Consider the following 144,179-nt stretch of genomic DNA (forward strand, 5'->3'; position numbering starts at 1 on the left):
GACAATGGTTGGTCAGGACTCACCAAGGACAGAGGTCCTTGCATTACAGGACCATAAACCCTGTAATGCAAGGCCACGGGGGCCATGTAAAACACAGTTTACCAGGTTACCCCCCAGCACTACCCTGGCTCTATTAATGTCGATGCATTAGTCCCATTGAATTCACACTATGAGAAGATGCACCATTGGGATTCCATGTTCCCCCGCCCCAGTATATGATGATGCTGGAAAAGTGCTAGTCCTTGCAAAGTCAAGTGCATTGGCAGTGGACAAGGCAGGCGTGGAGGCTACAAGAATATCTCCTGACTGGTAGCTGCTTCCATTGTCACCAAAGATAATTTTCACAGGACCTGACATCACGGATCTTGATAAACAACAATTCTAGTCCATGTTCAAAAATTACCCAGAGTCCTTGTAGCAGTAAGAACAAATTATTCAGCATGAGTCTCACAGAGCCCCTGGGCAGAAACTACCAGTGGGGCTACCACTTTCTTTTTTTAGAACACTGTCTTTGCTCTGGGTTATCCTGGGTCAGAAGTTGAATACCTATCATATAATAAATGCTTAAAGTAACCATGTGACATGAATGCTATTATTACTTTTATTACTTACTTCTATCATTACAAAGGAGAAAACTGAGGCTCAGAAAAATGTATGACTTGCACACATTGACATGGACAAAGCAATTGGACTAGATTCCAGGCCTATATAATTCTCAAACTCCACATCTATGGCTTCGAGTGCTCTTACAACAAAACTTTTAGAAACTGGTTCCATAAGCTCAAAGATCTCAAAATTTCAGTCCTGAAGTCTGTTACCATGCATAGGATGAAAATTACTCTCTCTTAAGGGTTGAAAATACATCATTCCCCAGACTCAGGCAGCCTGGCAGACATAATACCCCTAAAAGAGGCTTGGAATTGCTATGTGTTTGTTCTCCAAGCACCTAAAACTATTTCTGAGCACACCAGCTTTTCTAGCCAGTGACTTCTGCTTCTCTGAGGGCTTGGCCATTATTCCTTCCTAACACTTCACAGCTTGTGAAGAATGGGAGTCAACAACTTCCCTTCCTCTTCCATCGCAGTCTCTATCTCTGGCCACAGCCACATCATCGCTGCTATTTCCCTTCTGCAGAACCTCAAGTCCACCTACCTGGCTGAGGGTTGTGCTCTTCAGATTGCTCAGAAATGACAGACTTGGGGTCGGGAGTTTGGCCTAATGGTAGAGTGCTTGCCTAGCATGCACAAAGACCCGGGTTCGATTCCTCGGTACCACATACACAGAAAAAAGCTGGAAGTGGTGCTGAAGCTCAAGTGGTAGAGCTCTAGCCTTGAGAAAGTCCAAGGACAGTGCTCAGGCCCTGAGCCCAAGCCCAAGACTGGCAAAAAAAAAAAGAAATGACAGACTTGGGGAAAGAAGCAGACCTTTTTCTACCGTAGGCCTTTCTCTTGCAGAACTGGCTCATTATTCCGATGGGACAAAAAAAAAAAAGAAAAAAAATAGTGCCACCCCCAACATAGCTACAGATCAGACATAATTTCATGCACGTGTTAATGAGGAGAACAGTAGAAAAGCTTGTCACCCTGTCAACACTTGTCGAAGCTCTACAACTGACGAGATGCGTGCTTATTGTAGAGGAGTGGGGAGAATGCAGAAGTCATCTCTGTCTTGGGATCTGTCCAACTCCTCTCTGCTGTCTAGCCTGACCCAGCTCCTGATGGCCCAGCTGCCTGGCTTCTGACATGGATCCAGACTGGACTTAGACCTGCCTTTCAGGCCTGCCCAAATCCTACTGGAGTTATTAAATAGTACTTCCTCAAAGATAACAATCCTGAGAAATTTTTTGGTTTAAAATATCAGTTCTAAGTAGATGTTATCTCAGTTATGGAAATAAACCCTGTGGGGGTAAAATTGGAATAAAATATAGCAAAATCAATGTCTCTTGCTGAATCAGAGTATTTAAAAATACAACCTTTCTGTAGTTATGGTTATTCTATAATGAATATGTATTGTTTTCCTAGTCAGAGGGAAAACATTTTCTTTAAAAAAAATATGGACTTAACTGATGCCACTCTAGGCAATTAGTGCAGGGATTCTAAGCCCTATGGTGTTTGTCTGATATCTATGCACTTTGACCTTTAGGACATGTGGGCTTTCCACTTGGGTTCTGCTCATGTGCTTCCTCTCTCTTTGGTTCTGAGCCTCTGGCTTGTAATCCAGCTCTGTGAATATCAGTTGATCCTGGCTGTTCCCTGGATATGCTATCTTATTCTCTGAAGTCATTTTTTTATTCCATAATGAGACACTTGAGACCAGAAAATTTTTATAAAGAGTGAAAGTTTATTTGTTTCAGACTTCTAGAGTCTGGAAAGTCCAAGGGTATGGTGCAGGTACCTGCTTGCAATGATGTTGACCTTCTTACCACATCAGACTAAGCATGTATGCCAGTTCAGGTCTCTTCTTGTTATGCCACTGAAAACATCATGGAAACATTACTCTTGTGACCTAATCTGATTCTATTTCCCAAAAACCTCACCCGGAATGTGAAGATTAAATTTCCAATATAGTCTTTTGGAGGCCACATTCAGACTATATCACATTTACCACTTCAGTCTTTCCTAGCCTCAGACTCTGGACTTCAATGCTCACCTTGAAGGCCTTCCATAGAGCTGCTAGAGCTGAGTGAGTAGATTTGACCTCTGGGCGCCTTCTTATTTCTTTTCTTTTTTGCCAGTCCTAGGGCTTGAACTCAGGGCCTGAGCACTTTCCTTGGGCTTTCACAAGGCTAGAGCTCTACCACTTGAGTCTCAGCACCACTTCCGGCTTTTTCTGCCTGTGTGGTACTAAGGAATAGAACCCAGGTCTTCATGCATGATAGGCAAGCACTCTTGACTAGGCTGAGCTCCCAGCCCCCTTCTTATTTCACACATTGGATCACACAATGCAGGAACAAACCAGGAATAATTTAGGAATGCTTATAATTCCTGAGGGGTTGGGGTCTTGATTTTCATTTTCACCAACTTCGCTCTAGACAGTACAGTCAGCAATTCCCTAAGGATTGCTGATTGTCTGCAAGAAATAGTGGTCGTCCTCTTGCCATTGGGGGTCAAGAAGCACTACCACAAATGCAACCAAGGGATTTGTCACTCAGAGCCACCTGGTATCAATTCTGCTCACTGCAACAAATTAATTTTGCAGCCAGTGGTGACTTGCCCTCTCCCTAGCACCTCTTCTAACTCTGAGGTTGAGAGAACTCAGAGTAAGAAAAACGATTCCACACCTAGATTCCACGAAGTCGCCTGTGGAGACATAGGAAATGCATGCTTATTTACTTCTGTCTCTCAACATTGATAATATACATCAATTATAAGCCACTTTATAGTCTATTTTTTCATTTTTCTTTTAAAAAAACTTTTTTGTCAGTCCTGGAGCTTGAACTCAGGGCCTGTCCTTGAGCACTGTCCTTGAGCTTTCTCAAGGCTAGCACTCTACCACTTCAGCCACAGCACTACTTCCGGTTTTTTTTCTGTGTATATGGTACCAAGGAATTGAACCAAAGGCTTCTTGTTTTGGGGAGAGGAGTTAAATATATTTTTATTGTAATTAATAGAAGGATTATATTATATTCACCAGATAGAAGGTGCTTACTTAACAAACATTGCTACCCTTCTCATGTTTTTGCCCCCTTTCACCAAGGGCTTCCTACATGCTAGGCAAGAACTTTACTGGTAGGCCACATTCCTGACCTAGTTTGTTTGTTTGTTTGTTCCTTATTTTTGCTAGTCCTGGGACTTGAACTCAGAGCCTGAGCACTGTCCTTGGGCTTTCTCAAAGCTGGCCACAGCACTTGAGCCACAGCACCACTTCTGGCTTTTTTCTGTGTATGTGGTACAAAGAAATCAAACCTTGGTCTTCATGCATGCTAAGTAAGCACTCTACCACTAGGCCACAATCCTGGCCCTATAGTCTACTTTTTATAATACTAAAAACTGAACACAAAGCTTAATGCATACTATCGCTGGAACCACACCCTCAGTCAGTTGTGCAATACTCTCTCATGTACTCAATTCTCACAATAAACAATTCCCACCTCATAGATAAGGAAATTGAGACCAGAATTGTCACATAACTGTCAAAACTCAAGAAACGAGTGAATGGAAATAGCAGGAGGCAGATAGATATGGATCCATAGGGAAGGTGCCCTGCCTACCAGGGTGATCCTTCTCCAAAACCTTGCCCAAGATCCATCACTGGAGAGAACATGTATAACACATTTCATAGCCAATAGCCTCCAAGTCCAAGGGCAAAGAAGGCCACCAATCACTGCCTCCCTCCCTCGTTGCTAAGAAGAAGCAAGCAGATCTATGAAAGCCTGACAGGACTTGACTAATCAGAGCAAATAGCTTTTCTGTGAAGATGGGCAACTGGCAGGCAAAGACAATTAGGGGATATAGACAATCCGTACCAAGGTTAATAATAAGAAACAATGTGACAGGCAACAACCATCAAGGGAAAGGTGAGAGGGAAGGGCCTATAATCCTGGCACTTTCTGTGAGAAGTTAAAACAGAGGTAGGCAGGACATTTATTACCATAACTGTTAACTCTGCTGAGGGCTTAGGGGCCCATGTCTTGGTCCTTTCAGGCCATACTCCAACAGCTGTTTTCCCAAATGTCATAGCAGAGAGAAGAGTTCCAGGAACTTTGAGAGCATGAAAGACAAGCAGGTAATCCTCCTACATGACACCTGAGTAGGTAAAGTGGGCAGAAACCACATGACATGTACTGTATATGCACTCGTATGTGAATGTGTGTGTGTGTGGTGGGGGGAGGATAAAGGAGCCATGGAGGGCAGGCAGGCTTACTCTTCTTTGGTCTCTGTGCCAGGACTGGGCTAAAAGAAAAGATAATTAGTTTATAGACCCTGCCCTCTAGGGATATTTCTTTCCAGGGTCAATAGACTCCTCTGCAGATAACTGTTGTGATAAGCATAATAACAAATTCTACTGGAGTTGAGAGAAACAATTGTCACAAATTCTTTCTCACAAGATAGCTTTCCAACTTTCTGGACTGTCCCTTCAGATACAAAGACAATTTTGCCGTGAGCTGTTTAAGTCTTGACACTTCTTCCAAAGCTTTTTCATGTTTTATAAGCATCAAAAAAATATCTGTGCTTCAATTTCTTCATCTATAAAATGGGGAGAACAGCAGTGGTTTGTATGATTCCTGTGAGAATTAAATGACCCAAAATAAAATAAAATCACTAGATAACTAACTGGCAGAAACTCTGTACACATCAGGGGGAAAAAAAGATCCCTTTTTCTTCTCAGTGTAGTCTCATGCATATTGCAGAGTGCACACATACTCTGACTCCCATAATTCTGGTAGGCTTACCCTGAAGGTGATGAGGATTTTTCCGTTCATAATTAAATGCAGCGGGTTTGGGCAAATCCCAACACTTGCCCAATGTCTTCAGTCTTCTAGGAACTGCACACTTCTCTTATTATTTTCAAGTAAAAGCAATAAATAGTCACTGTTGATTTAATACTGCCAACTCATCTTGCAGATCAAAAGTTCGGATCATTCTGGGCCCATTTGTGGGAAGGAGATGAGGATGTAATATTTCAAAACAATAAAAGGCATGTCACTACCTATCTCCTAATTACCTTCGAACACAGACCCTGATAAATAAGGAACAGAAAATTGTCAGTCCTTTGGGGAAACAGCTCACCTTTCTTTCCATTTAGTGAAGGGAGCTGGTATCTTGCTGAGCAGAGGGAACACTATTATAATAATGTCCCCCCGTAGGAATCTTGTTTGAAAGCCAACTAGAACCAAAGATAGCTTTCCCTCAGATTCCAGAAAGGGATCAGATTTTGAGTTGTTGCTAGAGAAATCTGAGGTCCTAAAACCCTACCCTCCATTCCCAGCAGGAGAATTGCTGAGTAAATCCTTGGAGAGAAGGAGAACAAGGTTTCCCTATACCCTAACAGGTATGGATGAGGTCTCTACTTAATCCTTTTCACATGCTGGACCCCACTCCACAGCCACGTCTGGAACATGGAATCCAGGCCAATGAGCTCACCAGCCTCTAGCTCAGCCAACTGCTCATTCAAACACCTGTAAGCATCCTGAAAGCACAAAAAGTGGAATGCTGTAAGTATTTTGTTTAGAGACCACATTCGTTTTTACATGACTGTATTTTTTTTATTCTCCCTGTGAGGAAAACAAACTAAAGACAGTGTGATGTAGATTCCTTTCTACACCATGAATTTCTCAGTAGTGGAAATTACAATCAGCAAACTGGATTCCTTTAGCACCAACCTTATGGCTCACAGGGATGCGCCTTAGGTTACTCATCCATGAAGTGGGGCACACCTTACATATGGCGCAAAACTGGTAGAAGGATCACAAGGTGATATTTATGAAAAACATCTTGAAAAACCCTAATGAGCTCTACAAATGCTGGATGTTCCGCTTCTTTCACTCATTTTAATGCCTTTCAAAAAGGGAAGGTAGAAAGATCAATGTGAGAGAAAATGTTGGAACCTTTTCCAGGCCATGAATCTTATTCTCTGCTATAGCACAAAACCACACTGAACCATGTCCACTGTTAGGTTAGTTGAAGGCTGTTGTTAAAATGAAAATGTCATGGTTATTTATGGTTTAAAGCCTACCTGTTTCCAAGTAGGCTTTTCAGAAGGCATTAATTTATTGCCAATACTGTGCCTCATATTACTGTGGCATTTGACTAACTGGGAGAAGGAGAAAACAGAGAGGAAATGAGTTTTAAGAAGAGCTGGGGACAGCAGGACATGCCTGGCATAAACATCTCATCCCCAGAAGCCAGGTCAGGCTCCTGCATGCAGTATATCTTCAGGAACAAGTGCTCAACAGCTACAGTTAGTCTGCAATGGCACTGGATCTGGGCAGTCTGGGCTGGGAGAAGCTGAACCTTTAACATCCTTAAATCCCTAAAGGGGCAAGGGTATGGGATGAGAAATTACAAGAATCTACAAAAAGAATAAGTCATGAAGAAATAGGAAGCAGCACCCTCCCACTAAGGGGTACAGCCAAGAAACCTCCCCGGAGAGAGAGACTAGACCTCAATTTCCTCCATGCTGTACTCTATTGGGACAAGAGTTATCCCCTTGGGTTGGATGGACAGCTTTAGGAAAGTGGATGAGGGAGAAAAACGGATAGAGGATGTCGGGAAGCAAAATGAAGAATGCTAGAACCACAGAGAAAGGATCAGGGTCGGAGAGAAGACTAGGAAGGAATGAGAGAGCCAGTAAAAGAGAATTGGGCACTTTTTTTTCAGGTGTGCCTTAGTACACCTGAGATGATTTGAATTCTACCAGTGGGTATGTTTTATACTCAATGTGGACTACACATGAATTCTTGGAACTCTCAAAATGTGCTTGGCTTTCCTAAACTTCAGCTGCCAAGCCACCTTTTGAGTTTACTCAATGTGGTTTGTCAGAAAGGCAGCTGCATGTTTGCCAAATGGTCAACCGTTGGCTTTATTTAGACTGAAGACATTTAAAAGTCCATTGTTTTACAACACAGACCCTGAACCTAGCAGTGAATAAAACAAGATTTGAATTCCATCGGTACCCCCCCCTTTTAACAATAATGAACAAAGATGATGCAGTATAACTTAATGGAGAGCAAAATGCATTTTGTCAAGAAAGAGAGAAAGAGAAAAGGAATTTAAGAAATTATGTACTCTGAGTAAAACCACTATCTAAAGTAATGAGGATGACTAATCTGAGACTTATCAACAAAGTAACTGCAAGATAAGATAAATGACAAGCAAAGAAAAATTTTTTAAGTTGGAATTTATATGTATAGATGCCTAAAGGTTTTCTGAGTCATGTCATGTCCTGAGAAAAACTTCTGGACATCTCTTCAGACACAGAGATATCAACCAAGGTATGTGGCATCTTCACTCCTGAACACAAACACCTAGTGGCACCAGCTGGGAACCATGCCCTTTTAAACACAGCCTTCCTTATTTGCCATTTACTTCATCTGTTTCTCACTGCCCTGTCCTTTCAAATTCTTTCTCATTCTTTAAAAACCACCTTCTCCACAGACTTTTCTAGAAAGTCTTGCTGTGGAGATGCTTCATTCTGCAGGCCCCTGTAAAGTCCTTCCTATACTTGTGATACAGTGCTCATTGGGATCTGCTATGTATCCTTTTTATGTAGGTACCTGTTTCCCAGGTACACACAAAGTTGCTCAAGACCTGAGACTTCTCTAACCTGACCTAATATCTCAGATGACACCCCAACCCAGTTCCTGGCATGCAACCTGTGTGTGGTGGAATTTAAACAATCAAACTGTACTCTGAATGCCACCACTCCCAGATCTTGTTCAAATTTCAGGTAGAAAATAATATCTTATTTCATGCATTAAAAGATGTAATTCACTTGCTTACAGTCTCTGGGTTCAGGCTCTAAAACACTTGTTTTATACAAGGAAAGAAATACCTTGTTTAGATCATTGAAGTCAATTTTAATAAGTTGCCTCCAACATACAGGTCATCTGGAGAAATAAATGAATATCCAGCATCAAATCAATTGTTTGGTTTCTACTAAAAGAATGGAGCCCAATATAGTTAGGTTTTATAATTTAAAACCGCATGAGTTTGATAATTTAGTGTTGCCAGGTTGGTCTTGCTTTTTGAGAAGATGAATTTATATAATATTCTGAATGTGAGAAAATATTTTTAAATTGACTACAAAGATTTGTTTCTAAAGGATTTTCAGATCACAAAATCAAGCAATCAGTCCCCATATTCATGGTTTTAATTATTAGAAATACTAAGCCCTCATTTATAAATGGATTTGGCCTTGTGTTGGCCTCTGAGACCCATTGGTTTATGGGCAGTAAGCTCTAGATGCAACAATAATATATGACCAGCCCCTCATCTAATAAGTACACACAAGGTATACGCACATTATTTCCATAATCTAACTTCAATGGGTTGTATTTAAGCCTTTGTAAAGACTAAAAAATGGTCCCCCTAGAGGACAGATTTCCTTATATTTAGCCTCAAGGCTCCAATTAATTTTACTAATACTACATCCTTTGCCCTCTCTCCCCATCCACTCCTCACACCTTTTATCTACATTCAATACCAACATTCCCTCTAGTCTCAGACGTCACTTCTCCCACACTGATCTCTGCTTCCCCTTTAGGGTGCCTGCTCAACTTAAAAGGAGTGAGCTTCAATTTAATGCATGCAAATGGACTGCCTTGCCTTGTTCTACAGTTTCACGTGTATTATTCTAGTCATCTCAACTAGATCATAAGTCACATGAGGGTAGAAAACACTTACTGTATTCTGAATCAATTTCTCAATCTTTTCTAAAGAGTATCTTGAGGGTAGCAATAGAAACCATTAATTTAGACTCCAGTCTTGCCAACAGTCTCTTGCAAAGGAACTTTCTTTGCAGTTTATTACACGTAAAGAAGTGAAAGATGAAAGGTGATGTGGCTCTTCAAGAAGAATAATTGAACAGTAAATGATGACATGCTGTTCTCCAAGCTGAAGCAACACAGATGAAAAACAGATATTAATGACAGCAAAAGGTCAGACTCTTGGAAGAATTTTTGACCAAAATAGTGGCGATTAATTAGAAATCCATTATTTATGCCTTATCTGCTGCCAAAAGATAGGAGTGGCTGATGGAGGGAAGCTATGGAATGTACTACCGAATTAACAGTCTGAAAAATGCAAGTTAGAACTTAGCTTGGCTCTAATTTATGGTGTGAGAATAGACAAATCATCCCCACACTTTAAGACTTACCTACAAAATAGAGATAATCTCATCAACTAAGTATGAAATGAGGCCACATACATACATATGTGTATGTGTCTGTGTGTGTCTATGTGCGTCTGTGTGTCTGTGTGTGTAAAACTATCAAACACTCTATAGGTGTTGAGAATTCTCTGGAGTCTTAGAAAAATTGAATGAACTCTCACCTTAATGGAATTTCTATTTATCAAATTTTATGGAGGTATATAGATCATTCATAGATTGTAACAGTTTGGAGCTAAAGTTCTATCAGGTTGTCTTTCTATCAGCATAGCTACCCTAAAGGAAATAGGTGTTCACTGTGATAAAATTCACCCAATTCTGCCAGGTGTGTTTAAAGTTGGATGATATCACATTCACTTCCCATCATGAGACCTTTTATTATTCCTTTACATGGTTCTCCTGATTGATATTCAAGACCCCATTTTCCAGATGAAGAAGAAGTTGCTCCAAAAGGTCAGGTCAATTAGAGTTCTCCTAGCTAGTACAAGACAGAGCCAGAGGACAAGAACAGCAGCCAGATTCCACATCCTGGCCACTGCAGTTTGTCTAATCCACAATGACACAGAAGCCATGAACACACAGGGTTCATCGCATGGGCCAAGAAATGAATGTGACTCCATCAGGTCCTGAACCAAGACCCCTTCCAGAAGTTTCTCACATGGGGGCACATTAGCGTATGGGTAGATTAGAGACATTTAGCAACCAGACCTGGTGGGAGATGACCCCCCAGTCTGACCCAGCCTGTCATCTCACACAGCACTGCGTCCTTGCTGTCAGTGTTGGGCCAGCCATGGAGTCCTGTCTGCTGGGAGGTTTCTGCCCTCAGGTTCTTTTCAGAAATCTGACATGCCCAATAAAGGCTCCACGCTGGTGGAAGCAGCAGGCTCTGCCTTTTCCCAGCAGCCCAGCCCGCTGCTCCCCACTGACACAATGGGGCCAGCTGTAATCACATTACAACCTCATCTTTCATAATTACCCACTTTCTCCAAGTAACAGAGCAGCATCCCAGTAGCAGAGAAGAAACTATTTTTAAACTAATTCTAAGTAAAACAAAAAAATGTACAAAAAGAATGTCATTTTCCACAGATATGCTTCTGGTTTATAAATCACCCCTAGGGACGGAGTAGGAAGTAAGGTTAGCAAATGCTAGAAAATCCAAACAGAGCTCTGGCCACCAACCCCCAAGGGATCACCTCTCCTTACCCACCTAACAACCCACACACTCATTTCTGGCCATCATCCACCTCCTCTTGAGATCCCTGTGGCCAGTATTTGTTTCTCCCTTCCCTTCTCTAGGGAAAGAGGCTCAGTTGCCACTAAGTATCAGCCTACATCCCTGCCATCTATCTGCTTCTGGTCTCTTTTGCCCTCCCTCACTTCTCTTTTCCCTACCCCCCTCCCTCTCCTTACTCCTCTATGTCTCTGAAAGGCAATGGTTCACAGAATAGTTTTCTGTCATCCTCGCAAATCTCCTCTGTATGAAAACACGAAGCCAGAATAATGCATGAAAGAAAGAGGAGAGGAAAGAAAAGCCTGGTGGGACTTTAGCTGGGGGCAAGGACTACAGCTAAACTGGGGTGACCCACCCTTCCCCATGGACCTCCTTACTAGACAGGAATAAGCACCCCATTAATTCAGCACCATATCAGCCTTGAGGACGAGCATGTTATCCACATTTTACAAATTGCCTGGAGATACCTCTGGTGCCAGGCATGATAATTATATTGATAAGGAGGCTGGAGTGGAGGAAATGAATCAATGAAACCACATGGATTTCCTGAGTATCAATCTATCGAATTACTGCAACTCTCTTGCTCTCTCATTTGTAGGGTCATTAGCTATCTGTCTTGCTCACAACTGTTAGTGTATCATTAACCTGGACTATATTATCTAGCCTTCTGGGTTATATTTTCTCACCTGACCTGTAAAAAATCTCCTGTTTCTCTCACCAGCTTGGCACTCATCTTATATTTCCTTCTCCATTTGCCTTTCTTTGCCTCCCTTCTCTGATTTCTCCTCCTTTTCCTATCTTAGTCTACTTCTTCAATAGCAGAAACATAATGCCATGGATTAGAAAGGAAGTCTGAGATCAAGACGTTGGCAGAGGCTGATAAGGACTTGCTTTCTAGTTACTAGATGTTACCTTCTAACCTGTGTCTTTGGGAACCATGAGGAATCTCTCTAGGGCCCCTTTTATAAGAACACTAATACTATCCATGAAGCTCTTCCCTGTGACTCAAACATCTCTCAAAGGCCCCACCATCACCTTGGGGGTGAAGACTTCAACACATATACTCAAACCCCCTTCCCATGCCATGAGTGTATCTTTAACAGACCCTCTGAGGTTCTAAGCTTTGACTCTCACTGGTTGCCTGACATGTTTGATATATAGGAAGTCAGTGAGGGGAAGAAGGGAACCTCTGAGTCACTTTTGGAGATAGAGATTTTGCATCTCAGGCTTCCTCCTGTACCTACCACCTTCACCAAAGACAACAAAACCATGGTCTCACAGCAAATGATCCAAGGCCTGTTGTCTGAAACATCACGCCCAGGGACTCCACATCAGGCCAGGCCCTCCTGGGAACTTCTACAGAACTACTCACCACCATAACTAAAAATTGTGAATGAATGACACCTCTTGCAGAACAGTTGTTATTCTTCAGCATGCTGAGAGACAGGAGGAAAAGGTAAAGAATGCAGTCAAAAGAAATAAAAACAAGTATTCAGGGACATTATTAAGGACTAAACTTTAGCCTATTTGTTAGGTAGATATTCAATAAAGCTTGGTTTTCCCTTCTCCTCACTTTTGCTGGAAGATTTTCCCCATCCTTTTCTTCTGCCTCCCCCAGAAAAGCAGCATCCAAAAGAGAAAGAACATCATCAGGGGTGTGTTTTACAATGGCTTGTGGTTGAGCTATGTAGGGACAAAGCATAATTATCTCCGAAAATGGTGGGAAGCCAGAGAGAATCATGAGAGACTCTGGCTCTCCATATCTGCTAACACTCCCTTGGGAAGGAGCAACTTTACGAAATTCCTCCCAACTCTCCAAGGATAAGGTTTCCTACTTTAGACTTACTCATATTCTTGGGACAAAGGAGGTGCTGAGCACTTACAAATAAAAAGCCATCAGACAAGCCTTCTCTCAGGAGAGAGACACTGAAACGATTTCTGATGACATAGCCTGGATTCACAGAGAAAAACATGAAGCTAAAAGTCATCTCTGTCAGGAAGCCCTAAATCTGAGCCCAGGAGAGTGTTGGTATGGAAGGGTGCCGAGTCTTCGTGAGGACAGACTGTAGCCACTAATTAAAGCTGACTAAAAAATGGCAGTGAAGACAGACTCTGGTCAGCAAGAAGTTGGTTCTGTTTGGGCTCTTTTGCTCATTAGTTATGTAGTCTTGGTCCAGCTGCCTTGTCTTTCAGGAATCTCATTTTCTTCATCTTAAACAAGCAATAAAAAGAGGACATACCATTAGAACAAAATCACCATAGGACTGCAGTGATTATCCACTAGTCTGGTTGATGGATGCCCCTTTCTACTTGATTGAAAGCCTACTTGGATTGGTTATTGCCCAAGCCATACCAGTACCATAGATATCTTAACTCCTAATATCACTTCTCTATATCTTATAAGAAATAAGAAAAATAATATGAGAGAAGTACTTAACTCCATCCACTCATTACAGGTAATTGTTATGGCTTGATTTGCATCCCCTAATTATACCTAGATTAGAGTCCTAACACTTATACTACAGAAGTTGGAAATAAACTCATTACAGATATGATGAGCTATGTTAAGCCATGTCATACTGGAGAAGGCAAGATCCTGAATTTGGTGTAGCTGTAACTATTGAGTTTGTGAAAGATAGCCCTGTGAAACTCCTAAGATCACAGTAGAGACAGAGACAAATATTGCAGTGACAAATCTATAAAACCATGCCAAGAAATGTCAGCTATCACCAGAAGCTGAGAAAGACTCATTGAACAGATTCTCCCTCAAAGCTCTCAAGAAGAGCTAACCCTGACAACTCTTTGATTTTAGATTCCTAGCCTCCAGGACTCTGGGAGAATAAAGCTCTGTCGTTGTAAGCCATCAGTTGGTGGTAATTTGTTCATTTCAATCCTATTATTGTAAGCAGATTCCTAAGGCCCACTGAGATCACTGAATTTATAAAGTATCTGGAAAGAAAAGACTTTAAGATTCATTTTGGTCCTATTCATCTCCTCTAATGCTTGACACACCCTCCTGGGCATTCTCTGTATGTAGAATTTCAGTATGTGCCTGAACTCCTTCAGTGACCGGTACTCATTACCTGTCATCCCACCTTGTAGCTCTCTAGAAAAGCTATTCTTTACAAAGGATCATGACCTCTTTCCTCATAAACTTCTCCCACTTGATGGAAACTATGTCTGTGGGACCTTCTTTATATAACAACCCAAACCCTTAGCATGTGACAATGATTCAAAAGTGTTTTATTGTGCATGTGAATTTTAGCAAATGCCATCTCTTCTATGAACTTGTGCTGTCTTCAAGAATAATTCATTAAGATCAATTTCTATTTTATCTCCTAATAGACTAGATTATACTATAGTGATAAAGCCCTAAATCTGTACTTCAGAAGCCAAAGGATTATTAATCTCTCCCATTTCACATTCACCCTGACTCAACAGGGAAACTCTGTTTACTACAGCCACTCTGAGACACAGAGAAACCCAGCAGTCCCCACCTTGAACACAGGCAGTCTCCATGGGAGAGAGGAAAGCTCTGGCAGGTAGCCAATTAAATTGACCAGCAGGGAAAGGATACACATCGCTTCCTCTCATAGCTCATTAACCAGAATGAGTGATAGAATGAACAATGTGCCTAGAGACCAGGCCAGAAATACTTGGCCAGCTGCACTCATGGCTACCCCACCTTCTTTGTGATTCTTTCCCTGCAGCTTCAGCAGCACCAAGTTACTTCAGCTCCCCTAGCCCTCTCTGGGCAGTTCATGTACTTACTGATCCTGGTCATTATCGCATAATATTGTCATTACTTGCATTTTTATCTCCTTGAGTTTCTCAAGGACTGGGAAGAGGTTATTATAAATATTTAATGTTCTGGTGTATTTAAGAACAGTGACTATAACATCCAAAAGAAAGCCACATTTATAGGGCTGTGCGTGACCTGGACTCCACTACTCTGGTTTCATCTCCTTACAAATGTTCTCTCATCCAACTCCTTCTGTACTGTCGCTCAGACACCTGAGGCCTATTCCTGTCTCAGAGAACCTCCACTTGCTGTTCTCCATGGCTGGGCAACACATCCTCTGACATTTGCTTGGCTCATTGCTCCACTTTTGATTGATCTCTGCTTAGCTGTCGTCTAGTCAAAGAAGCCTTTCCCAACATTGCTCTATTAAATATCCCCACAGCCCCTCACCCTGTTAACTCCTCTGCTCTCTCTTTTCTTTTCCCCCCACAGAAGTTACCCATTCCTGATTCAAATACAGAGACATATGCAACACTATCATTTTTAAAATATAACATGCATTAAATACAAGTGTTTTTGGTATTTATTTAATGTTGTCCACTTTACCTTTCACCCTACCATGCCCCACACATATGAATGTAATTTCTATGAAAAAAGGGACATGACTATAGAAGATTATCAATAATCAAATGAATTATAGACAAGGGAATGAAGATATTTCCTAAATCTTCATATCCCTGGACCAAAATGCTAATTCCCTCCCTTTCATATGAAGAGATTTCAAGCTCTTACAAAATACTAGCCATTCAGAAATAACAACTGATCTGTATACAAAAGAGCAGAACAAACCTTTGTTAATCCATTTTTTAATATTCAGATTTATAAAGCTTAACTTGAAATAAGAAACTCAAATTGTTAACTGACCCATGGTAAATTTAGTTATTGATTACAATCTTAAGTATTTCTCATATCTGAAATTATGTATCTTTCTTTGTCTCCAGATCTAGTTAAGACCAATGGATCACCATCTCCCACAGCACTCCAAAGACCTCATTCATCTTTATTCAAGGGCATGCTAAGGATTAGGACTTTTTGTTATTCACTAGCAGAAAAGCCATTTCACATGGAAGTCCTTGAACAGAAGGAACCAGAATAATGAACCTATTTCTCTGCAAACCATAGTTACTGTAGTTAATTATAAGTGCTAGGTAAATATTATACAGCTAATAACTCAATCATCCCTCCTTTCTTACAAGGTAGGATTCGTTGTTATCTCTATTTTGTAGATAGGGAACTGATGCCCAGGGAGATTACATGATCTTCCCATAGCTAGGAAGTGAAGAGGCTGAAGTTTGACCCTAGAAAATACAGGGCTCTGGAGCCCATGGTCTCAACAGCTCTGATCTCCTCTGCTTCCTCTGCATATTGGAAATAAGAATAAACAATATATAGTGTAAGATCTGAATAATAAGACATAGGTTTTATGCCAGCCATTCATTTACATTACTCCTAATTCAATCAACACTCAGACATTGTCCAGAGATGAAATTGGGAAAACAAAACAAAGCAAAAAAAAACAGTGAATAGCCTCCGGCTAATTAAGAGGGAGTAAATAAATCGGAGAATCATTCAGCCATTGGCTCATTGAGCACTTACTAATTATAATTCATCTGTTTATTTGTCCTTTAAAGCTTCTGCCCATGCATCTATTCAACAGCCATGTCTGAAGCACTGTCACTGCCCTAGATGAACAGTTACTACACTTGTATGGCAGATAAGACATTGAATCAAACTCATTTAGCAGGCCTGGGGGGGGAAATCAGGCTCAGAAAGCCCACAGTAACTGCTATGGGATGGGGCCTCATGGAGGAGTTGAGGATTAATTCTGCCTGTATTTGGAGAGATAGATGAGGGAAAGGACAAGAGAAAAGTGTGTCGTGAAAGAAAGAACATTGGATCAGACCCAATAAATTTTTTAATCTCAGTGTTCCTGGGAAACAACTAGAATATACACAATTTCCATCAAAGACAGGGGGAAAAAAATTAAACAACCCTGAAGCATAGTAGTTAAGAATACCAGTCTGAGGCAAGCCTCCCTTCAGATCTTAACCTTTCTTGGCTTCCATTGTTACCTTCGCCTCAGACTTAGGATTGCTCTTGTTTGGTAACTTAGTCCTTAATTTTCTATGTTGCTCAAACTTTACCTTCAAAACCAATATGTCTTAAGTTTCTTTTCTCTTTTACATGGGGAATTAGAAGGAAATGTAATTTTATCAAGAAAAAACTAATTTTTATTACTATGGATTTATTATACTCCCTGGTTCTTGGTGACTCGGTAACCAACGGAGGAGCTAATTCATTATTTTAGCAATTTAAACAGAAGCTCAGAAGAAAGGCACCCTGTGGTCACAGAGCACTGAAACTGTACTAATGAGAAGATTAGAACAAAGTTCAGCTCACACTGTCCTAGCTAATCACAAATGTACCCAAGGATAATTAACAATCACCATTACCTGGAACTATATTATTTGGCTGGTTGGTTATTCTAAAACCAATCTGCACTAGATAGATGAGCTTAAAGGAGTTAATGAACAAGCTATTTTAAGTGGTTGATGAGATCCTTTCATAATAGATATCTGGGGATATGGAAAAGAACATTTAAGGCTCCATCACCCCCCTTTACCCCATTCAGAAGTGAACGAAAGCCCAGAGCTCTCTTCCAAGGAGAAGCCTATCCCCAGAATCCCACTCCTAGCCCTTTAGAGACTGCCCACCATGTTGAACATACTCATGTGTTCTGGGCCAAAAAAATGGCCATATACAGAAGAAGTATCCATTTGCCATGATTCATTCTTCCAGAACAAAGCTGTGGACCTTTCCATCCTTGGCAAGCATTGCTCCTTCCCAATGGGCCCCTCAAGAGTCTTTTTCTAGCTATGCTTCAGCTTTGTAGGGTTGTGTCTCAGAGGTTGTCTCAACCCTTGCCTTCTCTCTTAGAGGCCCGCCACTTAACGTCGCATCCTGCAGGCTGAGAGGATGGGTGCAGATGGGGAAACGGTGGTCCTGAAGAACATGCTCCTTGGCGTCAACCTGATCCTTCTGGGCTCCCTGCTCAAGCCCTCAGAGTGTCATCTGGAGGTAACCACAGAAAGGGTCCAGAGACAGAGAGTAGAGGAGGAAGGAGGCGGTTCCAGTTATAACACCACCAGCAAAGAGCAGCCCATGGTCTTTAACCATGTATACAATATCAACGTGCCCTTGGAGAGCCTCTGCTCCTCGGGGCTGGAGGCCTCGGCTGAGCAGGAGGTGAGTGCTGAAGACGAGACCCTGGCAGAGTACACAGGCCAGACCTCCGACCACGAGGGCCAGGTCACCTTCACCCACAAGATTAACCTCCCCAAAAAGGCCTGTCCATGTGCCAGCTCGTCCCAGGTGCTGCAGGAGCTACTGAGCCGCATCGAGATGCTGGAGAGGGAGGTGTCGCTGCTACGGGACCAGTGTAACAGCAACTGCTGCCAGGAGAGCGCTGCCACAGGTAGAGTCCAGGGAACTCAGGGCCCAAGTGGGAAAGGAGAGGGCTGAGGCTGGGGAGAGAGGAAGAAGGAGCACACCTCTCCCCTCAACCCCCCCCACCCCCATTCAGCATCTCTTTACAAGCCAAAATACACCCCACTCTGGAGCTCCTTCTCTCTCAGCAAAGGTGTCTGTATCATCTACATGCAGTCCTTCCCCAGGGATTCTGCTCAGGGATTCTTTACTTTGTTTAGCCAGTTTGAAATACATTAACCTGACTTGCAGGGGATGAATCAGGTAACGGTGCATTGGTTCAGTACAGCAACAACTATGGCAGGCAGGGAATTTGATGTCTGTCTCCATTCATCTTTGGGTTTTACAGACTGCTGAATTGATAGGTACTCATGTTAACCTGAGAGGCAAGTGAATGTAGAGGATCTGTTCACTCATTCACAGCCTTTCACCCATCTGAGTAAATGGTAACCATTAACGTCTCCAAGGACCTGTGCCCAACCAGCCTCTCCAGAAATGTGGAAGCTTTATCCTTTGCCCTCTTCAGAAACATACATGTGTGTGCATGCGTGTACACCCATACAGTTATTCACACAAATCTGCCCTTATACTTACCGAGTTCATCCCACCTTGTAAGCACTGCCTTCTGACTTTGTATACCTCCTGACTGGTATCACACATGAATTACAGTCACTACATCTCTGCAAGATAGGATTGCATCTTCAGAACCACCCTCCTGACTTCAGATCTGATCTATGGCTTCCTTCACTTGTGATTTAAACAATTTACACTGTGCTTTCCTGTGCTCATCTACAAATGGTGACAGACTAGAATGACAAGGAGCTAACTAGAAAAGTACCAGTCACAGGGGAGCCTGCCTGGCTTCTAAGAAGTATCATAGAAGTATTACAACCATAATATCTGCCATCAACTGGCTTCCACTGGGCTTCATGCCAAAGTTTCCCCATCCAAAAGAGTCCTGAGACCTAGGAAGTTCAGGGATTTTGTTTATTTTTTAAATAAGAGCAAGAGTTCACCGTATTATCTTGGATGCAAGTGTGCACTCTGTGAGGTGAAGGCTTCAACAGTTTGTCCACAGCTCCAAAGTGATATCAGACCTGGTCCTCCTCTGTAGTCACAGTCAGGTGTTGAGTAGTGGGTTTCCTTCAATTTGTACACAAGCGACCTGAAGCTGAGAATAGGAGATCTAGATGTTTGGTTTTCCTTCGTGTAGACTGACAAATCAGTTAGTCTTTCCAATGGAGCGAGGAAGCAGGAGAAAGGAAAGCAAGGTGGTTTCTCTAAGTGGCCTTTTAATGAACCTCCCACCAGGATCCCTTGAAAATGGGGGAAATTATCAACAAGGAAGAGCTTTCTACAGCAACGTCAGAGGAGTGTCTTTTCAGGCCATGAGTGCTACAGAAGCAGTAAAAGTTACCAGACTGAAGAAGGATGCTGAGCAAGTATTCAGTGTGTATTTGTTTAGCAAGTTTGTTTAAACAGATAAATTAACCGTTGTAGCTATACTGCTGCTGTTAGACCTGGGTGGAAGGTATGCATAGAATCACGAAGGGACTACAGCAAACAATAACTCAGATGGAGCTTTCTGGAAGCCTTTGAAACAGCCTTGGTGTTGAGTTTTGATGAATAAATAGTACATTGATGGCAGGAAGAGAGGTAGGAGAAAGGAGAAAGGACTGGTTTGTAAGACATACTGCCTTTCTCGGCCTCTCTGACCCAGTGCTGGTCTATCTCCCCTCTGATGTCTTTCAGTCACCACAGCCAACACCTGCACATATTTATCAGAAGACTGTCCTTAGTCTATTTGAACCCTTTAGCCCACCCAGTGGGAGAAAAGGGGCACTGGAATTGACCTGCCCTTGACCCATAAGGAAGCTGGATCTGAATGGTGCCAAATCACTTTTCATGGGACTTTGCTTGATAAGCGACCTGTCTTGGGTGACTTCCTTCCTCATCTTCCCTCCCCACCCCAATTTATCATAGGGGCACCTTCTAGGCAGCCGCTTTTACACAAGAGTCTTCATTTCAGGGCTATGTCTAGGGAGCCCAGCCTAAGACGTGCTAGTGGAAAGCTCTTGGAAGACGAGGGACCAGATCTCTCCAGACGCTGCCCTCAGCACTGTATTTGGCACAGACAAGTGAAACTATTTACTGACCTGAATCCGTGACATATTGACCTGTATGCTCAGTAACACAAATTTGACCAAAAAATAAGCTCCCCCAGCTCCATTTTTAGTAGAGTCCACTGACTTTATCCTCTACCATTCCAGGACAGCTGGACTATATTCCTCACTGCAGCGGCCATGGCAACTTTAGCTTGGAGTCCTGTGGCTGCATCTGCAATGAAGGCTGGTTTGGCAAGAACTGCTCGGAGCCGTACTGCCCACTGGGCTGCTCCAGTCGAGGGGTGTGTGTGGACGGCCAGTGCATCTGTGACAGCGAATACAGTGGGGATGACTGCTCTGAGCTCCGGTGTCCCACAGACTGCAGTTCCCGGGGGCTCTGCGTGGATGGGGAGTGTGTTTGTGAAGAGCCCTACATGGGTGAGGACTGCAGGGAGCTCAGGTGCCCTGGAGACTGTTCGGGAAAGGGCAGGTGTGCTAATGGTACCTGCCTGTGTCAAGAGGGCTATACTGGTGATGACTGTGGCCAGCGGCTGTGTCTGAACGCCTGCAGTGGGCAAGGACACTGCCAGGAGGGGCTCTGCATCTGTGAGGAGGGCTACGAGGGTCCTGACTGCTCTGCAGGTAGGAAGGAGCATCTGTCTGGGGTTTCTGACAAGTCCAGCAAATGAACTAGGCTTCTGCAGTTACTTGGGAGGTGGGAGGAATGGGAGAGAAGGTAATTTTCTGTGTGGGGGGGGTAGTCATGGGGCTTGAATTCAGCTCAAGGCTACCACCCTACCCCTGGAGCCACAGCACTACTTCCTATTTGCTTGTGGTTAATTGGAGATAAGAGTCTCACCTTGGTCTTAAGTGCCTAGGCTGGCTTTGAACCACAATCCTCATATCTCAGCCTCCTGAGTAGCTAGGATTATAGGCATGAGCCACCGCGCCTGGCTCAAGAAGGTAAATTTTAAGCAAAATAGTTTCCAGTTTGGTTGTCTTCACCTGTTTTCCAAGACAGTTGGCTGGTGAGATTTTAAGGGTGAATCAGAAAAGGTCAGCTGAGAGCTGTACCAGAGGCAATGGTGATAATGGTGACAATACTCTTAGACCCTTGAGTCCATCTCCTATTGCCAGTAACACAAAAGCCACAGACTGAGTCATAAAAGAAAAAGGATTTATTTGGCGCACGGTTCTGGAAGTCCAGGTCAAGGAGCCACACCTGGTGACAGCCCTTTGCTGACAGTCTTAGAATAGACTAGGGAATCACCAGACAGGAGATAGAGAAAACACATGCATGTTCCCTCTCCTTCCTATAAATCCACCAGTTCAATCATATATCTAATATCAATCATATCCAACTCACCCTCATTATTTTATTCAATCATGATTAATTCCCAAAGTCTCCATCTCTAAACACAAGTCAGGTCAAGTTCAGTCTTTTAATAACTCAAAAACCCTGAGAAAGCACTCAAACTAGATGGAAGGGGTGACACTTAGAAATTGATAGTTTGCATTGAAGCCACTTGGTAGAACTAATTAAGGCCATCTATCTATGTACATATATATATATATTCCAAGTAGAGAATGATGTCTTGGGACCACCTGAGAGAAAGCTATCCTGTCACTCACAGGTATTCCAACTGTTCCACTAGAGACACCTCTTTCCATACTTAGTACTTGAAGGCTGATGGGTAGTCTCCAAGGTTCTCTGTGTAGCTTGGAGTTTAGGGATCACAAAGTGCTATTAATTCATGAAATTATCTACTGTCCACAGGTGGAAAGCATTTATAAGCAAGGAATTAAGTGAAAACAAGAATAAAATGCTAAAGCCATTCAGCAGCCATTAACAATCTAACAGTTAATATTGAACACTAAAAGGATGTGACTCATTTTGTTCCTTACAACTGCAGTGTAAACAGGAACTAAACTTCATATATAGTCCTTAGCATGGATACTGATAGATCAGTGGTGTCCTATATTGGCACACTAAAGTGATCAATTCAATAGTGAAAGAGCAGGAAAAAGAAAGAGAGAGAGAGAAGGAGAGAGAGGGAGAGAGAGAGAGAGAGAGAGAGAGAGAGAGAGAGAGAGAGAGAGAGAGAGAGAGAGAGAGAAGAGAGAGCAACATTTCATTAGAGCTAGCTCTTTTTTGCTATTTCATTACTACTTATTCTCCAAGTGAATATTTCTGATACATATTTTCTTTAAGCAATATAGATGAAGTAATTTGACCTTTTCCATTTAAATTTCAGAATGCCCCCAAGAGAATGTTTTTAAAGTTAGAAATAATAACCAATAAGCAATTCTAATTGAGCAAAACTAGAAATTTTCTAATAGAAAAATTCTGAAAGTCAGCTTTACCAGTCTTCTGTTTTTCAGCATCCTGTTTTTCAACTTTAAATTATTTTAAAGGATCAATGTCAGTAATGACACTAAAATAAAACAAAACAAAAACCCACTCCTTATGAAAAAATATTTTCATGGGTTTTTAAATTTTTTCTTTTTTTTCTTTCTTTCGTGTATTTACTTATTTATTCATTCATTCATTTATTTTGCCTGTCCTGAGGCTTAAACTCAGGGCCTGGGTACTGTCCTTGAGCTTTCTGAAGGCTAGTACTCTACTACTTGAGCCAGATTTTTCTAAGTATGTGGTACTTGAACCCAGGGCTTCATGCGTGCTAGGCAAGCACTCTACTACAAGGCTATACTTCTGGCCTTCCCTATGTTTTTCCTTATATTAAATTGTTTTCTATATTCAATTATATCATTTAGATTCTCAGTTTTGCTTCTTGAATTGGAATACTTTTCTGAAAATATAGTCATTATAGCAGTTTTTCCAAAGCAAAAGTCAAGCAGAAGACTCCTCATTTCTGAATTCAAAGTTACTTTAGAGGAAAAAAAAAGTCTGAAATATAACCTTGTTCCCACTCAGAGCCTGAGATTCCACGAGGCCCCTTCAGAGGATGCTAAGGCTCAGCGAGGATAATATCTGTGTTGATGCTCTTGCATAGCACATATGTTTCTTAATAATCTCAGGGGTCACAGGCTTGCTTGAGGGTCATGCCCTTGACCTTTTTTTCCACAGGGATGATTCCATTTGCAAAGAAAATATTGGTCCCACACAGGGTCCAAACTGAACCAGTGATAAACTCTCCTGGTCTAATTAGGAAAGACCCAGCAGCTGCCAGTATGTAACTGGATCTAGTCCAACCAATGCACACATACTATCTCCAATACGATATGTCTGGGTTGCTTGCAGAAGACTTCTTCAGGCCCAGTGACTTTACTGGTTCCAAAACTATGTGAAGGAGGATAGTTGCATAATCTCCATTTGTTTCTATAGCAACCCAGGAGCCATCTCCCATTACAGGAAGTGCTGTTCTTAATGCCTGCCTTTAAAGCCAAATGCCAGAGGTCTCTCCTACAAAGGTATCCGGGTCATTATCTAAAGTGCTACTTTGCTTGCTTGCTCTTCATGAAGAGGCGGTAGCTGAAAAGGCTGTTTACCTACTATTTGGCATTTCTGGCCAGGTGCATGTAAGACAGCACTACAGCAGCCATTGCAGAGAGGATAGAAGGTCCGGAAAGTGATAACATGGGGAACCACAAAGTAGACTTCTCTGCAGGTCATCATTTTCTCTTTGGCAAGGGCAAAGAAAATAGATGCCCATTGCATGGATTTCTTATCCACAGCACTTGAATGCTCAAATAGAGACCACAAGTCTACTACATTTGACTCCCACCCTTGATTTCTATGCCAGGGAAAAAAAAAATCTCAAGCTTTTTGCCTCCATTCTCTGCCATGCAAAAATAATAGGGCAATACAGAGCCAAAGCTTTTGATTCATAGATCTTTAATTTTCCAGCTCACAAAAACTTGTAACAAGTTTGTCATATCTCTAGATGACAATTAAATTTGTTTAAACATGGACAAAAGTATATAAGCTATTATTCATTATGTGACTTTTACTTTAGGATTTGTGTGTTTCAGAACCATCTAAAGATTCTGTTGAACAATAAATATTAAGCCTTTATAACCAGTTGCATAAAATCTATAATTTGTTAGATCTTTACATACAAGTATATCATTTAACTAGCATTCACACTAGAGGTGCCAATTTTGTAACAGGTTGACTTTTTCTTTTCTTTTTTTTTTTTTGTGGTGCTGGTTATTGAACCATTTGCCTTAAGTATGCCTGGCAAGCTCTCTACCACTCTAGCCACACCTTGCCCTTTTTTGTTGTTTTCTTCTTGAACTACTACCTTTGTTTGTGCTGGCCTCAAACTTGAAAGCCTCCTGCCTCCAGTAGCTGAGATTTCAGCTGTGCATCACCATGCCTGGCACTAGGCTCCCTCTTTTCCAATAAAATGTTAAATATTCAAGTCATTCCTAGGGATAACTCATAGCATTCATTCCTAGTCATAACTTGCTATTTGCAGAAAGTGTCACATTTTCAACCGTGTAACCATAAATTTCTCTTGTTTTTTACTTATCGAATCAAGATTATATATATATATATATATATATATATATATATATATATATAGAAAGTGATGTGAGTAACTTGATATTCATAAAGTTGTGCCTACTGGTAATAAAAATACATGTGTCAAATACTTAGATGTTAATGGGCATGAGACTAATTGAAACAAATATTTCTATGTGCTTCACATAAGTACAGTTGGAACTGATGAATGTCACTATTTTTATGGTTTGTCAAATGCAATGAGCCTGATGTGATACTAGTTTATGTCTGAAATACTAGAGTCTGTTGCCTTTTCTTTCACTTTTGTAAGTGAGAGTTTCAAAGTTTAAGAATGTAGAATCTGATTGTAAAGTTCTTTTTTGTCAAAATAAAAAGGTTCACACTATAAAAAAAATAATAGGGCAAAAAATCATGAATGTGAACACTTAAAACAAGCCTTAGGAAAAAGGTACTTCTGATTTTACAGGTTTAAAAAACAGCAGTTCACAATTATAGAGAGGTTTTTCCAGAGCTAAATAGCTCATTAAGGGCAGAGTGAGAATGAGAATTCTGGTTACTTACCAAGTTTTTAGCAGTCTTTAGTTCTCTCCAAGATGCTAAGTTGAACAGAATTGAGAAATAGAATTGTAAAGCCTCCTTCACAACGAAGTACCCTTTTGATATAAAACAGGAGCCCTATCAAATAAGGAAAAATGAGGTATTTATACATGAAGAAGCACAAGGAACTCTGTCCATTTATGGTCCAAGTTCTGGAGGTTAGTACAGGAGCTGGCCAGTGAGATCCTATGAGTAATGAGGACAAAAGAACCACCAGAGCAGGGTGTTGAAACAATTTGGAAAGCTGTTTCTTGACCTTCAGTCAAACTCCAGGCGATCCATGGAGGTCATTGTCTGCTTCCACCAGTACTGCTGTTTGCCTAACTTTTGATACCTAAACCACTTGTTTTTTGGAGCAAACCATAGCATCGAAAAAATTACACTGTCTGACCACATAAATGTAATAACCACACAAGATCTAAAACCTAATCCATATGTCCACTTTGTGGCTAGGAACCCCATTCCTCGAACTAAGAGGTTCTTCTTTTTTAGCAGCTTATTCTTCCCCAAATTTCAAAATTGGAGCTCCAAAGAAAATGAGACTCCAGAATGATTTTTCCCCACCATAAATGCAGTGAGCCATGGCATCCATCTCTTTTATGGTTGCTTTATAATTCAGTATCATTTCAGTTGATAATGATTACTGGAACCCAATGTGCACACTCCTGTTAACTTACGTGGTGAGTGGTGATGATCTCCTCCATTGTGCCCCCGCTCACCAAAGACTCAGGTGCTCTTAGCTCCATCCCACGAGCCAAGGCAGCATTAACCAACAGCTCAAGCCCCAGGCTAAGTTGTCAAGATAAAAAACTTCATCTGCACTGTATTTTCACTTTAGAATTCTAAAGTATCCTGCTTAGATCACACTGCACTGTCATTAGCTTTCTTTTCTGCAAGAAAGAATCAAAAAGGAATATGCTTAGAGCAGGCACCCTATACCCTAAGAGTGGCTGGTGACTTGAAATTTACAATGGCCTTTCCTGTCACTGTGACAGAAGTCCTGCCGAAGAAACTCAAGGTCTGTGTGTTGAATCATAAGAGATGGGCACTAGAAAAGTTGGGTGGTTTTTTTGTTTGTGTGTTTTATTTGCCTTTTTTGTCTTGTTTTGTTTTAAAAGATTAGTCTTAGCTCTTAGAATGAGCACCAGGCCAGGGAACTCATCCTGTAAGATCTTCTGAAGTATTCCAGATGCAGTTTTCTTGGAAAGGCTGTGTACAAATGAAATTAAAGAAAACATCAAATGAGATCTGTAACCTGCTTTGCAAATGTTAAGAGTAAAAACTGTAGACATAGATGATTTGTATTTGTTATTTTTTGCATTTTTTATTGTAATTAGTAAAAGGGTTACATGATATTTGCCAGATAGAAGGTGCATTAATTCACATACATTGATACCCTTTCACATGTCTTGGTACCCATTTCCCTCCCGCCCGACACCCCCCACCCGTCTTGGTTTTCCTCCCTTCCCTATCAAATTTCAAATAACCAAATACAAATAAATTCAATATATCAGATAACGAAGTGAGATACTATAACAATATGAGATAACCAAGGGACAGCAAAGGAGATGAGAGGCAACATAGTACATTAAAGACAACAATCATTCGTTACATCTCCCCATTTGTTAGGAAATGAAAAGACTTAGAAAAAAATCATATTAAGTGAAGTAAGCCAGACTCAAAGGAACTTAGGCTCAATGGTTTCCCTCATTTGTCATAATCAGTAGAAACCTTGGGCTCTACTAGCAGAGATCTGCAATAGAGCAAAACCTTGATACATGAGGCCATATAGAATGAAGCTAATTGAAAGGACCTCCAGGATATTGAAACAAAAGCCATATAACGAAAAGATGATTTGTATTTGAAAACCAGTTCTTTTGTTGTTGTGAGTTCTGGGGCTTTAAATCATGGCCTTGGCACTGTCCCAGAACCACCTTTTACTAAGGCTAGTGTACTACCACCTGAACCAAAGTGCCACTTCTGGCTTTTTCTGTGAGAAAGCTAGGATTTTTCCTGAGTAGCTAGGATTACAGGTGTGAGCTACCAACATCCAGCTGAAAACCAATTCTGCTATGGCCCAATTTCCTAACTTTTTGGTATATTTCTCAACCTCATTCTGAGTTTCCCTCTTTTGTAGAGTCGAGATAATTCTGTCTGCTTCAACTACCACCTAGGACTTCCGTGAAAGGATTTCTTAAAACTCTATGCAGTTGACATGACTGACTATAAAATGCTAGATGACTGTAACTAGAATCTTTGTACATTAGCTAAACAGCTTTAGAGTTGTTCTGCCAGAGTTCAAGTGCTAGCTTTTGTGTTTTTTCTCTGTGTGACCCAGTTTTCTCATCTGTAAAATAAGAGTTATAATAATACTTAGCCCGTCATGTTGGCTGGCGGTCAAAAATGAGACAATATACCTTGAAGAGGGGAGCATTATGCCTAGTGCACAATAAATGTTCACTATAATCATACCATATATTGGAAGATTTTATAAATCTACTCTTCTTCCTTAGGTCCTGGAATTACTTTATACTCATTACACCAGCCATGTTATTACTGTAGTTCACAGCTTTAATAATGTCAGAATTACAAATGATACCATCTTATAAAAATAACATTTGAGGGTTTAATTATTCAAATTTCATTTATGCTTCTTTAGTTTTGTAAATTTCTGTAAATTTGATTTTTGTTTCATTTAATATTTTCCATTTTCAATCAAAGGAGGGAATCTAGACTATTTCAGACGATGAGTGGCTTGGGGCAAAAACAATCAATGCAAATATCTAGCATCACAAGTCTGTACTGCTAATTTCTTGCCTGTGAATCTGGGATTAAAAACTCCTCACTTCTGCCTTTGCAGAGGATTTGAGGTTTCATATAGGAGTGAGACAAGGAGTTAGACACTCTTAACTCTCTAGGTCCTGTGAAAAGTGGCTGGCCTATGCCTACTTATTTGTAAAGGTGAGAGGGTCAGATTACCCAAAGGAGAAATTCAAAACCAATGACAACTCTTAAATCAACTGAAGTTTCCACCACATATCCATGGATAAATTCCTGTGACTATTTAAATATTGCCCTGCTCTTTGATTTAATGTACGAACAAGTCCAATTACAGAAGCACTGGAGTTAGCCTCCTAATTAGTCTTAAAGGTTCAATTAGCCAATGCCCACAGATGAATCTTCACTTCCCAAGAGATCCATACACAAAAACCTGTTTCAATGTGGTTTAATCTTTGGTAACTCTGTAAAGCATTTGAGAAGTAAGACAGGAGAGAAAAAAAATGGAAAGCCCTCAAGAAGGCTTCTTGAACATAATCTCCAAGGTCAAGGCTAATGAAAATTAGTTTAATACAAGGTATGCAAGACAGTCTTTTGGCTTTTTATCATTTGCAAGAGAGCCAGGAATAAGCTTTGATTTGTATCATTTGCCCATTTCTGTGGTGTAAATAGTTCATGCCTGGACAATTTCAAAATCCCAACATGGCATCATTTAATATTGAGCTGAAAACTGATGTGCAACTTATCACAGTTATATAATATTTTCACCAGAGAGTTACCATGAAGAAAAACAAATGTTGTAGACTTAAATATTTTTTTAAAAAATCAATTAATTTGACAATCAGTTATCACAGGAAGGAGTCATCCCCAACATACCACTAGAGATTAAGAGACTGAGCACAGAAAAGACAAGAACCATAGTGCCCAAGCCCAGCAGAACTCTAGACACAAAAGATGGAAAGAAATGTGAGGAAGAATGTTGAGCCCAGGCTGGGCACGGCGGTCCTCTGAGTTCATGCTGTCTGTGTATTGCCTCCCGGTAGTTGCCCCTCCAGAGGACTTGCGAGTGGCTGGTATCAGCGACAGGTCCATTGAGCTGGAATGGGACGGGCCGATGGCAGTGACGGAATATGTGATCTCTTACCAGCCGACGGCCCTGGGGGGCCTCCAGCTCCAGCAGCGGGTGCCTGGAGATTGGAGTGGTGTCACCATTACAGAGCTGGAGCCAGGTCTCACCTACAACATCAGCGTCTACGCTGTCATTAGCAACATCCTCAGCCTTCCCATCTCTGCCAAGGTGGCCACCCGTACGTACCATTCCCCCATCCTGCTTCATTTTCCTTTTCTCCTACATTAGATCATGGGCATTCACGATAGTAGTGTCTTTTCTTAATTCCTCAAGGATGCCTGCAATAGCTTGCTCTTCAGGGCAAGGGCTTCAGACGTGACCCACTTAGAAAAGGGTACATTATTAAAAAGGCACTTCTTATTAAGAGAGTTCCCAAATTCAGGCAGCTTTTATGAATTGCAGAACCAAAAGAACAAAAAGTAATTATTGAACACTGGCTTATTATAAACTCAATTCTGATTAGGAATCAAGTAAGGTATGAGACTTAATAAAGACTTTGAATCTAGTTAGGGAACTAAAACCAGAGATATGAAGTACAGTGGGGAATAAAAATGGTATGTTACAGATGGAGGTCTATAGCAGAATGAGAAAAAATATCTTATTTACAACCACAGCTGACAGTTCTCATAAAGAGGTGGCATAATTTTTATGGCCTTTTGTTTTAGTTAAATATCGTCATGGACTATTTTAGATATCAAAGTTAAGGCTCTAGGACTCAATTTAGAAATATTCAATGGAGAGAAAGAGAAATACAGAGGGAAAAGAAATAAGGCAACCAAGCAAGTTAAACTGCTCTCCATGAAAAGTGGACAGTGTTGCTTTTTCTTTTGTTCTTTTTTGTTTTTCTTTTCTTTTCTTTTCTTTTTTGTGGGTCATAGGGGTTGAACTGGGCTTGGGCGCTGTCCCTGAGCTCTTCAGCTCAAGGCTACTACCCTACCCCTTGAGCCACACCCCTACATCTCCTTTTCTAGTGATTAATTGGAGAGAAGAACCTCACAGTTCTTAGTGCTTGGGCTAGCTTTGAATCACAATCCTCAGATCTCAGCCTCGTGAGTAGTTAGGATTACAGACATGAGCCACTGCACCTGGCTGCTGCTTCTTCCTCCTCCTCCTCCTCCTCCTCCTCCTCCTCCTCCTCCTCCTCCTCCTCCTCCTCCTCCTCCTCCTCCTCCTTCTCTTCTTCTTCTTCTTCTTCTTCTTCTTCTTCTTCTTCTTCTTTTCTTCTTCTTCTTCTTCTTCTTCTTCTTCTTCTTCTTCTTCTTCTTCTTCTTCTTCTTCTTCTTCTTCTCCTTCTCCTTCTTGCCAGACCTGGCTTGAACTCAGGGCCTGAACACTGTCCTTGGGCTTTCTCGAGGCTAGAGCTCTACCACTTGAGCCATTTCCAGATTTTTCTATGTATGTGGTAACCGAGGAATCAAACCCAAGTCTTCGTGCATGCTAGGCAAACACTCTACCACTAGGCCAAACTCCTGCCCCCACCTTTTTTTTAACAAGGAAAATCTTCCATACTTATGTATCTATGTTGGGTATATTTTTATCAAGAGAAAAATGATTACTAGTTATTAACACTGAATATGCTAAGACAAGAAGGAGTAGGAAAGTGTTGTTGCTCTTTTCTTTGTCCCTCATAAATTTTTAAGTCATTAGAAAGAGCCTATACCACTCTAGATTCTCAAAAGAAAAAAATGCAGAGAAACTTCAATGAGAGAATTTTCCAGTGAAAATTCTTGTTGATATAAATCTTTCGCAAACCCTGCATGCACACAAATGCTGGGTGTCTGATCTGAGAAGCTTTTGACAGAGAGAAGGGGCTGCATCTGATAAAATTCTAGAAAGAACACATCTGAAATAAGTGAGATCTGAATGTCATAGAGATTTTAGCCAGAATCTGGGACAAGAAATATAATGCTGCCAAAATAATTTCTGATGCATGAAATTTAACACAAAGAATGAGAGATTTGAGACATGTAGGTCTCAAATGACAACAAGGTATTTGGGTAAGAAATGCCATGAGAATCCTGAAACGGAAAAACATCGAGGTCCAAAGAAGTGGCCTTCAGGGCTTCACAGAGGAAAAGGCCTTGAACTGACTGAGGTTTGGGGCATGTAAGGAGAGGGACTTGTCGATTTTAAGAAGTCATCTTGTCCTATTGCTTTTCAGGTGACCAAAGTCTTGTGACAATACTGGACTCTTCCCATGAATGCTGGCAGTGTTGATGTGTCTATGATTACCTCTGTTTAGATTTGGACTTTTTTTGTTTGGTTTGGTTTGGTTTTGATCCCTCCGGTGCCTGAGAACGCGTTTTAACATGTTGCGGCAAGTCCCTTTGCCTTGCTGGGTGTGAATCACCACCCTGCATGTCTGGCTCCCGTCCCAAGAGGAGCTCCGCTCCCTGATCCACAGCAGCATGCTGATGAGGCTTCCATCTCCTAGGGCATTCTTTATGCCCATTCAGGGCAACCATACCATACAGGCCAGGTCCCAGGTGACAAGGACAAAATCATGTAACCTCACCTGACAAGCCTTCAAGTGGCTTTAGAATCAACTCCTCCTCCCAAGCTAAGATCAGAAGGAACCCCCTCCATAAGAAGGAGAGGAATCTGTCTGATTTCCAGTGGAAATAGCCCGTGAGAGACAGCTAAAGTGGGGAGCAGGCTCCCTGGGGAACTGAGAAAAGTCACACTGTCATATTTCAGGGCCAGTAAATGGAATTTCATTAGGACAAGCATACATCCACCTCACTAAACCTGTGCATGTGTTATGTGTATGTGTGGTTGGGGACCCTGGGGGGTGGGGTGGGGGAACAAAAAAGGAAGGAGAGTAAGAGAGAAGAAAACTAGAAGGTGATTAAGGACAGGAAGAGAGAAAAACAGGAAAAACAAGAGGAAACTTGGAGGATATGAAATGAGAAGCAAACTTCTCCTATCTACCATCATCCTTTATGTGTACCTCTATTTGGTTTGTGTCCATGTAGTGGAAAACTCAGACCATCTTAGATTTAGTGTTTAGAAGTTGGCTTGTCCCACATCCTTAGCCTGTCTTCTCTGCACCTCTTTTTTCCTGTGTGTAAGATGGGAACAGTGCTATTCTGTTGCCTCCCAGAATTCCCACACACCTTCTGAAGACAATGAGAGGCCTCCTATTCATTGCCAAGATTTACCCTCCAATTGGTACCAAAAGGAAAGCATGATTTTCTTATTTTAACACTTATGCTAAGTGTTCTTTGTTAAGTAGGCTCATACATTCATGCCTTTTTTCATTACTGAGTACCAGGGCCACAGAACAGGGATCCAATTCTGTCTCTAAGACTCAGTCTGTCCACAACAGGATGGAGATTGTCCTTCACCACAACCACAGCAGAGGGAGTTTACAAGGCAGCACTAGGTGGCGCTCTCTGTCCCTACCAGGGATGGGCTTGACATTGTCACCCACATTGCTATGTTCCAGATCTCTCCACACCTCAAGGGCTGCAGTTCAAGGCCATCACAGAAACCACCGTGGAAGTGCAGTGGGAGCCCTTCTCATTCTCCTTCGATGCGTGGGAGATCAGTTTCATTCCAAAGGTAACTCTAGACTTGTTAGCCTGCTAAGCAGTCTGATTTGATGAATTTGTAACTACAACTTGAAATCAGGAAAAGCAAGGAAGACACTGCTCAATATCTCTTTACATTAAAGATACAAAAGGGTTTTGTGAGTTTCTGGGCTGTCAAATTTCTCTCTCTCTCTCTCTCTCTCTCTCTCTCTCTCTCTCTCTCTCTCTCTCTCTCTCTCTCTCTCTCTCTCTCTCTCTCTCCTGAGAACTGATGGAAAAGACATAACACTGGGCTGTGGTGAGCTTGTGGCAGTTGTTGGAGGCAGTCTCCAAGTGCCAGCTCTCTGATGAGACAACTCTAGGTTTTAGAGAATCATGTTTCCAGTCCGTATGAAAACCAGACCCTAAAAAGGATTGGACAAGTCTCACAGGGAGTCCACAACTTCACTCTTGTACATGTACCAAAAGTCACCTGTTGGACCATATATCACCTATGTGGCCAGAGACGGTACTCAAAATGCCTTGTTTTTATTGAATTATTCAAAGCCAGTTGATAGTCTATTAGTTAAGCAATATTCCTCTTAAACAAATTACATTGTTTAGTCTGTGGGTTTTAAAATATGCTACATTTCCCCTCCACTCTTTAACGTAGTATAAGTAATCCTGAAATGGTTTCTAATTTGATGATAGATACATGGTAGTGAGAGTTCTCCAGAATTTGTTGCCTTTACTTAATTTCTTCCTTACTTCCACTCATGGGTATGAGTTTCCTCCATTCTCCTCCCCCCGTCTTCATCCTTCACCATCAAAGAGCATTTTTTCAGTCATCAAACTTAATGACAAATGACACATTTTTGGTGAACTAGAATTTACCATTCTTTTCTCCAAAATTCTTCAGAGCCATGAACTTCTGGAGACCTCCAAGCTTACTGAAGTATGACCACTCATTTTGAACATAAATGACATCATATACTGAGATGGTACCAGGCTAAGGAAAAGAACCTTGAGTCTCAGTTGTCTTATTGCATAGCTTTGTCTATTCACCCAGATGCCCTTAACTCTCTTATTTTATGGCAAGTTAAATTGACCTACACACTTACTCTGTAGGAACATGAACAGATACTATAGAATATGTCTTATTGGAAGAAAAATGACCAACAAAGAACAACAAACAACTGGGTTTCTAACAAGATGCAGAATCATCATGCTACTCAAGAAGAAAGCAAATATACCAGCTTCTCCTAGCTTATATACAATAGATAAAATTCTAAGTAGAAGGGAAGCTGGGAAGTTCAGTCCAAGATCAAATAAATAATTACCTTGAATAAGTGTTCCAATGTAAACACACTGGGGACATTTATGGCACTTATAACAGTACAGCTAGAAACTATATATAGGGCACTGGATGATATAAAGACCCAGAATAGAGAAGAATAGTACCTCTTGTTTCCTCTATCTCTGAACAGACACACAAACTTTTATGCTAGATAGGTGGGTAGGTAGACAGACAGACAGACAGACAGACAGACAGACACAATGGATCTTGGCTCCAATATCATTAAGTTGCTCTTTGTTATTTATACCTTCAATGGTTTTTCTCCCTTTCTCTCCTTTGTATTAGACTTTTTCCCATGCTTCATTTTCTTTTCTTTGTACCTTGTAGTGTGTCACTTAGTCTTAAGCCATCTGGGTAAAATAAATAAATAAATAAAATATTGGCATATTTGTACCCATGTCACACCAGGATAAAATATAAGTACAGCAAAATAGTAGCTCCTGTTCATAAAAACAACCTCAGAATGGCTTAGTTTGAAATATATTATGTGTATATACATGAAGATGTTTACAGACAGATGCACAACTATACTCTTCTAAAAAGACAAGGGCATGCTACATATCACATAATTACCAACAAAATATGATGAATATTCAGCATAACCATCAAACACTTCATCTTTGGCAAGAGCCAAAGACTTATGACTAATCTTGATTGCCAAAGAAAAGTCAGAAGAAGCCAAAGAAATGTTCTTGAAAATTGGTTCCTTTTATTCCTGCTGGGAATCAATTCCTGGCCCTGACACTCAGCTGTCAGCATGGAGGGAGAAAACATTGTCCCATTTGTCATTTCCAATTCACAGGCAGTATTCTGCACCTCTGTCTCTCACTGGATTTTTCTCCCAATAATTCTTTTGTTTTATCTGCTTCTCCCACTTTCAGAACAATGAAGGAGGAGTGATTGCTCAGCTCCCCAGCGATGTTACCTCCTTTAACCAGACAGGACTGAAGCCTGGAGAGGAGTACATTGTCAATGTAGTGGCACTGAAGGAACAAGCCCGAAGCCCCCCAACCTCGGCCAGCGTCTCCACTGGTGAGTGCCTTCAGCCCTTCCTCCCGCAACAGTGAGTGGGGTCACTTGCAAGAAAAGAGCTGCAGAAAGGCCCATATGTCTCCAGATCTCATATAGAGTAGAAACCCAGAGATGACCTGTTGTAACAGATGCTTAGCTGGCCATGTTTCTCATTGTTCACCCTGCAAGCATAGAGATCCCAGAGAGTTTTCCACAGGCAAAATCTGTTAAGTTTCCCAGTGTATCCTTTCTGATCATACTCATTAAAAGGCTCATTTGTCAACCTCCCAGTGTTCTAAGCTATGGAACCAGCAAGAGCTGACTCACTTTCTCCTGGTCTGAGATTTGGGAAAAAGTCAGCTAAATAATCTCAAACCTCAATCTGTTTTTTACAATAATAATACCTTCCTTCATCATTGACTTGGTATGAGGATTAAATTAGATCAAGCACACTACAAGTAACTACTATGGTACCAAGAAAAGCGAATACTTAATACTTGATCCAGCCATAGATGCCCAGAAAACATGCTAAGGCATAAAAACAATAACTACAAAGCCAGTGGGTAGAGGTGAAATGATCAGTATTTTATTCTCATCTTCATCTTATGAAGATTTTATTTTATTTTGTTACTTTGCAGGATTGATCCATTAACTATGTGTTTCCTTAGCTGAGTGTTTCCCTAGCTAACAAAGGATCCTCAACCCCAGTTCTGTAAATTAGCATTTGTGCTGTATACAGATGTGACCTTAACAAGCATTTCTCAAAACTTATAAATAGCATCTAAGTAGCAAAACCTAAGGTTGGTGAATATCGGTACAGCTTTATTTTTCATAAACAGAAATTAGCACCTTAGGAAGCTAGTTTTAACTCTAGAACAAAGGATCAACTTGGCCAGCTAAGGGAACTACAATACTATGTAATGAGATGTTTGTAGATTAGTGATTCATGTTTTGTTCCTGGGATCTAAACTACCATGCATTAGGTGCTAAGGCCAAAGCACAATCTGAAAAACATGGGCTTAAACCTCTCATGGCATTAGCCTCAGATGGGGGTCACATGTAGTTGCTCCATGACAGGATCAGGTAAAGATTCATGACTCTAATTACTTCTCCCATGCTGCCAACTAGGGAAGTTTTGCTTTGATTTGTTTTATATTTTTGTACAGCCATTTAAGATTTTGCACTTTAAAAAGATTTCATGAGTTGTTGATGGCTCACATCTGTCATTCTAGCTACTCAGGAGGCTATGTTCTAAGGAGCAGGAGCACAGTTTCAAGACAGGCAGGCAAGTCTGTGAGATTTATTTTCAACTAACCAGCCAGAAGTGGATCTATCATTCCAGTGGAAGAACAACCAGCCTTGAGCACAAAAGCCAAATGAGAGCCAACAGCCCTGAGTTCAATTCCAGTACCAGAGAACATGTATGTGCCTGTAAATACACAGAGAGAGAGAAAGAGAGGGGGGGGGCGGTTTCATTAAGGGAAAATTTTTAAAAAAACAAAATACTTTTCTAATCCAAATGCCCCTAGAACTAAAGTGCCCTGCAAGATTCTCTGGTATCCAGAAGGCCAAGGGTACAGAAGAGCGACCCTGAAGGTTGATGTTTGGCAACAAGCACAGACTTTTCCCACTTCTGAAACAGAAATGGAACCCTTTCCTGTGGCTGATACTAAAATAGCTAAAACACAAGATGGTTCACAAAAGGAAAGAAACCATTAAAATATTGAGAGGACTGGTCCGGGAGTTTGGCCTAGTGGTAGAGTGCTTGTCTAGCATGCACGAAGACCTGGGTTCGATTCCTCGGTACCACATACATAGAAAAAAGCCAGAAGTGGTGCTAAGACTCAAGTGGTAGAGCTTTAGCCTTGAGAAAGCCCAAGGACAGTGCTCAGGCCCTGAGCCCAAGCCCAGGACTGGCAAAAAAAAAAAAAAATATATATATATATATATATATATATATATATATATTGAGAGGACTTAGAGAAGGAAGTCCAACCCTGTCTCAGTCTTATATATTTAAGCCAATTTTTATAAAATTTGCAGTAATGCTTCTTTAAGTTCCTAGTGATTAAGACTAAAATCTCCTGATCTAGAAATTCACCGGCAAAGCTAGGCAGATAACTTTTTTTCAATTAAGAAACATGGACCTATTTAATATTTTGGCACCATGTACCAAGTCATGGGGGAATAAAAAGGAAAAAGAAGATGTATTCCAATTTGCTTTTTGATGAGATTTGCTTAGAAATGAGGGCCCTGGTTAGAAGCAAGCTGAGTCTTTATTGCAACTGAGCATTACTACCAAGTAGCTGACAAAAAAGCAAAATCCAAGGGTGGTGACAGAGAACATGGCTGGTTCCCGACCCTCTCTGCTGTTTTCAGAGACCGGTTGTTTAATTATTTCCTTCTGCTAAGGTCTGACCTACACCAACCCCCTCCTGGGAAGTTCTGCATCCTCATCTGCACTCAGACTGACTTCTTCCAGGCAGGCCACTTTATGAATGCAAATACAAGACCTCCTGCAGCTAGAGCCCTCTGTGCTACATAATCACATTCTAATATGGTCAATCCATTATGATTAGCACCCCCCCCCTTAAAGAGTTGAAGGACAAAAGCCTTATGTGGTCATTTGATTTTCCTTGATGCCTTTGTTGTTTGTTTTGCAAGAAGCTACAGTTCACTGAGATCTCCTTTCTCATGGATGGAGAGACACATCTATTCATTTATTCAACACTAATTAACTGAGTGTCTACTCTGTCTTAGGCATTAGGGTTAAACCTCAGGTAGGTAGCTGTTCACCCATCTCATAATTAAATTAAATGCAGTAAAAGAAAAAGGCTCGAGTGCTGCCTGCTGAAAAGATAGCATTTGGATACTTCCTGTTAAATCATGTGACTATTTCAAAAATGGAAAAACAGGACTTCCTTGGAATTCCAAACCACATTGTGGCTTATAGAACAATCCAAATCCTAAGCTTCATAATAGAAAACAATTGGCTAGAGAAAGGTGGATTACATAGGGAATGGACCACATTGGAAAAGATAAAGTACTGAACGTTGGCCTGGGGATAGTCCTGAGAAGAAATCCCTGCCCTGGAGACAGAGAAGAAGGTGCCCCAATATTGGCTGGTTATAAAGCAAGTCTCACTCATGATTCTTAGCTAATAAGGAAAGAAAATGTACTTAAATTAACTGAAGCAATAAAAGAATTTACTAGAAGGACATGGAGTGTCCCATTGAAACCCTAGTCAAGCCAGTAATGCATTAAAAAGGCGGGGGAGGGAATGCCATTAAATGAGTTACTTACTGTTCATCTTTTAAAAGGTCCCTGTGGTCAATCATTTCTAATATGCTCTATATACTTGCTCCATGCTCCCTTCTCCCCTTCTCTTTTTTTACCCTCTTCAGTACTTTCCTCTTCACCCTTCCCAGCCCAGATCAGATGCTTCTTATTTCTACATTAGTATAGTAGAAAGTGACCAGACTAATCCTGGCTCTACATGTCCAACACAGGCTAATTATAGTTTGGGGTATTAATCCCAAATCCTCAGTATCAACTCCAGCCAGATGGCTATTGTCACATAGCAAATACAAACATAGACAGAGCCTATGCTTACAAGTAGGTAATAAATACTTTTCAAAAATAAATCAGGGCCGGGAGTTTGGCCTAGTGATAGAGTGCTTGCCTAGCATGCACAAAGACCCGGGTTCGATTCCTTGATACCACATACTTAGAAAAAGCCAGAAATGGTGCTAAGGCTCAAGTGGTAGAGCTCTAGCCTTGGGAAAAAATCCAAGGACAGTGCTCAGGCCCTGAGCTTAAGCGCAGGACTGCAAAATAAATAAAAATAAGTAAAAATAAAATTTCATGAATTGAGAATACCATTCTCCTTTCTCATTCTAGTCTCTTTCTAATTGTTCTCATCCTTTCCACCAATATAATTTGATATGACCAGGACTACCATCCCCCATGGGTACTAGAGCTAAGAACACAGGCTCTGAAAGAGAGCCCTATAAGATTCCACTGGCCTTTCCCAGCATCCCTCTCACCTGTGCAGTGCCAGAGACTAGGGCTGATGGCAGACCAGTGCTAGAGAACCTGGAGGGCCTCTTAGGCCTGCAGTGTCCTCTGGCTCAGAATCATGCAAGCATTTGTCAGAGAAAAATGACCTAAAAGAAGCTGATCCAAGCCTAGGCCCCTTTTTAATTCATCTCCCTAGATGGTCTGTTTCATGTCCACAGATGCAAATATCGGCTGGGCGTGGGGCCTTTCTTGGCAGCTGGGTTGACTGGGTTGGGAGAATGGCTAGTTTGGAACAACTTCTGAATCCCATGCTGACTCCTCTGGCAACCAAATTGGAGTCTCAGATGTTTAGACTGGACATTTTATAGATCTACCCTAGGGCTCCATGAAGGCAAGAGATGGGCAACAGACAGACACCGCCCACAGGCTGTAGTCCCATTAATATAACCAAGAAAGTAATAGGTCTAGGCTTTCAAGTAACCCTGTCCTACCCCTGCCCAGGCTAAGAGCTGCCCACACCTGGAAGGCACAGTCTGGTGGCAGGAAGAGAGTAAGTACCAGGCGAATTGGGTCTAGTGTTAGCTATTGCTGAAGGATCTGTCCTTGGAAGAATTTTCCTCTTAGCATGTCTTGCTCTCTCCATCTGTACAACAGGGTGATCCTATCTGTCCTCTCTTTGACTCACCAAGCTAATGTAAAAAGAAAACAGTGGCAGCAGGCACCAGAGGCCTATTTCTCAGTCAACTCTGTATTCTGTTCCATCCTTCTCCTGCAGTCATCGACGGGCCCACGCAGATCCTGGTTCGAGATGTCTCCGACACAGTTGCCTTTGTGGAGTGGACCCCACCTAGAGCCAAAGTCGATTTCATTCTCTTGAAATATGGCTTGGTGGGTGGGGAAGGTGGGAAAACCACCTTCCGGCTCCAGCCTCCCCTGAGCCAGTACTCAGTACAGGCCCTGCGGCCTGGCTCCCGCTACGAGGTCTCAGTCAGCGCAGTCCGGGCCACTAATGAGAGCAAGGCTGCAACCACCTACTTTGCCACAGGTGAGGCTGGGGGCGGGGGGCTACCTGATGATGTCTTGGCAAGAGGAGTATGGTGGTGCGAAGTGATATGTGCTAGGTGTCTGTATAGTAGAAGCTGTGAGAAGGGAGTAAGGTATGAGCTCCTTCTTCAGCGGTCAGTGGCTTAGTATGGGCAGTGTGTTCTGGTAAGAAGCGCTAGCTTCTCATCTCAGCTCTGCTCACCAGATTTGTGACTCCATAGAAGTTTCTTCTTCCTATGGGTCTCGGATTGCCCATTTGTAAAATGACAAGTTTGTCTTAAAGACACTTAAGCGCCGGTATTGCCAGTCCAAATGGCAACTTTGCAAGAGTTCAGGGAAGGCACCTCTTCCTCAAGACTCTTTACTGCTGTTTGCTAGAAGTAATTTTGGGAATTCTCTGACTCTGTAACCACTACACAACTATGATGGCATGCCTCAGTGAGGGGCAAAGCCCAACTTACACACTCACAAGTTGACTGACCTTCTGCCTGAGATCCTGCAATCTGTCCTGCCATTTGTAAGCACTAACAATAAAGTGCATTGCAATACACAGGAAGCAGAATAACTTCTATAAATGTGATGACCACAAGTCCCTTCCTGAACACTGTCTCAAGCAGTTTCACCAACAATCACAAAAGGCCAGAGGTCAGGATGACTTACACCCCGACTCTCTCAGTGCCCACAGCTAGTGGGTCCACAGGACAGACACATCCCAAAGCACCAGCTTCTGAACACATAGGTCAGAAAGGGCCTGTGATCTGATTGGTGATCGAGTCTCTGTTTAATGTAGATTGTCAGTTTTGGTTTCTTTGCCGTAGGGAGATCATATGTCATAGAAAAATCTCTGTCAACCCCTTAGTTGTCCCAAGGATCAAAGAAAACCAATAACATCTGTCAAATCTAAGAGCCAGCAACATCTGACAGGATAAGGAAGATGAATCACTAATGCACGTGTCCTTTTGGGTCACAGCTTAGCAGCCTACAGAATAGAGAAAGTCCAGGCATTTCAAGGAAGCTCAAAACGAGCACTCCTGCTCCATGCTGGCTGTGAATCATTGATAAATAAGGCAAAGAAGAAGACAGATGGACATCAAAATATCCTCTCAGTTGGGGTGTGTGGCTTAGTGTGCCTTGATGTGGCTTAGTATTACAGATGGAGTTGCAAATTGAATGGTCAGGATAGACTTGGTCTAATCTGTCCATGTGAGACTACTTAGAGTGTGGAGGAACTGGTAGGGGTCAAAGCCTGGGGTCATGTGACAGTAGACAGGCAGTGCCCAGGTCAGGCTAACATCATTATTGAGGCAAGTCTTTTTATTTCTCCCAATGAAAGAGGGATGCTAGGGATCTTACAATGGGGCTCCTTGCACAAGGAAAATGTTCTCTTTCGAAGCAAGCAAGTGCAGACAGACACTGGTAAGCTGCAGAAAGCTGGGGTTTTATTCTACAAGAGACCCTTTAAGGTTTTCTTTTCAGTCCTGTGCCAGCCCCTAGCCCCCACCTTCACCCCATGCAGAAGTTAGGCCCAGGAATTTTTCACTACACACACCTTGGGATCTTCAAAGATTAAGTGTGCTCCTTGGAAGAGGAACCAAATGCTGCCAGTTTCTCTTCCTGTCTTCTCCTTCACTTAATCAAAAGCTGTTTTCGTGATGATGTATAAGGTCCTGTGACAGTCCTTCTGGATTTGAAAATTCAAGGTCACCCCTCACATAACCTCCCCACTCCCTGTCCTCCCCCACACGCACACTACTTTCTCAGGATGCAGTATCTTCTGTGGGCCACAGACCAGCCTTTCTTTCTTAATTTCAAGATAGTTTGTGTGTGGAAAGTGGTTTCTTTGTGCTCCACTGTGATAAGGAGTTTGAAGAGGCAAAAAAGAGAGAAGAGGGTTCTCACGCAGAAGGATGAAAAGCAAACGCTTGCTGTTCGGGGTTGACAAGATGGAAGCAGGATTGGCTGGTGGCCCAGGAAAATTCCAATCAAGACAATTACATTCCACCTCCTCTGAGCTCCTTTTGAGTTCCAGTTTGCTGCTGCCTGCTTCCCTGCTTCCCCATTGCCTGGTGAATTTGCAGCTGTTAGGTGGTGTCTTCTCAATGCAGCCTCTGCCTGCACCTCAGACCTGCTCCCTCTGTTTCTGTCGGGAGAAGGAGAAGAAGGAATGAGAAGAGAGAAGATACATATAGCTTGGCAGACAGACTTTCAAAGGCCAGGGTTAGCAGATGCTGGTTGAATGATGAAAGGGTACCCAGGCCCTCACAGTAGAGCCCCTCCGTCACTTCAGAACTGTGCTTAAATTCAAATTAACCAAAGTGCTTTTCCAGGTGATGACTTCAACACGAAGAGAGCTCTAATTGCACAGGCAATTAAAACAGAGATTTGCTTCCTGGGTGGTGAATGGGTTTGCCAAAGTCTTTGAGCGACTCTGGAAAGGAAAAAGCCCTGATAGAAGCACAGCAAGGCCAATGATTGGAGTGAATCCAGCCCAGGAAATCTGGAGGCCATGTTCCAGGTGCCTCCTGAGACTGGCTCTCTCCCCTGCAGTCTATGTGGGCATAATCCTTATGACACCTAAGTCACCCATCAGAGCATTTGACTCCAGTGCCCCAGACCTCTCTCTATTGCTATGGCTTGAATGTGCCCTCTAAAAAAGCTGTTAAAACCTTAGCTCTTGGTACACATGAATGAATTTGGAAATAGGATCTTTGAAGATAGACAAATTGAGATGAGCTCATTAAGGAAAGCCCTAATTTAATAATGACAGACTCCTTATCCAAAGGTGATGTCTGGACTTCATGCATGAGCTATTAGGCAGCTCCTCCTTTCCCCAACAAACCTCTGCACCCAAGCTCCTCTCTGCTTCCAGTTGCTGAAAACATACCACAACACGTGCCAAATGCACAATATCTGGCATGATAACGTACGTTGAGCAAAGCAACATTTCTCAGAAAAGTGGTCTGCAGAGACATAAATCTGCTGAAAGATTCCTCCAGTTTACATCATTAAACACAACCACTTCCACTGGAAGCCTCTGCTTTCTGAATGATTCACAGCCTTATCTTTACAAAAACAGTTGAGCAATACTTGTCTAGCATTGGCAAATTACAACAGTCTACTCCAGGGTTTGGTTTGGGGGGCTTTTTTGTTTGTTTGCTTGTTTGTTTGTTGAACAAATGTCTGGTCCGCTCCAAAGTGAAATTGAAGCCTCAAAGACAGGAGCTATTTGAAAAAGAAATTAAGTCACCATATTTTTCAGGAGAGTACATTATTTCCTGCAAGTAAGCCCCGAGGAGGTGGTCAGTTCCAAGGGACAAAAACAGCTCTCCCAGGATTGTGGGAGAGACTAACACTAACAGTCCTTTGTTTCACCCCAATACATGGAACTTAGAAACAAAGCAACCAGAGGCCCCATTGTTGGCACTCATCGAGAACCTCAGAGACCACAGCCAGCCTGCATAGGGCTTGGACATCTATTTTCACACCTGGCACCACACTACCCACTCCACATATATCTAATATGTACAGCCACATGCACTGTAGCTATTAAGTCTTCGGGGGTGAAAGACTTGTCCAGGGGCTCCTTACTGTGTCAGAGCTGGGGTTCCAATGGAGGCCTGAGTCCAAAGCCCAGATTCTTTCAACCACATCACTACTTTAACTTTCCAACCTGCAAACCTTTATGTCTGTTCAGGGAATGACATCAAATATCTTATTTTTGCCTAGGGCTCAAGTCTGCTATTGCTGTATTCCATTTAAGTATTTAGTGATCACCCCTGATTCTTTCTCCTCTAGAGGTGGCCTTTGCTTTGTTTTGAAGCTTATGACATTAATTATTACTTTGTTTTACAGTTCACTAGGACTCTTGTATGGTTCTGGGGAAGTATAAGGCCCATTGATGTCTACCTCCTAAGTAAAAATCCTCTGGCCTATCCAAAGAATTGATCACAGTAGACCAAAGTGCTAAGAGCTGCTCATGGGTTTTATTCACCTGTGAAGAAGGAAGTCAGACAGCGGAGATTCTCACCACAATGCTTCTTAAAAAAATTTGTATGGCACAAATATCTAGTCCTGTGTGTGATGTTGATGGCATCTGTCTACTTGTAGAGATTGATGCCCCCAAGAACTTGAGGATCAGTTCCCGAACAGCCACCCACCTTGAGCTGGAGTGGGATAACAGCGAGGCAGAGGTGCAGGAGTACAAGGTTGTGTACAGCACCCTGGCGGGTGAGCAATACCATGAGGTGCTGGTCCCCAAAGGCAGGGGTCCCACCACCAGGATGACCCTTGCAGGTGAGTAAGTTCTCTCTTGTGGGCATGATTATGGTTGGATCTACATCCTCACAGCACTCTCCCTAAACTGATCACTTGCAACCACCCCAAATCCTATTGATTTGCTCTTCTAACTGCCTCTCTAATAGGTCAGCTACCTTCTACTGCCAGACTATCAACTATCTAAGCTGCTCTTATTTCATCGCCATAAACTCCCCCATGTTTTCTTCAGCTCTGTCTGATCCAATCATTTGAAGGAAATTTTCTGATTATGTCATTGTATTGGACCTGCTTCCATCCCTCAGCCCTTGCTGGTTTCCTTTGCCATGCCCTGACCTGCCTCTTCTCTACCCACTGGGGCTGTCTGTACTCCCAGCCTCAGGTCCACTTCCCTTCGGCTCCTCAAATATGCTTTTCCTCCTGCCACTGGATGCTCTTTTTATTTGGTTCACATTAGTTTCCTCTCTAAGTTCATATAGCACTTAGCAAGACTGGGGTCAAATCATCCTAAACCTCCTCAGCACTGCTCAATTAGCCTCTGTCATTTGGGAACATGGTCATCTGATTGTTGACCCTCTTTCTCCCTAGACCCTTAAGCTCCATGAAAGATGGACCATATTCAATTGATACTAATATTGAGTCTCTAAGGCTGAGCAGTGCCTAGCACATACTGGATCCTACATCAGTATTTCTTGAATGGATGAATGAATCAAATGAATGAAATGGTATAAGTTTATAGTGATTGAGGCATAGACTTTAAGAATCCAGTCATAAGGTTGGAGGCTGGCTGTATCTCATAGCCCTATAAATAGTTTGAATTTATTCTAAAAGGTAGTTGAGAGTCATTGAGGGGCTTGATTTTGTTTTTGTGTGTGTGTGTGTGTTTTATTTTGAGATAGGATCACACTATAAGCCCAGGTTGCCCTTGAATTCCCAGTTTTCTAGACTCTGCCTCTAAGCCCCAGCCCTCTTGAGGAAGGACTGGAGAGAGGGTGATGTGATGGCTACATACAGAGAGAGGTAAATATTGGGCAAGGACAGAGTGCTCAAGAGGTTCTTTCTGGTGTCAAGAAAGAGGATGGAGTGTGGATTTAGGTGAATCCAAGGCCATAATCATTTTCCTGGATGGGGAACAGCCTTGCCTCGTAGGGTGTAGGACTCACTTAATATTCTTCCTGTGTTCCCCATAATACTCACTCAAGAAAATCTTCCTGTCCCCAAAGGGTGGGACCTACTCATGTAGGGCATAGTTTCAAGATAGAGGAGGCAGTACACAAAGCAGTCTTGCAAGATTATGAGCTTGCAGAGACTTCATGTAACGTCTGTCTCATCTTCTTGCAAAAACGTGTGCTATCTTACTAGACTAGAGATGCACTGAGAAGTGTGTGTACAGTACATAAGCTCAGGATCATCAAAGCTGTTTTCCTCCACAGCTGAGCTCCCCAATCTCCTTGCCAAATTAAGCCAGTGAAAGTTAGTATGTATAATAACAGTATTTTCTAGACAGACGTACTCCTGAAACACAGCAAGTAGATGGGAAGATATGCTGACCAAGCAGGTTAACAGGAGTGAATTAGACACAAAGGGTGCTAAACAGCTGGTATTATGGGACTTACAGAGAGCCGGGACATTCACAAAGATTAAAGCTAAGTAATACAGAAAGAAAGAGCCCATCCCCTGCCTATAGCCACAAGCTGACTTGGCAATTAGCAGTTTTGCAAAAAATAAATGATGGCTATTGGTGTTCATTTTTTTTGGTCCGAAGCTATGCTATATAAAATTATAGAGAATCTAGTCACGTCCTGATGGTTATTCTCCACCGCCAGAAAGGAAAAAAGAAGATTATTCATTGATTAGCTATCTCACGCCAGGCATTTTCACATAACTGTATCATATTTAGTCTCATAGATATTGTTTTCATGACCATTTTACAGATGAAGAAGCTGTGGCTTAAGAAGGATAAACATGTGTCAAAATTTCCAAAATTAGTCAACGGCACAGCTATAATTCAAAGCTACTTTTGAATCCCATCCTAAAGGTTCCCCTTCCTTGACTGCTTTGACTGGAGAAAAAAAATTAAAGGACACACTGAATTTAAAGGTCTCAGACAAAAAAGGAAAGGATTACTGAGTACTGGGCTTAGGTAGGTTGAGCTTATTGAGTATATATGACATATATCATGTAATTATCTCAACGACCTCACTGCCCGAGAGATTTATAAAGGCAAATAGCTACATGATTTACAAAGGAATTGTAGACTTGTAAGGAAATCAAGAACAAGATACTAGTTACAAGGATTGTTTTCTCTCTCTTACCAAAGAGAAGAAAAGAAAGGTCCATGAAGAAGAAAAGGAAGACAGAAGGAGAAAATTGATTATAGATCAAAATATTTGTGTTTTCATAACAGGTGCCAATAGCTTACACTTGTAATCCCAGCTATTCAGGTGGCTAAAATTTGAGAATCAGTGTTCAAAGCCAACCTGGGCAGGAAAGCCTGAGACTCTTATCCCCAATTTACCCCAAAGCTGGAAGTGAGGCTGTAGATCAAGTACTAGAGCATTGAGTAAAAAAGCCAATGATAGCACCCAGGTTCTGAGTTCAAATCCCAGTACTGGTGCATACACGCATGTATGCCTATACCCATGTGTGCACGTGTGCGCGCACACACACATACACACACACACACACACACACATCATATTTTCTCCATCAGTTCCCCCACTTGGACTCTTCTGCTTCCAAGGCCTTTATAGGATGCTAGAAGCAATAGTTTCATTTGAAGGCTGTGATCTCTCTGTGCAGTGTGTTTAGAACTCAGCTTTTGAATTTGGATGACTGACTCCATTCTTCCGGGAGTCATTCGAAGGCTTTGAGGATTTCAAGGTAATGCTGCTGACATAGAGGGTACTCAGTAGGTGGATAGTCATGAAGCAGCAAAGAGATGTGGAGGTGTGTGAGCCCAAGGATCATTTTAAATAACCTGCTGTGATCAGCATGGCACCCAAAGTGTATGTGGGGGCCAGCAGCACAGGTATCATGGAGGAGATGTGAGAAGCCCCTTCCCTGACTTGCTGAGTCAAGACCAGAGTTTCAGGATCCCAGAAAATTCATGAAATCACTCATCGGTGAAAAACACTTTATTTACAGCATGGATTTTATTGTTACCTGACTCCGTTGTGAGATGCATAATTCACAGACGTGAATCCTTCAGCAAATCTCTTACATTCCCTATGTGTCAGCTTCTTGTCTCCTGGGACCTCTTTCTGCCTCCTAGGGCTGCTATGATAAGGAAATGAAGCCACACATGCAACTCTGAGGAGGTAGACAATGGAGTCGCGCACACTTGGGGCATGCAATATCCACTGGATTTGAAAACAAATTGTTCATCGTCTCTCCAAATCCTGACCTGGACCCATGGCCTCTTGGTCTTTCCCTGACACACATTTAAGCCCCTCTTTCTTCCCATAGCTGACTTCTACCTTATAACAAAACCACACCTGTGCTTACTGTTCCTTACAGGGGCCCTGTTTTCAATGCCACCTCTGGCTCTTTTGCTGTAAACTCTAGGCCCTTCCTATCTCTGGGTACTCCAAGTCATTCAGAAGGCTCAGGGCAAACATGCCCCTTCTGATTTCCCTGTGTAAATCTTACACTTGGCAACACAGAACCCAGGCCAGAGTCTAAAAAATGCCATGTATGCTCTGTACACCATGCCCAGGGAATTCCGTCTGGACTATGAATTTGTTTCTCAACCACAGAATCAATGACCACAGTGATATTTTTGCTCTTCTCTGCTTGCTTCTGTGTCCTTAATGATAAGTCCTTTTGAGCCCCAGTCTCTTAGCCTGGATGATGTCTGCTTGGCCTGTGACCCATACATGGAATCCCCAGAGAGACCCAAATCCCACACAGATTGCAGGTTCATCATGACCCCTCCAGGTTAGCACTGGCTCCATGCATCAGGGACTAATGCATCGCACCATTCTAGACAGTGAGCCACGTGAAAGGCAGTTGGTAGAGGGGGCATGGAAGAGGGAAGGAAGAAGGGGACCCTGGTACTCTGGCTGGGATGTGTCTACCTGTCCGGGGCTGGGATATATTGTGAACAGTACATTGGCTACTGTGTCTGAAGTGATGCCTCTGATATGCCATCAGAAGGATGAGTGCAGCATAATGTGTTACCAGGACTATAGAAGAGAATATGTTCTGCTGCCTGTTCTGTCCCCACAAAACTCTCTCAAGAATGGAAGCCACATTTGTGGACCCTGTGACAGTGAAGCAAGGATGAAGGAGCTGGTCTATATGGTGCCTCATGAAGCACTGCCCAGGGAGATGCCTCCTCACACCCTGTCCTCTGTCTGCAGCCAGCAACTGCCAATCAGAATAAATACTGGCCAACAGGGCATAGGACTGCAAGAAAACGAGGTCAGAGACAGTCACACATGCCAAACTCACAGATATGCTCTAACACAAATACACGCATGCTTACATCCAGGCACTCACATTCACTCCCCATGTATACATCTCACCCTTACATGTCCACAAAACTGACACATACCTCATGGGTGTGCCACACCACTCTCTTACACCTTCACATTCATCATTCCTGCACACACACACACACACACACACACACACACACACACACCACACCCTGTGGAGTTACACACACACACTTACACACACATATGGCTGGTGTTCGAGAACACATCCCAATCAGATTGTGTGACCAGCCATTTTCAAGGCCCCTGGTTACTGGAGGACTCAGGATAGGGACCACCCATCCAATCCCACCTTTTGTCCTCAGGGACCAGATAGAGTCCACTGTTGGGAAAGTGAGTTCCTTGTAGTGTATGAGCAAGAGACATGTTTTCCCATGCAGAATCTGACATTCCAGTATGACTGGCAACTGAACACTGACTGGGGCACTTCAAGTCCACGCCACCCTGCCTGCACTCCTCTAATGTGCAATGTACAAACACCAAATCCAGAGTCAGGCCTCCGAGGCCCTGTGGGCCCTCCTGGGAGAAGGGATCCAGATGCTGGGCTTGGAGAAAGTAGTCAGGACCAGACTGCTCCATTTCCTTTGGGCAAAGTCACAGTGACCCCAAGTGGTCACTTCAGTAAGGTACTTGCTAAGATGGCGTCTCCCATCAAGATGGCAGGAAAGTGGAGTGTGGGCTGCAAAGACCCAAGCAGAAAGGGAGAGAAAGAACAGAAGGTTCTCCACAGCTCTCCGCAGAGCTAGGCTACTGTCCCTCATTGGTGCAGTAAGCCTAGAGGAACAGGAACCAAGAGAAAAGCCAGGTGGGACTATTTCAACTTCTAACTCCTGCTGCTTCTGTAAGGAGGGCCTGTTGAAAGCCTGTTCGAAGCTTGTTTAAAGTGAGGTGCTCCTGCAGCATAAAGAAGAATGGGCCATGGACCTCGTCAATTTCATTGACAATAGGGAAGTTCTATCTGAGAGCTTTCCTTATTAGTATTATTTTCCTTTGTAAATATGAATGGAAAATCAGGATGGGCTTAATGGTTTCCCTCAATAATACACGCGCACACACACACACACACACACACACACACACACACACACACACACACACACGGAGTATCTTTGAACTCACAGGGAACCCAGAAGAAGTACCTTCTTATCCAAAAGGAAGGGAGTGGGGACCTGAGAGTTTAGCTCTACATTTAAAGAAGCAGATGGGTGTTTGTCTGGTGTAATCTGGGAGGGCTTTTGAGAGGTTCTTTGTCTATAAATGTCTCACTGTATATGGGACTTCTCATCTTCAAATTCCACCACTGGGAAATTTCTCTGTTTTGACTTTAGATCTTGGCTTGGCTTCATAAATAATTTTGTCAAAACTGCCTTGACATGTGCTGTCCAAAAGAAGAGACTGACCTCAGATTCCTTGGAGTGAGGGAGCTCAGTTTTCTCCTCTCTGGGAACGTAGGAGGCCAGTGAACTGGAGCCAAACACCCCACTATCCCTAGCTTAGTGAGAACCTTGGGAGATAAGCCTGGATTGAGAAATGGAAGGGGAGTGGGTCCTTCTGCTTTCATTGCTGTAGTCCTTCCAGTAGAGGTGAAAATTTGCTCATCCCCATTGGGGATTAACCCTACTTAACCTGTCTGCCCCCACCTATATTTGGACCACCAGGGAATTCCGTTTCCCCTTCCCTTTTCTTGTGTTAACTTAGGCTACTACCAGCCACGTTGTCCCATTTCTTTTTGAAGAGGCTCTTAGTAGCCTGCATTTTGGTAGAAACCATTCCCAGATTCCAGTTTGTTTATTTACTCCAGTCCCTGAAGCCAACTTAATAAGAATCTTAAGGACAGAGACCAGTAAGAATGAAAGATGGTTCTAAGCTGGGCTTTGTCCTAAAATTGCTTTGTGACATTTATCAAGACATAGACTTTTCTGAGCCTCTGTTTGCTCTGACTCAGTGTTGGTACATTAGGTAACGCGCATGGAAGGCTAAGAGGCCACACTTAACACAGCTGTCCTCTTTGTCATCAGTTGGATGGTCAAAATTTCATTTTATACTCCTTTCCCCCACCCACCTTTTCTTTGTTATCCTTCTAGATTCTCTAGTGTGTGAAGCTTAGTGTTTGGTAGGTTATGAGTACTTGATAAATAATGTATTTGTATGGTAAAGATTCTGTTTGATCCCCTAAAGGGCAAGAATGCTGTCTGTTCAAGGTACCTGATATCCCCAGCACACAGCTGTGTGTCTGACATAAAGGAGACCCTCGATAATGTTTGTGAAATGATGAGCTGTATGCCTTAGGGATTCAAAGAAGAATGGGTGTGTGGTGAAGGAGTTGAGGAAAAGTGTCAGACTCTAAGCTGAACAAAGGCTGTCAGTAAGGGATGGAGATGGTGATTTCCTGCAGGATGGATTTTCAGAGCTTCTGTTAAAAAAGGGAAGAGCCATTTGTATGCTACCACTTGCAGGAGTCGGATGGCAATGTAAAGGGAGCCTTGATAGGAGTAATGATGTCTTTAAAGTGAGAAATCCCTGGGAATACTCAGAGTCTGATAGAGAAGTACACTAGCTATGCCTCAGATACATATTTTCAGCACAACTGCATTTTACCTGCCTGCCAAGAAACCACAATTCACTTGTAGCACACGAAGGAAGCTGCTGAAAAATCAAAGGGAAGCAGCAGGCAACCCCATAATCCAGTCCCACTTCCCACCCCATCCCCTAGACAAGAAACTTGGGAAGTGAGTGCTTTAAATTCTGCTCTGCCATTTTCGGGGTGGGGAGGGGAAATGATTCTGTTGTAAATTATTGAACATTTCATTTAAGCTTCATAAATAAGAAACTCAGATGAAAATGTTACATGTTAGATCCATTTGGCAACATATAATTTCTGTCTTACTCCCTCAATCTGTCACTCTTCATCTACGTTGGAGAATTTCTACTTCATTATAGGCAATTGAAGGGCTCAATCAGATGCTTGAGAAAGCAATTTATACCCCAGTGGTAATCTAATTTCTATAATCGAGGATATACAAAAGACTTACCAAACATAGAGATGGAAATAGATATGTGCGATCTCTCCATCTAGGGACAGGCATTTGGTTCAGCCAGGACGAGTTCTCACTGACACCTAGGCTCCTCAAATTGTTGATCCCCATCAGAGCCAACAGGCTGAGCCTCAACAAACCACCCCCAATAAATAAGCCTAGAATCATTCTGTGCCTAGATGAGGCACTTTTTGTAGACGATAAAATCCCCTACATAAAAAGATTAAAAAATCTTGGATTAGTTTAGTTCTCCTCTGTGCTATGTAGTAATAATAATGAATTCTATTAATATGGACCAGATGCCATATTTTAAACACTCCAATTAATTTCATGCTCATTGTGGCACTCTGAGAAATAAACATTATTCCCATTCCCATCAAAAATGCGGCTCAAAGATGTTAAATAATCAACGTTACATATAAGGAAGGTGTGAAAGCCTGAATATAAAACATAGGACTAGCTCAGACATCATGCATCAAATTTTACTTCCATTTATGTTGACCCTCTGGAGAAAGAAAAATGTCTAGGCTAGAAAAGGGATGGAGTTTTAGGATGGAAAAAAGAGGGCTGGTTCCAATCCTACCCAATCAGTGCATGGAACTGCATTTCTTCAAAGGGATCTAGACAGAAAGGACAGATAAGATCTACTCCACTTATTTACAGGAATATTTATTGTGTGCCTATATCAAAGATCTGGGGTAATGGTAGGAGCTACTGGCTACCACATAGCCTTCCCTTGACCTAAATCATTGGTTAAGGGAAGATTGCTCAAAACATTTCTGATCAAAACATTTCCTATCAAAATCATTGAGTTTTACCTCTGGGACCTCAGGGAAGTCACCGATACTTGGGGGTGAGCCTTGGGAAGAATTGGGCCTTCTCAATCATACTAAAGGCTTTAAACCCAAGACCAGACTCTGGAAATCATCTTTAACTACTTACAGATTTGCTTTATGTATTAGTTTCTTTTTAAGAAAAGGTGATAGACAGGCACCAATGGCTTATGCCTGTAATTCTAGCTACTCAGTAGGCTGAGATCTGAGGCTCATGGTTGGAAGCTGAAATGTCCCTATGAGACTCTCATCTCCAGTGAACCTCTCAAAAGCTGGAAGTGGCTCTGTGGATCAACTGGTAGAATGCTAGCTTTGAGCACAAAGAGGCTCATGGACAGCACTCAGAATCGGAGGTCAAGCCCCACAACTGACAAAACAGAAAGACAGAAAAGATCTACTGCATTGACTAGTACTCTCACAAAAGTTCAGGTCTAACGGGAGCCTACAGCCAATGCATTTTGAGGATTTGTTACAGCAATTGGTGAAAAGTAATATACCACACAAGCTACTTGGCATGAAAATGAATAGAAAGAAGAGTGGGAGAGACCCAGAGAACTCGATATTCTGGGAACCTATTAGTGATCCTTGGTAATGACCACTGCCAAAGGACCCCCTGAAATGTGACTGTCCTTTACTTGAACAGTTGTTGCCTTTCCTCCATTCTCTCTGAGGCTACTCAAAGTCACTCTAAAATGGTACCCACAGCCTTCCATCCCTTGGTCCTAAATTACTGAGCAATCTACATCATGTAATAACCTGACTGCTTTGTGTTCAAACAAAAAACCTAGCCAACCTGGCTCTCTAGGAGAGACCCAAGAGTCCGTTCATGACTCCATTTCCTATCTACAAACAGTGCACTGTGGTCCTCATATACCGATTCAAGAAATGCTTCCCATGAGGGGGTGGGGGGAGGGTAATGGGGACCAAGACATGTGAAAGGGTATCAATGTATGTGAATTAATGCATCTTCTATCTGGCAAATATCATGTAACCCTTTTATTAATTACAATAAAAAAATATATATATAAAGAAATGCTTCCCAGGTTCTAGCCAACCAGAGACTCTATGTACACCAGGAGAAACTTCCACAGGATCACACTTCTGAAGATCCCTGACAGGGTGACCTTACTAACTTTCTAAGACTATCAGCTAGTTCATGGAGCTGGCCGGTTTACCTTGCTGATTTTGTTTGGATTTCCTAAGTAGAAAAATTGGAATTTTCTAAAATGTAAAATTGGGAGTAAACTAAATATATGATGTGAATAGGCATCTGAGAACTTTCTTTGCTCCTTTCTGACTTCCCTATCTGCCATCATCCACCCACCCCTGCCATACCACATACACACACACAATATAATGTTTGTCTCTGCATCTACTGATAGATCTGGTACCTGGCACGGAGTATGGAGTTGGAATATCTGCTATCATGAACTCACAACAAAGTGTGCCAGCCACCATGAATGCCAGGACTGGTGAGTAAGAGGATGGCCAAATAGCCAGGAACTCTCAGCATCCACCGAAGGATCAGTCAGAAGGCAATGCCCCTCCCCTAATGAGGGGTGACAATAGTGACCATAACCCCTGATGCCAAACTATATAGGATGGTGTCTCACCCTCCTCCTCCTAGATCTGAACTCAATCTCCCAGATCCTAAAGAACTATCCGAGCTGTGCAGAACAGATGTAAAACTTCCCAATAACTTGATGCAGAAGCCAAGTTGTATTTCTATCTAGATCAGTCCACATCAGAAAGCACAGGGCATCCTTAGTCTGTACCACAAAACTCTTCAAAAAGGCTATTAGAGGAAAGTCTAGACTTGGACAAACAACCTTCTAAATCCAAGAGCAGTAGAAAAATCCACTGGAGACCCTGTTGCTCTGGATCCAAACATTTTGCTTCTAAATCTTTGGTAAATTTTAAAGTCACTCTATTAGTTTAGGCCTGAACTGGGCTACTCTGGGCTGTGGATTTGGAATTAATTCTTGTTCCCAAGGCTCAGTCTAGCATAGACAATCTCACTTGGACATAACATGGAATGCTCAGATCCAGATTCTCACATGCCTGTGGGTATGAGGCAAAAGAATCACTGGAATAAAATCAGGAGGGCCAAACGAAACTACTGATGCCAGATTTTTCCTGCTTAATGGTGGCTACTGTTTTGCCCTAGTTGGCTTACTGTGATAGGCTGAGTGACAAAGAATATGAAGAGGTCAAAACTCAGCAGGCAGCTTAGTCTCAGAGGTGGATGTCTTCGAGTGGTGGCAATCTGCCTTTCTGTACACTGTCCACCATGTAAAACCACTGGCAACCTTTCAAAGAAGGTGCTTAGGAAAATGAGACAAGCTAGTGCTCTTGGCCAGCAGGCTTAGTGATAGATTGAAAACACAGAGGGGGGGTCCAAAAGTACTGAGGCTCCTGCAAAACCTGTGTAAACTAGGGCACTTATATTGATCCACAGAACTTGACAGCCCACGAGATCTCATGGTGACAGCCTCATCAGAGACATCCATCTCTCTCATCTGGACCAAGGCCAGTGGCCCAATCGACCACTACCGAATTACCTTTACTCCATCCTCTGGGATTGCCTCAGAAGTCACTGTGCCAAAGGACAGGACTTCATACACACTGACAGACTTAGAGCCTGGAGCAGAATACATCATTTCTATCACCGCGGAGAGAGGTCGACAGCAGAGCTTAGAGTCCACCGTGGATGCCTTCACAGGTACAAGGGCAGCAGAAACATCAACCCAGTTCAAACATCAATGGATCTTAGTGTGAGAAAGCCATCCAGGCAACCCACTTCCAAAGACCCATCCCCTTAAAAAAAAAAGTAGAAATATATGTGATGGGATGGAAGGAAAAGTGATGCATGAATTAAGGGGGAGTGGCTGGAAGTAAAGAGGTGAGCAAGGATGCTACATGCCTGAACATTTGTATTTGGTTTCCTATAGCCTGGACATAGGAACTGATTCTGTGCATCATTCCTTGCCAGCATTAAGTCAGTGAGCATTTTGAGGATCCATGGGATCCGTATCGAATTCTTTCCAGGACAAAAGTTTTAAATCCTAGATCTGTATTATGAATAACTTACAGAGTTACTTTTGCATCTGTCATAATTCATTTTCAGCACGGGTCTTGGGAAGAGAAGAGTGGACAGAACTGGAAAGTAGAAGGGTGGGACCTCTGGGCCACCCCTCTGTATGAAGACCTAACCCTCAGAAGCAAAGAGAAATGATTCTTTCAGTCAAGTGGCTCTTCTCAGCCAATGGCTAATCACCCCACCTGCATTACAGGAACATCTGTCCTCTTCTCTGCTTTTCAGGCTTCCGCCCTATCTCCCACCTGCACTTTTCTCATGTGACTTCCTCCAGTGTCAACATCACCTGGAGCGACCCATCTCCCCCAGCAGACAGACTTATTCTGAACTACAGCCCCCGGGATGAGGAGGAAGAGATGATGGAGGTCTCTTTGGATGCTACTAAGAGGCATACTGTGCTGATCGGTCTGCAGCCAGCCACTGAGTATATTGTGAACCTGGTGGCTGTCCATGGCACAGTGACCTCTGAGCCCATCGTGGGCTCCATCACCACAGGTAAGGTTGCAAGACCTAACAACAGTCGATGAAAAGGGAGTCTCACAGTAGCCTTTAAAAATTCAATGAAATGTTTTTTTTGCCAGACTTGGGCTTAAACTCAGGGCCTGAGTACTGTCCTTGGATTTTCTCAAGGCTAGCGCTACACCACTTGAGCCACAGCACCATTTCCGGCTTTTTCTGTGTATGTGGTGCCAAGGGTCTTTGTGCATGCTAGGTGAGCACTCTACCACTAGGCCACGCTCTAGGCCCTCAATGAAATTTAAAAAGAAAAACACTCAAGCAATAGGAAACTGCCTCTATGTCTCCTCAGAGGAGACCCTGATCTGTTCTGGAGCAGCTACTTTTTCAAGTACTGCATGAGATGGGAAGCTGTCATGTGGAAAAATCAGAGATCAAATATGCTGAGGAGACAAAACTTAAGTGCAACAATCCAGAGATCAACCAGCTAAGGAAAAGGCCATGGGAGAAGCTTTTCTTCAAAGGAATCCCTCAACAATGAAGGAAGCCCTGTGCCTATTCTGGAGTACCATTCCTGGCTGCCAAAAGGGTCATGATACAAATGATGCTCCCTCAGCATCGCCCAGACCCGGCAGGCAGACGTGCAGTGATTCGGCACTTGGAGACTATGGGGATGGTTCGTACATTGCTTGAAAAACTCAGGCACTCTGAACTGGGTCATTCCCACCACATCACTGCCAAGTACAGCCCCTATTTTTAGATGTTTGTGGGTAAGAATGAGTATATTCAGGTAGTTTCCTACAAACTGATGAAAACTCACAAACTGGACTAGTGGATTAAACATTTGACTGATTCAACCTTGTGATTCCCTAGCAGGATTAAAAAAAAAAATGTATACAGCTTAAACGAAACACAATTTAGGAAAGTGGATTTGTTCTGGACTTTTGCTCTGGAATCCCTCTACAGTCAATAGGCAGTTTTTCCAGATTGAACTCAAGGTGGCCACTAAAATATAAGCAATAGCAGTAGTGTCAGTTTTTCCAAGAGAAGTCTGCTTGAGGAAATATAACTATGTTGTTCCAAGTTGATCAAGTCAGAACAAACATAGGGACTTAAAGGAAAGGTTCTGGTTGTCCAGATATTTATGGCACAGGCACTGATCTAGTCAGCTTAGCTTTGTGCGATTAAAGTGTTTGTGCATATGCCTTTGGCCATATCTACAATGTTTCAGGTGAGACATCAAACAGCTTGTATATGTACCATTACATATCAGAGTTTGCATGTCTCTGAGACACCTTTTGTTACTGGTGAAGCTGAAACAAGGGAAAGAAATTCCTTTCTCAAACTATGCTTTCTGTCTTTTTCCTACAACCATCTGGATCTTATAGGAATTGATCCACCCAAAGACATCACAATTAGCAATGTGACCAAGGACTCAGTAACAGTCTCCTGGAGCCCTCCAACTGCATCTTTTGATTACTACCGAGTATCATATCGACCCACCCAAGGTAACAAAGTGATTCAATTTCTCAAAGATGAATCAGATTTGAAGTGAGGAGGAGATTATTATGGGAAAGCTATATCACGCTTGCCCGCGTCTTTCCTTCCCTGTGGCAAGCTCCCTCCAAAAACAGAGTGAGTCTTGGAGAGCAGCTAGGAAATCCTGCACTCACCAAATCTCTCAAAATAGGCTTGATGACATCCACCTTGAAAGCAGGCCCATTGCCAGCTGTGATAACTGGTCACCATTATCAAGGTTATGGCAGGCGAAACAAGGTGCTCTGAAAGGCTCTTCCAAGAGCCAGGGCTACATGGGCTCTCCTGAGAGAGTAAGGTCCAAAAGTAGAATCTGGGGATGGCTAAAAACCAAACAGAGCCACAGGAGCTGTGGAGGGAACCACAGTGATGTGGTTCTAATTAGGCCACTCCAGCCAAGTTGTGGGTCAGAGGAAGCTGGCTCAGACCTCACCTGAGTCCTGTCAGTTTGTGCTGGTGCATGTGGCACTGTTAAGGAAAGTGGAAGGTAGCTCACGTCCAGATTAGGATGGGGCAAGCTGTCTCTCAGCTGTAATTGACCATTCTCTAGCGATGCTCTCCATACTGCCTTCATACGATTAGTTCAGAAAAGACCAGCTTGTCAGAAAACCACATAAGAAATAGCTTATTTCTCTGTGCTCCAAGAAGCCCACAAAATGAAGGGGTAGAACCAATAAGCAAGATCTCTTCAAATTCTAGCATTCCCAACCCATCTGCTACTTCCCTTCCCTCCCCACTGCACACCGGCCCCACACCCACGTGTGCGTTATGACCCAATGCCCCATGTCTATCCAAGAGGCCATGTGCGAACTGCAGAGAGAGAGAGCTGGTGGATTATAACGGTGAATCCTGCTCTTCCTCAGTTGGTCGACTGGACAGCTCAGTGGTGCCCAACACTGTGTCAGAATTCACCATCACCAGGCTGTACCCAGCTACCGAATACGAAATCAGCCTCAACAGCGTGCGAGGCAGGGAGGAGAGTGAGCGCATCTGCACTCTTGTGCACACAGGTAGGCACAATCCCCTGTGGTCCTCAAGTCAGGATATAGGCTGAGGACTTATAAAGAACAAGGGAGAGGGAAGGGGTTCTGTTCCATGCCAACACTTGTTCTAGGAGCTGAGGTCCCATCCTAAGCTCCCCATTCACCAGTGTAATGCAGAATGTCTTGTGATTCCTCTTCCCACAGACAGTGTTGTTAAAATTTGAGTCATCTTCTAAGGGTCATGCTGGTTTGAGTTAGGGACTTTCATGATGCATCCAATAATATAAATAGCACCTGGGTTTGCTTTTGTTGTTGTTACTGTTTATTTGTTTGTTAGGTTTGCACTTAGAGGCTCTCATTCACTCTACCATTTGGGTCATGTTCACAGATCAATTCTTTTTAATTCATTTTTAATATATTTTTGCCAGTCCTGTGGCTTGAACTCAGGGCCTAGGCAACTGTCCTTGAGCTTTCTCAAGGCTAGCACTCTACCACTCAAGCCACAGCACCACTTCTGGCTTTTTTGTGTGTATGTGATACCAAGGAATTGAACCTAAGGCTTCGTGCATGCTAGGCAAGCACTCTACCACTAAGCCCACACTCTCTGCCCTTGGTAACTCTTTTTTAAAATAAGTTCTCAAAGGTTGTTTTGTCTGTGACAAATGCTCTTGCTTTATGCTCCGGGGAAGAAGCAGGCACAAAACTGTGGTCCCTTATATGTGGTAAAGGAAGTGGAGGGACGGCTGCTCAGAGTTATGCAGAGCTGTCCTCATGGAAAGTCTGCGTTCTCCAGTGGACCAGTTAGACCACTATGATGGGATTTAAGTGTCCTCTGCATTCTCAATCAGTTCCTGTGTAATGGACAAGAGAAAGGGAGGGGAGAAAGGAGTGACCAGCTCACACAATAAGAGAAAACATGGAGGAGAAGGCCCCCTCCCAGGCCTCCCTCTAGGAAACAAGCTCAGAGAAAGGGCCTAGAAGGAGCTCTACTGTTCCTATCACTTTGGCTCTTTAGCAACAGTACCATGTAGAATTTTCAACAATTTGCTAGAGAACAAGAAAACACCGGGACATCTTGATGTGGCTTCATTTCTCAGGAGAATGCTATTTCCTAGATGAGAGAAATGGGCCTTGGAAGTCCTTACTACTTTTATAGATTTTTCTCACAAATTCAAAACATCATCTCTTGGGCAATGACCAAAACGTTATTCAAAAGCATAAAGATTTATTCTTCTAAAGATAACACAGGGTATTCTAATCTTTCCCAGTTGACATTTCAAGCTATGACTAGGGATAACTGTCTATTTATGTTGTTTTATATGATCTGGGTTCTGTCCTTTATATTATCTGGATCATCAAAGTATCTGGGTCAAAAAATATTGACCACAGTCATATTCCATAACCCCAAAGAAGCCTGTTTACCACCTTCTTGAAAATCCTAGAAATTTATGTTACAAAATACAAAAACAGATGTTTTGTTATTGAAGACAATAGAATGGATTTTTAAGTTAGAGAGTGACAACTTGGGTCAAAACTCATTCTTTGCATTGTTAACCATAAGCAACAAGTTTCTCTAAAGCAGACAGGCAATGGGCCACCAATCTTAGTTGCCTTTCTTCAATTTAGGCAGAGCTATCATAGCAATTTCTGTTAGTTCTATTGCCTGTACATGTCTCTTAGTTTGTTGCTGTTTATTGTTTTGACTTGACATCTATAGATCTTATAACTTTTAGAAAAGAGTACTCATTAGCATTATACATGTCTCAGAGAAATCAACACAACTCTTTTTTTTTGCCAGTTCTGGGGACTGAATTCAAGGCCTGAGCACTGTCCCTGGGCTTTCTCAAGGCTAGAGCCCTACAACTTGAGCCACAGCACCATTTCTGGCTTTTTCTATATATGTGGTATTGAGGAATCAAACCCAGGTGTTTGTGCATGCTAGGCAAGAACTTTACCACTAGACCAAACTCCCAGGCCAATACATTTCTTTTTTAAAATTAAAAGCAATATATTAAGAATTCTTTAAAGGCACATGATACAGATAATTTTGAAATTACAAAGGCATTTTCTGGGTGGGTATTACATGGAATAGAGGGATATAGTGAGAAAAAAAAGCTAAGAAACAACAGCAACAAAAAAAACCCACCAACTTCCATCAGAGAACAGGGATAAACCAAGAGTAGATCACCATTCCTCAGGGAACCTAGAAGAATCTTAGGGTGGGCTCACATCTAAACTGTTGTAATAACATCCATTTCTAAAATAAAATCCCAGCGTTGTGGAAGGAAAGCATGGTAAAAAAGCAAAGGCCTATATCATGGGTAAGTAAAAATAGATGGTCTAATGACAAATAAACTCTATTCCCCCATCAGGCCCTCTTGCCCTTCCTAAGCCTGTAAGAATTCCCTGAGCTCTCCATGAGATGAAAAGGACACACATTCTGGACTTAGTGCAGAGTAAGCCTTGGGAGGAGCGAAGCAAAAACTCAATGACAGCTGTGATGCTGAAGAGATACTGCATCCCATGCAGCCATCCCACAAGGCCCGAGCTCCTTCTGAGTTCCTCACCTGCAGTGCCAACCACGTTCACTGAAGCTCTTCAACAGAGATCTTCCTTACCCCTGCACTTATAAAACTTGAGAAGCACCATTACTTCATTAACTATATAGAACCATTTCTATATTTCTTTATTTTTCTACATTTAAATATTTAACACAACCCCCCCCCCCAAATTGCCGCTCTCACAGTGTTTTAATGAGACAGGTGTGATGACGCACACTTTTAACCCCATTACCTTTCCCTGCTGCCCCATCTGTTGTGTTCCAGCCATGGACAACCCTGTGGGTCTGACTGCTACCAACATCACCCCCACAGAAGCTCTGCTGCAGTGGAAGGCTCCAGCAGGAGAAGTGGATAACTATGTCATCGTCCTCACACACTTTGCTGGTGAGTGCCTGCAGGCCTGGAATATTCCACAAATGGGGAATGTGGGAGTTGGAGCTCCATGGAAATTAAGAAACAGATAACAGGGGCTGGGAGTTTGGCCTAGTGGTTAAAGTGCTTGCCTAGCATGCATGAAGACCCGGGTTCGATTCCTCGGTACCACATACATAGAAAAAAGCCGGAAGTGGTGCTGAGGCTCAAGTGGTAGAGCTCTAGCCTTGAGAAAGTCCAAGGACAGTGCTCAGGCCCTGAGCTCAAGCCCAGGACTGGCAAAAAAAAAAAAGAAACAGATAACATTTTGCTAATCAGAGAGACAAATGGGAAGACTTCCCAAATTGAGTATCGTATCAAATCCTTAAGATAAGGTGGCTTGTGTCAGTAAGCCCGTGTACTCTGGAGGTACAGATGGGGAGGATCACACCTTGAGGCCAGACTGGGGACAAAATGAGCAAGTCACCCTCTCAACAAACAGGCCAAACATGGTAACATGTACTTGAGGTCCCAACTACATGAGAAGCTGTAGGTAGGAAGATTGTGGTCTAAGGCCAACTTTGGGTAAAATCACAAAACTCTATCTGAAAGTAGCTGAAATCTTGAATTCCAGTTTCAGTGTCTTCTTTATCATCCTTAGTGACCTTACACTATTTGAAGATGAATAGAGGAGCCAACGTAAAATTGTGTTGCATGGTTCAAGTCTTTAGTCTTACCAAATACTTCTCTGCTTAAATTAAGTGTGAGACTATAGGATTAATGTGGGTAATGGGAATCTAGAGAACAAAGATACTAGAAAATAGAAGGCAGGAGGAAGATGTCTTGACTTCAAAAATGGAAGAAAAAGCCAATTCTGTAAGCTGCAAAACTATACTATTGCCATATCTTGAAAAAGTAAGATCCAAAATAGACTACTACATATAAGCACGGGTTAAGTAAGAATAAATTTCATCAAAACCACTTTATAACTTTGTTTTTTTTAATCTGTTACCATATTTATATCTCAGCAACACAATATCTCAGCAATTGCATATCACTTAGTCCTTTGCTGAAATGGAAAAAACACACAATAGTTTGTAATTTCGAATTTTCTGGAACTCTAGCAGACAGAACAGCTCTCCTCAACAAACAGATATTGCTGCTCTAGATGCTTTAACTTGTGTTCATGCACAATCCATCCCAAGTCTTACCTGCCCCATAGACATCATAACCCTGCATTTCTTAACTCTCGCCATGCCTTCTCAATCCTCTGAACATTTGCACAATCTCTCTCTTTCACTAGGAAAGACTCTCCCTTCAAGGTCTCCCTGAAGAATCCATACTTGAATAATTAGTTTCAATATTCTCTGTCAATACCTCCTTGATTCCCCTAAGAAAGCCCTACACCTGCTTCCAGGCACCATGCACACAGCTCCATCACAGCAGTTCACTTCCATTCATTCAACAAAACTTTTGACACCTCCCCATGAATTATATGTGCTATAAAACTGTATAGACCAAGAATGAGATGCTAGATATAGTGATGCATGATTGTAATCCCATCCATAACATAGGCTGATATCAAGATTGTTGCAGTTCAAAATAAGATTCCATTTCAACAAATAAGCCAGGTATGATAAATTATACCTACAATCTTAACTGTCCAGAAATTATAAATAGGAAGACTGCACTCCAAGGCCAGCTCCAGGCAAAAATTAAAAGTTACATCCTATATGAGAAATAACTAAAGTCATAAGGGCTTGAGGTCACAAGTTAGAGTGGGATATATAGATAGATAGATAGATAGATAGATAGATAGATAGATAGATAGATAGATATAGATATAGATATAGATATCTCCCAGGTTCCCAGGTTAGTTTGGCTCACTTTAACTTTTTGGTATGCCTTTCTACACTCTTAGACCACAATAAACTTACTTAGCTTGAAGATGTGTTTAATAAATTTTGTTAAAGTTTGAAGTAGGATCCAAAATTATTATAATTGAGCAACAGAGGGCTTGGCTCTGATCTGATGAACAGTTTTATCAACAGCTTGAATGAATTCTGAGAAGACTTGTGTATACAACATAATTGATTGACAAAGTCTAAATTCAGAAAATATTTTAATAAACTGAAATAATAATCCAAAACTTAATCAACAAGGCAAAATGCCAAGGAAGTAGAAGCAAAGCTCTAGGAACTTTTTTTTTTTGCTCTGGGAGCAAGAAAAAAATCAACTCTGCAAGGTAACATGGGGTGGAAGCAAACAATGTCTTTGATTAACATTAATCTCAGCATATGACAACAATAATAAGTAGCTGTCCAAAATCTATATTAATAAATGGCAAAAAGAAGCAGAGACTGTTTTACATCTTGATGGTTCTCACTTTCCTCCAAGGTTTGCATTTCATCAGGGACACTGATAAATTGTCACTTTTCCAGACAAAAGAAGCCAGCATTGCAAAAACTTTGCAACTATCATATAAATACCATGAGAGCTAGGAGCAGAACTTTTTCTAATTTGAAGGAGAGAGCACTTGAATAAGAAGAGTGATAGGGAGGAAAACGCTTTTTTTCTAATTCCAGAGACTTGAACAGACAATATAAAGACAATTTAAATTCCATATAAGGATATGTTTCATGAGATTTATAAAAGAAATAGGAGGGGAAATCTTTGTGTGGAATAAGATGCTAAACTCAGTAACCTATAATTTCTGGATTATAGGTTCATAAACTTCTAGTTGATAGGTTACCTAATAAAGGTATCTAGCACTGACTCCTTTAAAATACCTTTACATTTGGTAGGCCTTTCCTCAGTTGAATAGCCTAATTCAGTCATTCTCCATACCCATTTCAGTTGCTGGGGAAACCATTTTGGTGGATGGAGTCAGTGAAGAATTCCAGCTGGTTGACTTGCTTCCTCGCACAAATTATACGGTCACTATGTATGCCACCAGTGGGCCTCTCACCAGTGGCACCATCAGTACCAACTTCTCCACCCGTGAGTACCTGTTCTCTATGTACCTGATATAGCTGAAGAAGTTGTGTGGATTCTACAGATGATGCTTTCTTGAGATGGGCTGGGTGATAGGCTATCAGCTTTGGACAGCAAAGCTTTGAGCCATTCTTATTTTGCCTGACTGTGGCCTCAACTCAGTGGAACAGAGCTATGTTAGTTTCAGTGCTGTCATTTAAACCAGACCCAGAGACTAGTCCTGCAGAGAGACTTGGTAAAAAAAAAAAATCTGGCCAAGAGTAAGGTGCTGGATTTAGGAGAGGGAGCTGTGGGTCATAATCAAAAGAGCAGCAGATAAAAGTAATATGTAGGGAAAAGTTCAAGAGACATGGTGGTTGGCCAGCGGCAGGGTCCTAGGCTTAGTCACACTAGAATACAACAAACCCAGAGGCCTAGGTGAGGAAAGGGGGAGAAGTTACCAGGAGCTGAGAAGTTATCTTCTTATCCAGGGCACTTTTATGCTCCTGTCCACATTAGAACTAGGATCAGCAGCCCTGAGAGCACAGAGGTGGGTGAGGGGATTCCTGTACTTGAGGTCAAGCAGGGAGGTGTTAGAAAGAAGCACAGGCTGGCATTTTTCTCCTGCTTGCAGTTTTGGACCCCCCTACCAACCTCACGGCCAGTGACGTCACCAGACAAAGTGCACTGATTTCTTGGCAGCCTCCCAGGGCAGAGATCGAAAACTACATCTTGACATATAAATCCACCGATGGAAGCCGCAAAGTAAGAGTGGGCTGAAAGCAGAGAAAACCATTTCTCTCCTGTGAGGCCATGTGGAAACTGACCAGCAGAATTACCCAGGGAAATTAAAGGGAGGGGAAGGAAGCAGTTCATAGAGAACAAATTAGACTTCCCATCTCAGATCCACAGCCTGCTGGGAGGGGAGAGCCCTTGTCTGCCAGCCAGGGAATATGGATGCTGCTCCTGCTCTGCTCATGCTCTCACCTGAGCTGAGGTGAAACATGAACCCTCTTTGAGCAGTCAATGTCTTCTCTAGAGAATCTATTCAGCAACATCTCTACCTGCAGTGGTGTTTCTATAGTTTATAACTTCACCTCCATGACATTGGAATGATTTCCCGTTAACAGAACCAACCAGTGAGCTGGCTATCAAATTCACCAGACTTTAATGTCTCAATAAACATCACAGATAACATCAACATCACCTACAGTAAAGATATGATTAATTTGTGGGTTTTCATTTTGTTTCTTGTTGCTTTTTCTGTCCTTGTCATCAGTCCAAACCCATACTAGAGCACTGATTTCTCTGTGTCACTTTCTTTGCTTGTGGTGGGATCTTTTATTAATGATGTCATAGGCAGAAATCAAATATCTTGAACAGATTTCAGCAGAGCTAATATGTTTGATGGGAATGGGAAGATAGAGGATTTTGTTTCTTTAGCTTCTTCCTGTGTTCTTGGACAATCTGAAAACCTCTGAGTTCAATAATCCAGGTAATCTAAATGTATGCCATGTGCATTTGTGAGATAGGAGTTGGCCTACATCTCACAGGGGAACTGTCCTTTCTGCTTCTTGGCACAGTTTTCTCCTTATCACAGGACAGAGAGGATGCAAACAGACTCTGCAATGCTGACCTAGCTAGTTGTGGTCCTGGAATTGCCCTCCCCCAGTCTCCTACATGACAGATGGACCACTGACCCCTTCCCCTCTCTTTCTTTGGCTCTATCCAGGAGCTGATTGTGGATGCAGAAGACACCTGGATCCGATTGGAGGGCCTGTCAGAGAATACAGACTACACAGTGCTCCTGCAGGCAGCTCAGGATGCCACACGGAGTGGCCTTACCACCACTGTCTTCACCACAGGTGAGGGGAATTACATCCACTCCGATGCCTTCTTCACCATGGAATGGTGTTTGGATCCAATGAAGGAGATTTAGGCTAGGAGGAGTCTGATACAGAAACTCAATGGTCTCCTCTTTCCTTTTACTTTTTGAAGGCTCTGCCAGAAAACCTCTGCTACCCAGGCACTCACAGAAACCAGTAATCCAAATTCTTGGTCCTTTCCCAGCCACCACCATAGCCACCACCATCCCTATCCACCTCAGCCAAAACAACTAAGTGCAACCAAGTAAAGACATCAGATTCCATCTTGCTCCTATTTTCTGCATGTTCTTCCCTGGCCCCTTCCTCTGCTGCCTATGTTTACACCTAGAGAAAACAGTAGATGTAAACCCTCAATATGAAATGTACTGCTCTTTCCTATCCATGAAGCTCAGTTCCCAAACAACTAATAGGGAAGGCCTAGAAAGGGCTCATTTCATACATGATAAAACTGAGGTGTATAACAATCGATGCCTTCCTGGGCTAGTAGGTGGCTGAGTCAGAATGTCAACCAGGCTCTCTGCTTCTACATCCAGCTGTACTTCCTGCCTGCTTCACCCAAGTCAGCAGAAGATACTTGGACAATGCGCTTAAGTGTCTGCTATCTGTGGCAGGAAATCTCCTAATACCCCACCTCTGAGCACTCTGCCAGTCACTGTTGTAAGGGCACTGCATATTTTACCAAATTTAATCTTCATAAGCCTATGTAGGGTCCTGACTGTTATCTTCATTTTTATAGATAAGGGGATTAGGACACAGACAAGTGAGAGAGCTTATCCAAGACCCCAGAGGTGTGCTTTAGAGGGGAAACTGGGATTTAACCCCAGGGACTCCAGCTTGGTGGTCTAGGCTATTCATATTCTGTTCACCCACCTCCCACATTTGTCTCTCTCTAGTTTGTAATGGGACACTGCCCTGCCTAGACTGTGAGATTTCTCCCTGCTTCGTATTTTGTATGTGTGAGCTCGTATGCACACACACACACACACACACACACACACACACACACACACACACACACACCCCAATGGATCAAATAGCTTATCACTTCCCTAACAATGCTTACCCACCTGCCTTCTCAGAGTACCATGGGAATTGGATGCTTCTCCATATCCCACAGCCTGGCCCTCTATCCCCAGAGAAATGACAGAATAGTCCCCTAGACTTAGTCAGGTGCCTTCACGTCAGTGTTCTCATTCTAAATGTTTATCTGATTTAAATGTTATCTGAATGTTATCTAGTGTTATCTAAGTTATCTGAGCAAATACCACAATGGGTCCCCAGTGGTTCTGGCTCTTCTTTATTATACTTCCCAATACTTTCGCAAAGTGCTTTCAAGGAGTATATTATTAATCAGAACAAAAACAAACATTCTAATTGAAAAAATTAAAAATAAGCTGTAACCATACAACCAAGGCATGAATTCAAGACATATATTTACCAAGTGAAATTTGTAGGACACTTAATCTCTTTTCTGGGGCTGATATCAATTATGAGGTTTCAAAGGTGTCCTATTAAGGACTAAGTTGTTACCCTCTTCTTGTTCAAGCTTTTTTCCTGCATATTCACAGGTTAATTAAAGTGTCCTCTATGGTCCTCATTCCAAAGTTACCTCTTAAAAGAGGCACAGATTGGAGAGTTTTCCACTGGTTTAAGAATTCTTTTCATAGAAAGAACACAAATGACAGATACATAAACAGAGCTCCCAATTTGCATATTTATTAGGTCAAAGGAATCATTTAATACTGTAGATGAATGGATTTCAGTACTTGTTCACTGTAAAATGAGCTTTACCTTCCCATTCTTGTGAGGTTGTAGCTAGTGATGTGAGCAGTATGTCAGGATGCCCAAAGTTTCTATGGGACCACACAAACGTGCTTTACTCCAGACCCACTTGGGCTTTTCTGTGCCCTTCTCTGCCACCATATCTCTGTTCTATGTCTTTGTCTATCTCTCTGTGCCTCTCTCTTTTGGTGACAGTACTGTGGCTTCAACCCAGCGTTCTTGCACTCTCACTTGGCTTTCTTGCTCAAGGCTAGAGCTCTACCACTTGAGCCACACCTCCACTTCTGGCCTTTGGCTGGTTAACTGGAGATAAATCTCTTGGATTTGTCTACCTGAAATATATTCAACTCCAGATCCACAAATTTCAACCCAACCTCCTGTATATCTAGGATTGCAGGTGTGAGCCACCAGCAACCATTTTAGATACAATGCATCAGGGAGAGCAATAGTTTAGAGTTGAGACTCAGATCCAACTAGGAACTCAGTAAGATCAAATAAGCCAAGGTTAACAACTCACATGAAAATTTTAGTAGGGGGCTCGGATAATGGTTTTGTTCTCTGGCCAGTAAGGACTATATGGATGCATTTAGGTTTATGTGTTTGTTTTCAACAAGACTACAAGTGACACTAATCTCTTAAGGTCTGACTGATGTTTCCTCAGAAAGGAGAAAACTGATTGACTCAATTTCCAATGCAATGAATGTAGTTAGTAACAAACTGGACTGCTTACTATGTAGCAGGGGGTATCCAAGTTCTAAGTTTTTTATGGGTTTACTGGAATGCTCAAAATATAAGATTTCAAAATATAAGATGCTGATGCATACCAAACTCTACTGGCTTCATCTTGGAGATTTATCAGTACCCATTGGAACAACTTGTTGCAGAATGAAAAATTTCTGGGCAGAAACAATGAACATGAAAGGACCTAGCATACCACAGACATGATAGATATTGGATTGAAAAGTTAAGCTCCAGCTGCATAGTAAAGAAAGGGAAGTCTCTTATGAAACAAAGCTTAAGTAGAAGATGGGATCTCTTGGTGGTATGGCACAGGCAAAGAAGTATAGCCTGCAGAATACCATGCCCCAAAGCTCCTCAAATTCATCGGGTTCTCTCTGCCTCCCCTGGTGGATAATAGGCCACATGGCCCTTTGCCTGTTAGTGTTAATGAGCAATCCTTACCTATGCCAGTCCCTTACTCCTTCCCTTCTTACCCCTGCCAGGGTCAATTTTTTTTAAGGGTGAGGAGAACTGAGGAGTACTAACTTCCTAAGGATGGGGGGAGAATGTTAGCAAGAAGGGAAAAGAGCAAAATTGAACAGCAAAGTATCTTCACTTGCATATTCCCACGCAAGGCTGGATTGTTGCCTGCCTGGAACTCACAGGTATGCATCACTCCCTCTGAGCAAGTCTGAGAAACACCAAAGCCTCTGTGATGGCAAACTAGGCCTGATGTATTCAGAGGCTGACTTCTTTTTAGCAGCTAACCAACTTCCCAACTTTGTGTTGGTAACTGAGATTTCCACTTATCAGTGCCTGCTTGTCATTCTTCAGTCCCTTTCTGCTTTAGTTTGGTACTCAGATGGGGTCTTGTGCTTTTACGTGAGCTGACCTTTGACCTTGATTTCCCAACCTCCACCTCTGAGTATCTGGCATTCTACACATGTGTATACTAGCAAGCCTGGTTGTTTCTATGAAATAGACTTTTATAATTTTTGCCAGCTGGCCTTGAACCACAATTCTGTCTTTCCATCCCAAATAGCTAAGATTGTAGGCATGAACCTCCATACCCAGCCCAGAAGGATCTTACTCTTTTAAAAAATATATATTATTTTATTGTTATCATTAAGGTACCGTGCAGAGTTGTTATCGTAAGTCCGGTACTGATGCAATTCTTTTTTGAACAATATCATCCCTTCCTTCATTTTCCCCAAGTTTCCCCCACCTTTCCCTGTAGGATCCTGTTGTTAACTGAGCCTAACTGCTTCTTCTGTTTTCTATGCCTTACCTAATGGAACAATAGAGCACAAATCTGGCTTCAAAGTAGCCTCAGTAACTGACCAGTCCTAGCCCTATTTTGGGTGGGCCAGGATCAGATATTCAGTTGAAGCAAATGCTTACCTAATGGCCTGCGAAAAAGTTGATATATTAATAATAACACTATTATTAATATTAAAAAAGAGCTGACCTCAAAAACCTCCTTTGATCAAGAGGCTTTCCTTTGTGTTCCTGCCACACAATATAAGCCCATTTCAATCTTTCTATCCTGTTAATAGCTTCCTGTCCTCTTGTCTCTGGTGTTTGCACAAAACTCTGAGGGGAATTAAATACAAGTAGTATGGAAGAGAAAAAAAGATGGATACATTATTTATAATTTACTGTCGCCTGAAATTTTATCCAAGGTCTACTTGTCTTTTAGAGACATGAATTTAAATGAGGAAACAAATATTCCCTGTAGAGCAACCGAAATGATCTTCTGAGGGGTAGGTTTCATTGTCTCTTTTAATACTATAAAAAAGCAAACAAGGCTCGTGGTAAAGCTCATCCTTGGAGACAACGAACACTATAAAATGGGTTGCCTTGACCTTGAGGTTAAGCGAGGACAATCATTTCCAGAGGTATCCAGAAATGATTAATGAGAAATTCCTGTAAAAAAAAATTCTATGCTCCAGGCCATGCTTTCCCACACCTACCTGCTCTGTGGGGCTTTTCAGGAAAATTGTAGCGTCTTCTCTAACACAAGCTTCATTTAGTTTTTGTGAAGTTGTGAAAATTAATGAAGAACAGATTCTGGAACAGTAGGTGGTGACTCATAGAAGTTTATGTAGCTATTAGAATTTCATTTGAAGGCTGAGTGTGGTGACACATACCTTAATCTGAGCACTGAGGCAGATATAGAAGGATTTCAAGTTCAAGACCAGGCTGGACTATACTCGATTGTTGTCAACTACTGTCTACTCCTAGCATTTCACACAGCCCCCTCACCAACGACAGGGAGGGCTAAGGGAGATTTTGTTCTACCTCTTAGAAACAGCTTGCTTCCTCTTCCATCAAATCCCTAAAAAGAGAGTCACCTTTTTTCTTTGAGACTTGGCTGTAGAGAAGGAAATAGTAACTAATCACACTTTCTGGAAAAACCATCCCAGGCACCTCCAAAATGAATAGATCAGACCTGCAATAAAACCTACTGCCTAGTTTTCTGTACATCACAGATGCCAGTCTCCAACAACATTCTCTATAACGTGTCATGTATTTCCTTTTGTCCCATACATGTTGTATTTGCAATCATTCCATTGTGTCAAATGTGAAGTCTTCTGTTTGTGGATTTGGAGAAACTGTTCTTGTAAAGTTGTTTTGAGTAGAAATACTTTAAATATACAATTGGTATTGGACTATAGAGTTCATTCCTCTTACTCTTTTTTTTTACTCCACATTGGTTTTAGATCCATTCAAGTTTTCTGCACATACTCTTTTGATTCTAGTTGTTGCCAAATACTGTGTAATGTGCACTCCTCGCCTCTTACCTCTCCACTCTCTCCCAAAGATGGGCAGCAGATTGCCTCTCCAACCTTTCCAACCCCACGTAGTACTCTAGTAAAATACCTTGACCATGTCCACCTATGGGTCAGTGAGGTCATCCCTTTGAGTTATATAGCCCAAATAGGAGTTTCTGGGTCACAGGGTGTGTGCTTACAAAATGTGATCAAGGACTACTCTCCAGCTAGTCCCACCTTCCAATCTTCTTAGTTCCTGATGACACAGTCCTGCTTTGCAGTTGTTGACAGTCCTATACTGACATGTCATCTTTTACTTGCGTTTCTTGAAATAATAATGAGTTTAAATTTGAACATCTCTTTCTCAGAACTTTAAGTGTCTTTCTTTCTTTTGTGATGTTACTGGATTTTCTACGTGCAGTACTTGCTAGGCAAGCTTTGTACTTGCTTAACCATGCCACCATCTCTGAGGTTCCTTTTTCTGTAAATTATGTATTCTCATAGTTTGCCATTTTCTCTCAGGATTCCTGATAGTATTAGCTATTATTTGAGTTTTTGATGTCTTTAATAAGAAGCCTTTCCTTGTTAGTGAGCTAAAAGCTATTCTTCAATATATCCTTCTATTTATATACTAGATTTATTTATTAATATTTAGTCTAGTGGTATTAAATATGAATATAGTTTCATTTTTCTTTCTTTGGTGAATCAAATTTTTTCCATTGATTTGCAGTGCCTTATTATATATTAAGTTCCAATGTCTACCCAAATCTGTCTCTGAACTCAGAATTCCTTTTATTAGTCTGTGTTTTATTCAACTATTCTTTTTTAAAAATATTTTGTGTTTTTACATCTATAGCTATGATTTTGCTATGAATGTATTAATATATGGTAGAACAAGTACCCCTTGATTTCTTTTTCAAGGTTGATTTACCTATTTGATGACATTTAGTTTTCCATGGGTATCATCTCTGTTTATCAAAACTACATCTGAGGTTCTTCAAAAGAGATATTAACTTGGATTTAGGTTGCAATTATAATGAATATATACATGAGAAGATGTGGTATCTTATAATACTAACCATCCAGCTAGCTGCATACCATGTGTCTTCATTTTTCCAAAGAATTCTTATGCTTTGGAGGATGATTGTTGTTGTTGATGATGATGTCCTTTGGGGGTCATTTTTGTTTGGGCACAGAGTATAAGTATGTTATGCCAGATCGGCCTCAACCTGGCAATCTTTCTGCTTCAGCCCACTGAGCGGGATTAGTGTGTGCAACATCACACCCTCTCCAATTGTTTTTATGGCTTCCAAGTCAAATTTAAGCACTTTTCTCTATGACTTTTTTATGTTTTTGAATAATTTATGACCATTTTATTGTTTCATGGTTTCATCTAATTTTTTTAAAAAAATATTTTCCGGTACCTTATTGCTGCTATAGAAAAACCTATTGATTTTTTACATATTGATCCAGCATCTTGCAATGCTGCTGAACTTACTTATTATTTCTAATTATCCATTGTTCAGTTAGTATCTAGGGGGGATGATTTATATCATCTGTAGACAATGGCAGTATAATTTCTATACTTCAAATTCTTATACCACTGGGTTATTTTCTGTATCATATTAACAAGGATGTCCAAAGATGTGTTAAATAGTGGCAGTGATATTAGTTAATCTTGACTTCTTCCTATACTTAACAAGAATGCAATTAAAACTCCATGGTGCATAATCTTTACTAAATCTTCATTTAATAATATGGAGATAGCATATAATTATCTAATCTTAATGAAAAATATTATCCACTTAAATTTGTAGTTTAATTCAATGCAATACCCATCAATATCCCAATGTCATTCTTTAAAGAACTAGAAGAGGCAATCCAAAATTTCATATGGAAAAATAAAAGACCCCGTATAGCAAAAACAATTCTCAGCAGAAAGAACAGCGCAGGAAGAATTTCAACACCAAACTTTAGACTCTATTACAGAGCTATAGTAACCAAAACAGCTTGATACTGGTACAAGAACAGGCCTGAAAACCAATGAAATAGAACTGAGGACCCAGATATTAACCCACAGACCTATGGCCAACTAATCTTAGATAAGTGAGCCAAAAAAATAGACTGGAAGAAAGATAGCCTCTTCAAGAAGTGGTACTGGCAGAACAGGTTAAGCACCTGCAGAAAACTAAAGTTGCATCCTTAACTCCAAATGGATCAAAGACCTCGAGGTAAAAGCAGATGCGCTGAAAACTTTATAAGAAGGAATAGGAGATACATTAGGCCTCCTTGGCACAGTTAGAAACTTTCTTAATAAGGACCCAGAAACACAACAAATCAAAGAAAGTCTGGATAAATGGGACTGCATTAAACTGCAGAGCTTCTGTTTAGCAAAGGACATAGTTAGCAAACTAAGTAGAAAGCCTACAGGGTAGGAGAAGATCTTCACTAATCATACAACAGACAAAGGCCTCAAATCTAAAATATATCAACAGCTAAAAACCTTGAATCACTCCAAAACTAATCTCCAAAGAAACAACCATCCCATGAAAAGATGGGCCAAAGACTTAAAGAGAGTCTTCTCTGAAGAAGGAATAAAAATGGCCTATAGACACATGAAGAAATGCTCAACATCTCTGGCCATAAAAGAAATGCAAATCAAAACAACTCTAAGATTCCACCTCACTCAGTTATAATGGCCAGGATCAAGAAATCTAATAACAACAGATGCTGGAGGGGCTGTGGCCAGGAGGGATCACTACTACACTGTTGGTGGGAGTGCAAACTCTTTCAACCACTATGGAAAGCAGTATGGTGATTCCTCAAAAGACTAAACAGAGCTCCCCTATGACCCAGCAATTCCACTAGTTGGCATTTACACATCCAGAAACAAGGGCATACTAAATCCTCTAGCACAACGATGTTCATAGCAGCACTATAGCAAAGATATGGAACCAACCCAGATGCCCCTCAGTTAATGAGTGGATCAACGAGATGTGTTATTTATACACAATGGAATTCTATGCTGCTGTCAGAAAGAATGACATTGCCCCATTTGTAGCAAAATGGAAAGACTTAGAAAAAATCATATTAGATGAAGTAAGCCAGACTCAAAGGAACATAAGCTCAATGGTTTCCCTCATTTGTCAAAATCAGTAGAAACCTTGGGCTCTCCTAGCAGAGATTTACAATAGAGCAAAACCTTGATACATAAGACCATATAGTATAACAGCAATTGAAAGTACCTCCAGGATATAGAAACAAAAGCCATATAATGAGTGATTGTTGTCCTTAATGTACTGTTATCTCTCATCTCTTTTGCTGTCCCTTGGTTATCTCCTATTGTTACAGTATCTCACTTTGTTATCTGATATATTTTATATATGCTTATTTGGTTATTTCAAATAGGATAGGGAAGGGGGGAAAACAAGATGAGGGGCGGGGGTGGGTGGAGGGAAATGGGGACCAAGACATGAGAAAGGGTATCAATGCTTCTGAAGTAATGCACCTTCTATCTGGTGAATATAAAATAACCCTGCTGTTAATTACAATAAAAATATATGAAAAAATTGAAGTTTACCTGTTTATCAAGGTATGGAATTTGTTCTATTCCAATTAAGAGTTTGAGGAACAAACTTTATCAAATGACCAAGTTCTTTAGTTGTGAATTTTGTCTTTTAGTTTACTGGTAAAGTGAACTGCACTAGTAGTTTTTAATACATTTATTTTCTATCTTTGAAAGCATTCTACCTAAATATTGTTTGTATTAACTTTGTGTCTTTGTTTGTTTAAACTCAGGGTCTCAAGTTTGCTTGGCTCACTTGCTTGGCTAGTGCTCTACCACTTGAGCCACTTTTGAACCCTGTTTCCTTTTGCCTTTTTTTCCTCCTTTGAAGGTGAAGATTTGTAGACTTTCCTGTCCAGGCTAGCTTTTAACCATGATCTTCTGGGTTTTTGAGACACAAGGATTACAGGTGTGAGACTCTAATACTGTCTTGGATTTGATTGGCTCCTCTTGGATAGACCTTTTTGGAGGGAAGTACTAGGATTTTAAGCTCAAGTGCTCTATTACCTGAACCATGTCCCCTATTCCTGTTTGCTTTAGTCATTTCTATACCAGAGAACCTGCTTTTGACCAAAGTTGGAGCACCCACATCATTGAGAGATCTGTGCCTGTACTCCAGCTTATTGAACGAGATGTGTTCTCCCTAACTTTCTTGGCCCAGGCTGGCCTTGAACCAGGATCCTCTCTCCTTCTTGACTAGTTTCGAATAACATGTGACCTAAGCATTTTTTGCCTCGCAACTGCCTCCTTATTGGGTTTTGAAATCCATGCTTAGCTAATTTTGTTTCAAAAAATAAAGCTACCTAGTGGTACAGTGCTTGCCTTGCATGCACGAAGACCAGGGTTTGATTCCTCAGTACCACATACATAGGAAAAAAATGAAAGTTGTGCTGTGGCTCAAGTGGTAGAGCTCTAGCCTTGAGAAAAACCCAAAGACAGTGCTCAGGCCCTGAGTTCTAGCCCAGGACTGGCAAAATAAATAAATAAATAAATAAATAAAGCAAGCGTGCAAGCTAGGCAGTTTTCCATCTTGGCTATCTTCTAGTTTTTAAGTTTAGTTTTGTTTTTATTTTTCTCTTAGTTCTGAAAAAATAACTTGTTTAAAACAAGACATTTGGCCACAACTTTCTACTCTCCTGCTTCGAAATTATGTATCTCCCTAAGTTTGGTATTCCCATCATAAGTTCTGACTCAATATAAGTCTTAAGGAATTTATTTATGAGCATTTCAGAACTTAGTAACAAATAATTCTTCTAAAGATTTTGTTTCAAATCTCTATTGTACCCAAAGCTCTTTTCTCCTTTTAGTTTTCTTCTTTCATCTTCTCTCATCAGTTGCCAGTGATATATTTCTCTTGTTGATGTTTTCAAATAACCAATTAATGAATTTAAGCTCTACATTCATATTTTTGCTATAACTTATTTCTTTTTTCCCACTAGGCCAAACTCCCGGCCCTATAACTTATTTCTTTAATGTTATTATGGAATCTCTTTTACAAAAATCCAGGTATCTCAACATACTCTCAAGCCTCTCAGGGGTCCTAACTCTACCTCCTCCTCCTCCATTCCCTTCCCCCCACAAATAAACCTGGCTAGATTTTGACTCTGGGCAGTTACAGATAAGCTTTCTCCTTCTCTGTTCTTTGATTATGTATAGTCTTTTATTTAATAAGGAAAAATTAAGGCATTTTTCCCAAGCAGTTAATTACTCTTATTTTTCAAGTCTTCTGAATTTGTCACTCAACTTATTCATGCAGTTACTCTAAATTGTCAATAACTGATTTTATAAGGAAAATATTCTCAAATCTCATATTCCTGAACACATTTTTTAATTTAAAAAAATTCGTTACTGAAATGGTTTTTAAATCAAATCTTTACACTTGAATTACAGTTGATTATGTATAAAATATTAATTCAAATGTTCATTCCTGTCATATTTTAAAATATTCCATTGTCTTCCTAGTGTACCGCTGCCTTTAAGATCTAATGCAGGGCTGGGAGCGTGGCCTAGTTGTAAAGTGCTTGCCTAGCATGCACAAAGACCGGAGTTCGATTCCTTGGTACCACAAACCTAAGCTCAAGTGGTAGAGCTCTAGCCTTGAGAAAGCCCAAAGACAGTGACTAGGCCCTGAGTTCAAGCCCCAGGACTGGCCAAAAAAAAAAAAAAGAATCTAATACTAATTGGCTTCTTATTCTGTGATGGATACTCTTCCTTTCTAAAAAATTTATAAATGATTTTCTTCTTCTCTTTGATGGTTTCATACTTTATTCCATGTCATATATTTTATTTCTTTTTACAGTTTGACTTTTTTTTAATCCTTGCCTTTTAAATTATTTTTCAAATCGTCAAGGCTTTATCTTTACTTCAGGCACAGTCTTCTTCATTATTTTTTATGTATTTCTCCTATTTTTGTTTTTCTCTTTTAAGGACATATTATAACTATATACCTTGAAATGTATGTCCCAAATCACTTAGTTTTTTAAAAAGAAATCTTTTCTCTATATTGTTTCTATTCATATTCCCAGAGAGATCCTCAATCAAATCCTCTAATTCGTTTATTTATATTTTAGCTATATCTAAATCCTTTACTCATCATATCTACCACAGTCTTAAACTATTAAATAATCCATAGGAAACATTACTGTTTACATTTTTATTACATGTTCTAACCTTTTTTTCTTATGGCCATCACCATTATAATGCTTAATTTAACTTCTATTCTAATAATTCTCCATAAAATGTCATAATAATTGTGATCTTGCTTTTTCCGTAATCTACTCCTTGACAAGTAGCTATTCTGTCTGTAAGCTCATGTACCTGCTGAGTTGTCCATTTGGTTGGTGATAAGAAATAGAGTTAAGGAAGGCTAAATATGGGTGAAAATTTCCCTTAGGAAATATGGAGACATGAGAGAGACTTCAAACCTTTTTCCAATCTCCCCTCTTTCTCCTGTGATCCTGTTTGGTTTTGTTTTTTGCTTATTTTACTTGCAATATTTGTTAATTGTTACTTGAGTTCTAATATTTTATGCAATCCTAATATATTTTATGTAGTTGTGTAATTGCAGTGATTTGATATTTCATAAATGTATATTTGTCAAGCAAAAAAAGCAGTAGTAATACAAAAAAAATAACTTGTATCTATAAAAAAAAATAATTTTCACCACACTGAACAAGTGGGAAATTGTCCTCTGTGTCTATTTCTTGCCTTTAAATTCCCAGTCCATTCACCAGTGAGCCTTCCGTGTTTGCTGTAGGGGTTTAATTCTAAATTGAGATTTTGAAGTATAGTCCACATACTTTTCATGTTGGGTGATCTTTGGTGATTTTTCAACCCATTGGTCCATTTCATCTAAATTAGTAAATGTACATGGAACTTTTATACTACTCAGTAGGGCAGGGGTGTGTGACCGCCCTTTAGGGTGATGACAAATTGTGTCTAACAGTAATCCATCTATCATAGGTTATGATAGGGCCTCATGAATGTTACAGGAAGACCTTCTCAATCACTGTAGTTGGAATTGGATGTGGCCCACATTGATTGCTTTCATAAAATCTAATTTTTATTTCTCTTTCATCATAGTCTGAAACAAGTACAGTGGTCACATGGCATCATATGTCTGAAGCACTTACTTCGGGATAGATACTGCTCTAAATGCCAAGAGTGATAAGCAAGATAAGCTGGGTGACATCTCTTATAGTCAAAGAGTCCAGGAAGTGAAAAATAGAAAGGAAAGAGGCAATGTTTCAAGTAATGATATTACCTTGTAAAAACTAAACGAGAGTGGTGGAGTACACACAGGTATAAAGAGCCAACTTATATGACAGTTTTCATGTAAGAAGCCTTTCTGGATTGCTGCATGCCACTTCCTCTCTCTACCTAAGGCCTCCAAAGTTGAGTGATCAAAAGCCAGAGCTTAAATGATGTGAGTGAATCTCATGCAGAAGAGCACCTCCGGGGATGAAGAATAACGACTCCACCGTTAGGGAAGTTGAAGAGTAGTGAGTTGAGGTGTGGGCAGGAGACAAGACAGAGGCAGTCAGCCAGGGCTTCCTAGACTATGGGAGACTCTGTTGCGCTTTATTCTAATTGTGGTGGAGAAGCCATTGGAGGGTTTTGTTTTGTTGACAATGATAGATCATGATGCTTTTAGACTGTATGAACATTATAAAGAGATCGCTTTCATTAAATAAAGAGTATGAAGGCACATGGGGCCAGAATAACAACAGCAAGATGTGGATGTTGGAGGTAGTGCTGTGCCAAACCCTCCACTAGCAGTGCAGAATTAAGATCCACCAATGTGTGGTCGTGCTGGCAAGGCTAGTCTGTGATAAACCTAATCTGCCATGAAATTGGGCCTTCTGGTACAAGTTAATCCAAAGAATCAGACAAATTATGGCAGAGCAGCCGATTGCTGTTAGGATAACCTTAGCTAAAATTCGAGTGGAAGATTCTAAAGCTTATTGCCTTTGGGTAAAAGGCAGGTGATTTGCCAAGTTCCAGGACCTTCTCCAGCAGTTTGGTAGAGAAGAAACACACGAAAGCTCTGTGATTCTCCATCCCATTACCTCCTTAAAGACCTGTTACTACCTTTCCTCCTACATCTCCACATGACCTCAAGAGTGGGACCCTGTATTCAGTCTCACTCTCATACCGTTCACGCTCCACGCTGTGCTGAGAATAACCTTTCTTGATAAACAAATGAGTTCAATCTCCACCCAGAGCCTCTTTATCCAATTATCTTCAGCAAAAAACCCAGCTCTTTCCATAGCACGAACCAGTGCTGGGTCCCACATCCATTCAACTCACTTCTTGCTTTGTTTCCTGTTAAACCTCCCATTTTTTCAGACGGACTGCTATTGGCACAAGGTAGAACAGCCTTTCCCACCAGCTGTGACTAATTTCTATGTCAGTTCCCTAAATCAAAAGTCGTTTCTGATTATCGCTTTCCAAGCCCCACTTCCCACCCCACTTTTGCCAGCCCGCAGCTTCACTGTATGCCCACCGTAATGTATCACCACCCTCTTATACCTTTCTCCATCTCTGACCCCTTGGAACTCAAGAGCATACTTGTCTGCTTCTCTACTAGAGTGTGAGCAACGTGAAAGGAGGGACTATATTCCTCTTGACTCTACATTCCCATCTCATAGCTCAGTACGGAGAATCTCAGGGATGTTTCTCATACGTTCCCTGAATGAATAATAAGAGACAAAACAGGAAAATGAAATTGAAGATGCTGTAAGAAAAACTGAGATGGCAGAGTCAGTTCATGGGGGCTGAATTGGTAACTCTCGGTGAACTCCGACTGTCCCTAACAATTTGATTGTCGCTACTTTGCAAATAAGGGTCACTAGCTTTAATATAGGGGATTAGGTGAGAACCATGTACAACCCACTTCCAGGTAAGAAAAAAATCCAAAGTAGTAGTGGTACTGATAGTGGACAATGGTAGAGGTGTGGACAGTGGTAGTAGACAGTGGTAGTGGGCAGAAGTAGAGGACAGTGGTAGTGGTAGTTGCCTATGATGGTTTGGATCAACACTTAGTATTCTGCACTTACAGAGAAACCTGGTGAGGCGGTCCTCAGAGGAAATCATGGCTTTAGTCCTCATGCTGAGGCCATTAGACTGAGAAGCAGGAGGAAGCTTTCTAGAGCTGTTAAATCTGACCACTTTAAAGACTGTGTCCAAAGACATAAAACAAGTCAGGACAGGGAAGGGGCAGAGAAAGTCTCCTCTTCCACTCCCTGCTAGTGCGAGTCCATCTAATTGTACTGTGAGTCACGTAGCTAGCTACAAGCCACTCAGCATTCAGCCTCTAATGCCCAACATACAAACCAATTTCTGCGCAGTCCTTCCAGTGAGTGGCCTAGTCCTGTTGATCTCGCAATTACATCCAGAAACACTTAACCAAAGGAAATTTCAGTGGTACCGATCATGTGGTGTGGCTTTCCTTTCAACTTCGTAGTTGTCACAGCCTGTACTTAAAAAAAATTCTTCTTCATTGGCCAAGCTCTAGTTACATATCAAATGGAAGAAAAGACTTGTAGCCATGCCCTTTTTGGTTAAAAAAAATTCTATCAGAACAATAACTAGGTGATCTATGTTAAGGTAAAAGGTGAATTTTGATGACATTAAATCAGGTGACATCTCCTAAAATGTATGAAGTTCAGAAGGTACATATTGAATTTGAGTGTTGAAAATCGGTATGTTCTTCCTTGTTAGCCATCCCTGAAGTAGAATGAGATGGAAACAGTGGAACACAAGGGTTGAACTCAAAACCAAATATCCTTCTTCTTTCCATCACCTTCCATCTAAATCTTGGGACCACTCAGGATATACCTACTGGAAGAGAGAATTTGAAGGGAGAGAGAAAGAAAGGGAGCTATGGAATGAGAAGGGAAGAGAGATACTGAGACAAAGAAACAGGTTGGTTCCATGAATTATCCACCCAATTATTTGGATTTAGGTAGAGAAGGCAGACTGCAGGGCTCGTGGGGCACTGTCTGCCAGTTCCACTTCTTGACCTCTATGAGAAGAGGGAAATATAAAATCCAAACAGTGGGATTCAAACCCAGCTGTTCTTTAGAATCATTTGAGGAATTTGAGTAAGACGCTGATTTCTAGACCCTAACCACTAGACATTCTGAATTAGAGATCCGCAGTTGGATGTGAGAATCTGAGTGTTTCAAGGGAATTAAGGAAGCGAAGAAATTCAAGTTTTGCAGGCTAGGGGACAGTCATTACTGTCGAGCGTTACTGTGTCAGAAGGACCTTGTGTTAAGTCTACCAAATTCCATCAACTTTTTCCTAACACAGGATGCTTCCATAGTGAGCTGGGTTTTCCATCACCTTTTCGTGTGACACCTGTCAGTTACTCTGACCCACCTTTCCAAGAGGCCTTTTAAAGTGACCAGATGCCACCTGTGTAGTGTACTAGTTATACCACAAGGGGGCACCCAACCCCCCCTTAAAGCCCCGTTCCAGCCTCTCTTCACTGCTGCCATACTCAAAGAACTCCATCAACACAACCATGTTCTTTGTTGGCCCCAAATATCATGTTATTTCCAGAGCACCCAAACCACTAGTCCTGGCACAGCTAGCACTGCCTTTAAACTGTACCATCAGCCCCCACAGTCCAGAACAGCTCCTCCAGTGAACTCTGCATCTCTGCTTCCTGCCTAGCATTCAAATTTCCAATTTATCCTATAGTTAAGCTCTTCAAGACACATGATTTAAGCCTCTCTTTCAGCTAATTAGATATTGTTCTACAAATTGGGCTGTTCTCTCTGAAAGATGAGCTGCAATTTGCTTCCCTTGCCCTCTCCTTAAACTTAAACTGAACTGTAAAACATGGCCGTTTGATTGTTTAGAACAATTGGGAGATTATTTTGTATGGGGAATAGATATTCATCTTGAGGCTAATGCTGAACTTGTTTGGGTGAGCTTGTTTTCCTGAATGACTGCCGTAAATGAAGACCACATAGGCTTTGCTGACAGGCCTTTTGCCAGATATGAACAAAGGCCCTGGGTTCAATTCCCAGCACAGCATAAACAAACAAGTACGTGCATACATACATACATACATACATACATACATACATACATACATACATACATACATAGACACATGAGAGATGTATGGATGTATGCTACAGTGATCTTCCAGCCAATGTATCTGTCACCAACTTCTGAGTTAGTAAGTATAACTAGCAACATTAATACCTCTTTGCCCAGTATAGAAGCAGATCTTTATTACAGCCATTTTTGTGTTACTAATGAGCAGACTGATCCTTAATGAAATCAAACTGTTTGCTTCCAGTCAAGAAAATAAGTAAGTAGACAAGCCAGCCTGTGAATCTAGCTCTTTGATCTTCAGAATCCATAAAAACTATCTATTGTCTGATAAACCTGACATTTGTTCACAAGGAAGAAGATGGAATATTGTAGAGTGACCACACTCACGCTATTTAAATTCATCAAGGATTCGTTACAGTGCTTGCTGAAGTACCAGCCACGAGACTCTTTAAAATCTTCTCTGATGCCAGGGACTCAAGAGGCACATAGTGGAAGGAAGACTCTTTTTCTTGAATCTGCTTCTTTTCCTCTGCAGGAGGCCGAGTGTTCTCTCATCCTCAAGACTGTGCCCAGCATTTGATGAATGGAGACTCTCTGAGCGGAGTTTACACCATCTTCCTTAACGGAGAGCGAAGCCAAAAGTTGCAGGTGTTCTGCGACATGACCACAGATGGGGGTGGCTGGATTGTAAGTAGGTGCCACTGCTCCCCTCACATGCCCGCTCCCCCAGGGTGCTCGCCTGCCCAGCTCAGCACCTGTCCATCTGAATGTCATCACCCTCCGGTCATCCTTTCTTCTATCCTCAGTGCCTTCAGAGTCCTGGTACCACAGCCTAATCAGATATTTCTACAGAAATGAGCATATGGAGACTGCAGCAGCCTGGCCCAAAGAAAGGCCCCCAAGGTGGCTGCTACTTTCCCTCCAAGGAGAATGAATACATACAGGGATTAAGAAGAGGTTGTGGTGACTCCAAGAAGCCTACAGACCCTACCAGTTCAGATCTAAAGCTGCAATAAGGCAGCAGAGGAGCAGCCCTCCTTAGTGCAGTGACTGGAGAGTTAGGATAAGGGGCAGAGAATGGATAACCTCTTTTGCTTACAAGGGCTAGCTCCATCCTCATCCTTCTCTGGGCTCCTGCTTCTTCCCTGGAACTGTTGCAGGCTTCAGGGAGTAGGAATGACAAGGAAAAGAGAGATACCTCTTGCTGATAAGCAACTCCCCCACCCCCACCACCCACCCCTCCAAACCTGGCAGTACAGAGTGAAAGAAAATGGACAGCCTTGCCAGTGCTTCAGCTGTGTGAATGTCAGAGCTCCCACACCGGGTCCTGATGGGGTCCTGCAGCTGAGTGTGTGTGCGATGGAAATCCCAGCCCCACCCCTCCTGCACAGATTTCAGGCTCATAGATTTGTCATGATGCAGGAAGGGTTAACTGGTGGCTGTGCTCCCAACAGCTACTCTTGGGAGACATTTTCTTTTATGTTTCTGACATATTTGCGCCTCTTTCTTAAAATATAATTGGAAATTGAAGCCGAGGCTGATGTATTGGAGGTTAGATGAAATTAGCACTTAAACAGCTGAGAAGTGAATGATATGCAATCGCTTTGCCTGCAATAAAACGATGACAGTGACTAGATAATTTGAAGTCAGTCCTGTGTGTTTGGTGAGGAATGTTTTCGACTGCTCTTTATGCTGCCGAAGATTAATTTGAGAGTCAAACTTATTCCCTCTGACTATTTGGGAGTTTGATATGTAGCCAAAATCCTTTGCTACATCACAGGGTACAAATTAACGTCAGCATCGCACCCCCAGCCTATTTCCCTGGGGGCTTCTGCCCTTCCAGAGACAGGTCAAGAGCATTCACTACAAAACCTGCTCTGTAAATACCTAGCTCTGTTGGAATATGTTATTTACTTAGGTATCTTTGGCATTGCAGAGACAAAACTTGATTACAATCATTTTATTTATTATCATTTATTTTCTTGAGCATCTCTCCTCATTTCCTCTTTGTCCTCACAGGTATTTCAGAGGCGACAAAATGGCCAGACTGACTTTTTCCGCAAATGGGCTGAATATTGTGTGGGCTTTGGAAACCTGGAAGATGAATTTTGGCTAGGTAACATCTGCTTTGTCTTTCCTTTGGTGGGTTGATCTGGCCTTTAAGGTCAAATGGGATGAGACTAAATGAAAGGATCTCTAGGATATGGAAACACGAGCTTTATCTTGTGTGATTGTTGTTCTTAATGTACTATGTTATTTCTCTTCTTTTTTGTTGCCCTTGGGTTAATCTCATATTGCTACTGTATCTGACTTTGTTACCTGGTATATTTTATGTATGTTTATTTGTGTTTCAAAATAGGAAAGGGAAGGGGGAAAACAAGATAATTGGGAGGGGGTGGGGAGAGGGAAATGGGAACAAAAGCATGAGAAGGGGTATCAATGTGAGAGAAGTAATGCACCTACTACCTGGAGAATGTAACTGTAACCCCTCTGTACATTATCCCAACAACTAAAAATAAATCTCTCTTCTGTCCCCATCTGAGACTGTCAGGAACCTTGTGTCCATGGCAAAACTGACAGCTTGTGGATTGCTTGCAGTACCTCTTGCTCTGTGTGACTCCACTATTGATCTGTTTTTTATCTCATCCTGATGTTTTCCTCTTTGCTCTGTCTCTTCCCATCTTCATTAATAGTCTCTTATGCTGATGGGCCTTCATGTGAAGCAACTATAAAAATCAGTGGGCTGTCTGGTGGGGCAGGGGGTTCAGGGAGCAGCAGGCAGGCCGGACCTCTCTCAGAAGCCAGGCAGGCAACCGGCCAACCAGCCTGCAGGTCAGGAGACAAATGAGACCAGTCACTCTGCTCAGTTCCTGGGAGAGTGTCATTATCTGGCTTGGGAAGGAAAGAGGGAGAAATGACGGTGGCATTAGAGGTGATAGGCAATTTCCTGGAGTTCTGACACAGCTGGAGGTTTTGATGGAGAATTGAACTGGTAGATGTAGGTAATACACACCCAACCCAGGCAGCAGTGGTGCCAATTCAGAAAGCAGTCAGTATGACCACGTGCATTCCCCTCTCATTTTTCTGTTCCTTTGGTGTCAGTGCTCAAGTCTCAGGCACTGTCCCTTAGCTTTTGTGCTCTAGGCTAGCACTCTACCACAGCTCCACTTCTAGCTCTTTGCTTATTTATTAGAGATAAGAGCCTCACGGGGCTTTTCTGTCTGGGCTAACATCAAACTGTTACCCTCAGATCTCAAGCTCCTGAATAACTAGGATTATAGGCATGAACCTATAATTACCAGCACGCAGCTCCCCTCTCCTTCTTAGTGAGATTTTCGAGGTAATCGATTAAGAGCGGTGGAGGGAAAGGTGAAATGCTCATGTTACATGTGGTCTCCTCTCATTCCCCCACCCCCCACCATACTCTCATCTAGTCTTATCAGCTTCTCCTGGATTCCCAGATAGCAATGCTGTGACCAAGCTCCCTGCTTAGCCATCTCACCATGACTCACCCAACCGCTAGAATAATCTTCCTCATCCTCCTTTTGATGACGCCATACCATCACCAGGTGAACATCAAACCCTGGACCAAGGTCCAATGCCTCTCTACTTCCTCTAGATTCCATTCTCCACCATTAAGTACCTCACCTTCTTATCCTCCTACCTCTCTAACTAGACTCCAAACATGTAAGCTTGCTGATGCATCTCTGGGAGAAACATTCTCCCAGCTAATTGTCCCCTTTCCCCACCTCCATATATCAGTAACCATCTACATCTACTCAAATTCTCAGCTAAATACCTCTTCCTCTACAGAACAGATCTTAATTTTCTCACCAACTGCCTGTGGGGAAATCGGCCACACTCTTGTGGGTCAAATCTTAGTCTACTTGACTCTATTTCCCTTGACTTTACTGTGTAAGCTTCCTTTGGGGCAAGAACTACATCATGTTCATCTTTTAATACTTCTGTCTATTGTCGTGCCCAGGAGATGGTAGATAGCTGAGGTCAATTAATGATAAGAATTTCTTTAGTTGTTCTGTGTCTGCCAATGTAGGTAATAAAAATATAAGTGAAGGCTAGCTACGGTGGTACATGCCAGTGATGCCAGTTATTCAGGAGGCAGCAATCAGAAGGACTGCATTTTGAGACCAGCCTGGGAAAATAATGAGGGAGACCCTCATCTCACTTTATAAGCTTGACATAGCGATACATACCTGTCATCTTAGATGTGCAAGAAATGTAGTTAGAAGGACTATGGTCCAAGGTCAATTCTAGACAAAAACCCAAAACCCTATCCAAAAAAATAACTAAGGCAAAAATGGTTGGGAGGAGTGTGGTTCAAGTGGTAGAGAGGGCTTGTCTAGCAAGAGCAAGGCCTGAGTTCAATCCCCAGTACTGCCAATACACACACACACACACACACACACACACACACACACACACACAGAGTTATATATTGCACATTATGTGTCATAAATCAAAGGATATCTCAAAAATAAAAGAAATGGAAAGAAAGCAATGGGGATATGATTCAGCTACAGTTTAATATATAGGATATAAGTCCACTGTTGTCTCTGCTGCTGGTGGTGTTAAACACAGAGATCAGGAAGTATTAGATGTGAAACAAAAACCAAGCTGATGCTGAGAGGTAAGGTCAGGGTTAGAGTTACGGTTTCTCCTTCACTTATTAAGAAAAACTAAAATAGATTTCCAGAAGTGCTTTCCTTGCTGTTCCCCACATATTTCTCAGAACATCAGAGATACCACCCACACTGGGAAACACCCAGCCTAACCTATGAGCTCCTAACGGAAAGCCACAGATACCAAGGAGGGAAGACAGCTCACCAATGGTTGAGACTGAGAGGGATTTGGGGAGAATATAAGAGAGGAGGGGGCAATAAAGGAAGAAAGGCAAGAATCCTCCCTGTCCACAGAGGAAAGGTACAAATCAGAAAGTAAGGTTAGGTTGATTGAATGAAAACACATTATAGACATTAAAAGAAAGTTGAACAGAAAACTCTTCATAAGGAATAAGAAGCTAGGAAGAGCCCCTGAACGGAGGTAAGTCTGCTCATGTGTAGGTCCGAAGTAATATTCAAGCATGCCTTGTTGAAGTTGTAGAAGCAGAATTGAAGCAGGGATTCTTGTTCAAGTAACAAATTATTTCTAGTAATGATGGGGAATCCCAATGATTTCCTGTGGGGAGCCCTTGTTCAAGTGCGTCATTAGGAAAAGTCCTCTGACTTGGAGGATGGAAGAAGCAGGATATCACTAGAAAAACTCAATGGGTCTTGGCTGGAGATGCAGTCTTCACAAAGGCACCTGGGAAGGAAGGATGAAGTGACTCCAGTTGGTCAAGGTCATGAAAGGTTATGAATTGCTGGCAGCTCCACTCTTGGCAGGATGGGTCCACCTGATGATTAAAGAGCCTCCAGGCATTATATCACCAGCAGATATTAAATCTGCACAAGAGCATTCTAGGGCAAACTGTGTGTTAGTAGCTTCAAAATAACAGTCTTCAGCCTTCCTTTTACAACCAAGGCAAAAGTTTATATGTTGAGCATGATAAAGAAGCCAATCATTTTATTTCTCTGGACACAGCTTCCTCTTCTACAAAACAAAGAGGTTGCCCTAAGTAATCTCTAAATTCCCTTCAACTTCTGTAGCTTTCTTATTCATGGAACACTCAGCTATTAGAGCAAAGTGAGAGGAGCCAGGCTCACTAAACGTATAAACATCAGAAATGATCAGCAGTGCGAGGAGACTGGTTCAAAGTTTAGGCAGGCAGGTCAGAAAAGCAAGTTAGAAAATCTATATGAGAAACTATCACCAAGGGATGTCTGAGCTCTACCCAAACTCTAGTTATAGGATTTTGTATCTTTTAAGAATCTATTAGCCCACAGCCTGGGATGCTTAGAGGCCAGGCAGAAGACATCTGAGTGGGAATAACTTAACAGAAAGACCAGAAAAGATTATAAGCTGTGGCAGATGCATTAGACAGAAAGCATTCAGAGTCAAGAAGCAGAGAACAATATGGATGTCCTTCAACTTATGATGAGGGTTGCATTATGGTAAACCTATTATAAACTGAAATATCGTTAGCTTGAAAATGCATTTAATACACTTAGCTTACCAAACATCACACTTAGCAAAGCAGTACACCATAGAGTAGTTGTTTGTGCCTCTACTCGTGTGGCTGAGCTGTGTTCATGGTCACTCAGGGGACCAGGAGAAGGTGCTATCCAGTCACTGACAGCCCAGGGGAAGTTTAAAATTCAAAGTGCACTTTCTATGATCAGTATAACCTTCATACCATCCTAAAGTCAGAAATTTCTGAAGAAAGTGGATTCATGGAAGTCTAGAAGTATCTCTGTTCTCTGACTTGGCTCTTGGAGCCTCCTGGAGGTGGACATAAGGAAGAACCATGTAAAAAGGCAGACAGAGTTCCTCTGGGGACTACTCAGAAGTGTTGGGGTGCCTGGATACCTAGGGTACCCAGAAGTCCTGCCCTGGTGATTCTACTTCTTGCTTCCTTCCACTTACATCAAAGAATTCACCCTGTGTCTTGGTTTCAGGGGAGATGATGAGTGAAGTCAGGCATTCTGAGGCCCAGGGCTTGTCTGTTACTGAATGAAGCCTAGATGTAGGGATCTGGAACAGTCTGGGTAGCACTCTTCAGTAGACTAGGGCTGGCCTCCTTTGCAAGGGAACATTTGGAGTCTGGCAGGGTCTCTAAGAACAGCCTGAACAGAGCTGAGAACAAAACCAATCCAGATTACCTCTGCCTGGCTGCTTCATCCCTATAGCATCTGTTCTCCCTTTTCATTTTCAAAGCTGCTCGGGACCAGACTCAGCATGTGCTCTGCTCTTCTCCACAGGGCTGGACAACATACACAGGATCACATCCCAGGGCCGCTATGAGCTCCGTGTGGACATGCGAGATGGCCAGGAGGCCGTCTTTGCCCACTACGACAAGTTCTCCGTGGAGGACAGTAGAAGCCTGTACAAACTCCGTCTAGGAGGCTACAATGGCACCGCAGGTACCTGAGGGCTCTAAGCAACCCAAGGGTGGTGGACATGAAGCAGGCCAAAGGAGCCCTTGTACCAGGCAGGACCTTTGCCACGATTCTCTGCTAGCCTGAGTGGAGGGATAGGCAGCTAGGGATCTCATGGATAAATCCTCCTGAGCACTCATGGGGACCCAACATCAATTTCTCAAGACTTTTGTTTGCTCATCTGGAAAATATAGTAACCATATCTTCCCACTCCACAGATGACTCAGAAAAACAATTGCAATCAGCGTGATGTGAGTGCCCTTTAGGTGAAAAAGAAGATGCAATGTGAAAGCAAAGGATTCTTTTATCTTATCTAAATTAACCATCCAGTGGGCACAGAAACTACTCTCCTCTGGAAATTTCTCTTGCAGTGGGATCTAGGAAAACCACCTCGGAACTACTGACAATCATACAAATTCCCAATCTTCTGGGATTCTCCCTCACCCCATCATCCTTACGGGCTCCACTTCTACCAGGCAGAAGAATGCCACCTCTGTCAGCTCTTTACAGTGATAGCGTTTCTCCCATGCTGCCTCTGGGCACCTGCCTTTCCATTTCCTGCATTCTGGTATAACCCATTTCATAAAGCCTGCTGTGCCAGAGACTTTATTGTTTGGCACATGGGGTTATTGGACCTTCCACTTTTCCAAATTTTAGGGCTAAATGCTGGTCTTAATTTTAGTAACATTTCTGGTGCCTTCTTGGAATTAGAAACTTCCAAGTGCTGCCCTTCCAATGACTGTATCTGCTCAATTATTTCTTTTCTCAGCCAGATATTGTTCTTCCAAAGTGAAGGCATACCCTTCTTTATTATTGTTCATATATGAGATCACTGGAAATGGCAATCATACAAGCCTGAGGATCCCCCAAGAGCATGAAATAGTCATTGAAAGGAATGTATTAAACAAGATGTCAGAGTAAATCATTTTTTAAAATAACCAGATGCTATTCACTGCCTAGATTAGCATTAGACCTGAAAAAAAATTCCTGTTTCACTGCAGGAATACAAAAAGTAAGACCTTCCTTCCTCCCTCTTCCTTATCCTCCTCCCTTCAAGCCACATTTTATCTGTGTATCCTGGGCTCAGTCCCTGCTGCCTCTGATCCAGCCTTATTTCCTGGCTAGGGCCCACCAAGGGAAGAACAGTTAGATAGTATTCAGTTCTCATGTGTCAGAGGCAAGTCCTGCCAGCAGCTTGGCTGATCATTAGAGATTAATTATGACTCACTCCTCACCTGGCATATTCAGTCCATCTTCTTCAGAAGATGAAAATCTGGGGTTATTTAGGCTGCCCCACTTCTAAGCAATCCCACACAAAGGTGGCTCTAGAGCACCAGGTTTCAAGGTATGAAAGGTCCATCCCTCATCTCTGAATTTTTAATAATGCCCAGTCTCCCTGGCCTTGACCTGTCATTGGTACTCATTTTTACTGGCTACCAGCCAGTGCAGAATCTCCAAATCCAAGTGAAGTGCCTTTTGCTGCTCCTCATTCCTCAATGCAGACAACATCCATGTCACTGATAGGACTCGGCTTGCATTCAGAATGGAAATGACAAGACAAGTCATCAGAAAGAAGTCATAGGACAATTCTTAAAGACTTACTGTACAATTGGGAGGTGATTCAGAAGAAGTATCAAGACATGAGTATGATTTAAGATAAAGAGGAAGTAAGCATGCTAAGAAATAGAAGGGGGAAAATAAGAGTAAGAACTTTCTCTCTTGTCTAGGATTAGGAAGAGATGACAAAGGATATATTTTAGGTGATGGACTTAATTCTAGATAGACATAAAACCTGAATCCTTTGAGATGGGAAGGACAAAATGAAGATTAAAAACAATAATAATATGCTATTTTAAGAATGTCCCCCCTTGGGCTGGAAGAGGAGGCTTCCCTATCAAATAAAGGTGTTCCACTGGGTGCTAATAGCTAGTACCTGTAATCCTAACTAATGAGGAAACTGAGATCTGAGGATTGCTGTTCAAAGCCAGACTGGGCAGAAAAGTCCATGAAACTCTTGTCTCCAGTGGACCACCAAAAAGGCAGAAGTGGAGCTGTGTGGCTCAAGTGGTGGAATTCTAGCCTTGAGCCAAAAAGCTAAGCTTAGGGACAGAGCCCAAGCCCTGAGTTCAAGACTCAGGACTGGCCCTGCACGCATGCATACATGTGCACACACACACACACACACACACACACACACACACACACACACTCACACAATACATAAATAAAAGTAAGTTAAGTTATGTTGGGATGCATTAGAGACACCGAGTGGCCACTGTAGGTATAGCTCCAAGGCCCCTGAAACTATGTCCCTTCTTGTGGAAAACAATCTCCTATGCAGCTGAGATAATTTTCAGCCCATAGGAAGTATGAGGCCCCTTGACAACATTCCTAACCACAACTCGTCCCCAAAGTTTAGTCAAACATTATCAATGAATGGTGGTTAAATTCTCAATTCTATGAAGTCCTACATAACATTCCCAGCAAGACTACACTGTGCTCCCATTTACATTTGAGAGCAGAAACCTCCCCCAAGCTCCAGACAGCCTACACCACGTGTGAGCAACTCTAATGTAGGTGATTTCTCTTCTTATATTGAACCAAGAGATGCCTCTTTACAGTCTCCACCTGCCAATCAATCCTCATTCTTTTCCACGGTATATAGTTAATGGTATTGTTTTCTCAATAGTCTGTCAGGTATTTGGCAACCGTGATCACAAAGCTGCTCTCACCTCCCCAAGCCCACCATTCCTCCACATGCATTTCTTCTTTGGCATGGCAATTTTGTCTTCAGCATCCTGGGTTTGGTTTTTGTTTTTGTTTTTGTTTTTGTTTTTGTTTTTGTTTTTTTTTGATGGAACCTCTAGTTGGCTCATTTCCTTCTTCACAAGTGGCACCAAGTTCTAAATGTGGGTTTGGGGGTGTAGTCTAACTAAGACTGGGTTTCCTGTGTGAAAGCCAGGCTGTACTCAAGTGGAGATCCAGACGGCCGCAAGTCAGCATGGCTAGGCTCTGTCTCCAGTGGAGGCAAAAGGAGCCATGAGTGTTCTGTGTTCCGTTGTAGGCCTGGGAAACACCTGGGGGGCTGAGATGGCTTGTGTGAGCCAAGCTCTCAGCAAAAGGCTGCATGTAGGTAGTAACCACATACAGTAAAGGGAGGAGCTGGTCAGCTCAGCCAGGCTAATCTTTTTTAAATTCTGTCCCCAAAGAAACCCTCACACGTTTCTTCTTTGCAGGAGACTCCCTCAGCTATCACCAGGGGCGCCCTTTCTCCACAGAGGACAGAGACAATGATGTCGCAGTCACAAACTGTGCCATGTCCTACAAAGGCGCGTGGTGGTATAAGAACTGCCACCGAACCAACCTCAATGGGAAGTATGGCGAGTCCCGGCACAGTCAGGTAGGTGGTGCTTTGCTGGCATCCAGGGTAACTCTTAGCTTTATGTTCCAATGCTTTTGTGGGTCCTACCTTTCCCTTTAAAAATAAAAAAAAGTAAGTACTTTGAGAAAAATCTATCCTAGAAAGAACAATTATACACATGCTGAGGTCTGCACAGGACAGGAAGGAAGCCCAAGCAAGGAAAGGAAAACTTCTTCAACTCGGTGTGAGAACTCACCTGGTGAGGCCTTTGCCATCAGAGGCCTTTGCCATCAAGAGCTTCCATTGCATTTCCTCATGGGAAGAGCTCATCAGCTCTGAAGACTGCTTCCCAGGTTCTGTGGACTCCACGGAAAGATCCAGGCCAAGGTCAGAAATGTCCAAGTCAAAGAGGTGATGTTTCCCCAAAAGACTGCAGCTCCATCCATAGACTAGGCAGGGTGAAAGGGAGCCTGGTGGACCCGATGAGACCTTCCCATCTTGGGCAGCAGAAAGCCACATCCAGAAAAGCCCCTTATTTCTAGGCACCCCAGATGAGGGACCATCGCAGGTGAAAGCTATGCCAGTCTCCCTTCAAGAACAAGAAATCAGATACCCTCTTCACAATGCTGCGACTTGCTAGAGATTTTGAAATTCACCATAATCTTCTTCCCCATTCCACAACTGAAGGCCAAAATATATAAAGGCTCAGCCCCTGGCCTGGTTTAAGGAGAAAGCTGGAAAGAGACTTGGCTTCCTTCTCTTCCTGGGGAACTCAGCCGCAGAGCTCTTCATTACTGTCGGTGACTATATAGGCATGCTGGATGTCAGGCTCCAATCATTCCCATTCTTTTCAAGCAGGGAGTTGTCTAGGAGGCCAAGATGATCTGACATGTTCCTCTTTCTTGTCCCCAGGGGATCAACTGGTACCACTGGAAAGGCCACGAGTTCTCCATTCCCTTTGTGGAAATGAAGATGCGTCCCTACAACCACCGTCTCTCGGCAGGGCGGAAACGGCGGGCCTTACACTTTTGAGCAGTGGCAACCGGAACCAAACGATCTTTTCTGTCATTTGTTTGTATTTTATAATATGAGACAAAGGGGGGAGGGCAATTGTCACGTGCTTTGCAACATACATATTAAGAGTGTTTAAAGGAAGTGGGGGCATCGCAGAGATCAGCTGACTACCATTCATCTTGCTTCTAGTTTCTGCTGCCTTAGAGCATGAGTCTGGGGACTGCCCTCTCCCTCCTCAACCGTCATCCCTAACTAACCTCTCCTTTCCCATCAAGGTGGAAAGGGACGGGGGAAGCTTGTTTCAAAGACCAGGCAAGCTGTGGATTGTAGGTGGTTCTGGATTCCAGGTATTTGTGGTGCCATCACAAGCCTTCTATGGCTGGATAACCAATCACATCAGCTGAGAAGAAACCTCAGCAAACAGGGCTTGGCTAACAAGCCCTGAGAGGAGGAAGAGATCAACAACCCAAGAAGTCCTTTGCGATGGGCCAAAGATTCTCATCCTCTGTGGTTCCTATCTTTTCCAGCCCAACCCATTATTCCTTTACCAAGTTTCACTCTACTTTTAGTTCCTCCTGTTTTCAAATCTCATTCCCAAGTCCGATACTGTTTGCTCTTAGCCTTGGGTTGCTCAGTGGCTATTTACAGAAGGTTTCGGATCACTGTTCTCATTATCCAGCCAGTCAGTTAACTTGCCTTGATAGTGGATGGGATGGGGAGAAAGTATTTATTTCTGAGCACTTTGGGGACATGAATTGAGAAAGGGACAGAAGAATAAGAAATTAGGGTACCTCCCATAGAAATGACAGTTCACATTAGAAACAGCATTCCCAGTTCCAACTTCTGATCTGATTTATTATGGGTTATGTTTTCTGAATTGCAAACAGAAAGCCTATTCCTGATGCAGTAGCTTTAGTAGGAGTCAGAAGGTAACGTTCTATGAACATCCAGTCGTGCTTCTAACAGACAGCCGTGGGAGGAACTATAATGTTTGGGCTTGCTGTTTTGATTCTGTATGAAAGGGAAAAACCCCTTAATGAGGTGAGATCATGAGAAATTTTTCTCCAGTTCCTTATATTATTCAACCTTTGGAAGGAAAAATGAAAAGTGCCAGAGGAAATAACATCTAGAAATCCAAAAGTGAGAAGGGAGGGCTGTGGGCCTGCTGCTCATGTGAGGAGATGTGCCATTTCCACCAGCTTGATTGGATTTTTAAGCCCTGGAGAACTAGAGACTCTAGAAGCTGTGGCCTTTTAGCTTCTTTAAATCAAATGCCAGCACCAGCCTTCATTACAGCATCTGCCCAAACCCATATTCAGGTTTCCACTGTCCTTTCTGTTCTTGCCCCTTCCCTAGGGCCCAGTTCTATTTGTGGTGGAGTATCTGGTACCTTCTCCAGCCAGTTACTGGATGAGTTATCAAATTTTCTAACAGAAACTACTCTACATTCTAATCAAGCTTTGAAAACCAGGAAGGGACAGTCTCTTAAGCTATATCATATAATTTTGGTATTGTGAGGGTGGAGTCTGCCTGCCATTTTCTGTAGGTGTCTTCCCATTGGCAGCCTCTACAGGCCTTATTCTCTGCTATGGTGCTATGATAGAAGTATGACCAATGTATTTAGGACAGGAAGATGTGCAAGGTATTTTCATTTACTAATTTACCATGAGCTTCAAGAAGCTAAGAGGAAAAAGAAAGAGAAGTTTATTAATTAATAAAATTTAACTAGAAAATGGGCCACCCATGAAGAGCAGGAAATATACCAAATAAATTACTTGAAAGCTGAATTACAGGCCTACATGCGATTTTACCAGCTACATGACTCTGAATAGGCTGTCTCACTCCTCTGGGCCTCTGTTTCTTTCTCTACTGAAGGAAAGATTAGATCAGAATAAATGCAACCTTCTCTTTTAACTGTCAATAATGCTAATCTATGGTGTAAAAATTAGAATAGAAATTGACATTGATGAGAGAGCATGATTAAGTAATGAAAATTGACCAGAAGCCAAGGAAAGAAGAAGAGAAGGGAAGGCAAGGAAAGGGAAAATCACATGTACACACACACAGAGATATATACATACATATATACACTACAGAAAAGATAACATCAAAAAGAGGCCGAACCACTTGTGTCTACAAAAGCAGAGCCAGGGACCTGGGTGTGTGAGTACGGCCCACCTCATCAGAGGAACTGAAATGGAAAAGATTGTGTGTCAACATATCGGATGAAAGTCAGGAAATATCAGTATATATCAAAACCTGCCTTTCACTGGAATAGTTTCACCCTATGGAACATTTTTATAAATAGTAGCAGAAACATTGCCTGGATTCGTTTTAAAGAATTTTAAAGCAAGAAAGGGACTTCAAAGATCAGCTCTTCCAACCCTCTGTAAAATGATTCATAGATTCCTTTTGTTAAGTACAGTGACTTTCTTGTGAGTTTTTTAAGCCATTTAAGGAGACCGTATTCTCCTGTCTTTCCAAGGCCCATGATCAAGTTAACTTCAAGCTTCTGAACTTACTTCATTTCTTCCCTGAACTTCACTAAGAAGTTCCTGAGCTTCTTAACTGATTCCTTCTTAGTGCACCCATTCAAGCACCTGTGCTTACTCAAGAGAATATAGGAAGCTGTGATCAGAAAGTTCCCACCATAGTGCTTGGGGTGCAGTAGTGTGTTTGCCTAGCATGCATAATGTGCTGGGTTCTAGCCTTAACACCATAAATAACTGAACAAATAAAGCATGTTGAAGATTCCCATCAGAGACTCAAAACGAGTAAAAATCGAGCCATCCCAGAAGGCAACCTAATTTCAAACACATCAGGATAATTATACCACAAAAAAAAAAGAAAAGCAATACACCAACAAGTACAGAAAACAGCTACCAATGGCTGTAATAGACCATGTTTGGAACCAGTAGCCAGGCAGATTCTGCTCTTTTCATGCCACATCCTATAAAGATATTTTCCAACATATTAAACTCATGTTTTCTATGGTTACTGCTAAAGAGGTCAGGTGTGAAGAAGGGGCCACAGGGATTACAAACAAGTAGAAATTGCTGGCTTTTATACCTTATTATAAAAGCTGGACGAGAATCTTGCTAAGAGTGACCACAAGGTGGCATTCACAATATCCAGCCACTTATGGAAAGGGGGTAGAGAACAGTGGGGTTCTCCTGGTCCCAAAATTGACTTGTAGATTTCCAAGAAATTCAGAGAAAAGATGTACAAGTATTCAAATCCTCCTTACCCCTCATTATCAAAACCCTAACTCCACTACTGACAAGGTGGTGGGATATCTGACAATCTTTTTCCTTCCATATGAAAACCAACTAGCTCCCTATAGACTGAATATTGTTATTTCAAAGACAAACTTGGAGAAGAAAGGCTGCCAGGGAGCTCCGAGCCAAACCAAACAAACCTAAACACATTTATACTTTGAAAATCCAATCTCAGAACAGAGTTGTAGATTAAGGAACAAAGGGTCATTGTACAATCTTTTCAAAGAACTCTTTTTAAGTCATGGGTAGAGAAAAGATTTAGGAGCTCCTCTTCCCTGGATAAAGAAATGGAACAGTGGTTCTCTCTCTCTCTCTCTCTCTCTCTCTCTCTCTCTCTCTCTCTCTCTCTCTCTCTCTCTCTCTCTCTCTCTCTCTCTCTCCTCAGAATTTTAGGACAAGGTGGACCTACTTACCCAAGTTACATGCTTTTTCTATTGCTTGATTTCTTATTGCTAAATTGATAATCAAAATCTTTAGTTCCACTCCTTTCCCTCTACAGCAGGGGGAAAAGGGCCACTTTCCACTTCAATTTGCATCTCCCTGTCCACTTGGAAAACTTTGAAAAGGAAACTAAAAAATCCAAACTCTGTTGTATTTCAATAGTTTAACAGGAAGTGGGACAATTTGTCACTTGCCTCAAACTTGTCTAACTATCAGAAAGGTCTTCAGTACCTCCAAAGCCTAACCTAACCCCTAGTTAACATCCTACATGATTCACTTTGATCCAAGGAACATGGATGAAATGGGAAAAGGGGGCTCGTGGATTTGCTTCCAGGCTGTGCTTATAGTCTCTAGCTGTTCTGCAGGGTCTGTATTCCTTAAGCTCTTTGATTCATTGCTTCCCCAGATCTTTGCATCTTTCATAATCCAACCCTCACACATGGGATAAAGTTTCCCTCAATGGCAACAGAACATTCTGATAGCTATCAGACCAAGTAAGAACTCAAAAGAACAAATGAAAACTTCCAAAAGCAAAGTAGAGAAAGCAGCTGTGCTGTGCTTTAAGATGACATGTTGGGGTGGATACCGTTCCAACTGGAAAAAAAAGGGGTTCCAGTTCATTTTAACTGTCCACATCATCAGATTTGCTCAAGCCAGTGACTCTGAGAAACTGAAAGTAGGGGAAAAAATTAAATAAAAGAAGCAGATGGCTCCTTAGAGAGTAAAAGTAAGCCTGATCTATACCTGATCTTCCAGCACAAAGATAGATCAGACAAGGCCAGCCATAATAAAAGTACCAGCACTGACTCCTCAAGTTCTAGACTGCCTCCAACCAACATTCCTTATCAGTTCATTGGATCCACATGAGGAAATAGGCAGACAGACACTAGAGGCCTTTGTACACAGCAGACATGAAGTAGAGGGTTTTCTTTGCTTGCTCAACTAATGCTGCCTGGATCTCATTTTCTTCACCAGCATTTGCAGCTTGATTTGACATCTCCAACATTTCTGATTTATTTTCCAAGGTCACTTCGTGCCTGAAACATGACTTCATTGCCCCTGCAGAGCCTCATTGTCCAAATGTCCTTGGCAAACAGTCTCTGGACACTATTGCATTTTCTTCAAACAGGAAATCCTCTCTCTTTCCCCATGCTTAATAAAGCTGGGTATCCAAATGACACAGCTCTTGTTATTCAGACAAACTCAGCCTCCTCTATTGACTTAATAAAACAGCTCCCTGTTGCCTGGGACTGTGAGGTTGGCCTAATGCTAAATTTCAGACCCATTTAACAATTTCAGTCTACTGCAATCCATTCTAGTAGGCTCCAGCATTGATACATTGGCACCACAGGCTCAGGTGAGAAAGTACAAGTGATTATTTTTCTCCGAACTCAGCACACAGCTCCAGGAGTCCTGGAACCATTGAGCAACCGAGAGGGCAAGCATCCAGAAGCAAGGCCAGGAGAGGATGCATGGATGCGAATTGTCATCCTTCTGTCACTGTGTTACGAACCTCTAGGGAAATTTTATATTACTCTGTAACATCCTGTCACTTAACACTGCTATGATCAACCCTGTCTCCCAGCACACCTTCACAGACAGAGGGAACTAGAGATGGTCAAACCCCATCCACTCATGTCATGCTCAAGTACACCGAGGCCATGGTAGGTTAGACAGTGAATTAGGAACAGAGCTGAAGTCAGGTCTGGCACAGAAGTTTTCAAATTTGTCCTTTCTTAAGCAAAGAGTGAGGAAACTAGTACTTATTGTTCACCAGATCCCATGCCAGAAGCTTTGCACATCACTAAATCCTCCCTACAATCCTGAGTGAAGCTGAACCATTTCAGAGACCCAGAAATTGGCCATAAGAAGGTGACGTGACATGACTTTCCTAAGGACAGCTGCAGTCTGAACCTCTTTGTACAATATGAGAGTCTGTGAGTTTTCTACTTCATGAAACTGTTGTTTTATGTTTATTTAGTCACGATGCCACCATCTTGGATTTGACTAATACAGGACTCCCAGTGACTCTCTCTCTCTCTCCCATCATTCTCTCAAAGGCTTTTGCTTTGCTTTTGCCACATACTCCAGGGACCCTGAACCCTACCACAGGAACATTCTGTTCATTCTTTTTTTCTAAATTGTGTAGTGGAGGGGTGGGCCCACAGGTTGGAGGAGGAGATGAGAACTGGGACAGAGCTATGATTCCCCTGTTCCCATTCTTTTGGAAACATGGAAGCTTCTTCCCACCCAACATAGAAAGGGTGGGTTTCCAGAGTCATCCTTCTCAAACTGGAGCAGGAGGCATACCAGGATTAAGGCGTGACAATAAATGTGATACATGTTGTAGAACATTAGTTTTACAATAACATTTGGGAAGAAAAAGTTCTATCATGAATGTATTCAATCTACTACAAATAGGTAATCTCCTGGATTTCTAGACTAAGATACACAGGTTACACAAAAGTCTGGGCTGGTCTTTTCTGAACTCCCAGAAATAACAGATATGTTCGGAGTCCTCTGCAGGAGTACAACAAACAGATTTTTGAGCAAAGAAAGGAGAAAAGAGAAGAGAAATCCATCATGTATGTTCGCTGGCTTCTTCCTCTCACTCCTTCTCCACCTGTCATCCCCCATGGCTGAGGCGTACTTTGTCTACTTTGGGGAATTTAGAAAGAAATCAATAACTTGGTGGTTTCAGCTGGTAGGTCAAAACTTCTGAAGTGAAGCCTTCTCTTTCAGTTGAACAATGTTGATATGAAAAGGGGATAAATCTTCCCATGAGAGAAGTCTACTTTTTGTGGTGTAGGGCCAGGACTGCTTGGACAGCAGCAATGGCCATGTGTTCAGTACAGCAGATACTAGGTTTCCATAAAAATGTCAACTGACAGAGTCCTCCTAGTCTAACTCCTTCCCCAGCTGGCTCCCTCTGTGCCCTAGAGCCAGTGCAAGGGCTCACAGCTGTAGGAGTAGCATCTGTATGAGTCTATTCTTAACACGTATTCATCCTTCCTACATTTACCCAATAACACCTATTACTCCAACCTCAAAATCAGGCCCATTGGAATTCCAAGTTACTTTACACCAACCTTCCTCCTCTCTCCCCTACCCCCACTCCCGCGTAAGTCTGAGAATGCTATTACCTGGGGCTCAGGCAGCTGAGACTTGCCCTGGTGGTCTCTAGACTTTTGTTTTATGAAATCATAAACGCCAAATCCTCCAATGTCTCAGAATTTGAGTTTATCGTGTTAACCTTTAACAGCATTTTCAGGTAAAATAACAAAGACCAATTTACTGACTTTGTAGCTACAATGTACTTGGAAAAAAAAAGCACTTACTTAACAGACAAACTGGAGGGGGAAAATCACCCACAAAAACAAGAAGGAAATGGAGTGCCTACTCCTGAGGTGACATACACCGTAATGAGCTAAAATAGAACCACACAGGAGAAAGAAGAAGGAACACGAGCCTGCCCACTCTTTCATGGCACTGTAGCTCAAAGACTGGAATTTCCTCTGCCTGTTAACCATTGTTAACTAGTATTTTTAGTCCTGGTTGCTTTTAGCTTCTGTATAGTTCCTTTTTTAAACACATTTTCTATGCGTTAATAAAAGATCCTAATGGAGTGCTGTGTGTTTTCTGAATCCTGTGGGTTATTATGGAAGTCAGTCTTTCTTTATGTCTTAATTTTTTACTGTTATTATACAGGTGATCATGAACATAAGTCAGGGAATGGGCAATATCACCCCTTCCCTTGCTCTCTCCCCATTTTTCCCTCCCAGCCCCACCTGTAAGTTGTATAGTTTTTCAGCATAGTGTCCAGGGAGCACCAGTGTTATATTTTGTCTACCTTTTTGTCCCTCCATTTCCGAAGGCATGTCTTTCTTAATGACTGGTCTGTTTTCATGTCTTTGGACACCCTCTCCTGAGCCATCTTCTACCAACCTTTCTCCTCTGCATTGTCCTTTTAGATCTTCCTCCCCATCTACCCCTTTTCTGCCCTTTCTCTAAAGCCTTAATATTCCTGCATGTCTTAGAGTCTCCCTCTCCCTTTCTCTCACCATCCATCATTGAATTCTACATCTCATCCTTTGCTTTTCCCATCCATCATTGAATTCACCATCTTATTGCTTGCTTTTAGCATCAGAAAAGGTCATTGATGGGTGGCAGCCTCTGCTGTTCCAGCATCACGTGCACATTGGTCTTGTCTATGGCTTTGAGTCCTTGACTGGCCACAGAGACAGTAACTCACAGACTGCCTCCCTGCCTCCGTCCTGCCTTCTCTCCAGGCTCCCTCAACTATGGAGAGTGTCCAGCAGAAGCCTTGTCTCCAAATCTCTAGTGCCATCTATGGGTACTGGCTGAGAATATTTGACAGACCTAGTTTGTTAGGCCTGCCTAGTCTCTGGTCAATCAGTGCCCTGCACTGCCAGGCCCCATATACCCTGGCTTGGAGCTGCTTCAGTGGATGAATTCTCTGCTAGCCATTCTGATGGTGGTTCTCATGAATACCTCTTTTCAGACTTAGCCATATGGGAACACTTCTTCCTTTCTCTCCCAGTTGGTGCAGAGTGTGAGATCAACTTTAATCTCTAGGTTATATCAAGCGAATTTCAGCAAGGGAATGGTTCTGAAAGTCATTTCCATGGGAAATTTCCGTTTGGTTCCGTTCCAGAAGTTTACAGAGCTTTGAGGTGTGGAGACAGCTGAGCCATAGATTGGGCTAAATTCCATAAACCAAGATGAGCTCTTCTTCCTGCCTCAGGAAAGTCAACACTGTCAGGTGCTATGATGACGGAAATTATCCAGAAAAGAAAATGAAGCAGGAACAGGCTGAACACGCATCAACCTGTCGAAGCAGGGTCAGGAAGACTTTATATCTGTTAGTCTCCGGTGTTTCCTGGGAGACTGTGTAGGAGAGTGTGATGCCACAGCTCCCCCAAGGCACAGGGCAAGGATTGTGAAATGCCAGAGCCAAGAGAGAGTTCTGCTCACATCCTTTGTTCAAATGGAGGGAGAATAAGTTATTTTAAGAAGGGATTGAATCCTCTTTGAAGGGATTTTTTTCCTGTGTGCCAGTTCCCTGGACCACATGGAAAACATGAAAAACCTCTCTGTGTCCAACTCATGACAATTTACCAGCAAAGATGCTGTGTAGAAACAGCACAAAGGAGATACCTTCTCAGCCCTTTCCTTAGGCCTCAGTCTCTTTCCTTGTTTCTTAGAAAACAGGTCTCTGTGGAATGTCAGACAAGGAAGACTCTTGTTTAAATGCTTGTTTAAAACAGGCACCTTTCAGGGGTGCTATTTGGAAGAAGCCACTTTGGATTACATACATACCAGAGGAGTGACTACATAACTGAGATGAAAGCCTGCTACCTGAGTCTCAACTTGAATGTTATCTGGAAAGTGGAAACAGATACTAAAGGGATCTCATGGAACTTAGAGGAATTTCAGTAATTAGTGTTTATTCTGAGAGGGCTGGATACTAGCATTATGTTCTAACTTAAATGAGTATAATTCACCCATTGCTTAAGACCTCTGGGTGCGTTTACAACCTTCTGAACACAGATTTAATTATTGCTGTGTTGAGGGAACTAAGAATTGCCACGGGTAAAATTAAAAGTGGATTATTAAGCAAGAGAAATGTTAGCAGCATTAGTAATCAGTGCAATTACCCCATAGAATCTTTTCTCCCATAATGTACCCACTGGCCCTGGGGACCAATGCTTCAGCAGTGGCCGATTTGCCAGTCAGCAATAAGACATCACCACAAAATGACTGCCCTCTGGGCCTATGTCTCTCCTTTGCTGTGACATGTATAATATACCCCCATTTCCCTGACTCATAAATCCACACACAAATATGTCTCTTATTCCATTCATCCTTACCACCCACATTCAAGGAGTACCTACTAAATACCACACCCAGTGCTGATTCTGCTCAAAAAGATAGTGATTTTTAAAGTGCCACCCTACAGAAATTTCGCATATTTCTATACATCCCCTTATGACATAATTTTAGTGTCACGAACATTGTTTCAGACTAATTGGTGTTGATAAAGTTCTCCAGAGAAGCAGATAGATAGATATATAGATAGATGACAAGTAGATTGATAGATGGCAGATCGATTGATAGAGAGGTAGATTGACAGATAGATAGATAGATAGATAGATAGATAGATAGATAGATAGGAATTGACACACTAGATTATAGCAGCTGAGGAGTCTTATGATCTACCAAAGACCCAAGAAATCACTAGTTCAACTGCCAAGGTCTGAGAACCAGAGAAACTGATATTGTAAATCCAAATACCACAACAAAATGCCATTGTCCCTGGTCACCAGGCAGACAAGAAGAGACAAATTCCTCCTTCCTCAGCATTTCTTCTCCATTCCCATCCACTGGGGAAGATAACACACTTTACCCAGCCTGCCAATCCAAATGCCTGTCTCCTCCAGAAACACTCTTACAGATACACAGAGATTGGTGTAAAGAAGTTACAGGGTGATAAACAGACAAGAATAGCTTCTTTTCCATGGACTCTCCTGCTGATGAGGACATCTTACTATAGGACAAAGATTCAGCAGATTATGGACCTGCTCCCTTTTGGTCTCTTTCTTTTCCCTTGTATTTTTTTTGCCAGTCCTGGGACTTGAACTCAGGGCCTAACCACTGTCCTTAGGCTTTCTCAAGGCTAGCATTCTACCACTTCAGCCACAGCTCTACTTCCGGCCTTTTCTGTGTATGTGCCACCAAAGAATCAAACCTGGATCTTCATGCATGCTAGGCAAGCACTCCACCACGAGGCCAAACTCCTGGCCCCTCCCTTGCATTTTTTTTAACCAGACTGTCCAGTCCAGATATCCCACACATATGGGAGGAAGGCCCCTTGCTTCAAAGCTTTTAAAATAGTCTAGGGTAAAATTTCCAACTTATGTTTATGTGTTCATGAAGAGCTGGGAAGAGATACACAGTGAAAGAACTCCGTTAATTAGGATGAGCGTTGTCATTTCAATATTGAAATTTCTTTTTTAAACTCAAACACATTTCAAACACTTCAAACACGAAGAAAAGCAGCAATTAAGGAACTTACTGCATCCAGAAGCTAACAGAGCTTTCTCAAAGGACTGATTACTGTAGCATCCTCTTGGAGGGTAAGGGGGGGATCCACAAAGGTGCTGAAACTTTTAGATGTTGACACCCTTTAATACTTAAGCTAGAAATTACTATCATCAGATTTTACTACCAAGCATTCATTCATAGCTTGTGTGAAATCTTTGGGTCTATTCTTCACGACAAAACACTAAGCTCTTTAGAGACTGCCGAGAAACATGTATAAATTACAAAGAGTGCAGTAGCAATTAGAAACATTCAATATGTTAGCTCTACCGAAAATGTAAAGATCCAAGAGAAACAGGGAGAACCATGAAGTCATGTAGCTATTATGTTGGTATTCCAGTATGCCTGTCTTTGGTGACTTTCACTCACTCACTTTTTCTGACTTTTCATCTCCATGAATAAAATCCACAGAGTAATAACCAAAACTTGCTATGAACCACAGCTACCCTACATAAATTGGCAGCAATGACAACCTGGGTTGCATTGAAAGGCAACTCCAAAGACCCATGGACAAGAAGGTGGTCAAGGGATCTTTAATGAAGTCATTGTGAAACTATCTGCTCACACAATGTATCTCTGACCCCTCAGCTATACCATTGAAAGACTTGAAGAGATAGCCACATGCTTTTTGTTTGCAGCCTACTCCATCCCCCATTTTAGAAATGACCTGAAAGCCAGGTGCTGGTGGCTCATGCCTGTAATCCTAGCTACTAAGAAGACAGAGATCTAAGAATCAAGGTCCAAAGCCAGCTCAGGCAAGAATACCCCTGAGACTGTAACTTCCAATGAACCCCCAGAAAACTGGAGGTGGCACTGTGGCTCAAAGTGGTAGAGCGCTAGCCTTGAGCAAAGGATCTCAGTGACAGCACATAGGCTATATGTTCAAGCCCCACGCTGACAAAAAAAAAAGACCTGAACTTTAACACAATTTTAAATGATCCTGGCTGTTATAAAGCAGGGTTTCAAGCCACCGATATTGTGGATATTTTAATTTGATATATCTTTGTCTGGTGTTTTGTCCCAAGCATTGCAATATGTTAGCCTCATCCTTGGTCTCTAAGTACTAACAGGGCTCATAGAGCTTCTATCTCCACACCAAGTTTTAACAGTTGAAGATGTCATTGCCATATGATCCCTGGGGACAAAATCACCCTCATTCGAAAAACATTGTTGCTGGGAGATTTGCCATAGAATGAAAAATAACTTCATTCTAGACTTCATGGAGACAACATGTTGAGACTCTTCAGCCAATCCATCTCAGTCCAGAAAACAAAAGGATTCTTCAATGAAGCATCACATCCACATCATTACAGTTTTTTCCATTAAATTGCTTCTTACATACTTTACAAATGTTTGAAAAGTACCTAACTGTGTTTGAGTTTGCTTTATTTTCCCCATTTTGGAATTGCTCTATGTATGGTATGAGATTGGACTGCAAACACAGGGAATAGAATGTGTAAGGTGGTGCTTACAGAAAATGACTCTAACTTACAATGGTTCCATTTGTCATGACTCTCCAGGAATCAATTAAGTTGCAAATCAAGAATCACTTGTAAATTAGACCTTAGGCTCTATTGTTGTATCTGGTAGGCAAAAACCAATGACAGTGATACCTCAAATACCACACAATCTTGTATGTCCTAATGGATTTTTTTAAGAAAAAAAGCCAGAGGGGTGGGGAGAAGGAAATGGGGACAAAAACATGAGAAGGGGTATCAATGTATGTGAAGTAAAGCACCTTGTATCTGGCGAATATAACTGTAACCCTTATATTAATTACAATAAAAATTTTTAAAAGAAAAAGAGCAAGGGTAAGATTAGCACAAAAGGCAGAATTAGAATGTTTTTGTTTCAATATACTGCCTGAATCCAGGTACATGATCTTGAATAGGTTTTTCTTAATTATATAGATTTTTCTTCACTTTAAGGTGTATTATTTCTTAACTTTAAGAGGTTGGGAGGGGCAAGAGCATGAAAAGAAAAATGTTGTATTTATTTATGTTGTTTAATTTCTGTGAATCTGAGAATGTCCTAAATTTTTTTCTTTTCCATAGACTTGCTTCTAAGCCCAGAAAATTCTTTAAGTCTTTGTTTATGGTCTATCTTGGAGATAGACCATAAACAGCATGTGCATCTAAGGTAAGTAAGTACCTTGTTGGTTTGGATTAGAATGTTCTGTCAACATCTATTAGGTCTGCTTTAAGTCATCTTGATGTTATTTTGGCTGTTTTGTCTGTTGTTGAAAACAGAGTATTGAAATTGTACAATTATTGCTGTTGAATTGTATATTTCTCCCTGCAATTGTTCTAGTTTCCAGTTCATTTATTTTGATTGGTTATTAAAGGCATATATGTTTATAATCATTGTGTCCTCTTGATAGATTGATCATTTTATCCCGCTAAGGTATTTTTGTATCTAGAAGTAATTTTGTCTATGAGTGTCTAATATTAATAGAGACACTTCAGTCAGTCCTGGCCTGGTTACTCTTCACGTGGGGTACTTTGATCACCTGTTTGCTTTCCACCTCTTTTATGCAGGGAATCTAAAGCACAGAGGAGTTGTGAAATGTTTTTATCCATTCACTTATTTCCACCTTCTGATTGGAGCAGTTAATCTAATCTTCTATTTAATGTAATTAGTGATAAGAAAGGTTAGACCTGTGCATGTACATAAATGACATATTATTTTTATTTCTATATTCTTTCTATACTGCTTTTTTTTTTGATACAAAAGCCTTGAGAAGAGCTGAGAGTGTATTTTCAGCACCCCTTGTCCGGGTGGCAGTTATGGACCTCTATAAATCTTTTAGGCATTTTATTTTACCATATCTTGTATTTCAAAAAGACTGGGTGGTGTTATAAAAGGAAATCACAGACTACTTACTAAATCAGGAAAATCATAATTTGTGATCTGTCTAAATTAGATTTGTGTTTGTTTCTTTGATAGTAATGGAGTTTGAGTTCAGGCTTTCATGCTTGATAAACAGATGCTATACCACTTGCACTATGCCAGAAGCCCTATTTTGCTTCTAGATATTTTTGAGATATGATCTCATTGTCTGAGGCCAGCCTCAGACCACTGATCCTCCTTCTATATCTCCTGGGAAGCAGGGACCAGAGATGAGGGTCATCTTGTCCAATTTGTTTATTAAGATGCATCGCAATAAATTTTTGCCCAGGCTAGCCTCAAATCATAATCCTTCTAGTCTCACCTACCCAAGTAGCTAAAAAGACTTATATGCACTCTAAGACAGGATTAAAAAAAATAAAGAAAAACAATTCTCATTTTAGATACTGTCATAGTTATTCAAAGTTTCAAGTACATAGAAGCAGTCAAGAACATTTGAAAATATTATTCTCAATTTTCTGTGAAGGAATGAAGGCCAATGAAAGATATACTTAACGTTTTCCACAGGGAATGTACAAAGAAGTAGGAAATGAACTCTGAAGTAGGAAAATGTATTTTAAAAGAAAAAGAAAACATAAAGAAAAAACCAACATAATACCACAATCCTTACCTCATAATACTCATTCATTTCCTCTTGCTAGGTTCCTCGATTTCATGCTGATATTGACATCTTCTTTTAGACCCATGTTTCTCAGTCTTGGTAATGTTGGGGGCAGGCAGGTGGGTGGTTGGCTACAGATGCCTTGTAGCACCCAAGGATGTTTAGAGTCATCCCCAGCTCCTGCCTATTTTATTGAGCTCTATTATTACAAGCAAGGGGTTCCCTTGGGTCAAAATCATATCTCCTTAAAAAAAAAAAAAACACTTGCTAGCCTGTCTCGGTGGCCTGTAATTCTAGCTACTCAGGAGGCTGAGATCTGAGGATCATGGTTCAAAGCCAGCCAGGCACAAAAGGAACTGAGACTCTTATCTCCAATTAACCCCTAGAAAACAGGAAGTGGGACTTGGCTCAAGGGTAGGGTGGTAGCCTTGAGCTGAGGAGCTCAGAGACAGTGCCCAGGCCAGAGTTCAAGTCCCATGATCCACCCCCCCCACACACAAAAAAATTGCTAAAATCCAGACCTGTAATCCCAACACTTAAGAAGCAGAGGCAAGATGATGGTGAACAACAAACATAATGAGATGTTACCTCAACAAACAAAAATGCTAATCATAGCTCTCCAATTGATTCCAAGAATATACAACAAACATCTTAGCTGCTTTCAAAGAACAAAACTATAACCACTCTAAGTTTTCTGATGTGTTGATTGGATAACAACAACAACAAAAAAAAAGACTCAGAATGAAGCTGACATTTTTTTTTTCTTTTGGTTTATTCCCTGTTAACACTTCTTTTCATGTCTGTATCCCTTGTCTTGTTTATACGTTTATCTGATTTGGGGGAGGGAAGGGAAAATCACAGATAAGTGCGACAGAAGGTGAGCCAATGTAACAGGCATGCTGACTAGACACTATGTTGGAAATGAACATTGAAACTTGGGGAAGAGGAGAGGAGGAGGAAGAGGGAGGAAATGAGGGAGGGATAATGGTTCACAAAAGGAATGTACTCATTACTTTACTTATATAACTGTAACTCCTTGGTATATCACCTTATGATAAAAAAAAATTAAAGAAAGAAAAAAGGTAGGTTTTGATTACATTGTTAAGCTGCTGAATCAAACGTGACCTGGTTATACAAACACATCCTTTTTGTTTAAGCCAGTTCCATGTGAGTTTTCTATTATTTGACATGGTTAAAACAAAGGTATTAAACAAATTAAGTTTTAGGAGTTAAATTGAAGAAGCCTGCAGAGATTCTGAGAGCTCTGTTCCAAACGTGAGCAGCAGTGTGTATGGATAAGTTTCAGAAACAAATCAAAGCAATGGCAATAAACCATACTCATCATAATTACACTTTTTACTCACAGTAAAAAATTAATGCTAGTTCAACTTAAGCATACCCAACCAAATACAATGATTGTCTTGAGAAACGGAACTTGTGTGATTTTTTTTTTAAGTCACCAGCTGGATTAGTCAGTGTATTTTTTTTTCTTTGTTTTTTTGGTTTTGGGTGGGGGGGGTTGTTGGTTTTCTTTTTTTTTTCATGAAACATCAGTTTTACTACTAACAGACAAACCATGGCATTTTTAGATTGGGTAGTTGGCAGACATTTCTTCAGAAATGAGCCAAGTGAGCCTGTCACTTCAAGGAAAAGAATCGACAGTATTTGTAGTCAGTGATAAAATCTGAGCTCTCAAGAGGAAATTAGAATGTTGAAAAACCAATCCACCACAGTAAGCTTGACAGATCTCTGTACTTAAGAACTTTTCTGATGAAATCAGTGTAATGCAAAAAAAAAACTTGTCATTTTTTGATATTGTATAATAAATATGTCAAATTCAGAAGATCTGCATAACTCATTAAGCTGTTTTTGTCTCCTAAATTGCTTGTCACTTTCTTGCTTATTTTAGAGGTTATTTTTTAATATACCCTACACAAAAAGCATTTGTCAGTTACGTGCATTCCAAGTATCTTATTGTACTTTTTGCTTCCTTTTCCACCTTCTTTATGGTAGCTTTAGTACAAGCAAGTTCTGGGTTACAATGTACTCAGAATTCTCAATACCTTCCTTGATGGCAAGTGTTGTTGGTTTGGTGTTTGGATCTTGACACATGAATGTATTTTCTTTCCCATGTAATTTTTAGCAAATTCATGTGTTTTGCTTTTTACATTGTAAACTTCTAATCTACCTGAGATTTTTACTAGGTAGAATTATGTGAAATTGCCTACATTTTGTTGGTTTTGGCCTACAACATGGCCATTCTACACAGTAAAACCCAAGATGGCATTCTCAGTCTCATTTCTTTCCAAATAAATAGTACATTGTCCCATTGCAGCTTATTTGAAAGTCTATCCTTGGCTACTGATCTGCAATATGAGCCTAATAATAATGCCCTAGTGTAGTCTTCTTGTCAGTCAGGATTGTACTACCATACAATCTCAATTATTATCATTTTAAACTAATTATTGTTAGCTACATGGCAAGAGCTCACACTTTCTTTTGGATCAAGTTTAGCTATTTTTGACTCTTTGCATTTCACAGTAAATTTTCTAATCCACCAAGAAAAAAAATCACTATTGGAATTTTTACTGGAATTGCATTAAATCTTCTAAAACATCAATTTGGAAGTAAATGCCTTTTCACAAGGTTGGGTCCTCGAATCTATGAATAGTTCTCAAATTATTACGCATTCTCTAATGTCTCTCAATAAAGGATTCTTATTTTCCTTAAAGAGATTTTACACATCTTTTATTAGATTTACTTCCAGGTACTTTTTGCGTATGCACGTTGATTTTACAATACTTACAACTTAATAAGTCAGCCTACTATTGCTTCATGAGTGCTGGCAGAAGACATGAGACTCCTGCAGAGATGAAAACTCTATTACTCCTGGCACAGCACGTGGTATGTGCACTTGTTTTTCTTCAACCCAAGTTCCATAGTGGCAAGTGGGGGATGCTGTGAGCACAGTTTGCTTTAGAGCCAATCAACACCAGTCTTGGGAGACCCATTGTTCTACTGCAAGCAATAAACAGGCTTATCCTCTCCCAGGGGAAGACCTCTCATCCTTCAAGATGCTTCAATGCAAAACACAACCAGAGAAGGTGGGCCATGCAAACAGCCTTGTGTTCTTGTCAGGGCCTTGCATTGTGGGCACATCGACCAGGAAATATGCCAATAGGAAAGGTAATGCACATCCTAGGGTAAAAAGCAATACACATCCTAATGTAAATTACTGCCTTTGTAAACAGTACTTCACATAATCCTGTGCTTCAAAATATGTCATAAATGACTGCAACAGTACTATGTAATCTTATAAGTTATTAACTTTATAACCATTTCCTTTTCTAAATGTCTGTTGCTGATATCAGGAAACATTGAATTGCATATATTTCCCCATCAGGGAATGTTACAAACTCATTAATTCTAATCATCTATCCTAGGAGTTATGGAATTCTCCATATACAAAAATTATATTATTGAGGAACCAGGAGTTTGGCCTAGTGGTAGTGTGCTTGCCTAGCATGCATGATTCCTCGGTTACCACATACATAGAAAAAAGCCAGCAATGGTGCTGTGGCTCAAGTGATAGAGCTCTAGCCTTGAGAAAGCCCAAGGACAGTGCCCAGGCCCTGGGTTCAAGGCCCAGGACTGGCAAAAAAAATATCATCTCTTCTAATCTTTCTACTTTATATTCTTTTTTTGTCCTGCTTTATTTCATTGAAAAACTTATAGGAAAAACTACTGGAAAAGTGCCTATCTCTTTACCTTAAAAAGAAAACTTTTGCCGGGTGCCATGGCTCCCACCTGTAATCCTAGCTATTCAGGAGGCTGAGATCTGAGGATCACGGTTCAAAGCCTTCCCAGGCACTAAAGAGCAAGAGATCCTTATCTCCAAGAGCAAGTGGGGTTGTGGCTCAAGGGTAGGGAGTTTGAGTTGAAGAGCGCAGGGACAGTACCCAGAGTTCAAGCCCCATGACCCAAAAAAAGAAAGCTCTCAAAGATTTACTATTATTATGTTTTCCTGATCCTCCTTATAGTAAATAATTCCTCCCTATTTCCAGGTTGCTAGAAATTTATAGTAAGTAAATAAATGTTCTTGAACCTATTGTGATTATTATGTAATTTCTTTTTATTAATTTTCTATACTGAGACCTTGCATTCTTGAGATAAAATTAACTTCACTATGATGAATTACCATATTTACATTGTTAAATTTGATTAACATTTCTTTTTACTTACATTCTTTAGATATAAAATTTTCTTCAAGTGCTGTTTCAGTTTCAACCCACATATTTTGGTTTGTAGCATTTTTATTATAATTCAGTTAAATATTTTATAATTTCTGTAAACATGTTTTATTTTGAACAAAAATTATGGTGCTTTCCAATTCTGACTCAGTTATCATTTTCTCATTGATTTCTAGCTTAATTGAACCCAGAAGACTCCATCTAGATTATTTAGTGTTTTAAATTTTGTTTAGGCTTGCTTTAATGGCTCAGGATACAATCAATTTTGGTAAATATTCTATGTGTGTGAAAAAATGCATACGCTACACTAATCATGACAATGATATATGTCCACTTAGCCTAATGTTTCTATCATGTTGTTCAAAGATTCTATATTCCAACTGGTGATTTTTATCTGCTTTTCAATCAATTACTAGGAAAGCAGTATTAAGATGTCATATCCACCATAATTATGGGTCAGTCTATTTCTACTTGAAATCCTATAAGTTCTTGTCAGAATATTTAAAGTCTTACTACTAAGGGATGCATAATTTTAAATTCTTGTGCATGTGAATTGAACTTACTATTTTATGAAATGAATCACTTTCTTTCCAGTCAGGGTTTTAGCTTTGCTGATGCTAAAATAACTGTACCAGAGTCCTCTTGGTTAGAGTTTGCCCAGTATATCTTTATTCATTGTCTTTAAAATTCTACCTATACCCTTAAATTTTGGATGTTCTTATAGACAGAAATAGCTGGATTTTGTGTCTTATCTAGGCCATCTTTTTTCACTTATCTGTAACACTTATTCCATTTGCTTCTAAATTTAGAATATTTCTAGATTAACAGAAGTTATGTTCCACACACATATTTATATCCCATTGACATCATGCACAAATGCATGGTATCTTATAACTTGTGCACCAATGTGAATGAATTATTACTAGTTGTCATCGGATGGCCTTTCCTATGACAGGACCCCATGAAGGAGGGGGCATTGAAGTTACTTGCCACGTCTCCTTGGGCTCCTCTTGGCTGTCATGATTTTTTCAGAATTCCCTTGTTTCTGATGCCCTTGTTTCTGATGGGGATGACTAGAATTGTGGAGTGTCTCTCAGTTGGGATGTGAGGGATATTTCCCTTCTGATTAGAATAGGATAGTTATTATTAAGATGAAATATCATAGAAAAAAGTATCTTTTTATCACATCATCTCAAGGAAACATACCGTCAATGGTTATGAATGGTGAACTTACTCATTTGGTTGAAATAGTTTTCATCTTTTTCCCACTGTTCAGTTATGCCTGTCCCTGTTCATAATCTTCTTTGTCACTGTCTAAACCCCAATTAGGCAATGGAGATTTATGTATCACCTCCTTGAGGGCAAAGTCTCTACATAAATTATCTAGAATTTTTAAACATGAGAAAATTGTCCTTTACTTCCCACTTATTCATTCATTCAATAATTTATTTCTGTGTTTACAAACTCCCTTAGACTTATTTTATACTTTGAGTTGTAAACCAGTATGCTGCTTTTTTACTTTGCTTTTCAGATTGCTCTGTCTTGGGCACTGGTAACTTTCTCCATAGCCCTTTCTGATCTACCTATGCATTGGTAAATTTTTCAGTTTGTATATATTTGGTTTGGAATACTTGCTGATTTGATTTTGAACACATTTTGAATACTTTCTGACACTGAGATGTTCCAGGTTCATCTTGTATAGTTCATGGACCCATTATGAAATTGGCCATTTCTTCAAAAAGCCTGTTTGCTATTACCAGACAATGGTATTACAAGTAAGACCTTGAGGGAAGATGTGTTCATTTTTACTAAAATATTGCTTTTTTAGGCACTTTAAGCAGAGAAATAGATTTGTGTCGATAGTAACTTAAATGTATCCCTTTATCTAGATTAGGCTAAGCACAAGTTCTACAAATACCTCCAACACTAACCTATTAGTATATTGATCATTTCAGCTTCATTTCTATGTTTATCTGTATATTCAAACTCGAAGAGAGCGAGTTAGGACTTCCTCTGACATCTACTTAATTATTCAGTTTCAGAAAACATACACATTATTGTCAGAATTGTTAGCCTGCATCACCAGGAGAATAGAATGCTTGCCTTCAGTTACTTTTGACTTTAGTCTTACAAACATCATTCATTTCCAAGCTACTCAAAGCTTTATCTCCTACTTCCTTTAGTGCGGTCTTTCAAAGAAATTTTGCGACACAGCTTCAATTGCCAAAATTTGCATTCTTTCCTGAGATGTTACCCAACTCCTAGACAATTTTTTTCATAATTTGCAATCACTAAGATTCACTGTGTTGAGTTCTGTAAGTTCTGACAAAAGCTTAAGGTTCTGTGTCCACCATCCCTTAGAGTATTTGACATAATTCTTTCTGCACAGATTGTACAGCGTAGTTTCACTGCTCTGAGAAATCCTTCTGCTTCTTCTGTTCATCCCTTATTCCCTCTTCCTAATCCTCTGGTGACCACAGACATTTTTTATTTTTACCATGTAGGAATTTATGATGGATTTTTTTCATTTAGCAACGTATTTGTAAGGAGTCTGCATGTGTCTTTGTGCCTGGATAACTCACTTCTTGATTGATATAATGCTTCATGATGTGGATGCACAAGTTTGCTTATACTCTTTCCCATTCATGGACATCTTTCTACTGGGGAGTGATTATAAAGAACACTTCAAAACTCTGTGAAGGTTTGTGACTTCATAACTTTTCAGCTCAAGTGAGTGACTGCCGGATGGTATGGTAGACTGTGTTCCTCTTTGAAAGAAGTGGTTAATGCCTGCACAAACTCACTGAGCCATTCTGATTTCCCACCAGCAATGAGTGAAAGTTCTAGGCTATCTGCATTATTGCCAGAATTGTATGTGCTTAGAATTTTTGTTTCTTTGTTTGCTTTCCTTCTTTTATAGATTTTGCCTTTTTTTTGCCAGTCCTGGGGCTTAAACTCAGGGCCTAAGCACTGTCCATGGGCTTTCTCAAAGCTAGAACTTGAGCCACAGCACCAGTTCCAGCTTTTTCTATGTGTTTTGGTACCGAGGAATCAAACTTGGGTCTTCATGCATGCTGGGCAAGCACTCTACCACTTGGCTAAACTTCTGGTCTAGAGTTTTCCCATTTTTAATAAGAATACAGCGGTATCTCACTATTGTGTGAATTTGGAATTCCTCAAATTTTTCCCATTTGTTTTCTTGTTGATGAATTTTATGCATTTCATATATACTTTCACTATGTTGTTTACATTTAATGAAACTACTGGCACATTTCTATATTACACCATTTGATTTTGTGCTTTTTTATTGTACTTATTCTGTTTCTTTTTTCTCTTTTTTGCCTTTTTAAAAATTGATTTTTCTTGGCTTGGAACACTTTATTTTATTTTATTGTCAAGGTGATATGAATGAATCTTTTTTCTTTTTTCTTTTCTTTCTTTCTTTTTCTTTTCTTTTCTTCCTTTTTTTTTTTGAAAGTCATGGGGCTTGAACTCTGCCTGGGCACTGTCCCTGAGCTCTTCAGTTGAAGGCTACAACCCTACCCCTGGGCCTGAGCGTTGTCCCTGATCAATTCAGCTCAAGGCTACAGCCCTACCCTTGAGCCAAGCCTCACTTCTGGTTTCCTAGAAGTTAATTGGAGATACAAGTCTCAGGTCCTTTTTTTTTTTTTTTTTTTTTTTGCCAGTCCTGGGCTTGAGCTCAGGGCCTGAGCACTGTCCTTGGACTTTCTCAAGGCTAGAGCTCTACCACTTGAGCCTCAGCACCACTTCCGGCTTTTTTCTATGTATATGGTGCCGAGGAATCGAACCCGGGTCTTCATGCATGCTAGGCAAGCACTTCAACCACTAGGCCAAACTCTCGGCCCTCTCAGGTCCTTTTGTGACTGGGCTGGCTTTGAACTTTGATCCTCAGATCTCAGATTCCTGAGTAACTAGGATTATAGGTGTGAGCCCGACTGAAATTTTTTTTTAATAATCACATTTTTTCTTTTCTACAAGTTTGAAAATTATACACACTTGTTCTTTTTGTGACTACCACAAACACTGCAGCAGGCATACTAATTTAGTCTGAATTTATTGCCTGTTATCAGTGGCTCACATTTATGCTAGTTTCTCAGGAGATAGATATTAGAATGATAGGAGTTTGAAACTAACAGGGTAAAAAGTTCACAAGACAGCCTCTTAACCAGTAGCTGAGCACCTGGTATATCAGATGCTCAAGAGGCCAAAATCAAGATTATTTCACTGCCAAGCTAGTTCACACAACAAAATTCTTGAGACCCATCCCCACAGAATATTCTGGGTATAGGGACTAGCACTCTTCATAGCAGCTATGACAGCAAGCATAAACAGGAGGATCACTGTTTAGGCCAGTCTGAGCAAAATGTAAGACTATATTTTAAAAAAACAATAACCAGAGCAAGGCCAGGAATTTGACCTAGTGATAAAGTGCTTGCCTAGCATGCATGAAGACCCAAGTTTGATTCCTACATACCACATACATAGAAAAAAGCCAGAAATGGTGCTGTAGTTCAAGTGGTAGAACTCCAGCCTTGAGAAAACCCAAGGACAGTGCTCAGGCCCTGAGCCCAAGCCCAGGACTGGCAAAAATAATAATAATAATAATAATAATAATAATAATAACCAGAGCAAAAAGTGACCAGACGCATGCCCCTAAGAAGTAGAGTACTTGCCGAGTAAGCACGAAGTCCTGAGTTCAAATTCTTTTTCAGCACTGAAAAAAAAAGTTAAAGAACATTTTGGATAACACACATACACTACCACTTCAGTACATATAGAGATCTCTGGGCTTCACTATTTTTGTTTTTGTTTTTTTTTGTTTTTTTGCCAGTTCTGGGGTTTGGGCTCAGGATCCGAGCACTATCCTTGGGTTTTCTCAAGGCTAGAGCTCTACCACTTGAGCCACAGCACCACTTCTGGCTTTTTCTATGTATATGGCATCTAGGAATTGAACTCAGGTCTCTGTGCCTGCTAGGCAAGCACTGTACCATTAGGCCAAACTCCCAGCCCTGGGCTTCACTATTTTTATTGCTCTTGTTCAGGCTGGCCTCTAGCCCCTTTTCTTTTTTTTCTCATTTTTTTTGTTGTAATTAATAGAAGGGTCTCTAGCCCTTTTTCTACCTTCCTCGACCTCTCAGGTTCTAGAATTACAAGTGTGTCTTGCCATACTAAGCTTACATGCTACTTTAATTAAACCAGTTTGCTTCTATCTTGTTTGTAAGAAAAGTAAAACCACAGAATATTATTTATTGTTGCTATCCAATAAATATTTAATTTGACCCATGGATTCACTACTTGTCACTCTTTCCCTAGCTTTCTGTGACTACATTCCTTTTTGCTTGAAGATGATCCCTTAGGAATTTTTTAGAGAGGAATCTCTGACAGCAAGTTCTGGTTTTCTGAGATTTTTTTCTATTTTGTTCCTGTGGTTGAAATATACTTCGCCTGTGTACAGAATTCTAAATTAGTAGGGGTTATTTTTTTTCTTTTCTTGGAACATTAATCTTTGATTTGGGGATTCTATTGTTTCTGTTTAAAAAAATAAAACTTTCTATCTGAATGTCTGCATGTGGGTATTTTTTAGGTTATGTATGTCCCTTTGTGTGGTTCCTTAAAAGAATTTTCTTTTGTTTTCAAAGACCTAATAATTCATTAAAATGAGCCAGTATGTACATGCATTTTTACTTACATTTCTTGGGATTTAGAACTGGATTTTAGTCTTTGGCAGTTATCTAGAAATCTCAACTATTATCTTCACATACATTTCCTGTCCTGCTTACCTCTCCTAAACCCCATTCTATTTCCCACCTTCCTGGATAGCTTGCTTTCCTATTGTTTTGTGTCTCTGTGCTACATTCTGAAAAATGAACTTACTTGGCTGGTCTAATTTATTCATCTTTCTCTCTGCCTCTGCCTAGTCTGATGTTGAACCAGTTCCTTGAGTTTTTAAAATTTTTATTATAGTATGAATCCCTAGAAACTTTATTGAGTTTGTTCTCTCATTACAATTTTTTTGTTCCCTACAAACGTTTTTAGTTTTTCTCTTTTTTTTCCTGCTTTGATGGCAAGAGGCCTTTATTTCAAACTCCTGTATCGAGAAAAACTTAGTTTGACTGCTACAATTTTGGAATAATCAGAGCATTTTGACATTTTATGGAAACAATTGGAAAAGATATATGAAATTGTGACAGTATCATGTAATTTGGGCTGTTGCTTTTTAGTTTTTTCTTTAACCATGGTAAACATGTGAATTACAATAAAAGAATCTCTACAGATCAACTTCTTCTGTCTATAAAGCTAACGATTTTCATTGTTTAAACATTCATTTTCCTTTTCCTTGTGGAATCCTTTGAGACTTTGGATGAAAGTAGACTTCTTCTGAGAAGATTTGAGCTTAGTTTTACCAGATGCTTGGGCACTGCTACTCTGGGAACACTTTCTAATCCTGACTTGAAGTATGTTGGTCACCCAGGCCCCATGAAGTTGACATGTCCACCTGAAGGTCAGATCCAGATTTTAATGATAAGAAGAGTTGGGTTTAGCTTTGGTTTTGTTTGTTTCATATTTTTAACCAACTTTTGCCCTTACTTAAGCAACTTGCCCTGAAATTATCTGTAGGCAGAAGGGAGAAAGAGAGGCTTAGTGCTGAGTCACATTTACACATTTATATTGTCTCTCTCTTTCTCTGTCTCTCTCTCTGCCAGTCTCAGTGTTCATTCTCTCTCCAATCTATGTCTATCTCTCTCTGTCTTGCTTCCTCTGTCCATGTTGTGTTTCTTTCTCGATCTTCCTCTTCCTTCTTCCTTCCCTCCTCTCCACCCCCACACAGGTACCTATCTTTAAACATAACAAAGATGAAAATTGAAGATTAAGTTCAGCAGTTTTTCAGAATCAACCCTCGGGGTAAAACTAGTTTCAGAGCTCTGCTTCTCTTTCTTTTATTTAACCTCTGCCTAGATGTGAAGTTGATAAATTCTTGCTGCTATATTTTATCAGTGCTTCCATGTTTTTAAGACTTGTTAAGAATGTGCATTAACTACATTTTTTATTGTTATTGGTAAGAAGATTGTTCCAGGTACATAGCCATTAAATTACCAGGAACAGAGCTATTCGTTTTCCAAATATGCAAGTCTGCAGAAAAGAGAAAAGTCAGAACAAACTCCTACTAAACAGGAAAAATGCAAAGATCTGCAGTTTGATCTTTTTCAGAAGAATTTAAAGAAATACAAAGCTAATTGCCTTTCCATATACCCATACATATAAATGTAGAGGTTCAGTCAGTGAAGATTAAAAGGGCTCAATGTCTGTTGGTGTGACCCATTCAAGCTAGTTTTCTTTCTCTTAGGAGACAGATTTCATTAATTCAGTAAATATTTATAGTGTACCTGCATCTTGGGGACACAATTGTGGAAAGAAAATTTCCATCTTCATTGAATATGAACATAATAAATTTATAATATAAATGTAAATGTTGAAAAGAGATTCATAGCAATGTCTTTTCAGTACCAAGTTTTAACCAGTAGAGGCATGTAGCACAGCTGAAATACAGCTATCAGCAAATGTCTTATATCCTAGGGCTAAATCAGCTAGTGAAAAAAATGTAATAAGAATGAAAAGGTTTTATTTTCCCCCTGAACAGCCAGGGCTTCACAGGTGAACCATCATTTTTCTTTTCTCTGAGCTAAGTCCCCTTAAATCTCTGCCCTTTCCACATTGGGCAAAATTGGAAGCTACAAAACTAGTAGGGTGTCCATTTTCATGATAAATCCAGGTGCAGTTGGCCTTGTTTGAATTTCTTCTTTTAACAAAATCAGGTGTTACTGTCTTCCTTTATAGTCTGTGTCAGATCACTGTGTGAGGCCTCACACTTCAGCTTGGGAAGTAGCTAGGAAGTTGCATATGCATTTTCAGTATGTTTGAAAATGTCCAAATAAATTTAAAAGGATGTGGAGGTCTTGACCCTAATTTCAAGTTTTGACAATCTGCTTCTATCAGAAAACACATGGTCAAGGACAACCAAGAGCATGTCTGGTAACTCAAGGCAGCAGGCTCTACCTTCTCACTTGCCAGATGATCTCAGGTTAACTCTTAGAGACCCCAGAGAGAAAAAGAGAGATTTCTTTCTTGAGGTTTACGATCAAGCTCTCTATGATACAAAAGTAGAGAAGAAAGTAAGCACAGGAGTGTAGTGGGGGGGGGGACTTTGTTACCATTATGCAGGTGACTTGGATGGGCAGAAAGAACAGAAGGCAGCATATTGTGAAATGAGCTCCTCAACATCCCTCAGAATCTTCCTGGAGAGGAATAAATGAAATTGTTTATCCCTTTCTTGAATTTTTTTCAGGTGCATTAACATACTACAGATTGTGAGAAGTTTTATAATCAAGCAAGCAATTTTGTTACTTGCCAAATTTCTCAAATCATTTAGCATGGAACTCCCCTCCCCCGCCCCCACCTCCATTTGACACTGAGTGTTCTATGGAACTCCTTCCGGACAGTGGCATGAAGGAAACCTAAGTCATAACTTTTGTGCTAAAAAAAAAAATTGATAGGAGCGGGGCCAGGAGCATGATGGCCCAGTGGTAGAGTGCTCGCCTAGCCCTGGGTTCGATTCTTCAGTATCACATACACAGAAAATGCCAGAAGTGGTGCTGTGGTTCAAGTGGTAGAGCTCTAGCCTTGAGAAAGCCCGAGGACAGTACCTAGGCCCTGAGTTCAAGCCCCAAGACTGCCAAAATAAAAGTGATAGGAGTATGAAATCCCATATTTCCCTCACCCTTCCCAAGCACATTATTATCTACGAGATTTTGATGATCTGGTTTGTTTATGGATATCAAGGGTTCTTCATTGCTATCTGTGTGAAGAAAACAGAAAAGGCTCTAATGGATCAGAAAGATGCTTAAATGGATGCAGCTAAAACTGAACCTGTAATGTCACCAAGACAGGGTCTATAGAGCCCTGGGCTCTTTTGGATAAAACCCACCTTGGATGGACCAGATCCACGAATCCTAAGTCCTGCGGCTATGGTCAAACTATAAGAAAGACGGGAATGGTGGCTTTAATACAGAGTAGAAAAGACTAACTGAAAACATCTTAAAGATAAAACAGGGGAAGAGGTGTATGGGCAGCCAAAAGGAATGCCCAAGCCATCGTCCCTCAAAGATGTCACATATTCCAATTTCTTTATTTCACATTCAATTACACTTTGTTCTCTCATGCTCTATAATGCATACTTTGCCTTCTGTCGAGGATATATGCCACAGAGAACTGAGGCCTCCCGGCCAGCTAGAGTGCACATTAATGTCACTATCCAAACTTGCTGAAACCAATGGTCTAGCTATCTTAATGGCTCTGGTGGAAAAGTTCTGGCACAACCTCCAGGTACCCTTATGAGCATCACTATATATATTTATATTTATATTTTTTCTGGTGCATTTGGGGCATTATCCCTAAGTCTTTGTGGTCAAGGCTAGTGCTCTACCACTTGAGCCACACCTCCACTTTCGAGGTGTGTGTGTGTGTGTGTGTGTGTGTGTGTGTGTGTGTGTGTGTGTGTGTGTGATTAAGTAGAGATAAGAGTCTCATAGACTTTTCTTTTTTATACATAAATTTTGTTTATTGTCAGGATGAGGTCTAGAGGGATTACAGTTACATTTGTAAGGTAGTAAGTACATTACTTCTTGTCATTGTTTTTCTAACCATGTTTCTCTCCCACTCTCTTCCCCCCCTACCCACTACTAGGTTGTAAAGTTCATTTCCAACATATTGTCTTGTGTTACATTGGTTCACCCTTTGCCCTTTGTCTCATCATCGTGTTTTTCCCCTTCAGTTCCATAATTCAAATAAACAGATAAATGTATATACAATATACCAAATATTAAAGTCAGATACAGCAACAGCAGGGAGTAAACCATAAGAAAAAAAAACAAGAGTAAAGAATTAACTCCACATTGTCCACAAACCACCCACAAAGATAAACCTCCTGTTTCCATATCCTGGAGTTTATTTCACTGAACCTCATTCTATATGGCCATATGTAGATACCTTTGAGCTATTGTGATCCTCTGCTAGGAAAATCCTAGACGCATACTGATTATTACAAATGAGTGAAACCATGGAGCCTGTTTCTTTGGGTCTGGCTTTCTTCACTTAATATGATTTTTTTCCAAGTCTTTCCATTTCCTTAGATGTCATTCATTCTGATGGAAGCATCGAATTCCATTGGGTATAAATAACACATCTTCCTGATCCATTCATTTACTGAGGGGCATCTGGGTTAGTTCTGTATTTGAACTATGGTAAATAATGCTGCAATGAACATTATTGTGCTGGTAGGTTTAGAATGGCCTTGTTTATGGAAATTTGGGTAAATGCCCAGAAGTAGGATTGCTGGGTCATAAGGGAGCTCTAAGTTTATTCTTTTGAGGAACTGCCATATTGCTTTCCAGAGTGATTACACAAGTTTACACTCCCACCAGCAGTGTTCCCTTCTGGCCATATCCCCACCAGCATCTGTTGTTACTAGATTTCTTGATAATGGCCATTCTAACTGGTGTGAAGTGAAATCTCAAAGTTGTTTTGATTTGCATTTCTTTTATGGCCAGAGATGTCCAGCATTTCTTCATGTGTCTATAGCCCATTCTTATTTCCTCTTCAGAGATGTCTCTAAGTCTTTAGCCCACTTTTTAATGGGATGACTGTTTCTTTGAGGATTTGTTTTGGAGAGAGTCAATTTTTTGAGCTGTAGGTATATTTTAGATATGAGGACCTTGTCTGTTGTATGGCTAGTGAAGATATTCTTCCACTCTGTGGGCTTTCTGTTTAACTTGCTAGATACATCCTTTGTCGTACAGAAGCTCTGTAGTTCAATGCAGTCCCATTTATCCAAACTTTATTTATTGTATTTCTGGGCCTTTATTAAGAAAGTTTCAGGCTGGGAGCATGGCCTAATAGCTTGCCTAGCAAGCATGAAGCCCTGGGTACTATTCCCTGGTACCACATACACAGAAAAGGCTAGAAGTGGTGCTGTGGCTCAAGTGGTAGAGTGCTAGCCTTGAGAAAGCCCAAGGACAGTGCCCAGGCCCTGAGTTCAAGCCCCAGGACTGGCAAAAAAAAGTAAGTTTTGACCTATGTGAGGGAGCCCTAGTGTATCTCCTATTTCTTCCTACAAAATTTTCAGTGTAACTACTTTTTCCTCAAGGTCTTTGATCCATTTGAAATACATTCTGGTGCAGGGTGACATACAAGGATCCAACTTTAGTTTGCCACAGGTGTTTAACCAATTTTGCCATTACCATTTGCTGAAGAGGCAGTCTTTTTTCCATCTTATTTTTGGCTCCCCTTATTCGAAATTAGATCTGCAGATTTATTTCTGAGTCTTCAGTTCTTTTCCATTGATACTCAGGCCTGTTCTTGTGCCAGTACCAAGCTGTTTTTATTACTATAGCTTTCACAGACTTTTCTGCCTGGGCTGGCTTCAAACTGTAATCCTCAAATTTTAGTCTCCTGAGTAAAGAGGATTATAAGGTGTGAGCCCAGAAATTGTATTAATTTCTATTATTTGTAAACATAAAATAAAGTCATATACTTGCAATTCTAGCTACTCAGGAAGGTGAAGTAGGAGGACCAAAAGTAAGAAAATAGGTATTGAGAGCTAGCTAGGCAAATATATACAAATCTTACATAAAAACACATGAGATAGTACAACAAATAAAACAAAAACAAATAAATACATTAGAAACTACATAAATAAATGGAGAGCATGGTTCAAGTAAGTTCAAGGCTCTGAGTTCAAACCCCAGTAACTCCCTAAAATTAAATTAATTAATATATAGCCTGGGTTGGTTCTGTGAAGTCTTGCAGTGTTTTCCTCAAACAGTGTTTGCAATTCCCTGAGCATGTTCAGAGAACTTCTTAACTTCCAAGAAAAAACTAAAGTGGTAGGGAATATTGTTCTTATGGAAGGCCTGCTATCCAAATCAGCTATACATAAAAAGCCTAAGCTGGGATGGGGTCTCCTACGAAGTACTCACATCGCTGTGTAGTAGCAGCTATGACAGTGATACATCCAGAGCCCATAGCATAACAAAAGCAAGGCTTCAGAGAAATGGAATTTGGGCCTGGTGTCACCCAAACGAACCTGGGCTAGGTGAGATGTCCACTGCAGACGGCATAGCTATAGGCCAATGAGTCAATAGAGTTGAACAGCTGTGCTGTGCAAAGCAATCCTGGAAGCACTAGTCAGAAGAGAAAGGAAGAGTTTCCATCTGCCTCAGTGGGGGTGGCCTTTCAGAGGCCAGGAGGCTAGCAAAAGGAATCCACAGCATTCTCAGTTGGCTGAGGACCCCTGGCTGTCAGAGTTGCTGGCAGAGACTCTGACTTCAACTGTGAGAAACTGCTATCCCCACTAGGGTCATCCCAGGAGACATTTGGCAAAAACAAAACCTCTGAGAATGAGTCCAGAGATATTTAAGAAAAAACTCTCCTGAAAACAAGGTGACTTATATCTGTCAACAGATGGCTGGACTCTGAGCTTTGGAACACATGTAATCGGAGTTCAGGATGACAGATAGGTAAGATCCAAATCTTCCAGTGAGAAGAATTGAGGTTTCTCATTTACATGGATGCACACTTGGGGCACCCAGCCAATAAGAAGTATGACATGGGTGCATGCACTCTAGTTCTTAATTCCATGATAGGGAGTGTGATGTTATAAAACATCTATTTGGTCTTTGAACTTGAGTTCTGATGTGCAGCTCCGAAGAGCCTTGGAATCTTTCGAGTGTTAAGTCTCATGAGGTAACTGGAAGCTTGAAGCCCCTAGACAGCTTCCAGATGGGGGTGGGTCCTTGGGAAAACCAAGGTATGATTAGAGATTGGGAAGAGGGCCCAAGGTTGAGTTCATCACAAAGGATGAAATCAGGCATGGGCATATAATGATGGCTCCATACGAATATCAAGGCACTGAGGCTGGAGCTTCTAGATTGCTTAGTACAGGGAGATTGCCAAAGGTGGGATGTCTAGACAGTGTTTAAAAGCTACATGCTTCCATACACCCTGTGCTAAGCATAGTGTTCATCTCTGTGCTTTGCTATAAACCAAGCGAATGTTATTGAACTATTTCCCTGAGCTATGTGAGCCAGTCTAGCAAATGAACCATCCAATTGGTGTTTCCTAACAAGTAAAACTATACAGATGCTTAAAGGGCTGTTTTTTTATTGTACTTAAGAGTGAGGGAAAGTTCAACTTTTCCCCTATCCTTTAGGGAGGAAGCATTGTCACCTATGCTGAACATGAGCAGGTAAAGCCTGTTCTCTCTGTCTCTTTGCACGTGTATAGCCTGCTGCTCTATCTGAAAAAGTCTTACATGTAGAGAGTTACAACTCACAGAACTCTGCACAGATTGAATCATCTTCAAGTCCTTCCATGCAAAGCTGATTTGGACTCCTGTCTCCAAAAAGCCAAAAGTGGAGCTGTGGCTCAAGTAGTAGAGCATTAGCCTTGAGCAAAGAAGCTCAAGGACAATGACCAGACCCTGAGTTCAAGCTCCAGGACCAACACACACACACACACACACACACACACACACACACACACACACACACACACACACACACTGTCCTATGATGTTCTTTTCAGGAACCCTTCTTGAGTTTGTTAACACTGGACTCACAGAACCATCCGTATTTTGGACTATTTCATGAGTATCTCTAAAAATATACTTCAATGATAAGTCTTATTACCTATGTTCATAATTCTCCTACGTTTTCCATTTTGATAAAGATCATCACTAATTACTATTTTCTCATGTGTCATCATTACGCATAACCTATTGATTTTCTACTGTGGAAGAGGAGATAGCTTGCTCTTTCCCTTCGTTCTCAAGGTACATTCTCTATCCTTCCATCCTACATAAAATTTAGAACTTTGGTAACACACACTTCTTATTTCTGTTTACTGTGTCTCTAACTTTCATATGTGTGTCTTTGCTCATGGAACTCACAGTCCTTTATGTTATAAGTGAGTGATCAGAATCGTTGTGTCTCTACGTGGTATTGTGGTCTTCGGAGAGGATACCTCACTGGGTTCACTGGGGAAGCCCTCGTGGCAACATGCTTGTTTTTCTTGGGCTTGTCATATTTCCAGAGAGAGTTCTTCTAATCTCTCTCTTGAGTATTAAGATATGGTTATGCAAACTCTAAGATTCTGGTGGGAAATGCAAACAGTCTTGCCATGTAAATTTTCACTGATGTGTCCTCCAATTTGATATTCATACAGTCAGATTCACATGGTATCTACTTTGTCGTTTTAGGAAAATCACTCTCTAGTTCTCTATCAAAGTAGAAAGTTGACAGTCATCATCTTATTCAGATGCGAAAATGGTTTAGGAGTTTATAGTTTTTCTTAAAGAAAATTGGACCAATCCTCCTGGTTTTATATCCTCCTTTATTTCTAGTTCCAGAATACCCATAACTTCCGATTCTGAGACTTTTGTGGGAGTAAGCTCAGGTGTAAATCAGTTTCCTTGTTTGCTTGCCTACTGCCGAACTTAAAATTGCAGTTCCTCCAGTCTGCTAAATCAAGTTATGTTCTTCCATCTACAGCCTAGTTTCTGAAAATTTGTAATGGTTACGTTACCTTTTATGTTTGTTCTTATGGCTTCTGTCTTTATAAAATTCCTATTATAATTCTTTTGATATGGTTTGGTAAAGAGGAGATATAATGCATGTATTCAGCTCTTTTCTTGAAATATCAGCCTCCACCAGTCTTTTAGTTGCATATTTTACCAACAGTACTTGTAAGTGTGTACTCCTCCAGCATACTAAATTTTGTTCTCTCTCTATCCCCCTCTCTCTTACACACACACACACACACACACACACACAAAAAAAAAATTTCTCTATGTTTCTTTACCTGTCTAGACTACCATTCTCATGTCCCCATCTCTGACTGGGAAAAAACTTTCATCCAGAGATCCCACTCCCACTGGGACACTTCCAGGACCTTCCATGATCCCATGTTCCCTCAATACCTCCCTACCACCCTACCACAGCACACATCTTCCTGGATAATAAATGATTATTTACTCTCTCCTGTCTTACCTGCTGGAATGTAAAGACACACTTACAGCTCTCTCACAGGCCTCTTTCCTCCAGGGATGCCTCTGGCAAAGTGAGAAGTTTTTTCACTAAGTGGGAAACCAGAGACTATATGAGTGACTCCCCTAAGGCAATGTTCCAGGCCAACAGAAGACTTCAGTCCAAACCATTAAAAATATTATTATTGTCACTATAAAAAATCTTTTCCTAGATTAGTCCTTGAAGTTAGATCAAATGTTAGTCACTCAAGAAATGATGAGTAGTGTTTAGTATAGTCAAAGCACTTCAGCACTCATCAATTAATTTTGATAATTCATCGTCATTAGCTAGCTAATTAAATTTGAAACTGAACCTCCAGAGGAGAAAGACTAATTTAGAAATATGATTCCAGGTATCTGGCCATGAGCTCAGCTCCTCCTTTCTTGACCTTACATCACAAGTACTGATTTCTGAGATGGAACTGGGCCAAGCCAGTTCTTCCTTCTCATTATGCAGTCTGAGCCCAGACTGCTCCTCTCCAGAGCCTCTACAATAAGCAGTTACAGCAGAGTCCTCCTTCGCGTCATATTTAATGAAATCACTTACTTTTTTTCAGTCTAGAAAGAGAGGAGATTTCTAGTGTAAGTGCACACAACACGTAGAATTCCTTTAGTCTTTATTTTTGCAATAAAAATGGAAGGGGAAATGGCTAACAGCTATAAACTAAGACAATTTTAATTTTTTATTGTTAGTACTTAGATGATGTACAAAGAGGTTACAGTTTCACACGTCAGGGAGGGAATACGTTTCTTTTTGGACAGTGGCACCCTATCCCTCATTCTCTCCCAGTTTTCCCTCCCATCCCAACCTACAACTTATATAGTTCATTTCCACGAAGGTGTCTAGTAAGTTCCGCTGCTGCATTTTGTCCCTCTAAACTAAGCACATCTTTCAGGGTTTAGATGATGCCTAAGAAGTGGTTGCAGTGGGACTGATATCTGCATCTCTCTATATTGATATATGGCAATCCTAATGCTCAAGGTTATCATAATATGAGGCATGTCATTTGGAAGAGAAATATTTGAAGTTCTTACAAATAGGATGAATCCTTTATGAAAAAGGACTCCAAGAAGCTCTCTTACTTTCTTCTGGCCTTGTGGAGATAGAATGAGAAGATAGTGGACAATAACCCAGGACAGGGTCTACACTTGGACTCTTTGGGTCTTGGACTTTTTAGGCACCAGAACTATACAAAACAAATCTCTGATGCATGTATTTGACTAGCCTGCTACAATTACTATCTGCTTCTAGGTTTCAACTACAGGTACAAGAAAAAAAGTGTCTTTATGTTTCCCATCTGACTGTAGTAGCCAAGACCCAATAGCAGGATTCAAGAAGAAGCATGGAGAAAGAACTTTTGCAGCTGTGTGGTAACCTTGTGAACAGAAAAAGCCATCATTATTCCAAAGAAGAACCTATGTTTTGAGCTTAGATGAAAATTATTGTAATTTTTCCTCCAAACCCTCACCTGATGGACTATGACTTTAAAAGACTAAAACTAGTTAAAATCCAGTGATAAGGAATAAATGTCAATTGTTTATAAGACACTTCAGTATATGGCACTAGTCATAGATTGCTCAGACTGACTAAGACAAGGGTCTTATTCAGGAGAGTGGGTAAAATGAAATGACAAGGCAGGAGAGGGTCTTTTACAAAGCTCCAGTTGGCTAACTACTATTTACACTAGCATGGTACAGCCATGTTCCTAGATTTCCCTTTTGCATGTGTTAGAGGTATGACATTTCACCTCCAGTCTTTGGGGCTCTCCGCTTCTCAGTACAAAAGAAAATGTGGACAATAATCACCTGATGTGTATTGTAGCCTATCCATATGTGTTCAAATGCTAGAAATACTCCCGTGGAATATTTAGTAACCACCAAGGCCATCTCTTTTGTTTATCATAAGATGTTGCTTTCATATAGCAAACTATAACCAGGATGGCTTTTCTACTTGTGCTCTTAGGAGAAAGGAGAGGTACAGGTGTACCAAGATGCACTAATTTGCCTAAAAATATAGATGCCCCAACAGCATTCCTACTGAAGATTTGCTCATGATTATATTATTGTTGCTGTTGTATTAAGAGATATGAATAATGATGATTTTCATGTATTTTCATACACTTTGTTAGAGCTTCTATTTTGTAAAATATGTATTTTACCATCTCTATTTTGGTAAGTAATTAGGCTCTAAGTGAGAAAACAATTTTTCCAAAATCATATAACCATTTGGTAATATAGTTTAGATTCTAACCTTGATTGTCTAAAAGCAGATTTTTCTATAGCACAGTAAATCTCAGTCACACTTGTAGCTTCTTGCTACAAGTTTAAAAAAGAAGAAGGAGGAGGAGAAGAGGAGGAAGGAGAGGAGAAAGTCTGATAAAGTGTGTTTGATTCAAGGCCTCAGTGACATTATCAAAGACTATGATTCTTTCCCTTTTTCCTCTCTACCACCTTCTTTATGTCAAATGTCTTTCTTGGGTAATTCCAAGATGCTCTCATAATTTCAGACTTCAGCTTACCTGCAGAAGACAAAATCTAGAAGTAGAAGAGGTATAATTTCTATAACATTCCCATATCAGTAAAAAGTCAACTTCCTCATGTGTCTCATGAGCCACAATTTCATCACAAGCTTTCACCTCAGCAATGATGAGGTAAATTGGATTAGCTTCATCCATTCAAGATTCAGTGCCCCTAGGGATATAAAAGTTTTCAGCCACCTTGAACAGGAAGATAATAAAATCTGCATTCAAAGAAGAAAGGATAAATACTTTAGGACTGACATCCAATAACTGCCACTCCTACCATTTATTTTCTAAAACACCTTGTTATCAAATAATGAGACAAAGCATCTGATAACTGCATAACCCAGTAGATATTTTTTTAAAAAGCATGAGAGAAAAGCCAAGTCCAACACACTGAAGCAAATGTGCTAGGTATAGAACACTAGAGAGAAGTCCACAGAGAAGGAAGAGAACTAATCTCATCTCCATTGCTAATTGGCTAGGTAATACCAACCTTTCTAACCCTGATTTCATCCTTGTTTATATTAGATAATCCTTCCTGTCTCATAGAAATTTTCCTTAATATCAAATGACTTGGTAAGTTTCCATTGTCACAACACTGAAGTCATTGTTGCATTGAATAAGTTGGAAGCATGTTTTGAACCTTCATTTTACTAGGGTGGACCCTCCATTCCTTCCCCTCCTCAGTTCTCAGACGAACACAGACTTATGTTATAGATTCCCTACTCCTTTCAACCAAAAACTAGGATGTCTGCCAGTCAAATATGGGTGGTTTTCCAGAATACATTACAAGGTCCAAGTAGATAGATAGATAGATAGATAGATAGATAGATAGATAGATAGATAGATAGATAGAGATAGATAGATAGATAGATAGATAGATAGATAGATAGATAGATAGATAGCATGCCACATTGTAGGATTCCTAGTTCTCATTCTCCATTTCACTCCCCTTCTCCCTGGACACATCCTATGGACTGATATTCACTCCCTGACTTTGAATATCGCCTCTCTGACTCACTGAGTCACTAAATCAGATTCCACCACTAAATCTTTCCTACTGCTCATCTCTCTTAAAATGTTTTATTTTGATAACATGGATTCAAAATCTTCTTTGCTTTTTCATTTCTTGATTTATTTAACCAGGCCCTTCCTTGATTCCAATAATGGAGTTTTCCTTTAAAGGTAGGAACTCTTCACTCAGGGTCCTTGATTTTGGTCACAGAATAAGAATTTCTGGATAAGTCACAGTGGTAAGAAAACTTGGCAGAGCTTTATTAAGTAAACAAGCAGGCACACGTGCATGCAGACAAAAAGCAGACAAACAGAAGAACAGGGGCACACTCTAGCAGAGTGTGGGTGCTCTCATGAAGAGATATAGAGACACAGAGAGACAAGCATGCAAGAGAGACACATAGAGAGAGAGAGAGAGAGAGAGAGAGAGAGAGAGAGAGAGAGAGAGAGAGAGAGAGAGAGAGAGAGAGAGAGAGAGAGAGAGAGAGCGCGCTATTGGGGGTACTTATAAGATAAAGACAAAGGGTCTGGCTTCAAATTTTCTTGAAGTTAGGTGCTTTGTCTTTGTTCTAATCACACTGGATTACTTTTTCAGTTTCCAGGTAAGTATGCATCCTGCCATAAAACAGATCCTTATCCTTGAGTCAAGGAGGTGCTCTGTTACCTGCATTTGAGGGCAGGTTGCTTGAGTTTAGGGAAGCATTTTTCTCAGGAAGGGATACATCCTGTCATACAAGTGTAAATTCTTGGGGTGAAGAATCCCTCAAGAAGAAATACATCCTGGTGTGTCTCTTTGAAGCAAAGATGGCACTTCTGTGTTTCTAAAACCATATTTCTGAGTTGTCTTCACCAGGCCTCAGTTTCCTTAAGTTAACCTATTTCATTTTCCCCTAAAATGATTTTGTTCTCTTGATCTGAAGGGAAGTATAAGGACAAGCTTTGAGATAGTGTCTTTGAATTCCTGGTAGCCATTTACCTTGCCTCATTTTTTCCTAGAAAATATCCCAGAATGAATAGAGTTTGTCTTTTATGCCTTTCATACATTTTCCTTTCCCACCTCTCTTTAATGACTATTCAGATCATTATCAGCTCATATCTCTGTCTGCTGGTAACTTATTTAGAATTCCTATACCTGTGTTATAAGTAAAATTTAATCTGCAGCTTTCTTTATATATTAGTTCCTGGCTAAACTAATAAAATGGAAATATGACTGTGTCATAGACAAATTTGGGGGTTAGAGTGGAGTCTAGGAACTATGTGCCTCCTAAGTGAGACATATGGTAGGTTACAATCTATGACTCATCCACATTTTGAACATTTTGAACAAGGCTACCCTGTTTGTAGCACCATATGTTCCTAAAATCAAAAGCAGAATCACTTCCTTAAATAAAAAAATATACTGTCATGTTTACAGCTTTGTGATGTCAGGTATTTCTCGAGGAAGTTTGGAGGAAGAAACAGAGGGGGGAGGGGAGCAGAGCCCTCCAGCCTCTGATCCAAGCCCTACTCCCCCCACCCTGAGGGTCACCATACCAAGCTGTAACACTATTCATTTCCTATGAGGCTTCCATTACTGGACTTCTAAATCCCAGGAGTCCTAGAATGCATGGCAGTACAATCGTGAGATTTTCCATTTTATTGCTTCAAAAGTAGAAGAGAACTTGGATGGCTCACACTCTTCACACTCAGGCTGTCTGACAAGCCACATGGGAAACATCTGTGAGTGGCTCTGAGGCCTTTTTAGGTCTGGAAAGATGAGGTCACGATGTATGTGTTTGCCCTAACTAGAGGCAAACACCTACAGAAGACTAGCATCTGTCACTTTATAAAGTGTAGGAAGTGTCTCCATTGTCCTTGTCCTCTCCCAGGGAGTCCCCAGCTTAAAATTACTTCTTAACCTCAAGATCAGCCTCCTAGGTAATAAACAAACAAAATTTGATCCTTTTCATCACCATTACCCAGTTTGCTTTGTAAAGTATACATCACTGAATTAGCTAAGGAATATGCAGGAAGTCTGAAGTACCTTAAAACTTTTTACTCAATGTTTCCTTGCCCTGATAAATAGGCCAAGTAAGCAACTGCCTTAGAACATAGCCTACAGACATTAATAAACAAAATGTCTGCCTTCATTATACATTTTCTTTTCCCTGACCTGAAATTTTACCACTAATTCACTGACATTTCCTCCTTCTCTTTCTGTATTGCAGGAAAGGAGCAGACATGAGACAATACATCTGAATCCAGCAGTATTAGCTTGCCCAAGATGTACCCTTACTCTGAATTTTACTATGCAGCAGGGTAGAGAGGGTGTTTATCTGGGAGATGCGTTGTAAAGGGAAGTAGCAGCCACAGAGAAAGCAACATCTCTGAACTGGACTGGATGCCCTTCATGCAGCACAGGAGAAAGCAGACTGCAGTGACCACTCTTCTATCTCTCCATCTCCTCCAGCTCATCCAGATGTGCCAAGATATGAGAGTGGGAGGAGAGGAGATACAGGGGTGGAGGTGGGGAATTAAAAAACAACGTTCACTATGACAGTTGGAAAATAAGCATAACAGTTTATTTGTGCACCTTCTACTTTCATAAAAGCAACTCCAGAACCATGCACTTCTTATATTCTTTCCTACATACAGACCCATGAAAAGTAATTCCTACCCTCCAATACTAGATGAGAATAGAACGTTTTGAAAATCTGAATAAGATAAGAAACATAGGAATAATTTCAAGATGGTTTGAGAGCTGTAGGAACAATCCTTAGATCATTCATCAAGCTCTGAGTTCAGACTACAGAGTGACCCAAACTATATACAAGTTTGGGAGACTGAATTCCCTAGCAGATATATTTATGTGACCTGTATTTATTCAACAACCATTAAAGAAACCATATTATGTCCTAGAAGTTGCTGATAAAGATGTGAATAATTATTTGTTTTCAATGACAGGGCATTATGATAAAATCAAGAATAGCATATACCTTAGACAATTACATAGACAAGGCACTACGTGCATCTATACATATGTACCTACATTTGTGAAATAATGCAGCATGCACAGGAATCAAAAGAGCCACTTTATTGATAAAGGGAGATCACCAGAAGATACAGTGAGAGAAGGGACCAGGTTGTCTGTTCACTTATGTTATTCTTATTCTCTGAATACCACTGTCTCGGTGGTTTATAAAGTGGTTTATTTAGGTTGTGGTTCCATGGAACCAGAGAAATCCAAGACTATAGAGACAGCATCTGTTTAGCATCTGGTCAGGACTTTCTAGCTGTCTCATAACATGAAAGAAGATATTACATGACGAGACAGAGCCAACAAGCCAGACAGAACTCACTCTTACAGCAAAGCTACTTCCAGGGCAACTCATTCATAATTAATCCGTGAGTGGATTCAGCAGTTCATGAAGGCACAGCCTCCATGTCTAATCATCTCCTGAAAGTCCCACATCCAAACACCAACATTTAAGGAAAAAGTTTCCATGGCGTGAATTCTAGGAAACAAAGTATAGAACAAAGGTTTCTCCTATTGGAAACATACCATCATAATAAGCTTTCAATATATCCTGTAAATAACAATGTGGAAGCCATTAGTAGGCATGACATATCTCTATCTAACTTGATACTGACAGCCAACCCCGTGCTATGTGGGGAACGAGTTGGAAAAGGTCACAATTGGAGGTAGAAGGAGAAATTGGAGCTTATTGTTGTAGTTAGAAGAGAAGTAATGAAGTTCCAAACTGGAAGGAATGTTGTGGGGCTAAAAAAAAGGAAAGCATAAAATTAAGAATTAGGTAGGAGGAAAAAGCTAACCACATTTGGTGGTAGCTGAAAGAAGGGAAATGTTCCAGATGATCTTCCAGTGTTTTGTTTTGTTTTTTAACCAGGGATTAGTAGATGAAGGGGCTGCAAACCGACCAGATGAATTCAGTTGGGAGAAAATTCAGTGGGAAAGATGATGAGTTCATCTTAGCAATGGTAGGCTTGGGGAGGTCAAGTGGCATTCTCATAGGAAGTTTTAGCAAGTCATTCCACAGAAGGCTATGAAAGTCATACATGTGGCCAGAGATTTGAATCAGCAAGGTGGGGACAATCTAAATCATTAAAATGGATGCACTAGTGCAAAGAGAATATGAAGAAAACTGAGAATTTAGAAGCAAACGAGCCAGTCGTGCAAGCTCCAGGAATCCCAAATTGTAAGAGACAAGAAAATAAGTGGAGTCCAGGTATCTCAGATATAAAGAAGAGTTATAAAGGGATGATAACCAAGACAGTATGGGTAACATGAAAGAGACAATACCAAAGATATTTAATAACTGGTATCAAATATAGCAGAGATAAATTAGAATATAAGATCTCACACATTTCATACTTTCCACTGGATATGGTGATCATGAAGGACTCAGTAGTGACTTTAACCTGATCATTTTAATGGGCAAGAGAGCCAGCATCCAGATGAGTCAATGAGAGACAGAAAATGAAGACGTAGAACCTCAAGGTAAGCCCATTCTAAAAATCGGCATGAGGAGGAGTGGAGAAATAGTTTTTGAAAACAAAAACAAGATGTGGATTCAAAGCAATCTTTTTACACTAAAGGAAATGAGTAAAGTATCAGTTAGAGAAGGAGAGGGAGAAAACACAGAGGATGGCAATAACAGAGGATGAATGATGGAACAACGTTTTAGAAGAGCTGGAAGCAATAAGGTCAAGGATCATTGTAACATCTATGTTGTTGGATGTTTGTTTGTTTGTATGTTTGTTTGTTTGTTGGAGGTATTGGAGTTTAAACTCAGAGTTTCACCTGCTGGTTGGGCAGGTGCTATACCATTTGAAACACACCTCCAGGTCCTAGTACAGATTTAGAATACTATGACGTGAAAATGGAAAATATAACCCAAAGATGTTTAAACAATAAAACTTTATGATCTTACATACCAAGTCAAAGAGCAGGGCGATTACAGGTAGGGGCTGGCTTAAATAAAATGACTTAACAATGTCACATGAATTCTTTCCACGATTCCTGCACTAGCATCCACAATACACGGGTTACTCCCAGAATGGACAAAAAAAAATCACTGAAGTAACAATAGCTCCAATCTCTGTACAGAACAATACCTAAAACAAAAGATGAAGTACTATTCCTTAGACTTAATGTTTGCTAATAAAACTTTTAAAAATCAATTCTTAAACTCTGTCTTTTTTTGGGGGGAGATCTTTCCCAAAGTCCTTCAAATAGACCCCAAATTCAACAGTCAAATTTTCTTTACAAACCTACAAATACTGACAAGAAAAATAACATGGGTCTAAGTGAGCTAAACTAATTATGATATATTGCCTGAAAAAAAAAAAAACGGCCATCAGCTACCTAGCCGAGATTTTGGTTATCAAAGAAGAATGAGTAGGTATGGATGTTGGGTAAGCAACTGAAAGTGTTTACCACTGTTACAGTAAATGTAGAAAATGTTATATAGTTAAGGGTAGAAATTACACTTGATCTTTTTCATTGTCTATTGAGATTGAAGGAATAGAAGTTGAGTAGTGAAAGAAAAAAATGGATTAAAGACAAAACATTGAGGGTGGTGTTAACAAACAGACAGATAGAAGACTGTAAACTCTTCTAAGTGTCAATCTGATAACCATACTGTTGTTCTTCCAAATATTTGGTGCAGGAAGAAAAAAGATGGATATTAATGGAACAATTGATTCTAGATTGGGATTTTACCACATGGTGTGAGAAAAGCATAAAGAAATCAAAGATCACATGAAACACAAATACATTTCTCTATGTAACTTACAAAAAGAAGAAAAAGAAAAAAGAAGAAAAAGAAGAAGTGAGGTGCTGATAAAAATAAAAGAAAATAGGGCTGGGAGTTTGGCCTAGTGGTAGAGTGCTTGCCTAGCATGCACAAAGACCCGGGTTCAATTCCTCGGTACCACATACATAGAAACAAAAAGCTAGAAGTGGTGCTGAGGCTCAAGTGGTAGAGCTCTGGCCTTGAGAAAGTTCAAGGACAGCGCTCAGGCCCTGAGCTCAAGCCCAGGACTGGTCCCTCCCAAAAAAAAGAAAAGAAAAGAAAATAGAATGAGCAAGGGTCAGAATACTTACAAAGTCCAACTGTAATGAGAGAAATAATGTGAAGGCAGGACATTGTGGTCAGAAAGGAGGATTCTACAGTACTACCCAAGCAGAGGTTGAAAGAGGAGAGAAATGGAATTTGAAGACTGGGTAATTGAATCGATTGTCGAACAGATGTTAACATGTCAAAGAGAGAGATAACAAATGTTAAAACATCTCAGTATTAATCAGTAAATGAGGGTGATGACTACTTTTGAACTCTCAAAAATCATCAATAAAGGAATGGAACTAACCTAGCAACAGGCAAGTATCGGTGACCAGAAAGGGATTGGAGCAGTGATGAGGGGAAAACCATGGTATAAGTTGGTAAGATGACTGAAGGAAAACAAGCTTCTTCCTAGAGATGGATGAGTGTTTGTTTGAAGGTAGGGGTGGGATTCTGAGAAGCAGACACCTCCTCCTGATTAAAATGTAAAAGAACCCTAAGCCCTGAAGATATAGAGGGAAAAGGAAATGGATGCTTTGAAAAGATACATCTCAATTAAGAAAAAGGGACAGTAGTTGACTGTGTGTTAACAGAAGGCTATTGGTCATCAACAGTCTCAAAAGAATCCTCAGGTCTTCGGTAAAGAAAGATGATAACTTGACTCAAACTCAGTATATGTCTCGATAAGTTTAAGAGTCCTCTGACGACTGATGAAGGATTTCAAAGTGACCATGACTTGTACACCTGCTAAAACATTAATAGCCTCATTTATTAATGCCAAGCGAGCTGCTTATGCCAAAGCAAATAAAAAATAAAGGTGTGAGTTTAGATATGAAACAGTATGGGTCTGAGCAAGAATTGATGTTTCTGTTTAGCTGACTCCTGCTCACTCAGAGGCTGCTTTCCTTCATTTGCATTTCTGCTCTCTTTTCTCATTATGGTCACTATTTACTTGAGAGATGATAGAACCTCTGCTGAGGGTGGAGTATAATTAGCATATAAACAAGATTTTAAAAGAGCTGGAATAGAGGAAGAGTTTATAACCTGCCAATGCCTAGAGACCTGACCCAAAAATAATATAGAAAAAGTACTCTTGGGCAATCCCCAACCATCCATAAAAGTGAACCTACCTTGCCTTGGACTGACCTGAGGCATGTCATCATTCAACTTGGCTACATTTATCCTGCCATTAGCTCTCTCACTTGACTTTAATACTCTAAAAGAAGACTTACTAGCAAGACATTGGACCTAAAAAGAAAAATGTGCACTAGTGGAAAAGGTGAAGACCTAAAGACTTAGACAAACCTGAATCTGAATGCTATCTTGCCAAGCTTAATTTCCCTTGGCAAGTCACTTGAACTCTGAATAATAATAGCAGAAGTCACCATGTAAGGTAAGTTAGCAAGGGAACAACTTCTTTATGTACATATCCAGAATTTCTGCAATTCTTAGCCTTCGTAAGGTCAACCAATAAAATAATGTGATCCCTATCTAATATGCTGAGTTAGAAAAGTCTAATGTTTCTTCCAGTATTTCTAAGATGGACTCAGTGTTTTTCAAATTTCTATTCATTCCTTCCCTCCTCTTTCAGTTTTCCTTTTCTTATACTAAGGGGTAAATTTACCTTCTTCACCGTAAGCCTCCACCTAGCACTAATACAAAGCTTTTCCTGAAAGTTTAATGGCAGCACTTCTGTTCCAGCAAAGGAAAAAAAAAAGCTGAAGTTTAATATCATGTATGAAGCCAATGGAGGATCTGACCATCTTCTGAAGCTTAGCCTAGAGCAGCCAGATACCTGGGATCACAGCCTCTTACTGTGGTCTTTCTCCTATTCTCTATTCTGCCTGAGTGCCAGGTCCAGAAAATAGATCCTTTTATCTCACATTGTCTCCCTTAGGTTTGCCTCCATAATCATAAAATGGCCTTTAATGTAATTCTTCTTTGAGCCCAACCTTAACAACACAAAGAACGATATGAAGCTTTAAAATGGAAATTTTCATTCAACATGCCCAAATCATATGCTTGGTCACAGATCCCTTTTCCATCGCTAAATCTGGTAAGTGGAAAGAAGATGAATAAAAGGTGACTCACTCCCTATCCTTAACAAACTCTCAAGTCATGAGGTTCTAGTGTTCCAATCTCCTCTTATCTAGAGATTCCTTCAACCTTTCATAATAACATTCTATGATGTGAATTTCTATTCTTAGCTTACATAAGATGAGAGAAGATTAAGATTCATCATCACAGAGAAATTAAGATTTTAGAATTGAAATAAGTTTCCCAGTTTCATAAAGCAAATAACTAGTTGAGTCAAAGCTAGAAATCAGTGCTTGGAATGCTGCTTTTTCTTTGAAACAGATTAATATAAAAAGTCCAACTACCTTGAGACCACCATATTGTAAGGAAGCCAGTTACAACTGAGGAGGGAGAAAAGCATGATAGCTAACAATAAGGAACAAGACCTGGAAGAGAAGCTTTAAGCCATCAGAACCAGCTGGTGTAAAACACAGTGGTGTTGTCACCTGATGCAGGTGAGGGTTAGTGAAGTTTCCCTTTAAATGTAGAAAGTCTTCACTTAGAGTCCTTGACTTGGGTTGCAGAATAAGAATTTCACGACAAGTCACAATAATAAAGAAAACCTGCCAAAGCTTTATTAAGTAAGCAAGCAGGAAAACAGACAAGCATGCAGACAGACAAATAGGAGAAGCAGGGCACACTCTAACAGAGTGTGGGGGTTCTCGTAGAGAGAGAGACCCAGCTATTTGACAGCTAGGGGCATTTATAGAGTAAAGGCAGGGGGGTCTGACTTCAAAGTTATGCCAAGATAGGTGTTTTCTCTTTGCTCTAATCACTCCTAATGCTACTTTCTGGGTTTCTAGATGTTTGCAGCTATTTCCTCCAGGTAAGAATGCATCCTGCCATAAAATAGATGTTTATCCTCAAGAAAAGGAAAGTGCTTAAGTTTGGAAAAAGCATTTTTTTTCAGGAAGGACATCTTGTCCAATAAATGTAAATTCTTGGGGTGAGGAATGCGTCCCTCAGGAAGGAATACATCCTTTTGTCTCTCTTTGAAGCAAAGATGGTACTTCGTGTTTGTAAATACCACATTTCTGAGTTGACTTCACCCTAAGTAATCCCGTGTGATAATCATAATCATAATCATAACCAGCAAAAAACTGTAAGTAGAGCTGTGGCTCAAATGGTAAAGTGCTATTGTTGAGTGAATAAGCTAAAGGAAAAGGATAGTGCCTAGGTCCTGAGTGCAAACCCCAGTGCCAGTATAAAATGAAAACAAAGCAAAAGAAAAATGACTTTTGAATAAAGACTTGAATGAAGTCAGGGAGTGAGCTCTACGGAGGAATGGAAGAAGAAGGAAAAGCTTTTGTGAAGGTCCTGAGAAATAAATAGGCTGGGCCACTTCAAGGAAGACCAAGAGCAGTGGTGTGGGGCAGGGTGCCAATGGAGAGGGCAGGAGCCTTATCTGCTTGGGAATACGTGCTCCTGTTGCATTGACATACAGCAGCTATTGAGGGCAGGCTTTCTTTTACACTCACAGATATTCCTCAGTTTTCTTGCGTGCTGAGACTGTTTTAGTCAAGATTCCCTAGGGCTATAGAACCAATAGGATAGATGGAATGTGTGTCTTCCCTTTATCCCTTGTTTTCAGGGTTCCAGTTTTTACAGCCACTTGCAGTCTGAAAATGTTACATGGAAAAATCCTAGAAATAATTTATTTTTATTTTAAGTAAATATAAATTCATCTCTTTACAAATTTCACATAGCTTTTATTTATAACACACTGCTAGACTTGTTCTATCATTAATTATTATTAAACTCTTACTATGCTTAAGTAGCCTCAAAGTTTCCTAATCCAATCCTCTTGATAATGTGGAGGTTGTCATGCTTGCCTCTACCTTCTGGGGGTTACCAGGAACAGATAAGAACATCCATGTGAGGTTTTCTAGAAAACCTATCCCAGCATATAAAAGCAAAGATGCCATTGCTATCAGCGCTGTTGTAATCCAGTTGATGAAAGTTTCCCCAAAACGCCCTCATCTAAGCACTCCATCCTCATGTTTCTAGGAGTTTCTTGGAGCTGTCCTATGCAAGAAAGCTATGAATACAGATATCTACAACAAGGAATAGAGGAGGACTTCCTCCACTGTGGTGCCATAGCACTTCAAAACTACCGAGCACAAAGGCTCCTGGCTGCTTTCTTGTGAAACTGACACGAACTTTTTGAGTTTTCTCTTAAAATTCATTCTTTCCCTCTACTCTCCCTTTCCTCCTCTCCTCTCCCCCCAGTCCCTCTCCCCCACCCCCGCCCCAGGAACACAAGGTCAGAGTCAGGATTCGGAGAGATCTGCATGACAGACACAGGGCTCATATCACACTACAAAGTCATGGCCTTGTTTCCAAGCCAAACTGTGATGTTTGCTTTCTACTTCTGAAGGATGAGAACTCATTCGTGGCTCCTGAAACCCTGTCTTGCTCCTTGTAACAATGTCCCAGAAAGGCCCAGAAATGCATGACTTTCCAGTGGTAAATACAGTACAACTAACATTAAAAAATAGTAGCTAGGGATGGTCCACATGACCAGCAGTTTGACATGGCTTCCTTAGTGGATTCCTGTTCGGCCCTTCCACATGTCTGCAGCACTGCAGCAGAAAGCCAGGAAAGGCTTTATCAAGTGGTAGAGCTCTAACCTGAAGCAATAAAGAGCTCATGGGCAGTGCTGAAGCCCTGACATCAAGCCCCAGACCCAGAACAAAGAAGAAGGAGGAGGAGGAAGAAGAAGATGAGGAGGAGGCAGAAGAGGAGGAAGAAGAAGAGGAGGAGGAGGAAGAAGAAGAAGAAGATGATGATGAAGAGGAGGCAGAAGAGGAGGAAGAAGAAGAGGAGGAGGACGAAGAAGATGAGGAGGAGGCAGAAGAGGAGGAAGAAGAGGAAGAGGAGGAGGAGGAAGAAGATGAGGAGGAGGCAGAAGAGGAGGAAGAAGAGGAAGAGGAGAAGAGGAGAAGAGGAAGAGGGGGGGGTAGTTGGAATTACTAGGCCTCAGGTCCCTAATAAAGAGGGCTTCTTCAACTCCTTTTTCTCCTCTATCTCATCCTATGTCTGCTCTCTGTCTGTCTGTCTGTCTGTCTGTCTGTCTCTCTCTCTCTCTCTCTCTCTCTCTCTCTCTCTCTCTCTCTCTCTCTCTCTCTCTCTCTCTCTCTCTTTCTTCTTCCTACACTTAAAAGGAGAAAGTAGAATGAGGTATGGAGGAAAGCACCAGCAACAAACAACCTCACAATATTTTCTATCTTCAATTGCTCAAGCCCACCAAGTTTTCAACAATCCCCAGCGAATGTTGGGAGCTTTTGTTTTGACCAGTTTTGGGTATATTCACTTCCTTTAGGAAAAAGGACCATATCCCAGCAGGGAGCAACCCCACACTGCAGTAATCATTTACTCAGGTCATCAGAGTTTCTGTGGGGGATGCCTGAACAGCACCTTTGAGGGCTGGTGCCCCTGCAACTGCCCCTGACCCTCTCCAGAGAGAATCTGCTTCCTACCCAGAGCAGCAATCCACTTACAGCTTCTACCTCCCACCTGTGGAACATCCCTGCCCAGAAATCCCATCCTGTCTGCTAGCTCCAGCCAGCTGGTTTCATTCTCTCCAGGTCATTTACCAGGGAAGGAACTAGGGAGGAAGACTGTGGAGTAGAAAAATATTTGGAACATGAATGGTATCCCATGGGGTTTTGTCATGTTTCCCCCACAAAAGGATCCAGCTAACAAAGCCTAGGAATTCCCCTTCACAGACTGGGAGTGTCCCAGACACAGACAAGGTTATGCGCTTGCTGGACCTCGTAACTGGTCAGATGCCTCTGACACCTAAACTTCATTCTAAATGCTGGTACCAGCCAAGTGCTGTCTCTGCAGATTCGTATGGAGAGTGGCTGTGAACAAGAAGGATCTTGCTCTAGGCGAGGCAAGATTACACCTCCCACCTACATTGGAAGAGACCCAAGAGAGTCTAAGGGGACCTCAGGCTAGGTGACATTGAGTGTTAAACTTTCTCCCCACAGTCTGCCCAGCAGTCATCTCCACTTTGACTAACAC

The 144,179-nt window shown here is 41.1% G+C and overlaps 1 protein-coding gene across 1 annotated transcript; it reads left to right on the plus strand.

The window, feature by feature from the left end:
• The first annotated feature begins 17,802 nt into the window (after positions 1 to 17,802).
• Positions 17,803 to 97,571, plus strand: Tnr (tenascin R). Its single transcript, XM_090340380.1, has 21 exons — positions 17,803 to 18,336; positions 20,618 to 21,094; positions 29,360 to 29,623; positions 32,894 to 33,009; positions 35,196 to 35,346; positions 40,121 to 40,390; positions 44,497 to 44,682; positions 54,414 to 54,503; positions 55,490 to 55,753; positions 56,354 to 56,623; positions 57,973 to 58,092; positions 58,984 to 59,130; positions 61,929 to 62,048; positions 64,872 to 65,015; positions 65,623 to 65,753; positions 66,721 to 66,853; positions 83,826 to 83,977; positions 85,310 to 85,406; positions 90,169 to 90,330; positions 93,582 to 93,745; positions 94,619 to 97,571. The coding sequence occupies exons 1-21, from the start codon at positions 17,838 to 17,840 to the stop codon at positions 94,736 to 94,738; spliced, it is 4,077 nt and encodes a 1,358-aa protein (XP_090196506.1). The 5' UTR covers positions 17,803 to 17,837; the 3' UTR covers positions 94,739 to 97,571.
• The last annotated feature ends 46,608 nt before the right edge of the window (positions 97,572 to 144,179 follow it).

Source organism: Megascapheus bottae, chromosome 10 (genome assembly GCF_031878675.1).
Source record: "Megascapheus bottae isolate mThoBot1 chromosome 10, mThoBot2.hap1, whole genome shotgun sequence".
NCBI lineage: Eukaryota > Metazoa > Chordata > Mammalia > Rodentia > Geomyidae > Megascapheus > Megascapheus bottae.

Excerpts from the sequence above, each read along its gene's own strand:
- Tnr (XM_090340380.1), top strand. The coding sequence starts at position 17,838 with ATGGGTGCAGATGGGGAAACGGTGGTCCTGAAGAACATGCTCCTTGGC. Across the intron at positions 18,337-20,617 it reads CCAGGAGAGCGCTGCCACAG|GACAGCTGGACTATATTCCT; the intron begins GTAGAGTCCAGG and ends CTACCATTCCAG. Across the intron at positions 55,754-56,353 it reads CACCGTGGATGCCTTCACAG|GCTTCCGCCCTATCTCCCAC; the intron begins GTACAAGGGCAG and ends TCTGCTTTTCAG.